This window comes from Schistocerca gregaria, chromosome 3 (assembly GCF_023897955.1).
Source record: "Schistocerca gregaria isolate iqSchGreg1 chromosome 3, iqSchGreg1.2, whole genome shotgun sequence".
Lineage (NCBI taxonomy): Eukaryota > Metazoa > Arthropoda > Insecta > Orthoptera > Acrididae > Schistocerca > Schistocerca gregaria.
In genome coordinates, this window is record NC_064922.1 from 720,567,719 (window position 1) to 720,711,897 (window position 144,179).

Below are 144,179 nucleotides of genomic sequence, written 5' to 3' on the forward strand. Positions count from 1 at the left end.
CTAGCACAACTGTTTCGAAATTATTCACAATACGATGCGTTTCCTTAGTCACGACTATAATTATTTACTGTACGTTACCGTGTCTTTCTGATAACGGCCACGGGATGCCCAGTGCCGCAACATCACGGTCAGGTAGTAACCAGAGTTACGAATGTCATACACACGCACAGGACGAAGTCCGATAACGCTAGCAACAAATGAAGTGATTCTTTAGCTCACCAGTGTATCGTGAAACTTATCAGTGGCACCTGTTGAGAAAAAGCATGAAGTATGAGTTACTGGTCACTGAATGCAGAATTGGACAAGATACAAGGTGACAGTTATTGAGGTAGATGAAACAGAACCGTAAATAGTTACAAACTACGGCGTGCACACACTTTATTCAACCAGTAAAAGTCACTAAAGATATTCCGATCTCGGTTATGTGGTGATCGACGTGCCTGCCATCACTGGGGACGATATGGACCACATAAATAGAGAATTTCTGCATAACCCGCCGAAATGTCGGAACATCGATGCTGTCGGTGACCCCCTGAATGGCTCTTCCCAGCTCAGGAAGGGTTTTGTGTTTTACTGTACACCTTGTCTTTAATATAGTAACACAAAAAGGAGTCGCATGTGTTAAGATCCGCATAATACGGCGACCAACCGTGGCCCGTTGCGGTGGTCTCTGGGTACCCCAGGGCGAGGAAATGGTCCTCCAAGTGGTCCTCCAGGACATCAAATACTCTCCCGCTTCCGTGAGGTCGAACTCTGTCTTACATGAACTACATATTGTCGAAATCAACGTCACTTTGGACAGTGGGGATGAAACCATCTTCCAAAGCCTTCCTTGCCGTTCGGTGTTCACCATTCCATCAGGTAATATCGCACCGATTACTCCGTTACTTGACACTGCACATCACACTGCCACCCATTGATGCTGGGGAGACCAATCGATTGTGAAATGCGAATTCTGTCCCCAAAATGCACCAAATGAAAGTGGGCTTCATCCCTAAACCAAACCATGCATGCACACACAAATTCCTTTCATGCCCCCACAGCCAACCATGCAATCCTAAAGTCCTAACTCAAACCGTTCAGAATATACGACGAATTTATTTCGTATAGTTTAATAATTGCGATTATAATTGCTTGAACTGAACACTATTACCCTGTTGCAGAGAACTGTAAATATTACGCGAGCTGACCATCGTGGTTAACCGACATGAAAGGGGAGCATTTGACGGACTTATACTTCTGGTGTGTATATCGACGGTTTACATCCGTGTGGTTTGCACTGTTTTGGATTTATAGTCTTTACGGAACGTAATGCTTCTACAGCTCCTGTGTTCTTCGTGAAACACAATGCTTTTGTTCGTGTACCAAGAACAACCAGAAATGTTCTCTCGCTGCGGCCCCACAATGCGAGTCGGCCAGCACAAAAGCACTTGGCAGCAGTGTTGAGAGGTGGCCGTTTCTACCACGCAGTTCACCTTTGTGAATAACGAGGTACTGTTGTTGTTAACGGCTACCGACTATTCGCAGCTTAGTTATTAGGTTCATAGCACCAACAAGGTAAAATAAAACAATGACCGCAGCTAATACTCGAATTGTAAGAAATATTTCCAAGAACAAATGGCGAAGTTCCTGTTTCCTCGATTCGCTCTTTCTTTAGTATCACTTAACATTTATAGAAAAAACTTTTTGGGTAGCTAAAAATAAAAAAGGAATGAACAGCTACCGCCTTTTATTAACATGATTCTGAATTCTTTGTTTTCTACGTTTCATAACACGTTGCAAGATTTAGCGAGGTAAGCAGTAACAATAAGGGAAGATGCCGCAACACATTGGCATATAGGTATTTTCACGTTTGATAATTTTGGGTGATTAGGGGGGATATGTGGGCGGACTCTTCAGTTGACAATTCACAGCAGTGTGCCTCTGCCGTAGACCAAGAGAGCTGTCGTAGGCTTCCTATGCTACGCAGACGGTACATCCTCCTTGCGATCGGCGAGGAACAACCGGCGAGTTATGAACCAACGGTCTCACTATAAAAAAATAAATTACGGCGGAAGTGCCCCTTTCGGTTACTAATATACCCTTGTCCCTGGAATTTCAGTTCATTTTCTGCAGTGATTCCCTTCACTGCTTTTGAACCGGATTCGACTAACATTAGTAGTGTACACCTCTGAAAATGCCACATAATCTGTACACAAGGTCACAGTAACCTTCAATTATTTGCCGGATAAATTGCGTGAATATAGAATGTTTCATAACGAAATCGGACTCTCGTGTACTAAACTTACTTCACTTCTCTCATGCACTTTTTCAATTAATAGTAGTAGTAATATATAAAAAATTTGCACCTAGGGAAAACTGTCACTGAAGACTTCAGTGATGAAACTTGAAAATGAGCGGAATGTAAAGACGTTGTTGTCAGGCTAATTTCTTTGTTTAGCACAGTATGGAAATGCACTTTTGGTTCTTCAGAGTGTTCTAATATTACGTTTTCTACGTTATACCTACTATGAAATGTTTCTTTCGTTATTACTGAGAATTTTAAATAACAGTTGATTCCATTCTCAATCCATAGTAATCCAAGGAAGTACAGAGTTACTGTCCCTTTGACTTTTCTGTAATACCTCACAGAAAGGCAGATATATCACGTGTCCCTCCATACTGGTGCTCTCGTTAATAAGAAGGGAGTGGGGTCCGATACCAATGTCATGAAACCCAGCATCAGACAAACATGGTACAATAACACGTTTGATGAGAGCACAGCATTTGTTTCTGCGACTTCTTACAATGTTTTCTTTGGTAATTTGATTTATTATGACTCCTAGATATTCAACGGTTTGCATCGATCAGTGTCTTACTACATGAACAGCTACGAGTATCTCTTTACCTTCCCAGCTTCATTAACGACATGTACAAAATTATTTAACCCCTGCTGTTCCTGTTTCTGCAGATCCGTCTTGTGGGCACTGAAGCATTACGTGGTAGTTGTGGTAGGCTCCTGTGGGACCAAAGTCTTCAGGTCGTCAGTCACTAGGCTTACACAATAATTAATCTAACTTCTAACTTAAACTAACCTATGCTAAGGACAACACACACCTATGACCGAGTGAGGACTCGAACCGCCGACAGCGGGCAAGGGGGGGGGGGGGGGGGGGGTTGGGGGGGAGCGAGCGATCCGTAGCAAGGTGCGGAAAAAATTGATATTTGGGTCAACTTTGTAAAACTAATTCCTCTCTCTCAAACCGTACCCTCTGCGGTGAGTGGGAGAGTTTTAGCTTTAGCGAATCAAAATTTACGAAGTAAATAAGTATTTTTTATTTATGCCAAGAATCAAAACAAATGTTTAAGACAAAATGTAAGTAATTTTTTTATGTAGAATCTGATTGTGCAATAAAAAATGGGGGTTCCCATTTGAAATTTTAAAGTTGCCTGCCACCCCACCCCCAGAGGGTACTAATTTTAGCACCAGAATATGTCCCCCTCGAAAATAATCAGTTTTGGTTTCTACACATTTTTTGTGTGAAGCTTATTTTTCGAGTTATTCTGGTTTATCAGCTTAAAATTTACACCCTGTATAATACACGCAACGTTTTACGGCCTTATTTTTACAGCCAACACCCAGTATGGCCTTACCGGATAATGGAGTGGAGACCCACTGGCCAAATACAGTCAGTATTTTGACATTTATTTATCTTACACTTGCTACAGTGTTCCTGACATTAATTGCCGACCAACACGAGGAATTATGAGGAAAAAGGAAAACATGAATCCTGACATGGAACCTTAAATGATTTGGAAGCAGTCTCCACGTTATAATTCCGTTTCGCAAGTAAATAATAGGTATCGGCCCGGAAAAACTGTTGGTACAGTTGAAAGGAGTAATCTCTCCAAAAATTTGTAACATTTTTCTAGAAATAAGTATGACCAGTAGCAAAGATGCATCCACCATCAATAAAGGCCTTCTGCTCCAGTTAATTGTAACACTTTTCTTTACAGTGATTAATTTCAATTTCTATCTACAGCTCAATTATCACACATTTTATTAATCTTGCGTGAGCAGGCGAGTCATTTTGGTGCCCAGCGTGGAACGCGGGAAAATCATTATTCATGAATTACATGTGTTTGTTCGCTTTTCCATTTATACAATCTCTGGGAGGACGAACTAATTTACACATTTGGAGATATGGGGTACGGGTGAAAACTCAATGTTACACGGCATATGTCCGAGAAACTAGAAAGCTATTCCAGTCTTTTCAGGACATGCAGCACTATTACTACCCACCTTTGCATTTAAGCAACTTCATTCATAATTCGCGTATTTAATGTGTGGATCATTAACTACAAGAATTGTAAAGAATTACTTTTATTACCGTTCAGGTCTAAGATTTTCTTACAAAGGACTGTTGTATTAGAAGTTACTAAAATGGCTGCTCTTTCCCAGCTTGTCGACAATATGGACGGTTAGCCATTCTGCTGTTTCTGTAATCAGGTGACCATTTTGTTCAAATGGTTCAAATGACTCTGAGCAATATGGGACTTCACATCTATGGTCATCAGTCCCCTAGAACTTAGAACTACTTAAACCTAACTAACCTAGGGACATCACACAACACCCAGGCATCACGAACCATTTTGTCTTTAATTATTTTTCTCCTCTGTTTATGTATTTGTTTTCGCGCATTACTGCGAGTTTCATACAGATCGTTAAAGAACAATCGGACGGAACAGAATATAAAGAACAATATGATAAATTAAAACCGGAAAACATCGCAGTCGCGAAACATCAGTGCCAAAGACTGCATACAAAGTTCAGTGCCGTAGTGGTGGATAAAAATACACGGATCATTTCGACAATGGTCGAAGTCAAAGCAGAAATACAAATTTAACTAAGATGTACCTCTAGATACCCGGTATCCTTAGTAAATTATCAGATGATGTCAGAGAATTGAAATACAAGCAATCCAAAATTGAGAGTAAAGTCCCGAACTTCACTAGCGAGGTAAATAAGTTGTCGCTTGAGAAAGGTCAGAGTGACACAAAATCTGACTGTTCGTGGAGAAAAATATGATGAAGCATTTCTGGGACGGGTTTTTGAGAAAGATAACTAAGTAATGAAAAAGGCAGAAGGATGGTGCAGATGTTATGTCCGAGTCAAGAACTGTAGGTGAAGCTATTCGTACGGAATTTTGTGAATTGTGGAAAAATTTAGCACAATATTTGCCCCAGTGGCGCGATATTGTTAAGACCGAAGTATCCGACCAGAGAGAGCAGGGCGAAAGAGTTGTTAACACGCCGCGTGACACAATACAGACGCCCATGCACATGACGCAAACGTGCGGGAGTATGCCGATTCACAGCCTGCAAGTACAAAATAAAAAAAAAATGTTCAAATGTGTGTGAAATCTTATGGGACTTAACTGCTAAGGTCATCAGTCCCTAAGCTTACACACTACTTAACCTAAATTATCCTAAGGACAAACACACACATCCATGCCCGACGGAGGACTCGATCCTCCGCCGGGACTAGCCGCAGAGTCCATGACTGCAGTGCTTTTGACCATCTGGCTAATCCCGCGAGGGAGTACAAAATGAAATGGAAACTTGCGGTACAGGTGAAAGATGTTGTTACGATTATGCTAGCACATCACTGACATTAGCAGCCGTGCTTTTGGAAGAAAGCCTTCTTAAGTACAGGCACCTTCAAGTGTTTACTTTTAAACTAAGTTTCCACATCCCTTGATGTATATACAGTTTTAAGGGTATATCGCCAAAGCCATGGAACGAAAGACAGAAAATTCAGTTTGCCGCCCTGTACTTGAAAGTTGATCCGCGTCACTGGCCGCGGCAACGGTAGGTTCCTATTCGACGTATGAACAGTTCGACCAGACATTCTTAAGCAAATATTGCTCACAACCTATTCACGTACGTGTAAGACGTGAAATACTTACAGTGCCAAGCACGAAAGTATTCGGAAATATTTCGAAAAGTGCTTTAGAAAGACTCGGTCTTGGGACAATCCCATATCAGACAAAGATGTGATAGGCAAATTGACAATCAATATTCGGGGAAAAGTAATTCACGTGCCATAAGACACTTTGGGAAATTCCTTTTCTGTGATTGATACTAGGGCAAAAAGAAAACCAAAACGCGAGTCAGTGGTAGCATAATTTTGGGAGTTACCACCGGCATATTTTTCCCATCCGTCTTCCGGTTGGCTAGATCAGCAGAATCAAGCTTAGTATAAAAACCAACAATACAATAGTTACCGATTAGCATCCCAATGGCGGATACATATGTGGCGGGGGGGGGGGGGGGGGCACGCAGGGAACGACCCCCCTCTGCGGGGCCGCCCATATTGCCACACGCGCCAGCCCCGCCGGTCAGCCCGCACGCTACTCGTTCGTTTATTTCGTCAGTCGACTCGACTGAAACGAGTTATCGAGTAGTTGTAGTTTCCTATGTAGCAGGCGCGTCCGCGTCATCGTCTTTTATACGTTTCTGTCTGGCACATATATAGATAATACATTCCTACGAGAAAAGCAGCGACCATTACGTTTAACTGTTTGGCATTTATTTGAGAAAAGTCTGGAATATTCTACTCTTTGTGATAAAAACAGACTAAATCGCTGGGTTCTTCGATACAAGCAAACGAGTATAAACGCCCTTAAGGATCGTGATTCTGTTACGCAAGCGGCGTCTGTTTGTCATAGGTTTGACTATCCTACTTGGCACACGTTGTACAAAATATTTGCTTGTGTACTTGCATCTATTGCTGCAAGCTTCTTCATCCCGCAGTACTTACTGCAACCTACTTCTTTCTGAATCCGCTTAGCGTATTCATCTCTTGGTCTCCCGCTACGATTTTTACCCTCCACGCTGCCCTCCAATGCTAAATTTAAGATCCCTTGATGCCTCAGAACATGTCCTACCAACCGGTTCCTTCTTCTTGTCAAGTTGTGCCACAAACAGCTCTTCTCCCCAATTCTACTCAAAACCTCCTCATTATTTATGTGATCTACCCATCTAATCCTTAGCATTCTTCTGTAGCACCACATTTCGAAAGCTTTTATTCTTCTCTTTTCGTCCATGTTTCACTTCCATACATGGCTACACTCCATACAAATACTTTAAGAAACAACTTACTGACACTCAAATATATACTCGATGTTAACAAAATTTTCTTCTTCAGAAACGCTTTTCTTGCCAGTCTACATTTCATATCCTCTCCACTTGGACCATCATCAGTTACTTTGCTCCCCAAATAGCAAAACTCTTTTACAACTTTAATTATCTCGTTTCCTAATCTAATTCCCTCAGCATCAACCGACTTACATTCCATTATCCTCGTTGTACTTTTGTTGATGTGCATCTTATACCCTCCTTTCAAGACACTGTCCATTCTGTTCAACTGCTCTTCCAAGTCCTTTGGTGTCTCTGACAGAATTACAATGTCATCGGCGCACCAAAAAGTTTTTATTTCTTCTCCATGGATTTTAATACCTACTCCGAATATTTCTTTTGTTTCCTTTACTGCTTGCTCAATATACAGATTGAATAACATCGGGGAGAGGCTACAAACCAGTACCACTCCTTTTCCAACCACTGCTTTCCTTTTATGCCCCTCGACTCTTATGACTGCCATCTGGTTTCTGTACAAATTGTAAATAGCCTTTCGCTCGCTGTATTTTTACCCCTGCCACCTTTAGAACTTGAAAAAGAGTATTCCAGTCAACATTGTCAAAAGCTTTCTCTAAGTATACAAATGTTAGAAACGTAGGTTTGCCTTTCGTTAATCTTTCTTCTAAGGTAAGTCGTAAGGTCATTACTGCCTCACGTGTTCCAACATTTCCACGGAATCCAAACTGATCTTCCCCGAGGGCGACTTCTGCCAGTTTTTCCATTGGTCTGCACAGAATTCGCGTTAGTATTTTGCAGCTGTGACTTATTAAACTGATAGTTCGGTAATTTTCACCTCTGTCCAAAAAAAAAAAAAAAAAAAAAAAAAAAAAAATGCCTCTGTGCACTATGGGACATCTGAGGTCATATATCCCTTAGAAATTAGAACTACTTAAACCTAACTAACCTAACGACATCACACACATACATGCCCGAGGCAAGATTCAAACCTGCGACCGTAGCAGTCCCGCGGTTCCAGACTGAAGCGACTAGAGCCGCTCGTCCACACCAGCCGGCTCACACCTGTCAACACCTGCTTTCTTTGGGTTTGGAATTATTCTTCTCTAAGTCTGAGGGTATTTTGTCTGTCTCATACATCTTGCTCACCGGATGCTAGAGTTTTGTCAGGACTGGCTCTCCCAAAGCCGTAAGTAGTTCTAATGGAATGTTATCTACTCCCAGGGCCTTGTTTCAACTCAGGTCTTTCAGTGATCTGTCAAACTCTTGACGCAGTATCGTGTCTCCCATTTCATCTTCACCTACATCCTCTTCCATTTCCATAATATTGTCCTCAAGTACATCGCCCTTGAATAGACCCTCTACATACTCCTTCCACCTTTCCGCTTTCCCTTCTTTGCTTAGAACTGGGTTTCCATCTGTGCTCTTGATATTCATGCAAGTGGCTCTATTTTCTCCAAAGGTCTCTGCAATTTTTCTGTAGGCATTATGTGCCTTACCCCTAGTGAGAGAAGCCTCTACATCCTTACATTTGTCTTCTATCCATCCCTGCTTAGCCATTTTGCATTTCCTGTTGATCTCATTTTTGAGACGTTTCTAATTCTTTTTGCTTGCTTCATTTACTGCATTTTTATACTTTCTCTTTTAATCAATTAAATGCTATATTCCTTCTGTCACCCAAGAATTTCTACTAGACCTCGTCTTTTTACCTACATGATGCTCTGTTGCCTTCACGACTTCATCCCTCAGAGCTACCCACTCTTCTTCTCCTGTATTTCTTTCCCCCATTCCTGTCAATTGTTCCCCTATGCTCTCCCTGGAACACTGTCAAACGTCTAGTTGTTTCAATTTAAATAAAACTTCCTTAAACTTTGTATGTGACTTGATTATTTTTTATTGCCGTAAAAGAAAAGGTAGCTCAATATATCTTTAGCACCCGCTCCTTGAGGGTTTTCTGTATCCGCGACTGCAGAAACCTCAAACATTGAAAACAGTCGTCATACTAACAGCGGTACTATCCTTCTCCCGGATATCGGCCTCGCATTGGAATGGTAACCAAATGAATAATGTAACGATGAAGATGATTCGCTATAACGAAGGTGCAGACATAAACGAGAATAATTATATAACGAGCCAATGTAGAGTATGGAAAGTTATGAAGAGCAAATTCAGGCAGCAGTAAACGCTTCGCAGGTGGAATACCAACCACTGTCATTACAGACACGGGGGCCAAATTAAATGTACATACTGTAAACTATTTTACTGCGATATGTGAGACCAAAAATTTCCGACTTGGTCTGTGCAGAATTGTTTTGACTTAGGAGCCATAGGCGCACTCACGCGAAGAACTGGAAATCAAGCACAGATTGAAACATTATTTGAAAGCGGTGCTAGAGACACTTGCCTGGAAGCACGGTCACCTTACAGCAGTCCATTTTTATGAGCAACTGAAGCAGATGGAAGTGTGCTTCTAGTATTTGATCCTAGAAACATAAATTTATTATACCCATGAGAATCGACGTATTTGCAAAACCTTGTCAATATTCTCTTACTGTGTAATTATTTTGTCTGGTACCTATGTGTGTATTTTATCGTTTTTGTATCATAAACTATTTCGTATTGTTATTTGTAGTTTGTAAAAGATTGCACTCCTGTATTATGTTTACGAAGTGTGTCGCATGAGCAGAAACCTGACGATCTTTAATATCAAGTGTCATAATGAAGCTATTTTTTATTTTTTCATGTCATCAATATTAACCTATTTGGAAGTCTTTTAATATTGTCAGATGTAAGAATATTAAACAAACCTGGAATAACAATAGAAATCGAGGACATGTAAAACACTGATAATTCTTTCAATGTACAAAAACGAAGTGCTTTGCATAAAACGAAACCAATGGCTTCTGTGTAACGCCGTTTCAAAATAAGAGTATTTTTACCTGAGAGTGCACAGTAAGCACAGAGTTTCGTGTTTTTCTTCAGGCGCTAGCTAGCAAATGTTATTTTCAGAACTGAAAAAATATATTACTTGTTTATAATCATCATGATTTGTAATAGAAATAAGATGTCACTGTATTTTTCTTTGTATATTTATTGGATTTTGCTCATATGTGTATACAAGTTATGGTACCTAAGTAGAAATGTGTTATGCCTTATTTACGTGAAGCATTAAATCGCGATTAGAATTAAATTTTTTGCCATGATCGTTTCTGTCACTGCGTTTTAATGACACTGACCCACTTAAATGTCCGTCTGATAAAGAAGGAGCCTTGTGTCACGTAATAGGCGGTGCCACACAAATTTGTATGCTGACCTTTCTCTCTCGAACTAATTCAATGTATAAAGTAGTGGAGCATGAAAGGGCATTCGGCTGTAGTAACATACGCAGGAGAACGTGAATGTGTCAAAACCAGAGCAAGCAGTTTTAAAGTTTTGTAAACTGTAAAATTTTAATCATCAAAGTTCCACGACACGAAGTAATGAAAGTACGAGACAAAATTATCTGTAAACCATTGTTTAAGTGAAATTGCTGAGACTAAGTAACCTTGAAAAATACAGCTTCCGAATGTAGAACAGACTGCTATAGATACTTAAACGTTAGACCTGCTACCGAAGTGAAACGTGTGAGGCTAATGTAAACAGTGGAGTCCTTAACTTCACCAAAATGTAACGCTAAGAGGCATACGAGGGCTATTCAGAAAGTAGGGTGAAACGTAACGTGACAAGATACAATTTTATACAGTGGAACAAAGCACGGCATAAAAATTTGTTAAGGAGAAACATATAGTAGAGGAGCAGCTACACCTAGAAAAGGTTCTTCGAAAGCGGCATTCACGGTAGGTTCAATTAAGTGCATTGAAGGCAGGTTCCATTAAACGTTTCTCCTTATTTCAGTACGCTGTTGGCTCTGTCTTTATCGTACTGTAAATCTCTAACCCGTAGGACGCGTTGTGTGTTTGTTGTTGTTGTTTTTGCTGCTACTGCTGTTGTTGTGGTCTTCAGTCCGAAGACTCGTTTGATGCAGCTCTCCATACTGCTGTACCCCCAGGAAGCCTCTTCGCTGCGTACAACTACTGCAACTTACATCTTTCTCAATCCGCTAACTGTATTGACCTCGTAGTCTCCATCTACGATTTTTATACCTCCCCCTTCCATCCATTGTCCTGTATTACTAAACTGGTCATCACTGCTGTCTAGTCAAGTTGTGTCACAAATATCTCTACCGTCCAATTGTGTTCAGTACATTCTCAATCGTTACATGATCCAATCTAACATTCCAATCTTAAGCATTCTTCTGTAACACCACGTTTAGAAACTTGTATTCTCTTCTTGTATAAAATGCTAATCGTCCATGTTTCGCTTCCATTCATGGATACACTCCAGACAAATACCTTCAGAAAACAGACACTTAGGTCTGTGTTAGATGGTGGCAGATGTCTCTTCTTCGGAACGTTTATCTTGCCACTGTCAGCCTACATTTTATATCCTCTCTACTTCAACTTTCATCAGTTATTATGCTACTCAAATATCAAAACTACTTTGAACGTCTCGTTTCCTAATACAATTCCACCAGCATCACCTTATTTAATTCGACCACATTCCATTACACTCGTTTAACTTTTGTTGATGGTCATCTTATAACCTCTTTTCAAGATGCTGTCCTTCCGTTCAACTGCTCTTGGAAGTCATGTACTGTCTGTGACTGAATTATGATGCCACCGGCAACCAGCGAACTTTTATTTCTTCTTCCTACAATTTAATTTCAAATGGCTCTGAGCACTAAGCGACTTAACTTCTGAAGTCATCAGTCGCCTAGAACGTAGAACTAATTAATATTCTTAGACACAAATATAAAATTGTCTTACAGCTACTATTTACAAATTATTTTACAATTAGTTTCATGTCTTTGCGTGGGTATAGTCCTTTGATTTGTCCAGTTTGTGGATGTGCCAACAGATAAGTACATCCATGTGGCACCTTGACTACTAAAAAGGGTCCTGAATATATTAATTGCCACTTACTGTTCTGCTTCATTGTGGCTGACTATTTAGGGTGGTTAAGATCAATTACCAAGTCCTCTGTATTATAGTTCTGAGTGTCCTTCACACCCCAATCATATTTTTGCCTCCTCTTAGCAGATCAGAAGTTTAGGTTTTCCCATACCGTTTTTACTTTCTCCTCCTCTGTCTCAACTTTAGTGGGTAGTTTCGGAAGAGGCACAAGCCATTCATTCCGCGTCTTATTATCTCCCTTTATTATTTCTATAGGGGTGGGTGGGTATCCGGTACTGGAGTGGGGTGACAGATTCTGTATTTATATGAATTTCGGGATCAACTCATTTTGAGTGTCGATTTCAAATGTAGATCCTAATGAGCTTATTTAATTCTTTAAAGTTTCTTTCGACTAAACTAGCTTCGGGGTGGAACCTGGCTAGAAGGATATGCTGTATACCTTGTTCTCTTAAGTAGTTCTTCCATGTATGGCCAGCAAAGAAGGACGCATTATCAGTAATCTTTACTTCGGGTTTTCCTACCTGAGGTATGTATTCATGAATAATCCTCCTGACTATGCTCTTAGCCAGGGGTGGGCAATTATTTTGTCTCGGGGGCCACAATGTACACACAGAGGTTAGCAGAGGGCCGCACCTTATAAACCTTTCACTTCTAATGCAATATATATATATATATATATATATATATATATATATATATATATATATATATATATACTCCTGGAAAGAAGAACACCGTGAATTCATTGTCCCAGGAAGGGGAAATTTTATTGACACATTCCTGGGGTCAGATACATCACATTATCACACTAACAGAACCACAAGCACATAGACACAGGCAACAGAGCATGCACAATGTCGGCACTAGTACAGTGTATATCCACCTTTCGCAGCAATGCAGGCTGCTATTCTCCCATGGAGACGGTCGTAGAGATGCTGGATGTAGTCCTGTGGAACGGCTTGCCATGCCATTTCCACCTGGCGCCTCAGTTGGACCAACGTTCGTGCTGGACGTGCAGACCGCGTGAGACGACGCTTCATCCAGTCCCAAACATGCTCAATGGGGGACAGATCCGGAGATCTTGCTGGCCAGGGTAGTAGACTTACACCTTCTAGAGCACGTTGGGTGCCCGTCGACCTGTGACCGGACTGCAGCGACGCACGGATGCACGCCAAGACCGTAGGATCCTACGCAGTGCCGTAGGGGACCGCACCGCCACTTCCCAGCAAATTAGGGACACTTGCTCCTGGGGTATCGGCGAGGACCATTCGCACCCGTCTCCATGAAGCTGGGCTACGGTCCCGCACACCGTTAGGCCGTCTTCCGCTCACGCCCCAACATCGTGCAGCCCGCCTCCAGTGGTGTCGCGACAGGCGTGAATGGAGGGACGTGTCGTCTTCAGTGATGAGAGTCGCTTCTGCCTTGGTGCCAATGATGGTCGTATGCGTGTTTGGCGCCGTGTAGGTGAGCGCCATAAATAGTACTGCATACGACCGAGGCACACAGGGCCAACACCCGGCATCATGGTGTGGGGAGCGATTTCCTACACTGGCCGTACACCTCTGGTGATCGTCGAGGGGACACTGAATAGTGCACAGTACATCCAAACCGTAATCGAACCCATCGTTCTACCATTCCTAGACCGGCAAGGGAACTTGCTGTTCCAACAGGACAATGCAGGTCCGCATGTATCCCGTGCCTCCCAACGTGCTCTAGAAGGTGTAAGTCAACTACCCTGGCCAGCAAGATGTCCGGATCTGTCCCCCATTGAGCATGTTTGGGACTGGATGAAGCGTCGTCTCACGCGGTGTGCACGTCCAGCACGAACGCAGGTCCAACTGAGGCGCCAGGTGGAAATGGCATGGCAAGCCGTTCCACAGGACTACATCCAGCATCTCTACGATCGTCCCCATGGGAGAATAGCAGCCTGCATTGCTGCGAAAGGTGGATATACACTGTACTAGTGCCGACATTGTGCATGCTCTGTTGCCTGTGTCTATGTGCCTGTGGTTCTGTCAGTGTGATCATGTGATGTATCTGACCCCAGGAATGTGTCAATAAAGTATCCCCTTCCCGGGACAATGAATTCACGGTGTTCTTATTTCAATTTCCAGGAGTGTATCAGCTGCAAACATCATCTCATATCTCCACTCTTCACATCCTATTTTTGCAACAAAATCATGAGATATCTCCTTAGTGTTCAGACATAGAATAATTTCATCCTGTAATACCCAGACTCTTTTTAATAGTTTGCCCAAGCTCATCCACCTCACACAGTTGTGGTAAATTACATTTTCATGTTCTGCCCCCACCTCCTCAAGAAGAGATTTGAACTGTCTGTGATGGAGTGCCCTTGCTCTGATTGTGTTCACAACACCTACAACAGGATTTACCACATGCTTTAAGTCTAGTTCGGTCTTGCAGAGGCTTTTCTGATGTAAAATACAATCAAAATCCAAAATATCACTGTCTGTGTCTTCGGCTTGAAGCTTGTTTTTTAAAAGTTTCATCATACCTATGTTTCTGCCATAGAAAGCTGTGGCCCCATCTGTTGTAATCCTTACCATTTTGTTCCAGGATAAGCCACTTGTTTCCACACAATTAACGACACATTCTAACAAGTCCTGACCAGTGGTCCTATCTTTCATGGATACTATACCAAGTAATTCCTCGGTGATGACGAAATGTTCATTAATTCCACGGATAAAGATGAGTACTTGTGCAGTGTCTTCAATACCTGTGCTTTCGTCCATCGCCAGTGAAAACCAAAGAAACCTTGGCTCACAGTCTTTAGCTGGTTTGCACGTCCGTCACAAATCAATGCGCCGCGATATAGTCACCCTTGACAACGAAATGCTCTCAAATTTGGTTTTAACCGCAGGACACAATATTCTTGCACACTCTACCATGCACTGTTTAGTAAACTCGCCATCCCAAAAAGGTTTGTTTCGTTTAGCAAGGTTACAGGCGACCATGAAACTTGCTTCCGTAGCACTATTTTGAAGCGGTGTTTGTTTCGTAAATAACGCTTGTTGCTTATTAAAGCGTTTCACGAACTCTGCTGCTTTTATTTTTCTTTCTTCATCTGAAAGTTTGTAGCCAATGTCACTGTGTTTTGTTTCGAGATGTCGTTTGAGAATGTACTCCTTGAATATGGCAACTATATCATGGCATAGTAAGCATGCGGCTTTATTTCCTGCATTAATACAGAAATATTTGCTCATCCAGTCTTCATTAAACAGACGGCACTTATCACTTATTTACGCTTCTTCTTAGGAGTCATGATTGCACTGAAGTAAAAAAAATATAGATATATATTACGTTGTACTGCTGCACACACGAAACACAAGTAAACCACCCGAAAAATAAGAAAATTGCCCTGAACGCGCGGGAGAAATAGAGCGCTCCCATCAGCCACCGCGTGGAGCATAAATTTGGGCCAATAGCAGGATGCACAGTGTTTTTTCCGTGCCCGTGGTGGCTCATGGTAGTGCTCCCATAATCCACCGCGCCCACATGCTGCCAAGTTGGTTGTGTAACTGTAGAGACATCTGTCGGTAGTACGCACTACCAAGTAGCGCAGACGCTCGCGGATTTCTTTACTCACGCGGGGAAGGGAAATTTTTTTTTCCTAAGAGTTTTGTAAATGTCTTGACGGCCCACACAAAACCCCCCACGGACCATATATGGCCCGCGAGCCGCTATTTGCCCACCCCTGCTCTTAGATATGGCTGCCGCGCGTGATTAGCCGAGCCGTCTAGGGCGCTGCAATCTGGACTGTGCGGCTGATCCCGGCGGATGTTCGAGTCCTCCCTCGGGCATGGGTGTGTGTGTTTGTCCTTAGGATAATTTAAGTTGAGTAGTGTGTAAGCTTAGGGACTGATGACCTTAGCATTTAAGTCCCATAAGATTTCACACACATTTGAATTTTTCTTAGCTATGGCTGATTTCATTGGAAAATTTTCCAAACATTTAGAAAAAATATCGAATACAGCTAGTGTGTATTTCATCTCTCCCCTAGCCATGGGATACGGACCTGCTACATCCAAGGATAGTAATTGGAGTGGTCGTTGCGTGACTATAGGATGGAGTTCAAATTATCGCTATCTGTTATTATGATTTGCTTTCTGGCAAATAACACAAGTCCACACTATTGACTGTTCTTGATGTTTTATTTTTGGAAAGTAGCAGTATCTCGCTATGAGCGACGCACACTTTCCGATTCCTGCGTGACCTGTGCCAAGTGCGTGTGCCATATTACTGTTCGGACTTATTGACTGGATATACATACTGCCCAGCAGTCATCTATTACATTGAGTTTATGATACAAAATGTTATTCACAATTTTGTAACTTCATTGGCCTTTATTGTTGATACTGGTTTCGATATTGTTAATAATTTCCCTCCACACAGGATGAAATCTTTGTAATTCATGCATTTTCTTGCACATACATAGGAAATCCTTCCTATGCATGTGGTCCTGCACTAGAAGCTGTATTTGGCTGATTGTTCTAACATCTCAGGTAACTCCAGCAAGTCCACCGGCAATCATGTCAAAGCATCTGCCACTATATTTTCTCGACATTTTATATACATTATCTCTATGTGATATTTCTGTAAGGTTAGCATACACCCCTTTAACCTGGGGTGCAATAAATTGTAGGACATTAAAAAACTTAATGTCTGGTGATCACTGTAAACCTTGATTTTCTTTCTGTACAGAAAATAGTTACACTTTTTACAGACTACCACGAGTGCTTCCATTTTGTCGCTCAGTAAGCTCTCCCGCAGCTAGTTAAAGTTCTGCTAGCAAATCCGATAATTTTTATTGCAACCGAATCGCTGCCTTCCTCCCATTGAAAGAGCCACGCACCCAAGGCATAAGAACACAAATCCGTTGCAAGACAAAAGTTTTCTTTTTTTAACACTTCTGGATGTTGCAAAATGTTTGCATTCACCAGGGCTGTTTTGATAGCTTCAACTGCTTGCTGGCACTTATGATTCCAGACCCACTGTACATTTTTTCGCAATAAATTTAATAGTGATTCATCATTTAGTAACTGTTCTGGGACAAACCTCCTGAAAAAGGATGTAAGTGCAATAAATGCTTTTAATTGCTTCTTAGACCTTGGTCTCGGGAATTCTGGATTTGCTTCTAGCTTTTTATTGTATGGCTGATGCCGTGCGGCGTGACGATATGGCCTGGGAATTTAATTCTGTTCGCCCAAATTTCGATTTCTCGAGGTTTGCTGCCACACCAGACTGTTTAAATCTTTCTAAAATTCTACGCATTAATTGCATATGCCGAAACGTCCCCTTAGAACAATTATACAAGACTGTGCTTAAACTACACACAATATTTTTAGCGCAACGCAATCTGACTTTCAAAAATCCCTACAAAAGAATGGCCCTGACTAACATTAAGCTATACCTTTCACAAATCACTTACCTCACAAAAATCTTCGTTACTCAAGCTACTGCAATACAGCGAGCGCCACCACTGCTAGCTAAATAAAAGATTCAAACTACGGAAAGCACTAACTACTGATAGGGATAGTTAGTTAATGAAAGATTTTAATAGAGAACAAACAACGTATTTACCTTAATAGTCATAATATATATAGCAGCTCCTGACATCCAGTCTTACAAATTTCAAAACTCCGCCATCTCTCTACCCATGTCCACCACTGCTGGCGGCTCACCTCCAACTGCGCAACGCTACGCGCTGTTAACATCCAGCTGCCCAACACTACAATGGCAGACAACAATGAAAACTAGCCATAGACTGCGCACAGCACAGCCAGTGATTTTTCATACAGAGCGCTACGTGACGGCGGCGTTACCAATAAAAAAACCTAAGCAGCCTACTTACAATGCTCGTCCCAGGTAGCAGTTGCGATTACCAAGTCATCAACGTACAATGTAATTCGTTGTAATAGGTCTGGTCCTAGTACCGTGTCTTGTGCGGTAATAAACACTCCGACACTTACACATTCAATCCGAAGGGGAGTACTCTGAACTGATAACTTCGCCCTCCGAATATAAATATTGTGTATTTTCTCGATTCTGGTATTCTAGCGTAAGTGTGATCTGCCAGTACGAACTTCGAAAATCAATCGAGGTTAAATACTGCACACCGAGAAATCTCTGTATTTGCTCATCTAAATTTTCCGGACGTCGTCTTATGGGTAAAATAATCTTGCTGATGCCCCGTGCGTCTAAGACCAGACGAATTTTTCTATTGGCTTTCGCCACCGCTACAAGAGGGGTGCTATACGGAGAGAGAGAGGGTTCGATGATATACCGGATATCTTTTGCCACTGCCTCCCTCCTCGACCATGGGACGGGGTAAGACGCTCGGCAATAGGTTTTGTGGGGAGTTACCTCGATATGATAGTTATAACGCGTAATTACTCCTGGTAGTTCAGAAAATACCATGATATATTCTGACAGCAGCTGCGTTAGCTGTTTTCTTTATATTATTAAAACTTTAAGATTCTTGGACTTTATTTTGGAATTTACTTAAAAATCATTACATTCTTTACTGGGATAGTAAAGATCTGTCGATGTTGAATTATTTTCTAAGTGCAATTCACACGGTTTCCGGCCCTTTGAAGCAAAGCAAGCGCTGTATCATGTATAAGATACAGAGGCGAGCGAGTGCACGGGACTTACCCTAGTTCACTGCTAGTAGCGTCACGTCATCGTAACGCGCCTGCATATAGTATTGCACCACATTTAACATAAAAGTAAAAATTAAGATTTGTGTGTAAAACTTTGTTAAAGTATAGTTCTATGTAATAATGTTTCAGGTAACAAATCTTAATGTTATAAAATTAATAGTTTACGTAAAATTCACGTTTTGAAAGAAAAATAGGAGGCGCTAAATAATGACGCTAGGAAGCCAAAATTTGGTGAGAAGGTGCAGTAAGAAGTCATTAATGAGTGGTGCTGGTTTCCAAAACCATAAAACTAAAATTGACTCCAGAATCCGCGTTTTTCGGAAAAATCAGAGGCGCGAAATAATAGAGCTACAATATTGAAAATTGGTAGGATGCTTCAGTTCACCCTAATAATAATAATGGAAATACCACAATCAGTTACCTCTTCTAGTTTTTTTAGTAATTTAGTAAAAACTACTTTTGTGAGTAAAATGTACATAAGCATTATAGATTAAGTACTTTAAATTTTAATGATAAAACAAATTCTTTAAGACCAATGATCAGGTAGGACAATTAACAAAGCTACACCAAGTTTTAGTCTTGTAGCATAATTAACAGCTGATACAAGTCTTGATAAAGCTATGGTTCAGAGGTAACAATCTACCGTTAGTTCCATTGTAAAAATTCTAGAGAGTAAAGTTTTAATTTTAGCGGGCTGAGATTTTCTACGTGCTTCTGTACTGCTCAGATGTATGTATACAAAAATTGAGAAGTTTGTAAAGCTATTATTAAATGTGATATTTAAGATTATGTGCCTGAGATAGCGATCATTTGGAGGCTCAGGCATCTGCATAGGAACGGAAAGAACAGATGTTCTCTTGGCGGTACGCGCCGGAGCTATATAAAAAGAGCGGCAGAGGCAGTAGTAAGCTCACTCCGCATTAGACCAACGCCTAGTCCACGCGAGCTTAACGTCCGATCGCGCCTCGCCTCGGGTGACGTCATAGCGGGCTGTGACATGCGCGTACTTAGCAATGTAAACGGACATTGAAAATCGCGAGGACTGTACACCGTCCTGGATCGTTTAGACTTCGGTAACAAACTGTTATTGTGCCGTCCGTGTGAAGTATAATTCCGCGTGGCAAGTGGTGACTAACTCCACTTTTAAGGCGAGCATTAATTTTTTTTTTAACATTATTGAGAACTATTAATAGAGCACCGTTAGTTAGAGTAATGAACTATTCGGGAGGAACTTGCTGTAGAAGTCGCCTCTGAACTATTAAACGATTGGCTGAATTAACAATATTTAATGTCTTTAGCATTTTCAGAAGTTTCGAGTAATTTGTGTGAGCCTTTAAGATAATAAAATCTTGTTTGGAACTTTAAATTTTATTGAAGCAGCCCTAATCCCGTGAAGAACTATGGATATTTTTCGTTTAGCTGGGCTGTACAGGAATGTGGCCGTGCAGACTGGGAACTAAGGTCAGTAAGTTTCCCTTCGCTTTCTGACTGGCCACCAAATTAGTTGCCAGGCTCGCGTGATTTAAGGTGGCAATGTTCAACTTTCATTCAACATTAAACAACGACTTCTTCGCCGTCCCACATATGTTGCATCGGCAATAGTCTGTTACGTGAAATGAACATTCAAACAACTCATTCGACAACTTCTTCGCCGCCCCACACCTTGATATTTATTATGTTACGACATGGCACAAGTACCTCTTTCGATCGCATCATTGACAATTCAGCCCTTCTGCTTTTATTAAGTATGCTTAGTTTTCCTGTGGAGAGGTCGATCACTGAGTCCCTCTCACGGAGAAAATCTACTACCAGAATGCAGGCCACCCTTAACCCCTTCACAACGAGGAACGAGCTCACTATGGCGTCTTTACAAATTTCTACCAGCACCTGGCGCTTAATTAACTGGCTCTCTGCGCTTATGGCTCCAGATTCCTTTCAGTTATTCACTGGGAAAGTCGGTATATTTTGTCCCTTCGCAAGTGCTCTATACAATTCTGCACTCATCATACTGCCCGAGGCACCTGTGTCATATATTATGTTTTAAGCAATATCGTAGATTTTTGCTTCTACGATTGCTTGTATGTTTTCATTATTATTCTTTGCACATTCGTGCGGTTCTGTTAGGAGGTCGTGCTCCATACTAATTCCGTCATTATAACGCAACATTTTGATTCCAGGTGTACTATCATTTGTGATGCTCTCACTGCACCCCACGGCCAGCGACGGTGAGCATATCGTGGCCAATTCTGGTTTGTTGAACTATTTTTGTGCGAGGTGCTGGGACCGTTGTTGTCCGTGACCTCTATAATATGAACATTTTGATTTGCCGGGCGCCACAGTTGCGCGATAGGCGCGTTTTGCTGCGGTGGTCTGTTGTTATCATACCTCTCGTTATTTTGTCGGTCTTGGTTCGGTCGGTGATTATGATTCCAGTTACGATTGTTTTCATTGTAATTGTCGTGCCATTGAAGTCGCGCATTTTTCCAGCGGTTGGCCCCGGCTTGTCCGGAATCATATCGATCGTCCTATCTACTTTTTTTATTGTTTGACGGGTGACCATAACCTTTATGATTTCGGTTGTTGCTGCTACTCGGCTGATATTTGTGCCTTTTACCACTGCCATCTCCAAGGTTGTGGTTCAGTGCATTACCGTTTCTACCGTTTGTGTATCATGAGCCATTATTTCTTGCGTTTTCTCACGCTGACTTCACGCCTTCCTGTATTAAGCCAATCGAATCTAGTACTGACAAGAAATGTTCAATGTCTTTCAGTGAACGTTAATTAGCTTTTCCTTAACGTGGGTAGGTAAATGTGATTTAAGTAGCCTAATAATGTCTCTCGATGATATAAGCTTGTTAATGTATTTTTCAAAGTATCTTCTCAGGTTTCCAAGACGAGTTGAATACGATTCAGGATTATACACCTCTTTTCTAAGCCGCTCTTGGATGCAAGGTGACCAATCTTTTGCTAAAAATGCCTTCTTAAATTGCGCATATGTCATGCAGAAGCCCGCTATTTCAGTAGCTCATAATGCTGCGTCACCCTGAATTTTTGTCCTTACATATTGTATTTTCTGCGCTTCATTCCATGCGCTTGGCAAGATGTTTATGAAACTTTTAATAAACACTACCAGATGTACTGACTTTCGTTCGGCAGTGAAAGTCTGGAATTACCTATTTTTAATTATACTTTCTTCGACCAATATTTTTGGTTCAAATGGTTCAAATGGCTCTGAGCACTATGGGACTTAACATCTATGGTCATCAGTCCCCTAGAACTACTTAAACCTAACCAACCTAAGGACATTACACAACACCCAGCCATCACGAGGCACAGAAAGTCCCTCACCCCGCCGGGAATCGAACCCGGGATCACGGGCGTGGGAAGCGAGAACGCTACCGCACGACCACTAGATGCGGGCCAATTTTTTTGAACTGTACGCATAAGCGATTGGTGCATAGGCTGCCTGCTCTGATCTGGGCTGCGACTATTCGCATTGTCGCACGAAGACTCCTCTTTATTGCGTCGCGCATACGTCTGTGCGTTACCAAAAACATTGGTTACTGGCGACACACTTTCATTTTCGGCACGTTTGCTACTATCGGCTAAACCTTTTTCTCAGTCTGATATTCGCTTAGCAATATTCATCTGCCAATGCGGAATATCATCACTTCGTATTTGTTTGATAGTCTGAACCTTACTCTGTACCTCAATGTTTATTATAGCGCTAATAAAAACACAGTTCTTATTGTGGGACTAAAAGAACCAGAGGTTGTACAGAGTTCCAGGGAGAGCATAAGGGAGAAATTGACAGGAATGGGGCAAAGAAATACGGTGGAAGAAGAATGGGTAGCTTTGAGGGATGAAGTAGTGAACGCAGCAGAGAATCAAGTAGGTAAAAAGACGAGGGCTAGTAGAAATCCTTGGGTAACAGAAGAAATATTGAATTTAATTGATGAAAGGAGAAAATATAAAAAATCAGTAAATAAAGCAGGCAAAAAGGAATACAGACGTCTCAAAAATGAGATCGACAGGAAGTGCAAAATGGCTAAGCAGGGATGGCTAGAGGACAAATGTAGAATACAGACGTCTCAAAAATGAGATCGACAGGAAGTGCAAAATGGCTAAGCAGGGATGGCTAGAGGACAAATGTAAGGATTTAGAGGCTTATCTCATTAGGGGTAAGGTAGATACTGCCTACAGGAAAATTAAAGAGACCTTTGGAGATAAGAGAACCACTTGTATGAACACCAAGGGCTTAGATGGAAACCCAGTTCTAAGCAAAGAAGGGAAAGCAGAAAGGTGGAAGGAGTATATAGAGGGTCTATACAAGGGCGATGTACTTGAGGACAATATTATGGAAATGGAAGAGGATGTAGATGAAGATGAAATGGGAGATACGGAACTGCGTGAAGAGATTGACAGAGCACTGAAAGACCTGAGTCGAAACAAGGCCCCCGAGTAGACAACTTTCCATTGCAACTACTAACGGCCTTGGGAGAGCCAGTCCTGACAAAACTCTACCATCTGCTGAGCAAAATGTATGAGACAGGCGAAATACCCTCAGACTGCAAAAAGAATATAATAATTCCAATCCCAAAGAAAACAGGTGAACTATCAGTTTAATAAGTCTCAGCTGCAAAATACTAACACGAATTCTTTACAGACGAATGGAAAAACTAGTAGAAACCGACCTCGGGGAAGATCAGTTTGGATTACGCAGTATGTTGGAACACGTGAGGCAATAATGTCCCTACGACTTACCTTAGAAGCTAGATTAAGGAAAGGCAAACCTACGTTTCTAGCATTTGTAGACTTACAGAAAGCTTTTGACAATGTTGAATGGAATACTCTCTTTCAAATTCTGAAGGTAGCAGGTGTAAAATAACGGGAACGAAAGGCTATTTATAATTTGTACGGAAACCAGATGGCAGTTCTAAGAGTCGAGTGACATGAAAGGGAAGTAGTGGTTGGGAAGGGAGTGAGGCGGGGTTGTAGTCTCTCCCCGATGTTATTCAATCAGTAAATTGAGCAAGCAGTGAAGTAAACAAAAGAAAAATTCGGAAGAAGAGAAATTTGTTAACATCGAGTATAGATTTAAGTGTCAGGAAGTCATTTCTGAAAGTATTTGTATGGAGTGTAGCCATGTATGGAAGTGAAACGTGGACGATAAATAGCGGTGTTTGCGCCCGTAGAAAGACAGGAGCGGCCGAAGGGTCGACCTCCATCGGGCCGGGGCACCCGACGGGCGAAATCGACATATGGGCCGGAGCGGTCTTAAGATCCATGTCGGAGGACAACTTGTCCCGGGAAGCGATCGGCGGCGCGTGACCCAGGGAGGCGTCCGGCGGTTGCAGCGGTGCGTCTACTGCGGGCGTCGCCAGCGGGAGAACAGGCGGCGGCGGTGGCGGCGGCGCGTCGCTATGGGGCAAAATGGAAGGCAGCGTCGGTAACACCTAGGGCTGAGGCGAGCCAGTAGATGGGCCCCCGGAGTGCTGACCGGACGGCACCGTCGTTGAAAGCAGACGGAGAGCGGCAGATCCCGTGCGACGACAGAGGCGCAACTGATTGAGATGCCGACGCACCTCACCAGACGCCCCCAAAACCAGATACATAGCGCGCCCAAGGCAGCGAAGAATACGCCCTTCGAGCCAAGGCCGTGAACCTCGATAGTGGCGATAGTAGAAAACGTCACCTGGAGCAAAAGCAGGTTTCCGCCGCGGCACAGGAACCTGATGCGGCTGATGTAGCAAGGACATCAAGGTTCGATGATGACGACCGTGGAGCAACTCAGCCGGCGAGCGACCATCTCGGGGCTGAGAGCGATACGAGGACAAAAAGAGCAATAACGCGTCCTCCCGAGAATGTGACACTTTCAACATCTGTGACTTGAAAGTCCTGGCCCATCGTTCAGCGGCACCGTTTAACTGTGGCGAAAACGGCGCTGACGTCAGATGTTGAATACCATTGGCCTTGCAGAATGACTGAAATTCTGCGAACATGAATTGTGGGTCAATGTCGGAAAAAATAGTCTGTGGAAGACCTTCAATGCAAAAGATAGCGGATAACGCTTGGATGGTGGCAGATGACGTCGTGGAAGACATCCGGACAACAAAAGGAAAATTACTGAATGAATCTACCACAACCAACCTTCGAGCATTCCGGAATGGACCAGCAAAATCGATGTGTAAGCGTTGCCAAGGGGAAGTGGCTTTTGGCCATGCAAATAATTTCCGCGGTGGTGGTGATTGTTGTTCGGCACACACCATGCAAGAAGAGCACATATTCGTAATCGCGGCATCGATTCCGAACCAAGTACAGTGCTGACGAGCAAGTTGGTTCTTTCTCACTATACCCCAATGTCCTTGGTGGAGACGCTGTAAGACAGAGGACTGTAACGAACGTGGTACCACGACCCTGGACTGATCATTATCAGTACGCCACAGTAAAACACCACGTCGAACGAGAAGTTTCTCCTTGTGAGCAAAAAAAAAAACGGCAAACCAACGGGTCTCCGATCCGTGACTTTGACAAGGGCCATTGCGTAGTAACAAAACGCAGAACGGGACAAAGGACAGGGTCGGCAGCCGTGGCTGTAGTTACACGACGAAAATCAATGGGAAACGATTCGACCACATCATCGGTTTCCGCATCAATGAACATTCAAGCAAGTTCGGAGGAATCGAATGCCCTATCCTCAGCAACAGCCAAGCGGGAAAACGCATCGGCGTTTCCGTGCTTAGCAGTGGACCGATACAAGATATCGTAGCGGTACTGCGAGAGGAAAATAGACCAGCGAATGAATTTCTGCGCTGTACGTGGAGGTACAGGCTTGGTCGGATGAAAAAGAGATGTCAAAGGTTTGGGGTCTGTGATTATGGTAAAGTGACGACCATACAAGGAATCATAAAAAATTCTAACACCAAATACGAGAGCCAATGCTTCTTTCTCGATCTGTGAATAATTTCTTTGAGCAGACGAGAGCAATTTGGACGCAAAGGCAATAGAGAGACCGTGCGATCCATCTTTGTGCGCAAGCACAGCACCGATCCCGAAATCCGAGGCATCCACCATCAACAAAAGGGGCTTCTGGGGATCGAATGGCGTAAGGCAAGCATTGGAAAGCAACTGGCGAAAAGGCGCATTCGCATTCCGTCGTCCAGACGAACGGAACACCCTTACGGCGTAAGCGATGCAGCGGAGCTGAAGTGGAAGAGGCGTGCGGCTCATATTTATTATAATAGGTAATTTTTCCCAGCACACTCTGTAGCTGATTCAAATTCCTCGGCGAAGGCAAGTATTGTATGGCACAAAGGTGCGCTGGACTGGGATGTATGCCTTGGGCATTGAGGACATGTCCCAAGTATGGTAAGTCCTGAGCAAAAAACACACATTTGTCCTACCGCAAGCGGAGACCATTTTGTCGCAAGACTTGAAATAATGTTCTGAGACTGGCCAAATGTTCTTCTTCCGTCTTTCCAGAGATCACAATATCGTCCAGATAATTTGCTGCAGTAGGGACTGACGCACAAACAGTTTGTAGATATTGCTGAAACAATGCAGGGGCGGATGCACACCCGAATGGCAGGCAGTCGATTGAATCGATACAAACCAAGATGCGTGTTTACCACCAGAACGCGCTGGGATTCTTCGTCCACGGGTATTTGCAAGTACGCATCTGCTAGGTCCGACTTCGAAAAATATTTACCCGGGCACAGTTTGTCAAAAAGGTCTTCCGGGCGGGGTAAAGAAAAAGTTGCAATCACCAGTTGTGGATTCACTGTTGCCTTGAAGTCCACACAAAGTCTCAATTTGCCGGAAGGTTTTGGCTAAATTACTAAGGGTGATGCCCCTAGAGAAGCCTGCACACGCTCAATTACACCTCGTGATTCCAAATCGTGTAATGTTTTTGCGACCTCATCACGCAATGCGTGGGGAACATTACGCGCTCTGAAAAATTTCGGTTGCGCGTTTACTTTTAGTTCCAAATGTGCTTTATAGTTCGTAGCGCAACCGAGGCCCGGTGCAAAAATGTCTGCAAATTCTTCACATAGACGAGAAACACTGTCTGAAGGCACAGTCTGGTTCACTGATAGGACCTTATTTACTAATACCTAGTTAAACAACTGAAATAAATCGGAACCAAACAACTTCACTGCAGAGGAAGAAAGAAGGACGTAAAATGACACAAGTTTTGTTTGTCTTTTGTATGTTGCAAGAATGCTGCACTGTCCTAACACAGGGATCTTTTGTCCGGAATAGCTAGATAAGTTAACATTTGCGGCACGCAACGGAGGTGTGCCCAGCAGTTTGTAAGTGTCTTGATTGATCAGTAAAACTGCAGCTCCGGTATCGAGCTGGAATGGTATCACTTTGCCTTTAATATCCAAGTCTACAAAAAGTTTATTGTCCTGTTGACGACAAGAGCGACTGTCTCGTGCAATGAGAACTGACACCGTTACATTATCACTTGCGACTTGACGGGAGATCCGGCGATGTCGACGCACACTATTTTTGGGACGAACACAGTCACTGTTAGAGATAGTGGCACTGGGCGGAGTGGAATGAACTTCATGAATTTCCATGGGCGAAATTTCACGATCCTGAGTATCCTTGGTTCGATTCCGATTCCAGCGCGAATCAAAGGGCCTGGAACGGTTTTGAGCTTCCGATCTGAGCTTTTTCTGGCAAACACTCTGAACAAGTCCTCTCTTATAACAATAAAAGCAAATAGCTTGGCGTGATGGGCAATTCTCACGCGAATGTTTAGTAGTACACCGCGGGCATGATTTGATCACTGCATTTGCTTGCCGGCGCGGGACACGTGGCTGAGAGCCTGGCGGCAGCGGCGCGGCCGGGCCGAGGGCAGTTTACTGCTCCGTACAGCTCGCCCGGCGGGCCGGTGAACCTAACACGCTGCTGGCGAGGTTTCAAATGATTTCTGAGCGAAGTCAAGTGTGTCCTGCCGATCCAATATGTCCATCACTTGTTGAAGGGTGGGATTGACTAGTTTCAAAATCTGTTCCCTTATGCGAACATCAGAAACGTTCTGTGCAATTGCATCACGTACCGTAGTATCTGAATAAGGGAGTCCTATTTGACACTCAAAAGCACAATCCCTAGTAAGGCCTGGAAGAAGGTATACCGTTTCGCAACTACATTGACTGATTCTTTGAAATATGCATCTAATGCAGACAAAATGTCTTCGAAGGATAGAGTTGCTACGTCGCGTCGGGGAAATAATATGACTATCACACGGTACGTATTAACGCCGACGGAAGACAACAGAAATGGCTGCCGCTCGTTACCTTGAATTCTGTAGGCGGCGAGATGGAATCCAAATTGGCGTGACCACTCCGTCCAGCTTTCCAGTGCAGCATCAATATGTCGAAAAGTGGGTGCAACAGCGTGTTGTGGCTGCGTTAGCGGTGAAGCGGCTGCTGCCGCATCGTTTTGCATTGCACGTTGACCCTGGACGAGCTGTCCAAGGGCATCCAGTAAGGCCTGCGTCTGCTGATTCTGTAAGCGATAAAATTCGGACACTACATCTGGAGATTGTGGCGAAGCCATTACACATGTAAATCAGAGCAATATCGATAAGAACGCGGTTTTGCCTCGTCGCCAAATGTTGTGGTTGGCAGGAGAGCCAACCGTGTGTTATTAAAGGAGGCCGAAATGCACGAGTTTCAGCTCACGTAAGCTGGCGTGAGGTCTGGAACATGACAAGGGAATTAGAATTGAGAAAAACGGACGTAGCTGATGGAATACTTAACTTTAATCCATTAATGGAGATCGTCGCTCTTTATGGTACATGATTCACAATATCAATAGTACGGATACTGGCGCCTTGCTAGGTCGTAGCAAATAACGTAGCTGAAGGCTATGCTAACTATCGTCTCGGCAAATGAGGGCGTAGAAGTCAGTGAACCATCGCTAGCAAAGTCGGCTGTACAACTGGGGCGAGTGCTAGGAAGTCTCTCTAGACCTGCCGTGTGGCGGCGCTCGGTCTGCAATCATTGATAGTGGCGACACGCGGGTCCGACGTATGTTAACGGACCGCGGCCGAATTAAAAGCTACCACCTAGCAAGTGTGGTGTCTGGCGGTGACACCACACATTTGCTTATCCCTCACCGCTTGCTGTTGCGCTAACTTCGCCTGATAATTTCGCATGCGCTCTGTCATAGCCTGAATCGAATATCGACCAGGCAGATTACCAATAACTTGTTCCTGCTCTGCTGGTGCTTGTCCTACTTCTTTTTCTGCGTCTGTTTGGACACTAATGGACGGTGACAACACTTCCTGTTCCCCCGCCCTCACAGTTTCACAGGGTATATCCTCAAACGGATTGCTTCTGCTGTCTAAAGCACTCGCTTCTACATTTACTGCACTGGTTGGCTGATGTTCCTCAGTATCCATGTTCCTTGTGCGTTGCCTACGCAGTTTGACCATATTTGTGGCTTCGAAGTTGCATACAGTATCCATCGTCTTACTCGTTGCCCACAAAATATATGAACTGGTGCACAATACCCTACACAATGAAAAATTCTATCTACATTCAAACTCTGTTCTGCCACAAGCAACTGTCTTGAAGCTACACACACACACACCACTAGTGACATGTTATGACTTCACTGAAATTCATACTCTACTGACAGGAGAACAACACTGTAGTCCTATATAAATTTGCATGGTTCTGATTTCGGTTCCTCCAGGCTATGTTGTGGCCACTCCTCTGTAGAATCAGCCATTCAGTTTGCTCGCAGTGGTGTAGTTCTCATGAAAGAATTATACATCTATTAATACATAGCATTTGTTATAAAATACATATCTACATTTATCAGTAATATATATCCACTACTCTTCTGAAAGAAAAAAAACTTAAAATTGTTAATACATTTTTTTTCGTGGCCACTGCTCATTGGGGGCCCACGTTTCTGGGCGCCAAATTGTCGCATAATCCCCAACGCACATCTTTTTTACCTTACATGCAGTTTGTATATCAAAATATTTTATTTACTTTTATAATGCTTATTATTGCGAGCACGACAGACAAAATACGATTTTCACTATTAGTTTCACCAGTTGAAATTATTTTAACTTTATACACTTTGACCTATTATGTGGGGATACACAGAACTGAAAGATTTCCTGCGGTAGACGTACGATCTTTAATTTGCAAACTATTCTTACATAACACTGATCTGTTGCATCTATCTTTGGATAACACTGATTTGGACTGTGAGATATGAAACACGGTGTCATTATTGTGACTGACTTCGGAACAAGAAAAATGCCCTTCGCTACTTCCATCTCTTGAATGCACAGAAAATTACTCTTATTACCTGTACGGAAGTTACAGTGTGTTATGTTCACTAAACATAAAAGCTGCAGTGTTTTTTTAAATATATGAACACTATTAACTGCCACGACTAACATGAGAGCATGAAACTAAACAAAAAATTATTTGATTATTATGCTATTAGCCAGAACAGGTTTTGCACAGCAGTATTTGTCCACCTGAATATGACATAATGAAATCAACAATTTCCCTCACAAGTCTGCAGGAACCTGAAAGACACCATTTTAACGTACCGTTACCTACCCGCTATATTGCGGGAAAACTGCTGACATTCAGTTTATTTTGAATTTGCCGCGGATGCGGCTCCCGCGGTCACTGCACGTCTCGGCGTCATGAAAAATTCCTAATATGCTGAAAGCTGGTAAGAGAACGCAACATGTCATTCTCAATGGAAAGAAGTATTCCGAAGTTATGGCAATTTCAGGTGTGCCGCAGGGGAGTGTTGTAGGACCGTTGCTATTCGCATTATATATAAATGAAGTTGTGGATAACATCGGAAGTTCATGAGGCTTTTTGCGGATGGTGCTGTGGCATCTCGAGAGGTTGTAAAAGTGGAAAATTGTAGTGAAATCCAGGAGGATCTGCGACGAATTGACGCATGGTGCAGTGACTGGCAATTGAATTTCAGTGTAGGCAAGTGTAATGTGCTGCGAATACGTAGAAAGAGTGATCCTTTATCATTTAGCTACAAAATAGCAGGTCAGCAACTGGAAGGAGTTAATTCCATAAATTATCTGGGAGTAGGCATTAGGAGTGATTTAAAATGGAATGATCATATAAAGCTGATCGTCAGTAAAGCAGATGCCAGACTGAGGTTCATTGGAAGAGTCCTAAGGAAATGCAATTCGAAAACAAAGGAAGTTGGTTACAGTACACTTGTTCGCCCACAGCTTAAATAGCTTTGATAGAGGAGATAGAGAGATCCAACGGACAGCAGCGCGCTTCGATACAGGATCATTCGGTAACCGGGAAAGCGTCACGGAGATGATAAACTCCAGTGGAAGACTTTATAGGAGAGACGCTCAGTAGCTCGGTACTGGTTTTTCTTGAAGTTTCGAGAACATACCTTCACCGAGGAGTCAAGCTCCATCCTACGTATACCTCGCGAAGAGACCATGAGGATAAAATCAGAGCGATTAGAGCCCACACAGAGACATACCGACAATCTTTCTTTCCACGAACAATACGAGACTGGAATAGAAGGGAGAACCGATAGAGGTACTCAAAATAGCCTCCGACAGACACCGGCAGTGGCCTGCGGAGTATGGATGTACACTCCTGGAAATGGAAAAAAGAACACATTGACACCGGTGTTTCAGACCCACCATACTTGCTCCGGACACTGAGAGAGGGCTGTACAAGCAATGATCACACGCACGGCACAGCGGACACACCAGGAACCGCGGTGTTGGCCGTCGAATGGCGCTAGCTGCGCAGCATTTCTGCACCGCCGCCGTCAGTGTCAGCCAGTTTGCCGTGGCATACGGAGCTCCATCGCAGTCTTTAAAACTGGTAGCATGCCGCGACAGCGTGGACGTGAACCGTATGTGCAGTTGACGGACTTTGAGCGAGGGCGTATAGTGGGCATGCGGTAGGCCGGGTGGACCTACCGCCGAAGTGCTCAACACGTGGGGCGTGAGGTCTCCACAGTACATCGATGTTGTCGCCAGTTGTCGGCGGAAGGTGCACGTGCCCGTCGACCTGGAACCGGACCGCAGCGACGCACGGATGCACGCCAAAACCGTAGGATCCTACGCAGTGCCGTAGGGGACCGCACCGCCACTTCCCAGCAAATTAGGGACACTGTTGCTCCTGTGGTATCGGCGAGGACCATTCGCAACCGTCTCCATGAAGCTGGTCTACGGTCCCGCACACCGTTAGGCCGTCTTCCGCTCACGCCCCAACATCGTGCAGCCCGCCTAAAGTGGTGTCGCGACAGGCGTGAATGGAGGGACGAATGGAGACGTGTCGTCTTCAGCGATGAGAGTCACTTCTGCCTTGGTGCCAATGATGGTCGTATGCGTGTTTGGCGCCGTGCAGGTGAGAACCACAATCAGGACTGCATACGACCTAGGCACACAGGGCCAACACCCGGCATCATGGTGTGGGGAGCGATCTCCTACACTGGCCGTACACCTATGGTGATCGTAGATGGGACACTGAATAGTGCACGGTACATCCAAACCGTCATCTAACCCATCGTTCTACCATTCCTAGACCGGCAAGGGAACTTGCTGTTCCAACAGGACAATGCACGTCCGCATGTATCCCGTGCCACCCAACGTGCTCTAGAAGGTGTAAGTCAACTACCTTGGCCAGCAAGATCTCCTGATCTGTCCCCCATTGAACATGTTTGGGACTGGATGAAGCGTCGTCTCACGCGATCTGCACGTCCAGCACGAACGCTGGTCCAACTGAGGCGCCAGGTGGAAATGGCATGGCAAGCCGTTCCACAGGACTATATCCAGCATCTCTACGAACGTCTCCATGGGAGAATAGCAGCCTGCATTGCTGCAAAAGGTGGATATACACTGTACTAGTGCCGACATTGTGCATGCTCTGTTTCCTGTGTCTATGTGCCTGTGGTTCTGTCAGTGTGATCATGTGATGTATCTGACCCCAGGAATGTGTCAATAAAGTTTCCCCTTCCTGGGACAATGAATTCACGGTGTTCTTATTTCAATTTCCAGGAGTGTAGATGTAGATGTAATGCTTACTTTTAGCTTACAGACGCAAGTAAGTGCAAATACAATTCTGCTTCCTCGAAACAAAGAAATGTCAGTTCTCACGTTAAGCAGCGACGTAAAATACTTTGTTGTCTGTCTTTGGCTTTACCATCTGGACTTGCGATGGAGGAAGTCGTCGTAATTGGAAGAAAGAATTGTTATTTGCAAGTCAGGTTCAGCCAGAAGGTGAGGCAGTGGCTCTTACAGTAACGACACGGCGTCGCCGGGTGACTCGGCAGCCACTCTGGTTCTCCGACGCGATGTGATGCCGCGTAACGCAGCATCACAGCAGCAATACCGAGTGCGGCCGTGCAATTCGCCGGCCTGTGGCTGCAGAACCCGCGGGCCAAAGGGCGAGCTGACACGGCTGATTAAGAGGACCAACTCAATTCCTTACGAATTAGCAACGTTGCATTCCCTGAGGCACAGTAATTAAAATGTAAATTAACGCAATCGCCGACCGCAGCAAAATTCAGATGCCGGCTAATCCTCGGACCGTCGGACACAAGCCCAATGTTATTTAGTATTGCCTGAAGAATTATTGCACTTCGAGGCCAATAACAGCGGACAGCAATCGAACATTAACTTTTACTGATTAGGTTCATATGTTTGGCGGTCAAATTCAACCTGCGGCCATGAAGGCTGATGATGGTGTTGGATCTTCTCTAAATGTTCTCTGTGCAGTGCGACACCTTTTCCCTAACGATGGATGACCTGGTGGAGACCTCGGCTGTAGAGGTTGACGATTTGAGAGCACACCCTGGAGACCACCTCATAGTCATTCCGGAAACGAGTGTCACATTAAGAGATTTTTCACTTATACCTCGGAAATGACGCAGGTTTTGGCAAAGTTAACTCATTATTCAGATAAAGAGGATAAAATTCGCACAAAAGTTGTCTAAATGACTTTTTCGTCCGTCCAACCATACGGCGCGTAGCACATCTTGAAGTTAGCTTAATTTCGGGCGCCACCTCCAAATGTTCGTCACTACTCCTACGATTATACGTTTTTCTCGTAAACTGTGTGAACGACGATATTTATGCTTTATTAGGCATTTGGTCATAGTAAAAATTAACAATATTATATTATTATCCCTCGCAAAACTGGGGTTGGGGAGGGGGAGGGGGGGGGGACTACTTTAGTACACCTTTTGAAAAAATTGTGACGTGGTCGTTATTTTATACTTGCAAATTCGGAAAAAAGTATTTTTACAGTGTTTAACGAATTCTTCTTTCGGATCACAAGTGTTTCAAATTCTTCAGTTAAACGTAACCCAAATATTTTAGTCTCCATAACAGATGCTATTTTCCGCAATGAATGTATCCAGTACTTCGAGTTTCATGATCCTAATTAGTTACACGTCAGTATCTCCTTAAAATGTTTCTTAAAAGTCAACAACAGTGAATGAAGTTTGCATTTTTTTAATTTTTTGTGGTTCTAATGAAGTCGGTACAACACAGTCTTGAAAGTATTTATGTTGTTCAGAGTGCGCTAGAGCAGATTTTCAGGTTATTGGGCCTACATACACATGAGTACATTTTCGAAAAGTTTTTTGTCAATATAATTCAACAAAACTTAACGAATTTAGATTTTCTAAATTTTTTCAGGTTCGCATAACATACGAGTATCCTTTTTCTGTCCGCATCCAACCTCCACCCCCCCCCCCCCCCTTCTGCCCATTATTGGCACTGTGCCTTATGGGAAATGCTTTGGTATTACTAGGCTTAATACAATAGTTTTAAAGAAATTGTGAAGACGTTGAAAGGTGGCTACACTGAGTCACAGCGTTAGAGATTGCGCCAAAGAGTATTATTCAGCCGACTCCACTGGCAGTTGCAGCTGAGAAGTTGCTGTGGGCAGTAGTAGTTATGAGGTAGCAGTAGTTAGAGTACTAATTGTGACCATGTCGTGTGCAGTTGTTCTGTTGGGCAAGACACCAGATGTTGTTGGATTGGGGATGTTGTAACGATCAGAGTGTGTTTTTCGTCAGTATATATGAAGGTAAAGAAAATTTTTTATTTCAAATGTCTTATGCCTCTTGGTCACAGGTTCAGTCAACAAAGCATCTGACTCATGTTCTTGTGTTAGACTGTAATTCAGGTTTCTATATGCAATCATAGTATTTCTAGGTTTTTTAATTACTTCATTGTAAATCGTGTTTAAGATATCTTGTCTTATTGAGGTAGAACTGTGCCAGATGTGTACGTTGAATCACACTTCCACACACAGAACACTTACATTGTACTTTGTTGTTTCATAGCTTTTATAATTGCTGGGGACTTAATTAATTAATTGTGTTAACGGAAATTTCCTTTCATTCTTTGTTGTTATTCTGTGCAGTCAGATTGCATACTAATATTATTCAGGGCCAACCGGTTACCAGACTGCGTAACCGGACAAACAGCGACTAAAATTTAAAATTATTTGCATTCTATTTAATGAAGCCCCCATGCATGTGGAGACCCCGCCAGGATCGCCCCTTGGAATTCTATTGATAGTCAAAATTGCAGACAGTAGTATTGTTGTAGTAATTTGTAGTATAGTAATGGTAGTCTATATTGCATGTGTAGATTTGATAACTGAATATTTGTAGTTGTCTTGTCATTCTTTTAATGGTATTTTGGCAGAATTTAATTTTTGATCTCTTGGATATTGGTTTGACAATTTTGTGCAATTATGAAGATTTCAATTGTTCGTTAATCATGTTTGTCGGGAAGCATTTTGTGTGAATAGTATTGTTGGTGATAAAGTGTCATATTGTGTGTAATTTTCGTATAGGGATGAGTTTTGTATGTTTTGTAAATGATTACGCGATCGATGAAAGAGGCAAAAATGATGGATAGTGAGAATGATGAAATTGTTAACATGGCGAGCTCGCCAACACATGAGAACAGCATAGTGAATAATGAGGTATAAAAGAATTTAATAAGTCAGGAAAATAGTCCGGAACCAGTTCAAAATTTTTCTCAATCAAAAAATTCACAGAATACGAGATTAACGATAGAAGATTCTGAAATAGTTTCAAACACATATAGCTTTACAGCTATGACGAAGGAAGTTGGTTTTACGGGAAATTTTAGGGCGAAAAGAATTTCTAACCAGTTAATATGGAGCAATTGATGAGTGCAACATTTAATTTGGGATCTGAATTAAAAACAGTGGGATCACAGTTACGATTCGAATTTAAAACAGAGATGGGAACATCGGCAACATGGTTAGAAACTGATATGGGAACAATGGAAACACGTTTAGACTCACGAATAGGGATATGTTTTAAAATCATAAAAGATGAATTAAAGAAAGAAATTAGAGAAGAAGTGCAACCGATTTTGAATGCTCACAATAATAGATTAATTTCAATAGAAATCAGACGGAAGGAACAGGATAGAGAACAGGAAGAAAGAGATCGCGTGATAGTTAAAAAATTTTCTGAGTTAAGTTTACAACGCACACACGATAACGTTGAAATATTTGAAAGAATCGAGGAATCTGAACCAAATGAAAGAATAAATAACCTAACACAATAATGTGAACAGTTAACTACTAAATAATGTCAATACTGAAACCCGAGTCGCGACATTTACGGAAGACGTAAATAAACAGAAAGAACAAATAGGTGACTTATCGGAAAGAGTTGAGGAGATTTCAGATAAATTGACAAGTCTTAGTTGATATGGGGACAGAGATTCAGACGATACAGCTCCATTGCCATTTGCAGAATCCGAAGAGTACCAGAACGTAACTAAACATGTTGAAAATCAGGGAAAATTTAATGAACGCGTTAAAAGGGAATTTGAGGCATTACGAAAGCAAGTCAAACAAATTGAAAGCGAAATCGAAAGAAAAGACAGCAGAAGAAATTTAGAACCACAGATAGCAGAGGGCTTTGAAGAAAATAATTTATATCATTTACTAGAAGCAACAAGAGAGCGCCAGGCGCGCGAACTTGACAATAATCGACATTGGGACTGGGACAGACGCGGTAGGTCTTTGTCACCACGAGGCGAAAACTTTGACTATAAACACTTCTTAACTGTTCTCAAATTTAAGATCTTTCGCAATTCTAAGAATGACATACATCCATGTTCATGGTTAGATCAATTTATGTACGCACTTCCACCAAATTGCCCCTAAGTGACAAACTGGAATTTATGTGCGGGTATTTAAGTCCTCAGGGGATTCGCTACACTAAGTGAATATGTGCCGTAGCGTGCACAGGGCCCAGAGCTGTAGTGGTGCTATTTCCCTTTTAGTTTTCTGTACCGCTGCCTACTCTTTTATTATTCTTTGTATCTATCAAAACAATTCTTCAACTATCAATCTATCTAGAGAGTCGGTAAAGAATAACCGGATATGAATATTTTACCCAAAAGTGATTTCTGAAATTACCGTTTGGACTTACTGTATCTTCAGCAGCATTCATTCGTAGTTTAAACGAACATTTACCTGTTTATCTTCTTGACAATATTACTTCATATGTTGACGATATTCTTATTGCTAAACGTTCTTGGAGTGAGCACAACAAAATTTTGGGATTCATTATTACGTATTTTTGCAAGAGTTGGCATTACAGTGAACTTAGAGAAATCTGAATTTAGTCGTTCTCAGGTGAAATTTCTTGGTCATATTACTTCTACAGAAGGTATTCTTCCTGATCCAGAGAAACTAGACGCTATTCGTAATTATTCTGCTCCTGCTACAAAACGTGATGTTCGTAGTTTCCTGGTGACTGTAATTTTCTTAGACGCTTTGTTAGATTGGACGATTTGGCCACACCTTGTTTACGTGAACTATCTGGAAAGAATTCTAATTAGTGTTGGGATGAGGAAGCTCAATCAGAATTTGAACAACTTAGTAATGCTTTAGTTGCTCCGTATCTATCTAAAGATTTTTGTTTGGCGACGGACTCATCACACAAAGGCCTGGGTGCTCACTTATTACAAGAGATAGAAGAAAACGGCGTTGTAGTACAGAAAACTATTGCAATTGAAAGTCGTGTTCTCTCTAAATCAGAAAAGAATTATTCGATTACAGAAATTGAAGCCTTGGCTGTTGTTTGGGCTTTCACAAAATTTCGCATCTTTTTGTATGGCAGACATACTAAGGTTTACACCGATCATCGAGCTCTGGAATTTCTTATGTCAGCAAAATTAACACATGCAAGATTGTCACGATGGGCGCTGTATCTACAGGAATTTGACTTTAGTATTGTTTACATACAGGGTTCTTCAAATATTATTGCTGATGCTTTATCACGTGCACCTATGGGTTTGAAACAAAGTGCTGAGGAGGCCTGCAAAGAAAACAGTTATTGTTTGATGTATATTCAAGGTGTTGCGTTTGAAAATTTTATTTCGTCTTCGCTCCAGGACATCGCTAAGGAGAAAAACAAGGATCCAATCTGGAAGGACATTAAGGAGAAGTGGAGGAGGAAGGAATGCGTAGCGATTAGAGAGTATTATTTAGTTCGCAATGATATTCTTTTTAAACGAAAATCGGTCGACAGCTCTGGTTAGTTTGCATTCCTGATGAGGGGGTTAATAAATTGATTTGGTATATACATTTCAGTTATGCACACTTTGGTCCCAGAAAATGCTTTCATAAATTACGAGAAAACTGCTGCTTCAGTAATATGGAAAAACCTATTCGATCTGTTCTCGCCAAATGCAAATTATGTCAAAAGGCTAAGCCGCCAACTATTTCTCACAGAGCACCGTGGTTTCCTATCATTCCAGCGAAATTAAAGGACGTGGCGGCAGTCGATTTGTTCGGTCTAGTGGTTCGTTCTACTAATGGTTTTGCGTACATTTTCGTAGCAATGGAATTCACATGAAAAATATTTGTGTTTAACACCTTTATGCAAAGCAACAGCTCGTTCAGTATCTAATGCTTTCATCAAACATTTTCTTAAAGAAGTGGGTCATGTTGATAAGGTTATATCAGATAATGGATCACAGTTTCGCTCTAAAATTTGGCTTGGTACTCTAAGGCGTTGTAAGATTAAACCAATTTTCATTTCACTTTTTCACCCTCAATCTAACGCTTCAGAGAGATGGATGAAGGAAATCAATAAATTGTGTCGACTTTATTGTCATCAGAATCACAGAACGGAGCATAAGTATCTTCATATTTTTCAAAACATTCTGAATGAACTCCCTAATGATTCAACTTCTTTACCGCCTATATTGATATTAAAAAATAAAGCACCGACAAATCGCATTTCTGAAATCGTTCCTTTTCCGTCTTCACGGAAACTGCGACATTCTGAAGTTGTCAATGTGGCTCTACAAAATATTGCATCTGCGGCTGCTAGAAGAGAGAAATCAGCTAAACGTCCCGGTCGTTTAAAAACCTTGTCAGTTGGTCAAAAGGTGTTAATTAAGTCTCATCGTTTGTCTCACAAAGGAAAAGGATTGTGTCGCAAATTTTTTCTGCTTTATAACGGTCCATATAGTGTTCGCAAAATTATTCATGATAACACTGTCGAAGTAGAAACTCTTACATCACGGCGCTCTAAGGGAATACATCATATATCGAACGTTAAAATTTTTGTGGAATGACTTACTTTTGAGAAACCAACAGTTTACGTAAACACACGGAGAGTACAAGGATACCGCGCCGTGTTCCGGCGGCGGCACATACTCAGAGCAACAGTCAAGGCTGCGCGCCGCACAAGGCAGTCGTTGACCGCAAACAATTACTTCCTACGTCACGCATACCTACAGCTGATCGAGCGCTCAGTGCGAATGCACTGACAGCCGCAAACAAATCCACAGTCTAATTTCTCCGAACAAATTCAGTATAAAGCTATAGTGACTTGATGAATTATGTTATTAACATTCAGTATTTTTCAGGATACGGTTGTATAAAATATTTAAGAACTTCAGGTAAATTCTGTGTGTGTCCAACGTTAAGAGGACTTCTTATCGACAAAATTTTAGGAAGAATGTAATTTCGAACTAGAAAGTAATGAACTAAAAAGGTAACTATTAATTGAGTTTATTTTTCAGGTAACATATTTCCACTTAGGTACGTACTTTAGACGTAATTTGCTGCTCGCGATTACGTGATTTATACTTTGTGTAAACTGATTTTGACAATGATTGATCAATGAACAAGGTTGTTAATTATTTATATTATGCATCGCTTGGCTGCACTGCTTTTTCACTAATATCATATTTTTTTGTTATGTGCCTGCTATGCTTATTTATTTAAAATATAATTGTCACCTGATCAGTCGTGCTGATATGGTTATATATGTAAGTCATACTTTGTGATTTATCTGCTTGCGCCTTCATGTTTATTTATTAAGATTACATATGAACATTTATTTGCTTATGCTGATATGATGCTAATCATCTGTTTATTATGTAAGATATATATTTGCTGCTTTGCGCATGTATTGCATATTTACACATTTCTGTTTTGTTGTCATAACTACACTTTAATTTGGTGTATAGAATGCTCATGTACGGTGTACGAACTTGGAGTTCGGGTAACACTATGGTATTAATTATAGATTGTTCGCTTGGCAGAGCCTCGTTGTAGGGATTGTGCTGTATCCACTTGTTGACATTCTGTTCTCGACTGGTATATTTACTCGGTATTGCATGTTTTGCTTACGCTCAGTGCTTTATATTTTAAGATAAGAAAATGAACTGCGATAATTCTACGAACGACATTGGCACAAGAAACTTCATTGAAGTCACATGAGCTGGAGGTTTTATGGAAACTGAATGAATTTGTGGTAACAGGAAGGAGGCAACGACATGACATACCAACACTAGGTTTAGACAATTAACTGTTATTACACTGCATTCTTCGTGAGCAATTGAAATAGCAAGTGACACTTGACACAAGAAATACTCCACATGTTTGCTTCTGTTTTGCCATGATTCTTGAAGTGGTGTACACACTGTGAAATATTACGATTTTTCACACTCCGTACTCGACTTATTGAGAGTTATTAAAACTAAAGGCTGTTAGAGGTCATGTATGCATTTCTTTTATTTAATGATGGACAAGGTAACCAAAATGTACTGTATAATTTATAATGAGTAGAAGATTTGGGTGAGATGGATTACACAGAGGTTATACGTGGACATTGTGTCTTCGGATAGTATGGGATGATGAATTGAAGTTTGCACTAGGATTTTATCTGTACTTGTTCGAGGAGACTGACTAGAGGAAAGAGTTGTTATGGAAGTGAAATGATATTGGTATATGTATCGACGTATTGAACAGGTATTATTGAAGTATTGAGATTGTGTAATGTTGATGATTATTGGAGTTTTGGTGGATAAGACGTAAGGTAAATGATATTGGTGATAAGGTTTATATGTACCGACGTATTGAAGAGGTATTATTGAAGTATTAAGATTATGTGATGCTGATGATTATTGAAGTTTGGCATTTTTTTTTTTGTTGGTTTATATGGAACAAGAAGGATGAAGATGGCAAACTAGAACACTCATGTGGAAGGAAGATTGTCTACACATACATTTTGTTAAATCAATAAGCAGTATATACTCTTTTGGAGAGAGGAAGTAATTGCATATCTTGGCGCACTGACAGTTGTTCAGCAACCGTACATTTTGATTTAGCTTGGGAAACATTGGTCTTGAGATGATGACTATGACATTGACTAACTATTATTGACTGTTATACACTGTACCACTACTACTTGATACACATATTGAGCATCAAATTTTGACAGAATTGCATTTACACAGTTAACACCCTTCAATAACAAAGTAGTACTTATATGTGGATGAAAGATGAGTGAGTGTGTTTTGTGTGTTTTCCTTTCCTAATCCCAAATAATTGGTACCGACCTATCTCCTAAATATTATTTTACTTGTTTGTTGTGGCTTGCACTGATACCCATAAATATTATAGGTTTACTGTTATTTGTGTATTGTAATATTTAAAATGACAATTATCTGATATCATTTGTGTGTTTGCTATAATTTGTATGATTAGTGTAAGAACATTGATAGTGATTTTGTAAAAGCAGCTGTGTGTGTATTCAAACTGTTGTTCGTGCTTACACGTATTAACATTGGTGGGTGCCACTTGGAAATGTTTAATTTCTGCTGATAAACTCTGATGAACTCTCTGATTAATGATAGTGAATATTATGGACTGTTACCTGCACGTGTTCAACATGATGAGTTCCACTTGGAAATGTTTAATTTCTGCTGATAAACTCTGATGAACTGTCTGTTTAGTAATAGTGAATATTATGGACTGTTACCTGCACTTGTTCAACATGATGGGTGCCACTTAGAAATGTTTAATTTCTGCTGATAAACTCTGATGAACTGTCTGAATAGTGATAGTGAATATTATGGACTGTTACCTGCACCTGTTCAACATTACTGTGTGCCACTGATTGAACTGCTTTTACTGAAATAACGTCACCACCTGCTCAACGTTGCTGGGTGCCACTGATGGAACTGCTTCTACTGAAATGATGTCACTTGTTGGTGTCTGCACCTGTTCAACATTACTGTGTGCCACTGATGGAAGTGCTTCTACTGAAATGATGTCACTTGTTGGTGTCTGCACCTGTTCAACATTACTGTGTGCCACTGATGGAACTGCTTCTACTCAAATGATGTCACTTGTTGGTGTCTGCACCCGCTCAACATTACTTGGTGCCACTGATCGAACTGCTTCTACTGGAATGATGTCACTTTTTTGTGTCTGCGCCTGTTCAACTTTGCTGGGTGCCACTGATTGAACTGCTTCTACTGAGATGATGTCACTTGTTGGTGTCTGCGCCTGCTCGCGATTCCTGGATGCGAAGAAAATGATCCAACTAAAACCTTCATATTTTATTACGTACTAAACGGACATATAATAAAATAGGGGTTCCTATTTTAAAAAATAAAACGCAGTTGATATCCGTTTGACCTATGGCAGCGCCATCTAGCGGGCCAACCATAGCGCCATCTGGTTTCCCTCTTCAAGCTAGAGGAGTTTCGTTCTTTGTAGTTTTTTCGCTTGACGCTAATTTTGTGAGATATTTGGCCCGGTCACAATCAATGGACCACCCTGTATAGACGATACTATCGTAAAAATGTTAAAAATAATTTCGTATGGCTCAACAGCCCCGTGTGTTTCTATCCTTTGGACGACACTTGGAAGATATGCTTGTCCCTAATCTATCCAAGATACTGGGGAAAGGAGGACATACAGTTTGACGTGGAGTGGGAACCCAAGCGTGTTACTGACACTTCCTCACACTGTTGGGCGGTGAAGGATTTGTTAAGACAAAGATTTAAATATCCGTAGTGCGACCGATCCCGCTAAGCCTTGGTTACCAGACATGCAGTTTACCGCGACAGCACCAGACTACGCAAGCGTGTTGGTAGTAAATATGTAAGTACTAGTGAGTTTGATTGTAACACAGTATGTGACATACATCGCCGTATGTTTTCAACCTATAGATTTAGATTCTACATTCTTACACCACCAACGCACTATAGACCACAGCATATGACAATCGTTACAAGCTGGTACCTCTACCATTTCCCAAGAAATTGAAGTCTTAAATATGGACAGACAGACAAGTGAGAGATAAATGTTTGCGCAATATACATACAAATTAACTGTTTTCGGATTTTTCCCTTACTCGTACTGTTAAAACATGCTTTTTGTCGGATTTCGTGATACTAGGTCAGCGGGAAATTACAATGAGTCCACCTTATATTCTTCATTTGTAAGGCCTTATGTCCGAAGTTGCTTTACAGTTCCTGATGGTATTTTCGTTCTGTCATTTGAACTACAACAAAACGCGTGTTTTTGTGTTTTCACCTGATGAGTTTGGCTTCATCGAGGTAAAGTATCATCAGTGGTGTTGATTTCCGCTTGGTTTCTCAACTACATTATTGGAGTTTTTCGTCATTAGACATTTATACTCCCAAGTCAGATTAATAGTTACTCTGCAGAACTATGGATTTCTCACGGTTTTCTTAGCCCACTTTTCTGCGCATTGTTGCTAAGATTATTTATACACTTCTAAGAAATCTGTAGAAATTTCTGTAAAAATGTAAAAGTCCATACGACAGAGTGTAGACACTTAGGAGATACCAATACATGACCTAATGAAGAAGTAGGCTTCGTTGAACATTGGAAAGGGAATACAGATTTGAAATTAATAATTTTGACTGAACTACGTAGTAAATTGTTAAGAGGAAGAAATACGGAATTTCAGAAAAATTGATTTTGGTTAAGAAATTTAAGTCTTTTGAAAAACAAAGAGAATTTGTAATGAGTTTGTAATATTTTGTGAAGTATGTAACATGTTTAGTATGTAGAGCTGCCAAATCGAGGCGTGTTGATCTTTCTTCGAAAGGATTTCTATGTTTGGTTTTTGTGGTTTGAAGATATAGTGCTCTACGAAATGAACGTAATCCTTAAAATTAGCTACAGCAGCTGAAGAAACAGAGGGCGTTTGTGGTGTAGCGATACGCCTCGAGTCTTAGGAAGCTGTACGGTTTATTCCAGTTTTATGGGTGGTCTACTGAACCAGACTCGGGAGCGTGCCATATCTCGCATCTGTATTCGCTTGGTGTTCCAGGCTTATACTCACGCATCCGCTTCGCAGATCGTTTGCATTACGGGCAAACCTGCGAATTAATAAGGTAATTTGCCGTACACCTGTCGATACGCAATTTTATGGACTGTTAGTCAAGCCTATTTCATATTTGAAATTTGGTTTGAACCATTTAACTTATCATTACAATCAACATTCGGTCACCTTAATGTGCTTTTGCAAATGAGTCAGAGAGTAACTTAAGCTTAATATTTAGTCATCAAAATAGTAAATTAAAAGTAGTTCGTTTAACAGTGTAAGATAAACATCGTCTTCAGCTTTAATAAAGTAATTACGTTTTCAGTGTGTATGATATTATTAATCTGGTATGCTGTGCTGTCAGAGTGATTGAGGAAGTGAATACTGCATGTATGTGGTGCCTGGATCTTGAAATTTGTTGTTATTTATGACGAATGAGTCCAGTAATCAAGCATTGAATCATGCAGTACAAGGAATTTCGTACAAAGTAGCCAGTGAAACAACCTTTGAAGCAAAATCATTATTATAAGTCTTAAGAAAAGTGAAGAAGATATTATTTAAGTTCATTTATCTTTTCGGAATTACAGATTCTGGAAACTGACTTAAGTAAAATCAGAATCGAAAATGGTCAGGGACGGACATTACTACAGTGTGTTCTAACCTATCACAACAGAGAGAATACTGAGATCTGACGCAAACAACGTTTTTAGAAGTTGTGGTCTATTAATAGACACAAGATAGCAAGTTACAGGGTTAGGTTTGGTAATGGTTCAGTGTGCAATGTGTGTGAACGCCATAGCGAAAACTGTAGGCAAACTTGTGTTTATCAGGAGAGATTTGGTAGCAGTAAGTGGGTACGCTCAAATAGAAATATAGCACGACCCTTTTAGATCAGAATTTGTTTCGCTTAATAGCCTCAGATGGATCTGCGATAAAAGAATATTATACGCACCTTGCTGACAAAAGTCCAAGACGTCTTTCACACAGCTCTCACAAGCCGAACCACTTTCAACCTTTCTGCAGGCAGGCTGTGGATTTAACGAAATTCACGGGGATGTGAGTATATTCTAACAGCCAGACAAACCCACGGCGTTGCATTCGATCTCTTGCTCGACATCTTCTGGCTGTAACCTCACCATGTATTGGTTTCCCTACGCGATGATTTAGTGTCGAGCTGAAAGCATGTAAAATCCGTTTTAATGTATAGGGTTAGAATTCGGTTTAAAGTGAGACAGATAAATAAAAATTCATTCTTAGGGTAAAACAGAAAACTCGTGAGCCGTGGCCGCTTTGATTTTGGTGGCATGGTACTCTGCTGGCGCCACTAACTACTTGGGTTGCCGATATCGATCTCATCATCTGAAGCAAGCTAGGGCGTGTGTAGTTGGAGCCGCGGTCGGCACGCTCCGCTCGGGGCCTCCACTTACTTAACGATCGAGGTGGCGCAGTGGTTAAACACTGGACTAGCATTCGGGGGGACGACGGTTCAATCCCGCGTCCGGCCATCCAGATTTAGGTTTTCCGTGATTTCCCTAAATCGCTCCAGGCAAATGCCAGGATGGTTCATTTAAAAGGGCACGCCCGACTTCCTTCCCCGTCCTTCCCTAATCCGATGAGAGCGATGACGTCGCTGTCCGGTCTCCTTCCCCAAACCAACCAACCAACCTCCACTCACTTCCTGTCTGCCTGCTAATCAACTTCCCCCTCTGCTGCAAGGCGTACGCGACGTTAATATCCGTGCCGTTGGCGGCGTACTGTTCTGTGTACAAGTCTTTGAAAGCAATAGACGTTGACCTTGCTGGCCAGTTCAATAAGCTGCAGCTTATTGGTGGTCCAAAAGTCTGTTAAGTCTGGGTTAAGAATGCAGTTCATGTGTGACGTATCAGTTGTGTTTGGAGGCAGGACATAGTTGACCTTGGATGTTGTTAAGGGGAATAATGCAGACTGTGGTGGCCTTGAAGCTTTCCCTGATGCAAATATTATTTCGTGGAAGACCTGGAGTATAGCAGAGAGTGCAGGACTACTAGCTAAGGTCCAATATGGTACTTTGGTCCGAGACAAGCCGTTTGTTTTTTCATCGAGAAGAAAGTTCTTGCTTTTGGGGGACTCCGGCTTTCCGCTACGGGCCTCGAGAAGCCACGAGTGGTTACACCACTCGGGGGTGAGCCTTGCCGGCTCATTTAAGGATTAATAGCGTTGAGTTGCGGGAAAAGCCGTGAATGTCGCTTGCAGCCTGGTCAGCAAGTTGCCGGCATACTCTGCAAGCTTAATCTGTACGGCAACTCGAAGATACTTGTACCACTCGGAGGCAATAACACTCTGGCTTGGAGTCCTTTTCCTCCTGACCACTCCTGCTCTGCAACTACACCCTTGAAGGTGTTTTACTTATGAACGGCAACACTTGAGCTTTCCCTTTTAGCCACATACTTTTGGTAACTCCATTCATAGTGAAACATGCCTGCTTGTACCCAAATGGCTGTGACAGGTGTCTAACGTATTTGCCAGCTGATATGTATATGCGGGATATTATACACTACTGCCCACTCAAATTGCTACACCACGAAGATGACGTGCTACAGACGTAAAATTTAACCGAAAGAAAGCAGATGCTGTGATATGCAAATGATTAGCTTTTCAGAGCATTCACACGAGGTTGGCGCCAGTGGCGACACCTACAACGTGCTGACATGAGGGAAATTGCTAACCAGTTTCTCGTACACAACAGTTGACAGAAGTTTCCCGGTGAAACGTCGTTGTGATGCCTCTAATAAGGAGGACAAATCTGTACTATCACGTTTCCGACTTTGATAAAGGTCGGATTGTAGCCTATCACGATTACGGTTCATCGTACCGCGACATTGCCGCTCACGTTGGTCGGGATCCAATGACTGTTAAAAGAATGTGGAATCGGTGGGTTCAGGAGGGTACTACGGAACGCCGTGCTGGATCCCAACGGCCTCGAATCACTAGCAGTCGAGATGACAGACATCTTATCCGAATGGCTGTAACGGATCGTGTAGCCACGTCTCGATCCCCTAGTCAACAGATGGGGACGTTTGCAAGACAACCATCTGCACGAACAGTTCGACGACGTTTGCAGCAGCTCGGAGACCATGGCTGCGGTTACACTTCACGCAGCATCACATACAGGAGCGCCTGCGATGGTGTACTCAACGACGAACCTGTGTGCACGAATGGCAAAACGTCATTTTTTCTGGTGAATCCAGATTCTGTTTACAGCATCATGATGGTCGCATCCGTGTTTGGCGACATCCCGTATCACTTGACGCGATGGTATGGGGTTATTCTGGTTACACGTCTCGGTCACCTCTTGTTCGCATTCAGGGCAATTTTGAACAGTGGACGTTACATTTCATTTGTGTTACGACCCTTGGCTCTACCCTTCATTCGATCTCTGCGAAACCTTACATTTCAGCAGGATAATGGATGACCGTATGTTGCAGGTCCTGTACGGGCCTCTCTGGATACAGAAAATGTTCGACTGCTGTCCTGGCCAGCACATTCTCCATATCTCTCACCAATTGAAAACGTGTGGTCTATGGTGGCCGAGCAACTGGCTCGTCACAATACACTCTTGATGAAATGTGGTATCGTGTTGAAGCTGCATGGGCAGCTGTACCTGTACACGCCATCCACGCTCTGTTTGACTCAATACCCAGGCGTATCAAAGCCGTTGTTAGGGCCATAGGTCGTTGTTCTGGGTACTGATTTCTCGGGATCTATGCACCAAAATTGCGTGAAAGTGTAATCACATGTCTGTTCTAGTATTATATATTTGTCCTATGAATACCAGTTTATCATCTGCATTTCTTCTTGGTGTAGCAGTTTCATTTGCCAGTAGTGTATTTATTTAACTTCATTGTCAATGAGTTGCTGGTATCTACCTGTTGGGAGTCACATTTAAATTGCGTATCCTTCCAGCTCATCTTCCATTTTGGGCAACTGTATATCTATTTAGCCAACGGCATTTCTGCAGTGGTAACACCAGTTCCCGTCAGATCACCGAACTTCAGCGCTCTACGGCTGGGCTAGCACTTGGGTGGGTGACCATCTGGTCTGCCGACCACTGATGGTAAGCGGGGTACACTCAGCCCTCGTGAAGCAAACTGAGGAGCTACTGATCGAGAAGTAGTGGCTCTAGTCTCGTGAATTGACTTTCGGCCGAGAGAGCGGTGTGCTCCATAACTGCATCTACTGTTGGGCCTTCATTGCCTGTTTGGGAGGAGTTTTTCTTTTTTTGTGTTCTATTTAAAGGTCATTGTCAAGGTTTCTGCTGGTGTGTACGAGTTGTGAGTCACATTTAAATTGCATATCCTCCCGGCTAATTTTCTGTTTTGTGCAACTTATTTGCATAACAACGATTATAATAGGAGTTGTTAAGAAATAAAGTGCATTCCGTGAAGTAACAAATGACGAAATATGTGGGTCCATCATACATGGGTTTTTCCTTGCAATTATCCCCAATACATGTTTTCAGGTATCAATTCGGTATACGTAAGGCGTGGTTGTGTTCTGTTTGGTAGGGACAGAGGGTTAGAGTTGTCTACCTTAACGTTGTTGATTATTGTGGTAATATATTTCTCCTGTTCAAGGTTCAAAAATGGCTCTGAGCACTATGGGACTCAACTGCTGTGGTCATTAGTCCCCTAGAACTTAGAACTACTTAAACCGAACCAACCTAAGGATATTACACACATCCATGCCCGAGGCAAGACTCGAACCTGCGACCGTAGCAGTCGCACGGCTCCGGACTGTGCGCCTAGAACCGCGAGACCATCGCGGCCGGCCCTGTTCAAGGTATTGTATACATCCGTTGTCATTGTTTCCAGGAGGCCGTGACATATGAAGGTTTCCATGGCGTGTCCCGGAATTTCGCGACTGCTAAAGAAGTTCCAACAACACGAAATGAGAATCTGGCAACTAACAACGTAAGGTAGAGTCCTGGAATCGGTGACCAGGTTGCGTGCGGAGTTGGACAGCCCTCTTAATTTTTTGGCTGATAATATCGGTGACGTAGGTGCCATTTTCCATAACATTTCAGTTGCGTTAGAAGAAGTACAGACAACTCTCTCCTTTCTGGAGGATACCCAACACACAACTAGATAGATTGGTAGAATTGAAGCGCATCTGGAGCATCCAGGGAATCGCTTGTTGGACGTGATCCGTGTTGAGCTTGACGATCACGAGATGCTGAAGAATAAGCAATTGGGTTGTCGGGCAAGGGCCTTGCCAATGAGGGTGGCATCTCTGAGCGTAGAAAACAAATATTTTGGCTCGGGGCTGCAAAATTTAAGCCATAATCAACTCGGTGACGATATGCACTACGAGGCCCAAAGTGTAGGTTGTTTGCCCTCTCATCACTTTGCCAAGTTACCCAATCCGATTATGTGCTTCCTGGCAGACATTTAAAGATTTTCTCTCTTAATTTAAATCAAGTGCAGTAAATCGTGTGGAGTCTCATGCTGATGTCTGACGCATACCGCAACTTGTGATCCTGTCCTCGCAATGTCGCTTAGCTAAAGGGTCAATGGGTACAGTAGTTTCGGAAACCTTGAAACGGCAGGATACTATAGGGCAGTTCAGGGCTCTTATTATAGCCAAAAAGTTCTCGACACGCAGACGCAATAAGCTTAAGCGTAAGTATTAATGGTAGGTTCAGACATTCTCAGAGATGTTGAGCCAATACATGAAACGAATTAGCACGGTCGTGCTAGCCCTATATATGTCCGTTACCAAGTCTGATAGCATTTATAACATTTTAGAGGGCATGCGCCTCGAGGATCGACAACGTTTGATGTTTGCTCGCCATCCAACCGACTTTGATAAATAGCAGGAGCTAGTTGATTGCATTGAAACCCTCACTTTTGATAATTATTAGTGTGGGGTAGATATAGATTTGCACTGGTGCCTTCAGTTTCCAGGCTGACAAACCTTCTGTCAAATTTGATTCACTCGTGCCCGGACATCGTTTTCGTCATGGCGTGCACGACCGCCTTGTACACGAATGTCCCGTTCTGAGGGCCTCAAGGTCCAACAGTTGGTGCCGTGACGGAGAGAGGGTTCGTACATGTGGCAGAAGGTCAGCCCCTTGTTGTGCAGTTATTCGTGGGGAGACAAGATCGTGCCTCAATTAAGTTTGTGCCTATGTCGAACGGAACATCTGTGCACACTGTTGGACTCCGGTAGTTCTGTCTCGTTACCTGACCATAGCTGGTATGTAGAGTTTGGCCATTTGTGTAAATTAACTCCCGCATACCCCTGGCCTCAGAGATGTCATATGGCCAATGGGCATGAGTTGCCTCTGGTTGGGTAGGTACGCTGTTGTTTGCCCATTTGCAGTTTCTCCTGGTCGGTTAATCTCCTGGTTGTAAGGGATCTAGCAGTTACTTTGTTACTTGGCTGCGATTTTATTTAAATAAGCGGATTGGTCCTTAATTTTGCCAGTCGCGCCTTCTTCTTTAAATTCTCGCCAGGCGAGAAGACAGCCCTCTGTTCTTGTCGCACTGCAAGCATGACTAATTCTGAAAGTGGGAGGCCAGGGAACTTGGTGTGGCTCATCTTCAATCCGAGCTGGCGACGCACTTGTTGGGTCATTTCGGATTTTCCTGATGTTTTTTCGAATGGTCTATGAATGACTAGTGTCTGATTGATGATGATCCTTATCGACTTTCGTCCCCTAAAACGAAAATCTTGAAGCATATGCTGTCTAATATGTTGCAGGCCGGTCTCATCAGACTATTTTCCTTCTCATTATGTCTCGCCGGTTCGTCTTATTCCCAAGGCCAGTGTCTGGTCTATAAGCCAGTCATGTATTATAACTGGTGAATAAAAAGGTTGTTTTGAGTCAGTCACTTTGTCTCAGTTTCACAACTGTTTTATTTTGTTCTCTCAGGGTAATGGGTTCACTGTACTGGACTGGAATCGTACCTGTCATGATATTCCTCTCACCGAAAAATCCAGGCACGTCAAAGACTTTTGTACTGACTGGAATCTCTACGAGTTCAATAGGGTGCTGTTTGGGCTGACCATTGGAGAAGCTGTTATCTCTCGTTTGTAGGATATCTTTTTGGGGATTTGAAATTTGTCTGTGTATTTAGCTGCCTGGACGACGTGTTCATTTATAATGGGCCGTTTAGGTGACACCTTTCCCATCATAGACAAGTATTTTCAAAGCTATGCAATGCTGTGTTAACCGTCAAGCCCTCTAAGACTAAACTTGCAGGGTTCAGGTTTGGTTTTTGAGTCATCTGGTTTATTTGAATTGAATTAATACAGATCAAGAAGGACAAAGAACTTGAAGAGGTTCCCCCAAAATATAACTATGAAGGAAGTAGCTAGAATTATTGGAATAGCTATTTCCGCAAGTTCATTCCCTGTTTTACTCAGCTTGCTGCCCATCTTAATAATCTGCGCAGGAAGGGAGAAAATTCCGTGTGAAGCGAAAGCCAACGATGAACCTCTGATGCTATTAAGACAGCCCTCACGAACCTCCTGGTGCAGGTTGTGCCAAATTTCGGCAAGAGATTTCTTGCACAGATCGACACGTCCAATGCAGGGATTGGTGGGGAGGATCAGGATCAATGACGCCCTTTAGATTTTGGGTCAAGGAGTGCCTGGCCCCGAGTTGAATTATTCCATGCATAAGTGTGAGGCACTGCCCTTTCTGTTCGCCCTAGAAAAATTCTGTATGTAACAAAGGGAGCTCGATTTAGACACTGATAATCAGCCGATGAATTGTGTCCTGGCCAGGCCAATGAAAACTGGTAGAGTTGCGAGTTCACAGAAGCTCTCCTGCGAGCTTCGCAGGAGAACTTATGTGAAGTTCGGAAAGTAAGAGACGAGGTACTGGCGGAAGCAAAGCTGTTAGGACGAGGCGTGACTCGTGCGTTGGTAGCTCAGATGGTAGAGCACTTGCCCGCGAAAGGCAGAAGTGCCGAATCCGTGTCTTGGTCCGGCCCACAGTTTTAAGCTGCCAGGAAGTTTTAATTGAGGACATAGATTGCAAGAGCTACTCTGAGATGTAGAGGTTGGCATAGCTCCCGTCAAGTTGCTTGTTAAACTATTCTTATAGGATACAGATAACTAGGTCGGATAAAGATCTCTGCGTTGTCACCTTTCTCGCACCTTCATAATGAGTTGGATTCTGAGCAAAAGTTCTCTGGATGCAAAGCGGTGGTATGAACCGACAGCTGCAGCCATAACTCTGTGTGTTGTAGACGTGTACATTCAGTCGCTACTTATACAGCTAGCATATGTTCAAAACGAGATGCAGGAGGTTACACAAACGTTTTATTACGACACGTGATATGTCACCAAGGTGATGGAAGGTCGGCTAAATGTAATCCACGTAGCAACGCACAGATATACACCTTGGTATTACCGTAAAAGTGCTGTCTGTCAATATAAGCTGCATCAATCTGATAGTGGCTTACTCGTGTGGCCTGTCTAAATCCAGTGTTGATGAACTAGCTTATCTTCTTTTACAGGAGTTGTACGACAGTACAGCGGGAGAACACATAATATTCGTACTGCTCGCTTTTGTGTAACCAATACGTTCTTTCTAACAAGGGAACCTCCCCATCGCACCCCCCTCAGATTTAGTTATAACTTGGCACAATGGATAGGCCTTGAAAAACTGAATACAGATCAATGGCGAAAACAGTAGAGCGAAACTACGCAAAGAAAGGCACCAGATTAATTACTTTGTTTTTCAAGACTAGAAGAGCAAAAGTAGATTACACTGTTGTATGAAAAGAGCAGTAATACTCTTCTTCCAGTTCGAGTTTTCATCCATCAGAATCCCTAAAATCTGAGTTATACTTCCTTGTTTAATGACCAATGTTCATAGATAACATCAGTGGTTCGTATAACTACCTTTATTGAACATAAATGAACACAGTTTTCTTTCTCAAAATTAAAGGGTAGTCCATTTTCAGAGATAAACTTAATATTTCTTTGAAAATCATTAACAATCCCGTCAGTTGCTTTCTATCCAACGGGATTTATTAAAACACCAAGTAACATGGCAGCCTATTGTAAAAGGGAGTATTATTCACTGAAAAATACTCGACCACGGAAGCACAAGCAGCAGCTAAGATCTGGTTGTAATCCTGTTTTCAGATGAAGTAAGCTTGACAGGCATTTCGGGAAAGATTACTCTGTTAAAAACTCTGTCGAGTTGGTAAATAAATTGAATAACGTAATCTGCTGTGCCACGTCAAAGCTGGCTTCCTTTGATATTTCCAGCCTCTTTACCAACGTACCTGTAGATCAGACTTTAAATATTCTGGAACGCAATTTTGGCTTCCATAAGAAATTACTAGATGTTGAAACTGATGAGCTCATGAATGTCCTGCGCATTATTTCTAAATACAATTACTTTTCTTTCAATGACAAAATATATTCACTACCGTACGGGTTAGCAATGGGTAGCCCGCTAGCAGTGATTCTTTCCGATATATTCTTGAAAGCGATAGAATCTCAATTATTTTTGTTAATATAGAGATAACAGAGAAAATAGTTCTATGCAAGATACGTGGATGATATTCTCTAGGTAATTGACGGGTCCCAAGAAGACATCTACATCTACATCTACACGTATATTCCGCAAGCCACCCAACGGTGTGTGGCGGAAGGCACTTTACTTGCCCCAGTCATTACCTCCCTTTCCTGTTCCAGTCGTGTATGGTTCAAGGGAAAAACGACTATCAGAAAGCCTCCGTTTGCTCTCGAATCTCTCTAATTTTACATTCGTGATCTTCTCGGGAGTTATAAGTAGGGGGAAGCAATATATTCGATACGTCATCCAGAAACGCACCCTCTCGAAATCTGGCGAGCAACCTACACCGCGGTGCAGAGCGCCTCTCTAGCAGAGTCTGCCGCTTGAGTTTGCTAAACATCTCCGTAACGCTATCACGCTTACCAAATAACCCTGTGACAAAACGGGCCGCTGTTCTTTGGATCTTCTCTATCTCCTCTGTCAACCCGACCTGGTACGGATCCCACACTGACGAGCAATACTCAAGTACAGGTCGAACGAGTGTTTTGTAAGCCACCTCCTTTGTTGATGGACTACATTTTCTAAGGACTCTCCCAATGAATCTCAACCTGGCACACGCCTTACCAACAGTTAATTTTATGTGATCATTCCACTTCAAATCGTTCCGCATGCATACTCCCAGATATTTTACACAAGTAACTGCTACCAGTGTTAGTTCCGCTATCATATAATCACACAATAAAGCATCCTTATTTCTATGTATTCGCAACACACTACATTTGTCTATGTTAAGGTCAGTTGCCACTCCCTACACCAAGTGCCTATCCGCTGCAGATCTTCCTGCATTTCGCTGCAAATTTTCTAATGCTGCAACTTCTCTGTACACTACAGCATCATCCGCTAAGAGCCGCATGGAACTTCCGACACTACCTACTAGGTCATTTATATATATTGTGAAAAGCAATGGTCCTATAACACTCCCTTGTGGCATAGATCAGATACTTCTACTGTTTAACGATGAAAAAATTAATTTTACTCTTGAAAATGATTCACTCAGTAGGACGTTGAACTACTTAGATATTGCGTTATTTATAGTAGATGATCACATGGAATATGACATCTTCAGGAAGCGTACGTTTTCTGACAATATCATATCCGCTGATTCTGCACACACACACTAGCGCATAATGGCATTCTTTCGTTCTAGTATACATAGAGTGATTTCCATTTCCCTATCCGCAGCTTTGGAACACGAACTGGTAATCCTTGAAACATTAGTCCGAAATATCGGTTACGAGCCTGGAGTGGTGAGACGGCTCTATAAAAAGAAAATAAATAAGAATAGAACTACGACAAGTTTCACGTTTGGTACCATACCGGAAGTTAGTCCATTTGCCATAATACCCATTCCATATATAGGTAAATTTTCATTTCAAATAGGACGTCTTCTATGGAACAGGAGGTTCAACACAATTTTTTCTACTGATAACAGCCTCCAGAAGAACCTGGTTCACACTTTAAAACTGCCTAAAGTTAAATTGTCATTATCTGGAGTTTACAAGATTACATGTGGCAACTGCCCGAAATTTCACATCGGACAAACAGGAAGAATCTTACTAACAAGAAACAAGGAACATATCCCTACTAAATTTGGAGATGGCACGCGTGGTTCAACTTTCGCTGAACACTTAATGCAAACGGCTCACGCATCTAGCCCTCCGGATACTACCCAGCTCTTGCATTGTGAAGTGAAGGGTGCTAGGTTGGATATTTTTGAAGAAATGCAAATTTTTAACCACTTACTATACGACAAAAATAACCTTCTTAACGGCCAGCTGCAGCTGGGAAACAAACACTTTTTTTGAAGGTTTTCAACCGTTATTCCACTTACCATAATTTTAGGGAGTAATCATTATACCCTTGCCAACATGTTTTTAGTGACTCCCGTTTGCTGATAGCTGGGATTATCTGGTATTTCAAACCCGTTATTATCGTTATGCGGTCAAGTTCGATGATTAGCCCGAAAGAGCTAGGTTGGCTTAAAATAGTAAACGCATTGTTCCCTTCTCTTTTGACGTCCAACAAATTGTTACAAATTTTAAGACAGTCGATATATACTTTTTCCTTACAGCATAAAGTATACGTCAATTTCGTTAGTCGCGCCTGGTTAATCATAAAATTTTAAGCTTAGGAGTACATGTTGGTACCAGTGTTAACAGGTACGCATGATACACTATCGCGCATGCAATCTCGAGACTCTAGGCAGTTCCAGTACAACATCCGTTGCTGCCGTACTGCGGTCGCGAAGTGGGGCCGAGGCTGTTTCCCCGTGAAGTTATTGCAATATGATGATGAATTAGTATATTATAGTTTTTAGTTTTTGACTTTGTTCATTATGGACAAATCAAATTTTCTTTTATTCTGAAGAAGATTAGCTTATCCCAACTGAAACCTAGGTAAATCTAGGTAAACATTGAGCTGTTTTTAATTTAAAATTAATATTTATACAGTTGCTGACATGGACGCCAAAGGTTGAAAATATTATAAAATTATATAATGTATACTTTAAATTGTTTGTTAGAACCTACACTTACAAATCTGAAAATGGAGGAAACCATTATTTTTCTACACTCCTGGAAATTGAAATAAGAACACCGTGAATTCATTGTCCCAGGAAGGGGAAACTTTATTGACACATTCCTGGGGTCAGATACAGCACATGAGCACACTGACAGAACCAGAGGCACATAGACACAGGCAACAGACCTTGCACAATGTCGGCACTAGTACAGTGTATATCCACCTTTCGCAACAATGCAGGCTGCTATTCTCCCATGGATACGGTCGTAGAGATGCTGGATGTAGTCCTGTGGAACGGCTTGCCATGCCATTTCCACCTGGCACCTCAGTTGGACCAGCGTTCGTGCTGGACGTGCAGACCGCGTGAAACGACGCTTCATCCAGTCCCAAACATGTTCAATGGGGGACAGATCCGGAGATCTTGCTGGCCAGGGTAGTTGACTTACACCTTCTAGAGCAAGTTGGGTGGCACGGGATACATGCGGACGTGCATTGTCCTGTTGGAACAGCAAGTGCCCTTGCCGGTCTAGGAATGGTAGAACAATGGGTTCGATGACGGTTTGAATGTACCGTGGACTATTCAGTGTCCCCTCGACGATCACCAGAGGTGTACGGCCAGTGTAGGAGATCGCTCCCCACACCATGATGCCGGGTGTTGGCCCTGTGTGCCTCGGTCGTATGCAGTCCTGATTGTGGCGCTCACCTGCACGGCGCCAAACACGCATACGACCATCATTGGCACCAAGGCAGAAGTGACTCTCATCGCTGAAGACGACACGTCTCCATTCGTCCCTCCATTCACGCCTGTCGCGACACCACTGGAGGCGGGCTGCACGATGTTGGGGCGTGAGCGGAAGATGGCCTAACGGTGTGCGAGACAGTAGCCCAGCTTCATTGAGACGGTTGCGAATGGTCCTCGCCGATACCCCAGGATCAACAGTGTCCCTAATTTGCTGGGAAGTGGCGGTGCGGTCCCCTACGGCACTGCGTAGGATCCTACGGTCTTGGCGTGCATCCGTGCGTCGCTGCGGTCCGGTCCCAGGTCGACGGGCACGTGCACCTTCCACCGACCACTGGCGACAACATCGATGTACTGTGGAGACCTCACGCCCCACATGTTGAGCAATTCGGCGGTACGTGCACTCGGCCTCCCGCATGCCCACTATACGCCCTCGCTCAAAGTCCGTCAACTGTACGTACGGTTCACGTCCACGCTGTCGCGGCATGCTACCAGTGTTAAAGACTGCGATGGAGCTCCGTATGCCATGGCAAACTGGCTGACACTGACGGCGGCGGTGCACAAATGCTGCGCAGCTAGCGCCATTCGACGGCCAACACAGCGGTTCCTGGTGTGTCTGCTGTGCCGTGCGTGTGATCATTGCTTGTACAGCCCTCTCGCAGTGTCCGGAGCAAGTATGGTGGGTCTGACACACCGGTGTCAATGTGTTCTTTTTTCCATTTCCAGGAGTGTATAAATAAACTAAGGTAGATAAAAGGAAACTGGTAACATCTGAATAGTTTTTGGAAGATTTCTGTGTGATTTGCTGTATAATATGTGTATAAAAGGTTAAAATTAAGAATTTAAGTAATTTTCACGTATAGTAGTTTCACTGACTTCAGTGATGCTTGAACGAGGTTTCCTGGGTAAATAGCGGCATTCTGAATAGCAGTGATAGTCTACGTTAGGAGAAAATGTGTTATCTGATAAGCGGTGAAATAGAGGCTGTTTCGACTGTGTGAATTATTAAGCGTTCCTACTTTTGGACACAGATATTTTTTAGCATGTGATGAACTAATTACTCTTCATGTTGCGTGTGATACAAGTCGTATTTACAAGGTTTCAGTGTGCAGCCCTCATGGAATTTGTAGTTAGATACATTGTACCGTGGAGGGGTACATTGCGATGAACAAGAGTTGGCTCCCCTATATTCTGAGACGATAAGAAATCACAGGTTGCACTGTTTACATTCATAGTCATAACATTCTTGATGAATGATATTTTCACTCTACAGTGGAGTGTGTGCTGATATGAAAGTTCCTGGCACATTAAAACTGTGTGCCGGACCGAGACTCGAACTACGGACCTGTGACTTTCGCGGGCATTTGCCCGCAAGAGACAAAGGTCCCGAGTTCGAGTCACGTTCGGGCACACAGTTTTAATGTGCCAGGAAGTTTTAACATCCTTGATGATGATCTGTCTACAATATCACTTGGACGAGCTTCGCGTAACCTACGCGACGCGGGTGATTGTTAAGGATACGGAAGTCGAATGATCGAACTAAAGCTCTTACACTCGTCACGCATACAGAGATATTTGGTAGCAATCCTCTTTGACATTAGTAATGATATAACACTGTTCATAGAGTTAATTTTTCAGTTCTCAGTTGTACGAGCGTACGCGTAGCCGTCGCGAGAAGGCTGATTGTTGATGATGTGGAACGGAACGACCAAACGCACGTTTTCATGCTCGCTACAAGACACTGGCATTTGAATGCACTCTTGTGTGGTAACTAATTTTTACTGATTCACATTAGTTAACTCTGGGAGACCGAGCACGGCGCAGATGATTGATGCTGTACGGTGTGGCACGCAACGACAGGATACTCGCTTTATCGGCGGCACTGTCCATGTTTTATTACTATTTTGCGATACTTTTCACTGAATTCACCTTCATACCTCATTACTTCACTGTAGAGGCACTTGTAGCAAAACTCGAACATCCGTAGCATCACATGTAGAGCTACCCACAGCACAAAATAACAATTCCGCGTGCCGTGCTCGACTCTGCAAAACGCACTGTCCGCAAAGATACTCAGCAACCAAGCCAGCGATATGTTAGTACGCTTACAACTGGTACTTAGCAGAGGTTTCTTGGGGGAAGAGCGGCAATCTGGTGGGAGTCTAGGCTCGGCCGCCATTGGAGGCGGAGAGGCTGTGTTAGTCTGTATTAGGAGAAAGTTTTATCGGATAAGTGGTGAAACAGCGGTTAGTTCGAGTGTGTGAATTATTCAGAGTTCCTACTTTCAGACAGTGATACACTCCAGGAAATTGAAATAAGAACACCGTGAATTTATTGTCCCAGGAAGGGGAAACTTTATTGAGTCATTCCTGGGATCAGATACATCACATGAACACACTGACAGAACCACAGGCACATAGACACAGGCAACAGAGCATGCACAATGTCGGCACTAGTACAGTACAGTGTATATCCGCCTTTCGCAGCAATGCAGGCTGCTATTCTCCCATGGAGACGATCGTAGAGATGCTGGCTGTAGTCCTGTGGAACGGCTTGCCATGCCATTTCCACATGGCGCCTCAGTTGGACCAGCGTTCGTGCTGGACGTGCAGACCGCGTGAGACAACGCTTCATCCAGTCCCAAACATGCTCAATGGAGGACAGATAGGGAGATCTTGCTGGCCAGGGTAGCTGACTTACACCTTCTAGAGCACGTTGGGTGGCACGGGATACATGCAGACGTGTATTGTCCTGTTGGAACAACAAGTTCCCTTGCCGTTCTAGGAATGGTAGAACGATGGGTTTGGATGTACCGTGGACTATTCAGTGTCCCCTCGACGATCACCAGAGGTGTACGGCCAGTGTAGGAGATCGCTCCCCACACCATGATGCCGGGTGTTGGCCCTGTGTGCCTCGGTCGTATGCAGTCCTGATTTGGCGCTAACCTGCACGGCGCCAAACACGCATACGACCATCATTGGCACCAAGGCAGAAGCGACTCTCATCGCTGAAGACGACACGTCTCCATTCGTCCCTCCATTCACGCCTGTCGCGACACCACTGGAGGCGGGCTGCACGATGTTGGGGCGTGAGCGGAAGACGGCCTAACGGTGTGCGGGACCGTAGCCTAGCTTCATGGAGACGGTTGCGAATGGTCCTCGCCGATACCCCAGGAGAAACAGTGTCCCTAATTTGCTGAGAAGTGGCGGTGCGGTCCCCTACGGCACTGCGTAGGATCCTACGGTCTTGGCGTGCATCCGTGCGTCGCTGCGGTTCGGTCCCAGGTCGACGGGCACGTGCACCTTCCGCCGACCACTGGCGACAACATCGATGTACTGTGGAGACCTGACGCCCCACGTGTTGAGCAATTCGGCGGTACGTCCTCCCGGCCTCCCGCATGCCCACTATACGCCCTCGCTCAAAGTCCGTCAACTGCACATACGGTGTACGTCCACGGGGTCGCGGCATGCTACCAGTGTTAAAGACTGCGATGGAGCTCCGTATGGCACGGCAAACTGGCTGACACTGACGGCGGCGGTGCACAAATGCTGCGCAGCTAGCGCCATTCGACGGCCAACACCGCGGTTCCTGGTGTGTCCGCTGTGCCGTGCGTGTGATCATTGCTTGTACAGCCCTCTCGCAGTGTCCGGAGCAAGTATGGTGGGTCTGACACACCGGTGTCAATGTGTTTTTTTTTCCATTTCCAGGAGTGTATTTTTTAGCTTCTGATGAAGATAGTACTCTTCGGATTGTGTGTGACGCAAGCCCCACTTATAAGGTTTCCGTGTGTAGCCGTCGTGGAATTTATAATTTGATGTATTGTAATGTGGTAATTAACCCGTTTTCCAAAGATAATTCTCATAATTAATTGTGGTGTATCCAACCCCCTCGTAGATGTTAAGGAATTTTCTCAGGGTCTGATATTATTTATTGTGAACTGTGCCTTTTTGTTTTTCTGTGTTCTGATAGAAAATGAAATCTAATTTGTGAAACAAAATAAATAAATAAAAGGCTGCTTACGTGATTTTTGAGAAGCAAATCTTGCCTGCACTTATATTAAATACTGTAATAGAACACTGGGTACACTGTGACAAATGTGGGTTATCACCCCATGGACGAAACGAAGCCTAACTTCTAAGTCCTGTGACAATTGCAGGGGCCCATTGATTGTTTGTGGTGTGTAATGTTTGGGAAAATCTTCTGTTGCAGAAGAACGTAGGAGGTCCAAGCTGATACAGGATTTGTAAACCGCTAAGAACTTAGATTTTCTGTTCATAAGAGGGATTATATTGTACTTTGTCATACACACGAAATCCACATTCCCATACATCCCGTACTATCGCAAGCAGAACCAATTCTGCGTGTGTAATGTTAAGTAGAAGGTAAGGCATTACAATAGAAGTGGATTCGAAATTTAATATTGTCGTCCGCCATTTCTGATTTCTTCCGCCGTATTAAAATTTTCTATCTTTCTAACATTGTTTGACTTACTTGGCACACTTTTTTTGCATTCCATACACGTTAAGTTTCTCTAAGAGCGTAACATGAGTAATACAGGCAAACGCCTTGCATAGATTACAAGAAATACCAACTGGCGACATTTTATTATTTAAGGCTTGTGATATTTTGTAGGTGAGAGTATAAATAGCCTTTTCAGTTGAGTAAACCTCCTGAAATCCAATCTGTAACATGCTTCGTAAATTGTTTCAGCTTAATATAGTAATCCTTTAACTCTTTATTCTCAACCTTATCGTAAGGCTGTTTAACAATTCTGTAGTTTAATCTGTCTGAAAAACTTCCTGTGTCAGGGATGCCATAACATGTGTTACTGAGCATAATAGTTCTGGAGCCCCAAGTGGGGACTTGTTTTAAGTGCTCGTTGCATCGAACTTGATTTTATTAAAAATACTGTAACACGATGTTTTGACTATAATACGAAAACAATGCTGATTTCGTATGTCTAACGACTAAATTACAATCCCACTGTTTTGGAGGTTTTAACGCTGATAAAAATAAGGCGAGAACTGAAACTCGCATATTTTTATGCGCGCAATTTTCAGTTTCGAAATAAACGTTATTGGATGTGTCCAAAGGTTCTTCGTCAAAGTAAAATATGATTTGACTGTATATACTCAATACCCTTCCTTGTAGTATCAGTTGCCGGAGCGTGGAATGTCAGATCCCTTAATCGGGCAGGTAGGTTAGAAAATTTAAAAAGGGAAATGGATAGGTTAAAGTTAGATATAGTGGGAATTAGTGAAGTTCGGTGGCAGGAGGAACAAGACTTCTGGTCAGGTGACTACAGGGTTATAAACACAAAATCAAATAGGGGTAATGCAGGAGTAGGTTTAATAATGAATAGGAAAATAGGAATGCGGGTAAGCTACTACAAACAGCATAGTGAACGCATTATTGTGGCCAAGATAGATACGAAGCCCACACCTACTACAGTAGTACAAGTTTACATGCCAACTACCTCTGCAGATGATGAAGAAATTGAAGAAATGTACGATGAAATAAAAGAAATTATTCAGATAGTGAAGGGAGACGAAAATTTAATAGTAATGGGTGACTGGAATTCGAGTGTAGGAAAAGGGAGAGAAGGAAACATAATAGGTGAATATGGATTGGGGCTAAGAAATGCAAGAGGAAGCCGCCTAGTAGAATTTTGCACAGAGCACAACTTAATCATAGGTAACACTTGGTTCAAGAATCATAAAAGAAGGCTGTATACATGGAAGAAGCCTGGAGATACTGACAGGTTTCAGATAGATTATATAATGGTAAGACAGAGATTTAGGAACAAGGTTTTAATTTGTAAGACATTTCCAGGGGCAGATGTGGACTCTGACCACAATCTGTTGGTTATGACCCGTAGATTAAAATTAAAGAAACTGCAAAAAGGTAGGAATTTAAGGAGATGGGACCTGAATAAACTAAAAGAACCAGAGGTTGTACAGAGTTTCAGGGCGAGCATAATGGAGCTATTGACAGGAATGGGGCAACGAAATACGGTGGAAGAAGAATGGGTAGCTTTGAGGGATGAGGTAGTGAAAGCAGCAGAGGATCAAATAGGTAAAAAGACGAGGGCTAGTAGAAATCCTTGGGTAACAGAAGAAATATGGAATTTAATTGATGAAAGGAGGAAATATAAAAATGCAGTAAATGAAGCACGGAAAAAGGAATACGGACGTCTCAAAAATGACATCGACAGGAAGTGCAAAATGGCTAAGCAGGGATGGCTAGATTACAAATGTAAGGATCACTAGGGATAAGGTAGATACTGCCTACAGGAAAATTAAAGAGACCTTTGGAGGTAAGACAACCACATGTATGAACATCAAGGGCTCAGATGGAAACCCAATGCTAAGCAAAGAAGGGAAAGCAGAAAGGTGGAAGGAGTATATAGAGGGTCTATACAAGGGCGATGTACTTGAGGACAATATTATGGAAATGGAAGAGGATGTAGATGAAGATGAAATGGGAGATACGATACTGCGGGAAGAGTTTGACAGAGCACTGAAAGACCTGAGTCGAGCAAGGCCCCGGAGTAGACAACATTCCATTGGAACTACTGCCGGCCTTGGGAGAGCCAGTCATAACAAAACTCTACCATCTGGTGAGCAAAATGTATGAGACAGGCGAAATACCCTCAGACTTCAAGAAGAATATAATAATTCCAATCCCAAAGAAAGCAGGAGTTGACAGATGTGAAAATTATGAACTGTACGTTTAATACGCGACGGCTGCAAAATACTAACACGAATTCTTTACAGACGAATGGAGAAACTGTTGGAAGCCGACCTGGGGGAAGATCAGTTTCGATTCCGTAGAAATGTTGGAACACGTGAGGCAATACTGACCCTACGACTTACCTTAGAAGCTAGATTAATGAAGGGCAAACCTATGTTTCTAGCATTTGTAGACTCAGAAAAAGCTTTTGACAATGTTGATTGGAATACTCCCTTTCAGATTCTGAAGGTAGCAGGGGTAAAATACAGGAAGCGAAAGGCTATTTACAATTTAGCAGAAACCAGATGGCAGTTATAAGAGTCGAAGGACATGAAAGGGAAGCAGTGGTTGGGAAGGGAGTGAGACAGGGTTTTAGTCTCTCCCCGATGTTATTCAATCTGTATATTGAGCAAGCAGTGAAGGAAACAAAAGAAAAATTCGGAGTAGGTATTAAAATCCCTGGAGAAGAAATAAAAATGTTGAGGTTCGCCGATGACATCGTAATTCGGTCACAGACAGCAGACGACTTGGAAGAGCAATTGAACAGAATGGATAGTGTCTTGAAAGGAGGATATAAGATGCCGAGGGAATTAAATTAGGAAATGAGACACTTAAAGTAATAAAGGTGTCTTGCTATTTGGGGAGCAAAATAACTGATGATGGTCGAAGTAGAGAGGATTTAAAATGTAGACTGGCAATGGCAAGGGAAGCGTTTCTGAAGAAGAGAAATTTGTTAACATCGAGTGTACATTTAAGTGTCAGGAAGTCATTTCTGAAAGTGTTAGTATGGAGTGTAGCCATGTATGGGAGTGAAACATGGGCGATAAATAGTTTGGACAAGAAGAGCATAGAAGCTTTCGAAATGTGGTGCTACAGAAGAATGCTGAAGATTAGATGGGTAGATCACATAACTAATGAGGAAGTATTGAACAGGATTGGGGAAAACAGAAGTTTGTGGCACAACTTGACCAGAAGAAGGGATCGGTTGGTAAGACATGTTCTGAGGCATCAAGGGATCACCAATTAAGTATTGGAGGGCAGCGTGGAGGGTAAAAATCATAGAGGGCGACGAAGAGATGACTAGACGAAGCAGATTCAGAAGGATGTAGGTTGCAGTAGGTACAGGGAGATGAAGAAGCTTGCACAAGATAGAATAGCATGGAGAGCTGAACGAAACCAGTCTCAGGACTGAAGACCACAAAAACAACAAGGTTCTTTTTAATTTATGACTCTAATGTTTCGAGATGAATTACCTTAAATTGTCAAAAATTATGTCACCATTCATAAGATGCGTTGCAACTACACACTGTCTCTCTGTCCTATCTTCTTTTTCTTTGAAGCATTAAGATAAATTTTATTGTTCGGAGTGCATTTGCGTGTGCTACCTGCGTAAAGTATCAGTTTTGACGGTGGCCTTATTTAATGCTAATTGCAGGTCACGGTAGACTGCATTTCAACTATTGCATCGCACACTGACTTGGCGAAATCTGTATTGGGTAGTAATTGCAGTACGTGCTAATAACCAAGATGTTAAATGAAAACTACTGGATGTAATATTCTATATTTTTCCCACGTACGACGAAAATTGTGAATGAGGGGACAAATTTTTGGTTATTATTTTCCATGTTGTCAGTGTTAGAGTACGTTGCGTATATGAAAAGAATGTATTAAAGGCTCCTTTGTAATGCATTTACCTTCAAGGAAAGCTGATACACAACAATACTTCAGTATTAATGACAAACCACTGTTCATATGTGGCATCTTCAGAATACTTGTGCAGACTTCTGTTACCATTTCAGAGGAACATTAACTTTAACATCGAAAACTGTTTCCTATTATCATAGGTTGTTTCATGTAATGTGAAACGATTTTCTAAATAAACTGCTTGTAATTGGTTGTAATTATGCTCCTAAAATGAGGATACTTCCATTGCCGTAAGTTATTGCAGCGATCGAAAGTTAAACGTATTGAAAATTTGTTTGCTTACTCCACGACTCATTTTGTACTACGTCTCTCTCTCTCTCTCTCTCTCTCTCTCTCTCTCTCTCTCTCTCTCTCTCTCTGTGTGTGTGTGTGTGTGTGTGTGTGTGTGTGTGTGTGTGTGTGTGTGTGTGTGTGTGTGTGTATGTGTGTGTGTGTGAGTGAGTGAGATTGAGAGTGTTTTACAGGAGAGATTAGATATTTATGGCAGATATGCCTTTTACTGTGATACTCCTTGTACATTTTCCATCATTCATCATATATCTCATTACAGTATGCTATCGTTTCGAATGGGGTATCACATGTCATGGGTGTTACTCGGTCAACTTTCCTGCATCTCTGACGGAAGTCACAACACTCTGCAACCAGAGGGCTCCGTTCGGTAGCTTTTAGCCGGTGCCTGAGAATCCTCGTGCTGTAATAAGGATTTTCACAGCAGAAAACGTGCCACCGATTCAAATCCACGGAAGAAGGGATGCTGTGTATGGTGATATTTGTACTGACATCAGTAATGTACAACGTCAGGGGTTCGTACTCGTAATGAATGAAATGGTGATGCTAATCTCAACCTGTGTGACAGCTCGAAGCCAACAACCGTGTACGGCATCCAAAGAGACTCGTCGGAAGCGTCTTCATAAACTATTCTGAAAAAATCATCAGATAGACGCAGCTGTATTGTAAGTGTGTCTTATTAAGAGAGTGTCTACAGGCCTTCACAGCAGAACTGCGGTACCGAAAACTGTATGTACTGTAACTGCCTTGAATGCTCAGTTCACTCATGAAACACAGGAGACTGGACATTTTTGAAAAATTACTTTTGTGTTTTGACAGAAAGAGTAATGGGTTTCCATAAAACAACGAGGCAGGTCATGAATGCAGCGTTCACTAGTCTGATTTCGAAAACAAGAGGATATCAAAAGTGTTCCGCCTAAAACGATAACCGATGCAAGAAAGTCCTTGACTGTGGCGTCAGCAAGTAAAGTCTTGCCTACAGTGTTCTGGGATTTTGAAGGTGTACAATTCATGGCTAAAGGCACCACTGTAACCTCTATACTGTACTCCGAGATACTCAGAAAACTGAATTGGACATCCTCAGAATTCCGACACCTTAAGTTCACTGTCATCGATCATCTACCCAGTTTGGCACCATCCAATTTCTACCTGTTTCCAAAACTTGAAGAACACCTACGAGGAATTGAATTCGGTAGTGATGAAGCACAGCAAAGAGCGATGACCTTTTGGCTCCCTTAAAAATCTCAAACATTCTACAGTGACGGTGTCAATAAACAGGTCTCGCGTTGGGGGAAATGTGTTCGTCGTCAGGGTGAGTATATTCGAAAATAAATATAAATACATTAACAGTAAATATCTAGACGTTAAAGAAGTTGTATTGTTTCAAATGATTTAAGAGTTTTCACATAAAAATTATGATACATTCCATTCCATCATCGGTAAAGTTCACATTTCCTGTACCTGCCTCTCAGTACATGATTTTACTGAATTATGTATTGCAGACTGTAGATTGAAAATAAAAGTGAACAAACGCACATATATGTCATGACATCCCAGGACTGCATTTCTTAGTAATTTATTGTAAAAATATTCCAACACCAAGATCGGGTTCTGCGATATAAATGAAAAATAATTAATGGCAGCTGTGTTACTACATCTGAAAGCTGATATCTATTCCGATTCTACTCGCATAAGAGTGGCGTCGTTAGTGCCACTTTCGGGATCCAATAAATGTTTTCTTTAAATACAAGATGTAATCGTCGTGAGCGTTAGTTAACTTTCAGATTGGACGTGGTGGGCCTGTAAGACGAAAAAGACGCCATTATCAATACGTCAGTAAGTTTGAACGAGGTCGTGTTATAGGGAGACGAGAAGCTGGTTGTTCCACCCGTGAAACTGCAAGAGAGATCTAGCAGGAATTTAGGCCTAGCCACTGTACATGATTGCCGGAAGCGGTGGTCAATAGAATGTACGATCACATGAAGACCGGCCACCCGACTGCTATGTGGCACTACCGAGACGGAAGACCATCTTGTTTGGCGTATGGCATCGACGTAACGTACTGCATCTGCAGCAGCAGTTGAAAGCACGGTGCGATAACGAACTGTTACTAATCGGTTACTTCAGGCACTGTTCCGAGCCATATGTTGTGTAGCGTGCCTTCCGCTGACTTCATATCATCATGATTTGCGACTTCAGTGGTGACAAGCGAGACCTCATTGGCAGTAATGTTGGAGGTTTGTTGTGTTTTCTGACAAAATCTGGCGCTGCCTCGGTGCCTGTAATGGCCATGTGGTGGTTAGATGTAGGCCTAATTGAGAGCCTGCAACCTAACAGTCTATGTACTAGACACACTGGACTACATCTGGAGCTAAGGTTTGGAATGTGATGTATGATGACAGCAGGAGAGCTCTCGTGGTTATGCCATGTGGTGCTGCCTTTCCTCATAAGCGTTCCAGCGGGTGTTTTCCGACAGGTTAAATCTCGCCTACATACCGCCGTTGTAACCCAAGACGTGTTGTATTGGCCTACTCGCATTTGCTAACAATGTCGGCTAAGTTACCCTTTCCGTTCCTACCATATGCACGTCAGAAAAACACAAATTCAGGACTAAGCCCTTGTTTGCACGTCAATGCTTATAAACCGACATCGGAATGATGATAAGTGGCAGCAAGACCCTCAGATGGAAACTTTTGACCACCCACTAGCCCGATGCAAATGACTTTAAAAGAGGGCACAAAAATCAAGTAGGAAGCCTAAGTACAGTGATCCAATGATCTATAATACACTACTACCTAAACCTACACAGTATTCCAGACCTTAAACAGACAGTACAACTAAGGAAAGTGAATAAACAAGGAAAAGATAAAATGGCTTATTGCTAACACACAGTTACTTGACACGGCCCTCTGTGTTTTCAGATTCAAACAATAATGTTACTCTCAATCAGATTGTAACATGCCCACACACCACACAATTACACTTAAATGCAGTAATGGCATAATTTAATTTCTCGTGATCTCACAGTACGATAACAGTATGCCGGCTTCACCAATCCTGGCGTACACTGCCGCACTATATTTTTGGTCTGTCGAAATTCTGCCTACTACCAATCGTCGCCAACTGCAATAATGGCACACACATCAGCACACACTACATTATTCTCTGGTCTGTATCGCTGAAACCGAAACTCCCCAACATCATTCCAAACAGTTTTCGAAATGCACACAAGGAGACACCTTCTTCTACCACAAATCTACGGTGTTCACATTACAACCCACCACGATCCGCCCTGACCGTTTCAGATCGTAGCTGTTGTTTACAGCCTGCCCTCGGTCCCACAGCACTCTAGTTCCTCAAGGTGTTCTTGCCGTGGTGACCGTCCACTGACACCAAGCTCCCTCTCTTCTGCACCAAACTACATCTCACGGCAACTTCTTTGGCTCCTCCCAGTCGGAGTGAAACAAATGTGGCTAACGTGTCAGTTGCTGCAGTATGATTTGTTGGCTGCTGCCCAAAGAGGCCTCCGGCATTGGCTCCAGTCGAAATCGCTGCCTCCGCTCGATACAATGTGCTTCCTATGGCCTGGACCATCCTATACCAGCCCTCTAATTTTGTACAGCCCTGGCGGTCGCGCCAGTACGTAGCCCCTGTTGAATCACCACCATCAGCAGCTTTCACACTGTTAATACAGCGCTGGTTTCCAGGTGATGTGCCCACTTCAGCTGTATGTTACCAACCTCCAACCTCTCATTGCTGCGACACACGGCCCCTGCTAAATTTGGTTTAGTACTGCGTCTGCTCTTTCTCCGGCACTTGTGCCCTCTGACTAAAAGAGAGTACCTGATCTGTCTGTGCAGGTACGACCAGTATGGTGCACGAGAAGATAAAGGTACCATAGAGTTCAATTTAGCCACTCAAACCAACGTCTCAACGATTTTCCTAGTCTGCATGTTCAGCCGAAGCGTCATGTCTCTGTCGGATGTGCTATGTTATACTTACTGGACTGTAACCCTTCCTTTGGAGGAATATACGGTGAGACAATCGCGTGCCACCAGGGTATAATTCAGAAGAGATCTATGTGTGAGTCGTGCTGAGTGTCCGTTCTGTTTGTTGAGAGCTGATTTGGCGGCGGATAGAATACATAGATTTATATGATATTGCCACAGTTTTCCAGTTGAACAGGCGTTCAGTTTTGTTTGCTTACTTTCGATCGAAACAGCAATGTCATATCAGCACTCTGATTCCTATCGCAATCTCACATGGAGCGTGGAGAGATCGAAAGCGATCGATAGTGAATGACTGGGAAATCGCTCTTTTACGAGAAACATCGCACTGATGTGTATGCCAATGTAAGAAGGGTGACGGTTCTGTTACTGATGAGAACAGATTTTATTATTAATATTTTCAACGTTTTCAGAGTGAGTTATCTTCATCTCATGGATCATCAACACGATTAATCTAAATGTTGTTGAGTTAGTCATCTTAAATTTACTTTACACAAGTATATGTCAATATTTATCGGCTACTAGAAAGAGCTCTGAGGAATGAAATAAGCCAGAGACAGGAATTCAGAAGGCTAAACACTCTGGCCTGTGTGATGGTGTAGTTTTAACAATACAGAATGAGCAAAATATTCCTCAGATGGCAGGAGTGTTACTGGAACAGGCATTGAGAGCAGACACCAAAATGAGTATGGACAAGACCAGATACTTCGTAGTGAGGAGGCAGAACTATGATAGATATTTAGAAGAGGGTGATAAAATCCAGGAAAGGGTAAAATGATCCAAATATCTTGGGGTTCTAGTCACTGAAAGAAATGAAACAGGCCAGGAAATAATAGCAACACTGAAGCAGGAAACAGGTCAAGGTTCACACTTCACCAAAGCTGCTCAAGTCCCAGGCTCTATCGAGATCCACGAAGATCAAGCTCTCCCGGGCAATAACACAATCTACATGAGGCAGAAACTGCACTCTGTCCCGAAAGATAGAAAGAAAATTCTAGATATTTGAGATCGTAGTTTTGAAACAGTGCTGACCCGGTGAAGAAGACGACTGGAGAAAAAGCAAAAGTTGCATACTGCAGGAGTTGTACATATTACTGGACATTGTGGCTTTGATTAAGAAGAGGAGACAGAAGGGGTATCGGCACGTAAAGAGCAGAGATGCCAGATCACGAAGTCATGGAAGAAGACATCAGAAGTAGACGAAGGTGAAGAATGTGACTCAGATGCATTGACGAGGTCAGAGAGGACATGAGTACGATGGAACTAGTTAGACATGAGTACTTGGTAAGAGGTTGTCGAAAACATTAGAACTTAAATGGTGGCAAGTATTTATTCACAACGGATACAAAAGAGTTACATGTTTGCACCTGTTACCGTCCCTCGAAGTAGTCACCAGCACTGTGTAGAACCTGTTGCCAGCGACGTGGAAGGCGTAGTGTTCCGTTAGCAGAGCCTGTTCTGTTGATGGTGCGAATGGAGCGGTGTACTGCCGGTCGAATCTCTGGAACAGTTCTCAAGCGATGCGGCGAAATGGTTCTTTCATCTCCAGAATCAAATCAAAGTCACAAGGACTTACGTCCGGGGATTATGGAGGATGGTACAGTCATAATTAAAAGTGTCCGAACAACCTGAAATGCATTTCGCCTGGTTCGCATGCAACCGGCATAACATACACTCCTGGAAATTCAAATAAGAACACCGTGAATTCATTGTTCCAGGAAGGGGAAACTTTATTGTCACATTCCTGGGGTTAGATACATCACATGATCACAAAACAGAACCACAGGCACATGGACACAGGCAACAGAGCATGCACAATGTCGGCAATAGTACAGTCTATATCAACCTTTCGCAGCAATGCAGGCTGCTATTCTCCCATGGAGACGATCGTAGAGATGCTGGATGTAGTCCTGTGGAACGGCTTGCCATGCAAATTCCACCTGGCGCCTCAGTTGGACCAGCGTTCTTGCTGGATGTGCAGACCGCGTGAAACGACGCTTCATCCAGTCCCAAACATGCTCAATGGGGGACAGATCCGGAGATCTTGCTGGCCAGGGTAGTTGACTTACACCTTCTAGAGCACGTTGGGTGGCATGGGATACATGCGAACGTGCATTGTCCTGTTGGAACAGCAAGTTCCCTTGCCGGTCTAGGAATGGTAGAACGATGGGTTCGATGACGGTTTGGATGTACCGTGGACTATTCAGTGTCCCCTCGACGATCACCAGAGGTGTACGGCCAGTGTAGGAGATCGCTCCCCACACCATGATGCCGGGTGTTAGCCCTGTGTGCCTCGGTCATATGCAGTCCTGATTGTGGCACTCACCTGCAAGGCGCCAAACACGCATACGACCATCATTGGCACCAAGGCAGAAGCGACTCTCATCGCTGACGACGACACGTCTCCACTCGTCCCTCCATTCACGCCTGTCGCGACACCACTGGCGGCGGGCTGCACGATGTTGGGGCGTGAGCGGAAGACGGCCTAACGGTGTGCGGGACCGTAGCCCAACTTCATGGAGACGGTTGCGAATGGTCCTCGCCGATACCCCAGGATCAACAGTGTCCCTAATTTGCTGGGAAGTGGCGGTGCGGTCCCCTACGGCACTGCGTAGGAGCCTACGGTCTTGGGTTGCATCCGTGCGTCGCTGCGGTCCGGTCCCAGGTCGACGGGCACGTGCACCTTCCGCCGACCACTGGCGACAACATCGATGTACTGTGGAGACCTCACGCGCCACGTGTTGAGCAATTCGGCGGTACGTCCACCAGGCCTCCCGCATGCCCACTATTCACCTTCGCTCAACGTCCGTCAACTGTACATACGGTTCACGTCCACGCTGTCGCGGCATGTTACCAGTGTTAAAGACTGCGATTGAGCTCCGTATGCCACGGCAAACTGGCTGACACTGACGGCGGCGGTGCACAAATGCTGCGCATCTAGCGCCATTCGACGGCCAACACCGCGGTTCCTGGTGTGTCCGCCGTGCCGTGCGTGTGATCATTGCTTGTAGAGCCCTCTCGCAGTGTCCGGAGCAAGTATGGTGGATCTGACACATGGGTGTCAATGTGTTCTTTTTTCCATTTCCAGGAGTGTAGTTATCTAGCAGGTACTATAATCGCTCCTTGGTACAGTCGTTTGACTATTGAGAATGGTTCCAACAAGTCACCACTAGAAAACACTGCTCTGTATCACAGAAACTCAAGATGTAAAGTAATACCACGATACTATTAATATCATGGAACACTTTATCACTGATAAGACTGTCCTTAAGGCTTGTAAGCTCACATTTATTACAATAAATGACATACCCGAAATGTTACCACTCTCATTATTACGTCAGATAGGTAATGCACGTAGTAAGTTCGTCGTATTCATGATTTCCTCTTCAAAGTAACATACACTACTTATTATTTAACACAAAATGACATTATAAATTTAAGTTACCCACGAGCAGCAAGTTGAAAATATGTATGAACTTCAAATGACACGACGAACCGTCTCATACAGCATATGGATTCAAACCCAGGTCAGGCAGACTAAGCAAAGGTTTAGTGACTGACACAAACTAACAGTCATTCCTGATTAGGCATGCAGAGAGTGATATACTTCGATTTTAGACAGTATCAGTTAGAATATATCAACTTTAAATTACATAACGCAAACATTTTAACAGACGCGAACTTCTACCTAGCATCTACTGTCCCTGTTAACGAACTACGAGACATATTAAATATTGCGTTTTCACAAGTAACTTCCTTGAAAGGCCGTGAGGCAAAGCTTTGTGTTGGACAGGGATTCGAACGCAGAACCTAATCGGATTGATATCGAAGCACAACCAACGGTGACATATAGGATTTTCTCGGCAGTAGCTAGATGGTTTAACTGAAATGACGAGACGAAATATTACTTTTTTTCTTTCGCAGGCCTCCAACCCGGCACCTATCGCTGTTATATTCTAGAGAAAACGAACGTTAAATATGGGTTTGTTGCACCAGCAGTATATCACTCTCTGTATGCCTAATCATGATTGACTGTTAGTTTGCGCCAGTCACTAAATCTTTGCTTTACTTTACATCTTGAGTTACTGCGATACAGAGCAGTGTTTTCTAGTGGTGACGTGTGGGAACCCTTTTCAGTAGTCAAACGACTGTATCAAGGAGCGATTAGAGGACCTGTTAGACAGCCGCGTTATGCCTGTTGCATGCGAATCAGGGGAAATGCCGTTCAGGTCGTTCGGATACTTTTGAGCACGACTGTACAGTTCTTCCCAGTCCAATCGACCGAACAGAGCAGCCATAGCGTTCGCTGTATGCGCCCGCTTATTGACGTGCAAAATGATGGGTGGGTTACCTAGAAAGTGTCGCCGCTTCCTTCGCATGCCTCTTGGAGACCATGATTACACTGTCGTGCCGTACGACCTCTGGCACATTCAATCTTCATCCAACTCCGTTGTTCCTGTTTCGAAAACATATTGACACCTTTAAGTTAGACCGTTCGCTCACAAGTGTGTGTTTCTGTCGACTGTGCGTACGCAGGTGACGTGAGATGGGCGAGTCAATTTACTCATAGGTAAGGTAAGTAGGTCAACAACGTGTGCTATCTGCGATAATAGTAGGTTCCATTGCATAGTGTCTCCACAGCAGTGTTAGCACTATTTGAGTTCCAAACTACGTTTGTAAATATGGTTGTATGCTGACTACTCACAAGACTTTTTATGTGTTCAATAAATTGCCTGAGTCAAATTGTCTAATTACCAGCTGCAAAATATTGACGAAAGTGGAATATTTAGTGTGGTCAAGTGAGTTGCAGTCTTGTTCCTAAGGGGAACATGGACATTCTTTAGTAAATTTTCGCGTTAGAGACTCGGCTATGAGAGTGTTTTGACGTCGCAAATAAAACTAATTTTCGGATTCCGCTTGAAACCGTGCAGGTTATGGAATTTCTCCTTGCATACGGCGACATGCATAGACCGTAATAATAATATTGGAAGAGTAAGCGAGTACCAAACTAAATTTTATGGTAGAAAGTTCGTCATGGTCATAATAATAACAGGTTGCCCGGAGCCCAATTCCGCGGGAATTTTTTTTTTATATATGGGGTGAGGCGTCAAACTTTTTCAGCCAAATTACTTTTGACCTGTTAAAGACATTAGGAGTCCCCAGGAAGAAGTTTCAGTCTTCAGAAGAATGAGCATTACTATAGAACATTCTGGCAGATTAAATTTTGTGCAAGACTGGGACTCGAACCCAGGTCCTTTGAACTCTGGGAGGGTAGAAGAAGATTTACCGGCGGAAATACAGCTTTGAGAACGAGTCACGAGCAGTGCTTTGGTATCTCAGTTGTTATAGGACGTCCCCATGGATGTCAGAGTTCATGGATCAGTGTCCCTGATCGGCATACAGGTTAAATATTCCAGGAAGTGACATGTACACAATGTAATCAAAAGTATCCGGACACCCCCAAGAAGCATACGTTTTTCATATTAGGCGCATTGTGTTCTTACCTTAACGGTCCATAAAATTTTTTACGTTCCTTTACAACACCACATCTTAAATACATCGATTCACTTCTTACCCGGTGTCTCTATCATATAATACTGTGCCGCAGAAATTTCTTCATCATATTAAGGCTGATGTATGAAACTATTTTTCTGATCAGGGATGCCTTCTTTTGCTTGGCTAATCTGCTTTTTATGGGTTTCTTGCTTCCCATAAAAAAATTGTTTTCATTGCTCATCTAACCTCATTGCTTCAACCTTTCTTCGGTTAACCCTCAATCCACATTCTGTACTATGTTTATTCCGTTCACTACGTAGTCCACTTCAGCTTTACTTTCTCTAACGAGGGAAATATCATCAGTGAATCTGATTGTTGATATCATTTCATTCACAGTTTTAATCTCAACCTTGAAGTTTTATATCCGTCATTGCTTCTTGGATGTATAGACTAAACAGCCAGACGTAAAACTGAATCCCCGTCTTACACCTTTCTTAATCGGAATCCTTCGTCGTTGGTCTTTTAACATTACTTTTCCCCCCGTGTTTTTTGTACACATTAAACGTCAGCAGTCTTTTCCTGTTGCTTACGCCAATACCCCTGAGAATTTCGAACATTTTGCATCATTCACGATGTTAAGCGCCTTTTTAGATCACAATTTTCTATAATAGTTAGTTTACTTTTCTTCAGTCTTGCTTCCGTTACCAAGCGCAGCGTCAGAAGTGCCTATGTGCTGTGTTTACTTTTCGAAAAAAAACTAATCGTTGTCTAACAACGTCTCATATCTCCATTCTTCTGTATATTATTCTTGACAGTAACTTTCATGTATGAGCTGTTACGCTGATTTTACCACTGTCTTCGTGCTTGCTTGCCGTTGCTATCTTCGATATTGTGTGGACGATATTTTTAGGTAGTATGTTTCCATTCTTACAGACCCTACACACGTGCATAGTCGATTGGTTGCCGCTTGCACCAATGACTTCAGTACTTCTTACGGCCTTCTGCATGATTTTATCGCAAGTCTTCAGAAACTCAGTTAAACTCTGATTTTAGCGCTGAATCCCATATGAATTCCATATCGAGTACCATTTCTTAGAGTACTACGTTATCAGTCCCCCCCACCCCCACCAGCACAAGCACCACCCAACAACATCACCACTCCCGTGAAGCCTTCAGTCCACAATTTACCACTGTCAGCGTATATCGTGCATTTTGCGCTGGAATTACTCTGCTCTTGGTGTAAATGTTGACGCCTTTGCCTTTAATTGCACAGAATACTTGTTGAATTCTTATATACTACAATTGTCATTCCGACGAACATTTCATTTTCTCTAGCTTTCGTTCACAATTTCTTGGGTTAGTTTTTCTGCACTTCTCTTTTATTTTGTTCCTCAGAAATGTATATAGTGCTGTATTCCTGACTTTTCCTCAACATGTTTCTACTTCTTTCCTTCATCTATCACTTTAAGTATATCTCCTGTTGCGCAAGTGCGCTTCGCAATTACCTTTCTTGTACCTATATCTGTCCGCCCAGCTTCTGTGATCACCCTTTACAGAGATAACCGTTCCTCTTCAGCACAACCGTCTACTTTGTGGTCATACTCGTAGCATCTACTATCTGAAATTTAATGCAGCACTATCTTAATCACACTTCTCCCTCGTTCCTTTACAGGGCCAATTTTCTTTTGTAACTCTGTTTCCTTCCCTACTTCACATTCATAATCCATCATCGTTATTAGATTTTCATCAGCGTTTACATACTTAATTACCACTCAGTGTCCCCACATACTTTTCCCACGTCTTCATCTTGTGCTTGTGACCTCTGCATACCTGAACTATTTTTCTTCCTTAGAAGCCCACAGTGAAGACCCCACTGTGACCCCACAAGGTCAATATACCATTTCCAAAGGTAAGGCCAGAAGAAGATGTGCGCTTCGAGTAAATATAACTGTCAAAATGTTCCGCAAAAGTATCGTAGATTTGCTTAACAAATAATTCCCAGAGTTTCAACCTAAAGATATTGTACTTTATGATCCTCAACAAGATTACGTAAAAGTTCGTAACTTGGAATAATAAAAACTGATTATCAAATCCCTAATAATTGCGTACAATACAGTTTACTTTTATTATTGTGTTCCACAGAAGTGTACGACCTTATGTGTCAACGCGAAGTTGACATTGTCGACCCACTAAACAGAAACTTCTCTTTCAAATCTAACGTGTACAAATTACTGTTAAAGTCGTCTGTGGTCACTAGTAAATGACATACAGGGTGCGTTCCGAAAGTAATGCAATTATTTTTTTTTAAAGTAATTTATTGAACAGATTTGCACAAACACTTAAAATTCTTCAAAGTACTGTCCTTGGGCCTCTACAAATTTTTTCCAGCGGCTCTGCCATGACCGGTACGCGCCCTGGAAGGCGTCTTCTGGGACCTCTCGCAAGGTCTTCGTCACGGCGGATTGGATCTCGTCTATGGACGAAAAACGGGTTCCTTTCAGGGCTGACTTAATCCTAGGAAACAAAAAGAAGTCAGCTGGGGCGAGGTCAGGACTATAGGGGGGGGGGGGGGGGCAGCGTTGGCATCTGGTGTTTGGCCAGGAACTCGCGGACTCGTAGCGCGTTGTGGCAAGGCGCGTTGTCGTGATGGAGTTGCCAGGTAGCGGAGATGTCCTTTCTCGTCCTGACGACCCTTTTGCAGAGTCTTTCCAGCACATCCACGTAGTAGGCAGCGTTAACTGTCTGTCCTTGAGGAACAAACTCCTTATTGACCACTCATTTGCTGTCGAAAAAGACAATGAGCATTGTTTTCACTTTTGATTTGCTCATTCTTGCCTTTTTGGGCTTAAAGGCCTTTAACCACCTCGAAACTTGTGAGCAGGACAGAGCAGAGTCCCCGTAAGCCTCACGAATCATTTTGTTAGTCTCCTCAAAAGATTTGTTCTGTTTAGCACAAAACTTAATCGCGTAACGTTGCTCGATCGTCGATTCCATTTTTCCGTGACACGGTCGGCGCGCTGAGGTTTACAATAACAGACGTCCTGCCGCTTCCACAGCTTGGAGAGCACTGAAACCGGTTTCGCGGCAAAGCTTAGCGTCCCCCCCACCTACTCCATGTGGCCCGCTCCCACTCCGACTACTAGGAGCGGCGCGGGAAATTCAATTGCATTACTTTCGGAACAGGGATACACCACACTGCATATCAGTGGCCATTCAGAATGTACAAACTTCCAGAGATAATATCCATGTTAGGTCAAATGAAACATTACAGAAAATTCAGTCCTTACGTAGCACCTGTAGCTGAAGCACTTCATTAACTCCTTGACAATGGTCCTCCGCTTGTAGCAAGGCTTTTTGAAACCTCACAGAGGTTCTACTCCCTCCAACATGCTTCGTGGCACATGACCCATCAGAGCCACTGTTTTTGGTAGCAGACGCATCCGACTGCAGTTCATCGGTGCTTCTCATTCTCGGGAAGTCTACGGAGCTGAACACCTGTTATCATTTTTTTCCGAGACATTAATGCTACCAAAATCTTAGTTATCAATCTTGCACTGAAGTAACATCTTTTAACCATACATATGGCCATTTATCAAGTTAACTGAATTTTAGGCTCTGTTACCACTGTTCAACGCCCACTCTAATATTCCGTCCAGGCTATCAAATGCCTACACTATTGTACAACTAGATGTGGTGGCCTATGGGTACTGCAGTCATGAGTTGTCCACTTTAGTGGCATCCTCTTCCTCCAAAGAGATAATGGCCGCAAGAGAGCGATCATCCCACAAGCACTCCCTCCTCATGCCTTGAAATACTTCACGAAGATAATTGCGGTGTGGTCCTCACGGAACAGCTGGAACCTCCATGTCTTCTGGAGGGGTACTGACAAAGACATAGAACACGTGATTGTGGCATGTCAAAGCAATAAGGCTACACCATCCTGTCGGTATTTTCCTTAGCCTGACAAAATTTTCCTGAGGTCTTGCATACATCTAGACTTCACATGGTTATTTCTGAGTTACGTTTCCTTTAATTTACGTCTATGGTCACAATCTTTTCTGTTTAACAGATTGCCGGTTTCGGGCTTTAATGACCATCATCAGATCTGTATCATAAAAACAAAGTCCTAATGCACTGCAGCCATAGTGGCATAGTCAACTGTTAAGTGGGGAATCAGCATCAGCATCGTCAAATATATATAAATCACATCACATGCACGAGTCATGTTGTCAGTAAAACAATTTGAACAATGAATTACTATTTTTACATTGTTCCCATGCGTACAGTACTAACAGTCGAATGATCTAGACATAATATCACCCAGGGAACCAAAATAGAGAATAAGAGAGTACTCAAAAGAAATTGGTGAGCTTACATCTGGTGATTCGAGTGTTTGTACCACCACATTTCGTCTTAATACGACAGATGAAGTTTGTATAGTGAGTGACAAACTTCGAGTGTCAGGTGACATTCAGTGACTACAGCAACAGCATACAAATACGGATATTGTGTGTGATTTCTTCTTAGATCTACGAAGGCGATTTAACAGTGAATTTATCTGTCAGCGATCTGTGTTGTTCTGATGCATAAAATAGCATAACCCTCTCTGTATATGAAATAAAATGTCCTAACTAACTGACTTATCGACTCATCATCGCACAGTCCAAATAACTAAGGACAGAACCTAGCAATTGGCAGAAGGTGATGATCTTATGCTGTAGGCGTATGTTAAGAGGGATTTTTCGAAATTCCACATGTTATTGGGTATTTGAAAATATGTAGGTATTTAGGTAATTTTGAAGCTAGACCTCCGAGAACTTGTTTGGGTCCTCTTGCCAGAAATAAAGAAACATTTGTTTCAGCATTTTTTTAGTTTAATGCCTATTGAGGTGAAATATGAGGCAAAAGGTTTTTTTTTGGAAGTAGATCATTGTTAAATAACTGCTAAAATGGTTTATAACTCTCCGCCTATGAAAATTGCAATTTCATTTCATGGTTACAAAGAAAGAAATACGGATTCCAGTGTTTTTCGAAATTAAACCCGTAAGGATGGTAAAATAACGGATGAAATGTTTTGCAAAACTATTTCAGTATGTAAAAATACGGAATTTGGGTTCAGGACTATAAATAAAAAGATACGTGTTTCACTGTTCTTGGAAGCCCAAACGACTTTGAGGGAATTAGAACATGAAAGTTACTAAGCAAATATTTGTCTATGCAATCATTTTTGTAAATAAATCTATGAATATTTATATTTGGCTTTAGTTTCAGCATTTAAAAAAATACACATTTCACTGTGTTTAGAAATTCAGACAATAAGGAGGTAAAATCGGGGATGAAACAGTGTTTGAAAATATTTCATTGTGAAAGCATTTCTGAATCTAAATCTTTGGAAATTGATACTGCGCTTCTTGGTTAACTTCACTGTAGTTGGAAATTCAAGCCTTAAGGGAGTGCAACGAGGCAAGACTACTTCACTGACTCATTACCGCCCAGCCCAGACATCTAGGGAGAGGAACTTGAAATTTGGGGAGGTTGTTGATCTTATACTAATTCAAGATATGTAATTTTTGTAATTACTTTTATAAAAATAGTTGTTTGATTTCTCGCTTGTAAATAAGAAATATACGTGTCTGATTGTTTTTGGAAGTGGGACCCACTATGGCAGTTCAATAGCTGATGAAAAATTTTATGAAATTATTTCATTCTGAAAGTATTTTCAAAGTTAAATCCATGAAATCTGTATTCATCTCCTGCTAGATATTAAAAATACGTGTTTCACCGAATTTGGACATTCAGCTTCTAAGAGGGTGCAGTGTAGGATGAAAATTTTTCCGAAAATATTTCTTTGTATTACAAAGTTTTCGAAGCAAATTCTACGAATTTCGTATTTGACTTCAGGGTCAGAAGTAAGGAAATACGTTTTATGGGGTGAAAGTTTCTGTGGAAATATCGCCATAACAGCGCAAAAGGCATGATTAAAGAAACCTAGGACTAGGGCTATCAACATCGTCTTTTGGGCACAATTACACTCGGAAAAGACACAGCTCTTATGGCCTTAATTAGCGTGACAAATGTAGAAAGAGATGCAATTTGTGAACAACTTAAGAATTGTGCAGACCATGCAGTCTGCGCGCGCAAAGCAAGGGCGATAAGCTAGCTGAATAGTAAAAGCTACACCATTACCTTGGTTTTTAAATAAATTAAGAGAGTGGATTTCTGTTTGTTTCATAAGTCTCTGGCCACCTTAGAAGTAAAAACAGGTATCAGATTCCTTTAACATTTAAAATCAATTATAGGTAAACATTTTAGGTGCCACATACCGTACACAAGTAAGTACAAATTCGATTTTACGATAATTTATGTTCATAAGATGCGTCATTCACAATTTGTCAGTGTGATTAAAAATCGGCATTAATCGAAGCAGCATTTCATAAGGTGATGAGACGAAAATTGAATGTCTTATTGCTATAGCTGTTTCTTTGTGCGTTTTTTACAAGCAAGAGAGTTCAATTCAAAAAGCATTTCTATTGTTGTGATCCCTTGTCGCGTCGGAGACGTGATAACGTTTTATGTTAGTCTCCAGCAAAATTATAAAAGTGCTGCTAGTTTTCCGTTTAATCATCGTGAGATATGTATTTGAACAGAGTACTTGAAGATATCAGCCATTTGTATGTATATTTAATACTTGACCAGTACGGATAACGAGCTATTCAGTGTAATTCACAGAAAAAGAAATCAAAGCTATCGAGGTGATCAGTTTTTAAACAGTTCTAATCAAATAGGTTCAATGTGAGTCACCAGTAGTTGAGAAGGAAGATCCATTTCCCAGAAACAATGCCAAGCTCTTTCCGATAAGTAATTAAAAGTTAAAAATATTAGAAATAAATAGAAAACCCTTTTTGTAACTATTGTCACTCCTAGACCTAACCCATGAAGTTCTTACAGACACACATGTACAGTTTTGTGTAATGTCAACTGTGCTAGGACCCAGAGCTGGAAGCAGTAACAGAGCACACGCGCAAACACGTTGACGCAAATAGTTGCCTGTCCGGGCCAGTGTTGTTATTGGGGTAGAAGTTAAACCAACCTAATCAGCAAACATTGACAGTACACCTACGGACCGAAGCGGCTGAAAAGCATTAGCTACACGTACCCCGCTGGTCAAAGCGGATGTTAGACGTCATCACAGTACCGACTGAGCAACTTACACTTCCTTAGATCTCATTGACTGATAAAAGACGGTAGAAATATCACTTCAAACTAGACCCCTGCACTGCAAATAAGGAGTTTTGTGCTCTTAACAAATGACAATTTAAAAATCTACTTCCCTTATGGTTTGTAAGCCATTTCTGTTTATTCGCTAGGCATTTCCAATTTCTTAGGGCGCCCATCGTGTGACAACTAAAACTAAACAGATGTTGCTATAACGTTGACATTGTGTATAAAGTGATATTAATGATGATTTTAATGTTTGGTTCCTATTAGTGTTCGCTGCATTGACTATACAATCACGTCCTGCTTACACATTTACGCAACACACGTACTGAGAAAAAGATGTTTAACTGAGGTAGTGAAAAATTCACACAATTTAACTGTCTATATAAATTCATGTTTTAGGGTAGTACAAAAATAACAGTAGGTACGTAAGTATATCATATAGGTAATTCTTAAATACAATAGTCCTTATATTCACGGCGAAAGCATTTGTATGATTTTATACATGTTTCTGTTGGGACTGTATGTAACGCGTAACGCATAAATTACTCTTCTTGAGATTTTTTACCACTACGTCTTAAGATGGTAGCTACTGCTGTTTATGAGTGTTGTTGGACTCATGTTAAATGAGACGCGATAGATGACAAGTCAGTTACCACATAATTAAACTAATGAGATGAGAACAGAGAAACCACTTTTAAAATAGTGAATGTGTACGCAAATACACATTTCATATAAGAACGAATTGTTTCTTGTGAATAAATAGTTGAAGTATCTAATGTTTCCTTATTCTCATAAGTCAATCTTACTCTAACACGGTGAACAAAGAGTCAATTACGTACGTTCAGTAAAAAGTAATCTAACAATCTATGTCATATTCACATTGATTTTAGTTCTTCCTAGTATTTGTGAACTTCGTTTAATTCATAATGTTAATCAAGTTACCTGTTGTCTCAGAAAATGCTGAATCAGCTTTTTCACGTTTCGCACTTCTCTCTAGCAATTGTTTAAGTCACGAAAGTGAACCCCTTCTTTATCACCGAACGCTCTGACGATAACCTGCAAATATCGGCAGAAACACCTGAGAAAATGCGCTTGACGATTCTTAGCAGAAACATTTCTATCCTTTGTGCGATCTATAATCCCGTTCCAAGTGATGAGCTAACCGAGCAAGTTTTCCAAGCACTGATAAGACGTTAAATAAGTAGAGCAATTGACCAAAATACAGAGAGGATAACAATCACGCCACTGATTGTGGCTATTGGAAAGCCCTTAACTAATTCTAGGCCTTAATAAAATTCCTTAAGGAATAAATTACACAATCTCCCCAAACTAAAAACCTGTGAAAGAATACAACTATACAATTAAAAATGTGACTCCCAGATGGTACACACCAGCAGAAACATTGACAATGACCCTTAAATGAGTATACAATCCCTCAAAATACAAGCAAAGCTGCCATATACAGCAGGTAACTATCACAGGCAACAGACAACAAGCAGGCAGGTTTTACAGTGACTGCAATTCGCTAATGACTGTGGATAAAAATGAAAAACTCAACATTTCATACCTGTAAATAAAAAGCTTTAAAACTTAACACGCTCCAGTAGTATCAATAAGGTTCAATGATTTAAATGAATAAAACGAATAGTTAAAGAGCAGGTACAGTGACAGGGAACTTCGGACTTGTGGAACACGCTTCAAAGCTTATGTTTTTTTCTGAATTCACAGTATTAAATAGGTCAAGAATTAACGAATAATTTCCGATTCTCCACCACGGCACGTATGAAACTATCAAACTTTCTTAACTTTAGCCAACCGAGGCAGCTGGTACAGACGCCAGCCTAACGTCATGCGACAACGGAAGTATAGCTGAAGAAGAACGAAAACACGTCACTGCTCCAGGTCCAGGAAACAGGGATGCGTCGTCCTCATCCAAAAATACCCTGCCAACACACATCAGAATGGAACGGTAATCTGCCTAACACGGTTCTCTGAATAAAATCGCAGCTGAGCAACAAATTATTTCATAGATCCTTCACAGACAGGAGGGTAACTGGCCAGGAAAAATTTCGTATTCACCAGCTACCGTGCATCTCCCGAATCAGAGGCAACTCTGTCATGTGCGAATTGGAAGTGTCGCCGCAGCAGTAAGAAAACACGCCTCTGCTCTGGGTGCAGAACACAGGAGCGTGTCGTCCCCTGCTCTAACTACCTTGCCAACAGCCTTGAAAAGAGACAGTAATCTGCTCAAATAAGGCTTCAGACGAAAATGTCTACGATATATGCAATATTAATGAACTTATTGCGAAATCAACTACTCATACAGGTTACAACTTCAACACTGCTTGAAATTACTTGAAAATTAACAAGATAAAATATCAGTGCCTGCAAGTCCTGTTACTGGAGGATACTCATCTAGAAAAGGGTGCGTTGGCTTGACAGAGACTTTGTTACAACTTCAATTTAACCAACTCAATTTTGAACAGAAAATACCCATACATTCGCACATAATGTGGCCTGGAACAACAAATTATCTTAATTTACGCTAACCGATGACCATACACGCAGTCATTCAGAGGTGCTTCAACATGACAGGTCTAATTACACTTTAACATAGATATGGATTTACGATAATAGGTACAACAAAGAAAACAAACACTTACTTCCACTCAAGTATGAAAGAGCCGAGATCTACAGGAATGCCAGCAGTTGTGTTATTGCCTCCAATCCGTACAGGCGGTGTTGTAAATATTAAGCTTGCAGAAATGGACGGGAGTTCGCTGACCAGCCTGCTTCCACTGCTCTTCCCGCATCTGGCCACTGTCATTCCTAATCCAACAGACAAGCCTTGACTCCCAGCGACTTAACCACTCGCGGCTTCTGGAGGCCCGTACCGGGCAGCAGCAGTTCCCCTGAAACAACAGCTTGCCAGTCGCGAGCCCTCTAGCGAACCGCCAGTACCAGAGCCCGCCAAAAACCAACAACACACGCCTCGACCAAAGACTCTATTCCGCGACTTATGATCAGGATCGATTCTGACAGCCCCAGGTACTTAGGGGAGCCAGCGGAACGTAATGTTCGCCAGATTTGAAGCCGCCACGGATCAGAATGTTTATAACTGCAAAGAATTCTTATCTTTAGTCTAAGTCCCATCGGTTGTAATATATAGGATGTGAAGTTCATCTTAAAAAATTCTTTTCCTACTTTGTAGCAGTTCTTTCTTACCACAACGTTTATCCTACTTAATACGTGTTGGATATCCACTGAAGATCCAAAGAAACTGGTACATCTGCCTAATATCGTGCAGGGAACCCAGGGGCACGCAGGAGTGACACAACACGACGTGACATGGACTAGTCTAATGTCTGCAGTAGTGCTGGAACTGACACCATGAATCCTGCAGGGCTGTCCTTAAATCCGTAAGGGTACGAGGAGGTGGAGATCTCTTGTGAACTGCACGTTGCAAGGCAACCAAGGTATACTCAATAATGTTCATGTCTGGGAAGTTTGGTGGGCAGCAGAAGTGTTTAAACTCAGAAGAGCGTTCCTGGAGCCATTCTGTAGGAATTCTGGACGTGTAAGGAGTCGTATTGTGCAGCTGGATTTGACCAAGTCCGTCGGAATGAACAATGGACATGAATGGATGCAGGTTATCACACAGAATGCTCACGCACGTGTCACATGTCAGAGTCGTATCTAGGCATATCATGGGTCCAATATCAGTCCAACGGTACACGGCACACACCATTACGAGGCCTCAATCAGCTTGAACAGTCTCTTGCTGACACGCAAGGTCTATGGGTTCATGATGCTGTCTCAATACCCGCACAGTCCATCCGCTCGATGCAATTTGTAACGATGCTCGTCACACCAGGCTACATGTATCCAGTCATCAACAGTCCAATGTCGGTGTTGATGGGCCCAGGCGACACATAAAGCTCTGTGTCGTGCTGTCATCAAGGTTACAGGAGTGGGTCTTCGGGTCCGAAAGCCCATATCCGTGATGTTTCGTTAAATGGTTCGTACCCTGACACATGTTGATTACCCAGAGTTAAAATTTGTAGCAATTTGTGGAAGGGTTGCACTTCTGTCACGCTAAGCGATTCTCTTCAGTCGTCGTTAGTCCCATTCTTGGAGGACTTATTTACGTCCTCAGTGACGCAGGAGATTTGATGTTTTACCTGATGCCTGATATTCACGGTACACTCGTGGAATGGTCGTACTGAAAAGTCATCGTTTCATCGCTACCTCGGAGATTCTGTGTCCCATCGCTCGTGCCTCGTATATAACATCACATTCAAACTCACTTAACCTGGACAACCTGCCATTGTAGCAGCAGTAACCGATGAAAAACGTAATAGTTAAATGTTTTAATTTTGAATGCAGAATAAAAACCAGAAGACTCAAAAATCTACCACTCTGTACCCATTATATCAGCTTCATCAATACCATGATCTTGCGTAATTTTAGGTACAGATCTGATAAGTTTCCTTTTTCTGCACTTCATGGTGTAATAATGGTCTTAGTCTACTCTTAAACACCTCTTAAGATGTTATCACACTGTAACTATATTACCGCATTGTTAATCTGACCAATGTATCTCCCTAAGTTGGAATTCCCTGAATCTCGACGTACTGCGTTGCCTCCTCACTGGTGACTCAAGCCTTTTTGGAATGAATCTATGATTCAGTTTTTACATATGTATTGGTGTGTAAGTATGCCATATTCATTACACGTCTCACATCCGAGCGTATCTGTAAGGTGAGTAGAGCATAGCTTTGTGCGCACTGGAATAATATGTTTACGACTTTATTTCTTGATGCCGTAACATTTGATTTAAGCTGGTTGTTGTGCTGGTTTTTCCACACCTCAGGTTAACTGAGACCAGGGTATTTAGCATCCATTCCTTTAGAGTCTGACCTTTTCTTAATGTGCTGATACAAATTCCTTCTGTTTTGCAATTTGTCTCTAGCAGGTACCTAACTTCTCTCGATTATTGCACTTCTGAGTTAGCTGAGCTTCGTATGTGCTTTGCAACGGCAGGTCATGGCATTTTGGAATGCGTCTTAGGTTTGTGGGACTGTATTTGGCTGTTCTAAAGACGTTAAGTAACATTCTATCAACGCAATGCATTTTGCGCCATTCCTGTCTTCTTCAAACGGTAATCATAGTGTACTGTATTTAATTTTGAAAGTGTTTCTACACTATTCGAAATATCGCTTCGTCAGTATTGCTACTGGTACTGCCAAAATGGACACGATGTAATACGCTTTCGAAAAGAAGTGCTCGTCCACTTGCTTTTCTTTCTGAATCATATTGAGACTTTGTGCGGAGTAGTTAAACGTCGAGTGGCTACTTGGTCTGACACCAGGTATGGCATAAGACGTGGTATTTCTGGTGCCGTTGGTGACCATTGGTGTAACCTTTCGCTAAGTGGATTGCAATCGAAAAAGGGTCCTATAGCTGCGCAGTAACCATCGAGTAAATGTCTGACATGCGTTATCTGATCTCATGCCGACGCAAAGAAGCTTACATCACTCGCAAAATCCCAATATACGATTTTCCTTCCTAATATGATGCAGCGTGGAAGAATATGTAAGCCCTTAATTGCATATAGAGCCATTGGTAGTGATCACCCCTTACGTTCCGATAGCTTTGTAGGGAATAGTTCAGTTATCTGCCTTGTGATCATTATTTTTAATTGAGCCCCTGGCGATATTACACTGAGGAGTTGAGAGAATATGATTCAGATACAAAATGTTTTGCATTGTCTTTAGCAGAAATCTCTTAGATACCTGGTTGAAAGCTTGTTACAAATCATTAGATATTACCAATGCTTCTCGCTTACAGACATAGGTTCTCGATTATTCTGCGCCCAGTGGCCGCACAGGTTCGCTAATCTGCCGCCGTGTTTCCCATTATTTGTCATCTAATATTTCGTAGTCGGCCTTCAGAAATGTTATAAGCCTGAGGTATTCCATTAGTATGAGCAGATATTTATTGGTTACAGGTACTATCAGTTCATCGCTGAAGGTTGTAAGAAACTTTTTGGTATTCCAAGCGTCGATGTGGATATTAATTAACTATTCTTTCAATATGTGTGCCAGTAAATGAAGCAAAATTAGACTGGTATGTCATCTAATCCTGGTGACTTCCGTATCTGCCGTATTTGTGCTCTTCCGTAAAAACGTTGTCGAGCGGGTTGTCTGCTTCTTCCACTACACCATCGGAGTCATCCAGAAAAACAACGAGGGTCTCATCTAGTTCTAACACAACATGAAACTCAAGAAAGTGCTACAGCGCGCCTTCTTCAATCTGAGACTGCTGCTGTTTGGCCTCGTTTCGTTTTATTTTGTGTTTTGTCCTTTTATATGTTCGGATAAGATATTATAAGGCCGAGTTCTTCTTGTTGGTGACATTGTCACTCACTCACCTAACTTTTAGGTCCTCAAGTTTCTTCCCTGCAGTAACATTACCTGTATTTCAATCTGACTTATCTTTGAAAATTAGTAGTTGTACCTTGTGTATATTGTTACATTTTTTGGAGAAACGTAAAGTTCCCATGTTCTGCTCAATGACCTTTGTTGTAACAGTATAGTTCAAGCAATCTCCTTTGCTTGGGCTATGCTTATTCCAGTCATCATTTTCATCAGCTGGGCCATTTCTTTACGTTCGTCACGGAGTCCTTCCATGTTCACAGCGCCGTAACTCTTAATTACTCAACTCTAAGTAAGCTAGTATCTAATTTCCAGTAACATTTTCCATGGAAAGTCGTTTGTTATTGTAAATTGAATCTGGTTGTATAAGCATAGTGATCGTATATATTCGCAGGTCAGGTTTGTGATTAACAACATTACGTACTAAGCCCGGTCTATTCTCCTCGCTGAATGACTAGTAGAGGCGCAGGAATGCATTAATGAGTGTACGGTAGTTGCGTCAAACGTGTAAATCATATTTCAACATCCGACCATGTATTCGAGTTTCATATATCTGTTGAAATTTTTATTTCATTCTGCTTTGTTAAATCAGAATTAAAATCACCACCAAATAGTACTTTTCGCCAAGTCGTTCCTACAACAGAATATCTGACAGAAGCTCGAGCCTTGCTCTCATCGTCTTTTTCCGGACAAAGTGTAAACGTTTACAAAGATGACGAGAGAAGTTCTTCTGCTGATATTGCTTACCCAGTTTCTTTCCCCTGATTGCCATCTTTTGTTTATATCTCCATGAGTGCATAAATTCTGTTGGAGAAGAAGTACACGGCAAATTTACTTCACGTTTCTTCCAGAATGTTCAGATGTTCCTAAGGGACCAAACTGCTCAGGTATCGGTCCCTAGACTTACACACTACTTTAACTACCTTATGCTAAGAACAATAAACTCACCCATGCCCGAGGGAGGACTCGAACCTCCGGCGGGAGAGGCAGGGCAGTCAGTGACACGGCGCCTCTAACCACGCGTCCACTCCGCGCGGCTTTCTTCCAGACGTAAGACAAATCAGATTAAAACACAGTTAATGTCGGGGCAGGAGGAAACTTGAGGATCTGAAAATTAGATCAGTGACTAACAATATCACCAACAAGAAAAACCTGTCCCTATACAATTTTATGCGAACATAGAATTGCACTGTATCGTCCAGTTTCACCTAGATCGGTGATATCTAACATGGGGGTAAGATTACCCTAAAGTGTAAAATTAAATTTTCTGAGAGATATAATCAAAGGTGCTCGGTTGTGTGTCACTGCCAAAAGTAAATTGTTTTTAAAAAAGAATTGTCATTACCACTGTTTCTTAAAAGTCTAATACTGATTACATAAGTCTTCAATAGTTACATTTTTGCCCCTAGCTAAACACACATACACGCATACACACACACACACACACACACACACACACACTCAAGTGCGCGTTGTACATTGCGCCTTGTAGCCATGATAGTAAAAGTGATACATGTACATCAGATATACTTCAATTACCACAACAGTCCAGAATTTTTTCATTCTTCTCTTCACAACGACAAAAGAAGCAGCTGACAGTTAAACTATAGAGTAACTATGTAATTGCTACTACACTGCTATAGGGCGTTTACAGTATAATATTTATCATCATCAACTTGAAAATATTCTACGGTCGGTGCCGTTTATCGCTTCCAGTACTCCACTGCTTCCGATCTTGCCCGATTCCTTCTTGTAAACCTCTGGCAGCGGCGGCGTCCCGGACATCTCAACCCCAGATCCTACCCGGTCGCCCTTGCTCTCTTCTTTCCGCTGGCGTCAACTACCACACATTCTTCCGCCATTTTCCATTCTCTCTAGATGTCCATTTCAGGCATTTAATAACTGTGGTGTTTATTATCTATTTATCGACACCCATAACCTCTCTTATATTTCGTAGTGGTTCGGCTTGGAGATGCCGCAACTTCTACTCCTTAAAGTCATTCTCCAGTGCAAGCAACTTGTTCCTTTACATACGCGCGTTTCTGCTACGTAGGTAGCTATGTTTTCAACAACTGTGTTATGTATAACCTGTTTGGTGGTTGCGTTTTTCCGTTATTCATATTGACTCCACATTCCCGTTTAATGATATCATAAAACCCAAGTAACTAAAATACTTATATAACCTGATCTTACTGAATCCAGCTTTCAGATTGTCTGTGGTTTTAGCGCCTACCATTAGATATTCGATTCATGTCAAAGTAGTTGTGAGGTTTCATCTTTCTTTTAACTTCCGAAACAGATACTCACCTCCATCCTTGTCTCCTGCTACGATAACCTGGTCATTAGTGAAAAGAGGTGAGCACAAGCTTTCGTCTACCACAGGGACTCTCATGCTCTAAAATTTGCTCCTCTAGGCTATAAGTGGTTTCTTCTTTTGTAACAGGAAATTCCGGGGACACTGAATTAACTACCTTGATAGCACTCACACAGTCCATGAAGAACGATTTATTTACATTCGTGCAAGTAGCTAACACGCCACTACTCTTCAAACTTCTTCACAGATAACGTTAATCATAGTTATAGTGATAATAATAACAGTAATAATGCAACGAAACGATTTTTATTTTACTATTTACAGGAAATGTCCACTTATCTTTCGATAATATCTTCTTATGCAGTACTTCCCAAATGCCTATCCGTTTAGAAAGGAATCACCGTTGCTCTGCTGTCTGTAGTAGCATCAGCTGCCCTAGTTGTACCTGTAGTTCTCATTTAAGATTTCGGTTTCAGGTTAACTGAGCTTGTAGATCATAATTTCTTAGCGTAAACTTACATTTATTTTTATTTGTTTGATAATTGTTGCAGTTTCGACACACACACAGTCACAGTCACGCGTAACAGCCAGCTTATTGTATTTAACCGACCCTGTTACCAAAGAGATTACAAAACGGATTGTCTGTGGCAGAATGATCAGATATTCCACAACTCAATATATCTGAACGTCGAGTCATCGTTCTTGACTTGCTCAATACGCCACACGGAATTTAGTTAACTGAAAAGTCACAATTTACGCAGATATAAAGGAATTTAAGACATTCTGTGCGAGCGGGCATTGACTGAAATCAATTTGTGAAGCTAAAAATTTTGCCCGACCGGGATTGTAACTTTTGTCTCCTGCTTACTGGCAGTTACTGTGACCATTGAGCCATCTGGACACAGTGGTCATTATAACTGCGCGGACTACCCTAGCACCGTTTTTAAAAAAAATTATGGTTCAAATGGCTCTGAGCGCTATGGGACCTAATTTCTGAGGTCATCACTCACGTAGAACTTAGAGATACTTAAACCTAATTAACCTAAGGACATCGGACACATCCATGTCCGAGGCAGGAATCCAACCTGCGACCGTAGCGGTCGCGCGGTTCCCGACTGTAGCGCCTAGAACCGCTCGGCCACCACGGCTGGCTAGCATCCCTTCCGTCAGACTCAACTTCTCAACTTAACCACAAACGTGTAGTGTAGTAGCCCTTGCCCATTATTCATTGTTTATTTCGCGGAGTCTCGTAAGAATTCAAGCCTGGTGAGCATCTGCACTGGAGAGAACTCCGGCCGTCTCGTCTTAATTATGAGTGACCAAAATACTTCTCCGAATATACCTCCTCTCTTTCCACACTAATTAATTTCTTGACTTGCTCTCCCGATTTCCTGAGCACTTTATCTTCCTTTAGACTCTTAGTAATTAATTTACACCCATTCTAGTCATCAACTTCCTGCACGTCTTCCATTATGGTATTTAAGTTTTCTTCAACTGCCTTTAATATTTCTTCCACCTTTTTCTCCTCTAGTTCCCCCAACCTCCTACTAGCTGTGTTCTGCTGTTCTTCATGACAGTTTCAATGTTCACGGTTTCCTGTATATCAGATGCTTGGTCATTTTCCTTTAAACCATCAACCATGTTTTCTATACTGCAGTTTTTAATTCGTTCTTCCCTTTTAAAAACTTTTCAAAGCCGAAGTTAAACATACATATTGTAGCTTCGTTAGCCACATTGTGTAATTTGGGTATTTTGTGTTATTGTTTACAAAGGGCACAGCTAGCGAGTTACATTGCTGTTACCCATTCTGCTAATGCTAGTCACTTCACAGACTAGATCTATTTTCCGCACTCTGTAATTGTGCCTCATTTTCTACTCTTAAACCCACATTTGGTCTGTTTTGAAAATCGTCATCGTCACATCTTCGACAACTCTATCTGTGCATAGGTTCTTGCTCTTTGTTAACGGGTCTGTTTGCCGTAGTATGACGCCAACCTCTTGCACCTCTCCCACTATTATTAATACGGAACATATCTGTTAATTTACATTTACTTTCTGATGGTTTTCCATTTTACTTGCGCCCTAAACTTCTGAATAGCTTGCTGCTTCTACTGCAACAATTTTCCACCCTTTCGAAATAAATAAAACGCTTATTAGCATAATCTCTAGCAGCAGCAATATTTTGTTACGCCAGTTTATGTGACGCTTTCCGTTTAAACCCATAATAGTCCGCTCAGGTTCTAATTTATTCGTCAGATACATCAACTTAACCACCCATTTTAATGCAAACATATTACACTTTGCTTTCTGGGATTAAATATTTCACCAGCACAAAAAAAAAAAAAATTACTACACCGTCCGCTTTTGTTTACTACAGTTTTCTTTGAAAGCACTTCTTTAAAAATTTTCTGTGGTATCACACTGTTCAGCAATACCCGCCGTGCCAGCTTCCCCCTAGGTGTCTTACATAATATAACCTGTAACCAGTCGTTTGTTGCACAGTCCGAAAACTAGGCAAAACATTTTCAAAATCATTCCAGAAATGCTTTAGATGCACATTTTCCCGCTAATAGTAACCCAAAGATTTTATGTTTGTAATATAACATATAAGAAGTTAACGTCACCAAATTACATCCAACACTGTCAGTACGTACTTTAATGTTGAACTCTACAGCCTATTGTTATGTTAATGCAAATAAGTGAAACTTCCTGGTTGAATAAAACTGTGTACCGGACCGAAATTCGAACTCTTCACCTTTGCCTTTCGCGGGCAAGTGCTCTACCATCTGAGCTACTCAAGCATGACTCACGGCGCGTCCTCAGAGCTTTACTTCTGCAAGTACCTCGTCTCCTACCTTCCAAACTTTACAGAAGCTCTCCTGCGAACCTTGCAGAACTAGCACTCCTGAAAGAAAGAATATTGCGGATTCATGGCTGAGCCACAGCCTGGGGAATGATTCCGGAAAGGAAGCTGTGAGGACGGGGCGTGAGTCGTGCTTGGGTAGCTCAAATGGTAGGACACTTGCCCGCGAAAGGCAAAGGTCCCGAGTTCGAGTCTCGGTCTGGCACACAGTTCAAATCAGCCAGGAAGTTTAATATCAGCGCACACTCCGCTGCAGAGTGAAAATCTCATTCTGGCAATGCAAATAAGTTTTTGCACTCTCAGTATGGTCAGTTAGCCGATCTGCAACAGTTTCAGTCACTTCCACAAGAGCAGACACAGTCTTCACAGATCTTAAGTCGCTTGCATTTTCAGAAGTATTGTACTGTCTAAAGCTTTTTGGTTATATTCGCAAATAAATTCTATTGCAGCAGATATCTGCTCGATTTTACGTACAGCGGCGCGTAAATACCCTTTAAATATATTTTAAATTGACCTTTCCGAGATTTAATACAAAATGGAAAATAGAGTTAACCAATAATCAGAAATTTTGTAGTAATATTTGCTCATGCAAACGGTCGTAGGCGTCTTTCACAAAAGATACAGGTGCCATTTTCAAGTTGAGGATGCATGCCAAGGCTTTGCGGAAAGCAAGTATCATCCATAATGTCGACCCTTTAGCCTAGGATCTCGTTCAAATTAGGAACCCTTTGTGATGCTGTGAGATTGCTAGGATCTACTAACAAATAATTAAATTCCCACAGGTGTAGCAGTTCCCATTTGTGAATAATCCGCGTTGCAAATACTGCGTAGCATATACTACGTTGCTTTGTGATTTTATTTGGTTTGATTTAGGAGGCAATTTTCTTTGTGTGTTATATCCATGTACTTTGAAGAATTTTAAATTACATTGCTTGTGATAATAAATGTGTTAGTCTGCGGGTGTCAACTTCGGACCCATGCGCGAGCGCGGACGAAACCGAGACAATAGCGAGTAGAAAAAGTACGTCGGCTAACACAAACCCTTATAACATGTGGGTGGCTGAACTGGTCAGGATGATAAAAGAAAGTACGGCGAAACAGGAAGAAAATAATACGAAATTAAACTCAAAACCCGAGGGCATCATGACCGAAGTAAATGCGAGCTTGGAGGGGAATAAGGCGTTACTTGAAAACGTTCGAAAGGACGTTGTAAACGAGGTGAACGAAAAATTTGGAGTAGCAGGTTTAGATTAAGCGCTGTCTGAAATGAACAGAAAAGCGTTCCGGTAGAAATGAGAAAAAAGGGAGAAAAATTAGAAAAGGTACCCCAGACACTAACAGAAAGGTGTAACAGCAAAACGAAAAGGGTGATAAAAAGGATAAATAAATGTCATGTGATTAGGGCCTCCCGTCGGGTAGACCGTTCGGCGGGTGCAATTCTTCCTATTTGACGCCACTTCGGCGATTTGGTGATCAAATGATGATGATTAGAACAACATAAAATTCAGTCCTGAGCGCAGAAAATCTCCGACCCAGCAGAGAATCGAAACCGGGCTACTAGGATTGACATTCTGTCACGCTGATTACCTTTTTTTATTTTTATTTAGTTCGTTTTCGTTCGTTGTATCTCCTCTGGGCGGACGTCGAAACACACCCGTTTCAGTTCGTTGTTGATCTATTAACTCAGTTTGTTTATTACAGAGGGAGGCTAGCCCTCTGACCGAACACCCTGAGCTACCGTGCCGGCATCACTGAGCTACCGGGGGCGGACATAAAAATGATAAAAGCAGCTGAAGAAACTCAAGAAAAGGTAGATGCAAACACAAGGTTAATCGTGGAACTTGAGGGAAAAGTGGAACTGGTAAAAGTACAAAATAGATAGGAAATAAAGAAGGTGAAAGAAGAGTTAGAAAAACTCCCAGAAGAGATTGCATGTATTACAATATCGGACAGAAGCGAGACCGCTTCGTTGCTGAATGCAATAGATAATGAAGAAATCAAATTGTTAAGGAGATTTCAGGAAGGCCAGTGGGAGGTCAACAGGCGACAACGCGAAGCTACAAACGATGTATGCGAGAGCGTGGATCATGTGGAGAATCTCATGTGGAGAATCTCTTCGTGTGCGGAATCGAAAAGGGAAACCACGTGTGCAAAGTCGCACAAGACAGTAGCGAGGGATGTGAATCCGGAAGTGAGGAGTACTACGAGGAATATAGGGAGCGTAGGGATATAGGGAAATGTCGGTAAGGACACTGAAACCAATGGGTAGGTTCGCACAGTATGGAAGTGGAAGGGTTTGAATACAAACACTTTCTCTCTGTGTTAGCAAATTGAAACCAATCTGTTTTTGCGAGTCCTGTGCGACTGTTCGAACACATGATGCGGAACAACCAGTATCTGTGCAACCCTTACAGTTCGGGCGAACTGGTAAGGCTGTGTATAATGAAAATTATAACTCAGCTGCGTCATATAGCACTAGCCGCACGATGTAAGGACGATATAGAATCGTTTAAACTACTCTTACAGGAGTTAGAGTACGACATCGGCGAGTGGGAACAGGAAGAGGCACATTTCACAGAAAGAGACGATGTAGGACAAAAGCGTAAAACGCGTCGCAGCCGCAGTAAATCGCGGAGGGGTACGAGCTCACGGGTAGGCAAGTACTCAGACACTAATTACCAACCGTACAAAGGTAATGGGGGGAACGAAAACAAGTGTGGTAAATACACAAACAAATGGCGTAATGTAAATCAAGACGAGCACGATTACCGCAACAGAGGGAAATAAGATCACGGTAATCGGCGAAGCTCATCACGATATGGCGGTGAAAAATACGGGCAGATCCCGGCGGATAAGAAAAGGGACAGTATTCTCGGTGATTTTGAAATCAGACCTGCTGATCCATGAACAAACCTACCGGAAATGGAGGGAAAACAACAGTTATGACCAATGCAGATCGAGGGAGACGGTATTAGCCCACACCCGATGACATTACTTAAGGAACAAACGGATAACAGAATTTCAGCCGTTAGACCGGTGATTGCCATCTCACTGATAGGGGTATCACCGGATTGCGTAATCGACACGAGGTGTCCGATCTCGATTGTTAGTGAGGCAGCATTCCGAAAATGTGGGGAGGCGAAAGAATGACCGACATTGCCGTTGTGAGGGACAAAGGTGAAACGGGCAGTATACGGTAAAAGTGTGGAAGTCAAGTGCCCTTAATGAACACTGAAGTACGTTTAGGGGTGGACTTCACGAACCTTCAGCAGGCTATTGCAGACTAGGGTGGAGGTATCATGTCTCTAAACAAAAGAGGGTAACCCCGTTGAATCGAAGTTCGATGATTGGGTCATAAGGGAAGAGTCTGAAGCCAGCTGCCTTCAAATTCTCACTTACCCAAGAGTGCACCAGGAACTGGCCCTCGTAAACTATATTAGCGAAGTGAGTCTACCGCTATCCGCGCGCGGAAGGGATGAGGTTTTCAGAAAAATAATCGAGGAAAACATGCACAGCGTAGGAGACATGCCAGAGGAAGCCCGTTTAAGATTGCAAGAAGTTTTAAGGAATCACGAGAGATTGTTTTCGGACGCATTGGGTGCGATAAAAGGCTTTGAATACAAGTTCCAAGTAAGGGAACACAAAAAGTTTTTCGTGTGGCCATACCCCACTCGGTTAACACATAAAGAAAAAGTGATGTGGAAGTCGCGAAGATGCTCGAACAGGACGTAACTGAACGCGCCGTGAGTTCGTGCAACCGCTTTTAAAGGTACCGAAAAAGGATGAATCGGTGAGATTGGTGCTAAATTCTCGGCGGATGAACATGGTTATTAAAGCAGAAACCGGAGAGCATGGAAGAATAATTGCAACGTTTCCATGGAGTGAAGGTATTAACCACCATTGATATGAAAGACAGTTATTGGCAAATCGTGTTGCATCCAGAGTGTAGGCAGTATACCACATTCTGTGTTACGCGAACTGCCACCAATTAAAACGGCTTCCGTGCGGACTGAATGTTTCAGCGGAAGCTTTCATAAGAGGCCTGAACAGAATCCATCCTGAGGACCTTTGTGAGAGAGTTGAATTATACACTGATGACGTGCTGATAGCAGAAAAATCCTGGGAAGAACACAATGTGTCGAATCGTATATTAGACGCTTTTGAACGAGCTGGTATAAATGTGAACCTATATAAATCTCAATTTGGGTTTAAGAGAATAAAGTTTCTGAGTGACATGGTTTCGGTAGACGGGATACAACCCGACCCCGAGAGAATTAAAGAGATTGCTGAATTTCGAAGGCCAACCACGAAGAGGCAACTAAGAGGGTTCTTAGGAGTCGCAGATTTTTTGAAGATATTTGTGAACTTAAGCGTGCTGGCCACGCCACGTCTCTGCGTACTAACAGGAAAGTATACGATTTGGTATTGGGACGCTCAAGCACAGGACGAATTCGAAAGACTGAAGGAGGCATTATTAAATGCACCTATCCTCGCACACCTAGACTTGAGTCGCGATTTCTACCTCATGACGGACAATTCGGAGAACGGCATTGGTGCGGTTCTGTTTCAAGGAGAAGACGCTAACGATTGGTCTATCTGGAAGCCCGTTTCTTTTGCGAGCAGAGTGCTGTCGCGAGCAGAAAGGAACTAATCGGTCACGGAATTCAAGGGGCTGGCAGTTGTCTGGGCATTGAGTAAATTTGGATACTTCTTATACAGAAGGAACACGAAGTTATTTACCGACCACCAGGAACTACAATTCCTGATGTCGGCAACGTTGGCCAACAGCAAGTTATCCTGCTTTACCTACAAGAATACAACATTACAATCGAGTATATACGAGGGGAAAAGAACCTGACTCCAGAAATTCTCTCTCGGGCTCCGGTGAGCCTAAGAAATGGAGTATACGGTGAATCGGGCGAAAACAATTTCAGTATTTTGTAACTGAAAAATGTCACCTTCAAAGACTTCTTGACAATGTCACTGAAGAATTCTGCCGCGAATAAGACAAGGACCCCATACTCAAAGAAGTGAAGGAAAAGTGGAGGCACAGAAATCAAGCTGCCATTAGGCAATATTATAAAGTAGAAAATGGGATCCTTTTCTGGAAACGGAGCATAGAAGATCCGCGATGGCTTGTGGTGATACCTGAGGAAATGATGAATATACTAGTGTGGTACACCCACTTAAGCTATGGACACTTCGGGGCTCAGAAGAGCTTTCAGAAGCTACGTGAGGCGTGCTATTATAATAATATGCTAAAAAGAATATAGCGAGTGATCAGAGTGTATAAGCCGTGTGAGAGCACCAAGCGACCCACCACATCTTCCGCCGCTCCGATGTACCCGATAATTCCAAACAAGTTGCGAGAAGTCGCTTTCAGTCCACTTGTTCGGGCCAAAACCAGGACGAAGTCTGACTACGCGTACGTTCTCGTAGGTGAAGAACTAACGTCAAAATTTGTGTGCTTCACCCCCCTGAGGAAAGCAACGGCGAAAACGGTGGCGGCAGCATTTGCAAACGATTTCGTGCGAGAGGTCGGGCCGGTCAGACTGGTAATCTCGGACAACGGACCGCAATTCCGGTCTCAACATTGGCTGTAGATGTTAAAGTGGAGAAAAATGAGAGGTGATCTTTATCTCGTTGTTCCACCCATCGTCTAACCACGCAGAACGCATCATGAAAGAATTAGGGCGGTTGTGTAGGCTATACTGTTACTGCAAGCACAATACGTGGAACGTGCATATAGAGGCATTGCAAAGAATTCTGAACGGGTTGCAAAATTCGACTTCGATGTTGCCACCGGTGTTAGCACTGAAAAATATAGAGCCTCCGAACCGAATCAAAGAACTGGTAGCATGGCCAAAGGAAAGACATCTCCGACACAAGGAGTTCATATACATAGCTTTGAAAAACATAAAGCGCGCTGCCGAAATAAGGCAGAAGACATACAAAAAATGTATGAAAAATCGCATTCTATCTTGGAAAAAAAAAAAACGTGTGGGTTCGATCACACAAGCTATTAAGCAAGGGGAAAAGCATGTGCCAAAAATTCCTTAGCCATTACAGTGGACTTTACTGAGTGTGCCCTATCCCTCATCCCAACGCTATCGAAGTCCAGACCCTACGGACAAAGAAAACGAGAGAGCTGCATCACGTATCTAACTTGAAGCACCTAAAAGAATAGCAAACAGTGTATCAATGTACAACTCATTTAATATACACTCCTGGAAATTGAAATAAGAACACCGTGAATTCATTGTCCCAGGAAGGGGAAACTTTATTGACACATTCCTGGGGTCAGATACATCACATGATCACACTGACAGAACCACAGGCACATAGACACAGGCAACAGAGCATGCACAATGTCAGCACTGGTGCAGTGTATATCCACCTTTCGCAGCAATACAGGCTGCTATTCTCCCATGGAGACGATCGTACAGATGCTGGATGTAGTCTTGTGGAACGGCTTGCCATGCCATTTCCACCTGGCGCCTCAGTTGGACCAGCGTTCGTGCTGGATGTGCAGACCGCGTGAGACGACGCTTCATCCAGTCCCAAACATGCTCAATGGGGGACAGATCCGGAGATCTTGCTGGCCAGGTTAGTTGACTTCCACCTTCTAGAGCACGTTGTGTGGCACGGGATACATGCGGACGTGCATTGTCCTGTTGGAACAGCAAGTTCCCTTGCCGGTCTAGGAATGGTAGAACGATGGGGTCTATGACGGTTTGGATGTACCGTGGACTATTCAGTGTCCCCTCGACGATCACCAGAGGTGTACGGCCAGTGTAGGACATCGCTCCCCACACCATGATGCCGGGTGTTGGCCCTGTGTGCCTCGGTCGTATGCAGTCCTGATTGTGGCGCTCACCTGCACGGAGCCAAACACGCATACGACCATCACTGGCACCAAGGCAGAACCGACTCTCATCGCTGAAGACGACACGTCTCCATTCGTCCCTCCATTCACGCCTGTCGCGACACCACTGGAGGCGGGCTGCACGATGTTGGGGCGTGAGCGGAAGACGGCCTAACGGTGTGCGGGACCGTAGCACAGCTTCATGGAGACGGTTGCGAATGGTCCTAGCCGATACACCAGGAGCAACACTGTCCTTAATTTGCTGGGAAGTGGCGGTGCGGTCCCCTACGGCACTGCGTAGGATCCTACGGTCTTGGCGTGCATCCATGCGTCGCTGCCGTCCGGTCCCAGGTCGACGGGCACGTGCACCTTCCGCCGACCACAGGCGACAACATCGATGTACTGTGGAGACCTCACGCCCCACGTGTTGAGCAATTCAGCGGTACGTCCACCCGGCCTCCCGCATGCCCACTATACGCCCTCGCTCAAAGTCCATTAACTGCACATACGGTTCACGTCCACGCTGTCGCGGCATGCTACCAGTGTTAAAGACTGCGATGGAGCTCCGTATGACACGACAAACTGGCTGACACTGACAACGGCGGTGCACAAATGCGGCGCAACTAGCGCCATTCGACGGCCAACACCGCGGTTCCTGGTGTGTCCGCTGTGCCGTGCGTGTGATCATTGCTTGTACAGCCCTCTCGCAGTGTCCGAAGCAAGTATGGTGGGTCTGACACACCGGTGTCAATGTGTTCTTTTTTCCATTTCCAGGAGTGTAGGTCAATTGCGTCACTTTGTATGTTAAATATCACTCATAGATTTTGTGTCTCTAGTATTAATTGAACAACGTCGGCAAGGCAATGTAAGTCGTCTATGCTAGAGTCAGAGTGGCAAGAACAAGACTTAGGCTACCAGGAAGATTTAATTGTAAAAGAAAATCCATTTTGTGAGGCGATTTGTGTTGCAGCAAATAAGTCTTCAACAGTGAGAAGAGGAATGAAGCAAGACGTCAGATGAAGCATGCCAGGGGCACGGAAAGGAAAAAAAAAGTAAGGAAGCCAGAGGAGTAAATTACCGTATAAATTAAGTTTGTAGAACGCGTGGTAGACATGGAAGAGAATACGTTGGGGTAATGGTAGATCGGTGTATTTGTTAATGTAGCGTTGACGTAGTCTGTGATCACTTAATATGCATTTCAGAAATTCTGTATTTTCTATGTATGTACTATGTATTCAGTATGAAAATAGCTTGAAAAGAACAGTTTTGCACGCGGAAAATGTGACGTCACCAGGAATTCTTTCAGTGTAATTTGTCAAGATGGCCTCTGTTCGATGCATATATGGGTAAAAGAATGTGAAATTTGAGGCGTGAATGACACGAGTGTCTAATGAAACGAGTGGATTCTTCTCATATTCGATATTCTAGCTTCCTAAGCAGTGGTTGTAGGATACACTAAGCATCGATAAACGATGCATGGAATTAAAGTTCAATTCATTTCTTATTTGTCATTAAGTAAAAATTTTTAACGTGTTGTAAAGAAATTCCTGTTGTAAAGCTATTGAGGGAATGATTAAGATGAGGCTATTGTAAATTAGTGATAGAGAATTTGTTTACGTAATAGTCGGCTGAATCACAAGCCGTGGTAAATATAATTTGAAATTTAACGCCCATACGGCATAATATGAAGAGTCATTGGGAAGAGGTAAATGTCAGAAAATTATTTCGAAGAATGTTTTGAGAACAGTGTTCCCCTGAGTACAGATTCTCTTCAAGAAGCATCTTGCAGCTGTGAAAAGTGGAGGGTACAGGCGAAGGCCGTTAGCGGTTAACGATGGGGCGAGCGGGACTCGTCTGAAATTCCCCGATAGACGAACGCTGCCCGCGGCCGCCGGAGGCGACAACGTGGGCCCTCCCCACTGCCCGGCGCAAGAGGCGGCCACTCCAGGCGGTCAAGCAGCAGCACGAGCAGCACAGAGGCGCGGCGAGTGGTAGTGACCAACACCTGCCGAGCGCCCACACTAACAGGGGACACGCCCGACAACACTGGGGGAGTCGCGCGGAAACGTGAAATGGTCACGGGCAGTCCGTACGGACGACCCGTAAGGCGACGCGCTGCCAGTTTGGCAGCCGTTCCCAAATACAAAATTGAAGACTGCAGCGACTGCAAGAGACGAGCCTCGCTACCCTCGGTCAGGCGTTGCGATGCTGCAAGATGGATGAGAGAAGAGGGACGGGAGCACGCAAGAGGCATGGCACCAGTGATGACGTGTTAGCAACACCACCACACCTAAAGTGTCTGCAGTACCGAATAAAGATACATGTGAGACTCACCACCAGAGTCGCGCATGGCGAGACTGGAGAAAGAAGAAAGGGGAATGTAGCTACCGAGAGGATTACGTCATGAGTAGTGGCTGTCAGCACAACATTTGATGATAAGGCCACACTACTATAACATGTGAGCCAGGCGAGTCCAAACACTCGCCACGCGGCAAGAGGCGATGACAGCCCTGGATGTCGGCGCTCAAAAATGGTCCAAATTGCTCTGAGCACTATGGGACTTAACATCTGAGGTCATCAGTCCCCTAGAACTTAGAACTACTTAAAACTAAATAACCTAAAGACATCACACACATCCATGCCAGAGGCAGGATTCTAACCTGCGACAGAAGCGCTCGCGCGGTTCCAGGAACCGCTTGGCGACACCGGCCGGCAGGTCGACGCTCACATGACGCAGCAACAGCTACAGCCGTGTCCTGCTGTGGCTGTAAACACGGGGCCCCACAGGTCCTGTTGAGCTGCTGCCAAATCGTGAGGGAGAGGCCAGAGGCAAGGAGTTGATCTGCGTGTCAGAGGGACGGTCTGCAGTCCTCACCTGCACAACAAGTTTCCTCCCTCCGCGCACCAAGTAGCCCAACACGCATGTCCTCCAAATACCCCAAGCCCAAAAGTGAAGTGTATAAAAGTGCTCGAAAGTGCCACGTATTACATATTTAACAAAGACAGAGGACGGTTGGTGTTTTTTTATATATATTTTTACAGCGGACCTGATTTTATACTCGTATTATCTTTATATTGTAGCGAAAAGGAAAATCTACTTTCAAATTGATCTTTTGTTTTCTAACTAAAGAAAATATCGACTGATGTTAAAGAAGGGACTTTACCACATTAATACGACATTAATCGGAAGTTTAGTAACGAAGCTTCGAAGTATTTTAACGTCTTCATATTATAATATCAGAAATTTCAATCATATTTGTTTGCCAATTAGAAAAAAAGGGAAAATATTTATGAAGGGGCAGAATAAGCTGGGGAATGGTGTATTAACTGAACTTGATTACGTTTCTCATGTAATGTGCTTAAATTTTTCAAGTTTAAGGATTTAATATGTTTTCCTCTGTCTTCTAGGTTATTTCAAAGGAGGACACACTTATGAAAAGATACTAATAGTTTTAGTGCCCGAAAGGTTATTATCGATCAGTATACATGTTTCATGAGGAGTTTGTATTTGCACAAGAGCATTTGCAAGATTATTGAGATTTAGAATGCTTAAAAGACAGAAAATGATAATCCCTTTAGTAACAGTTTCTAAATTGCACTCACTTACATAACATTTAAAACAGAATTCTTAACCTAGGGAATATATGAAATGACTTTTGTTCAGCTTAAATGCTAAGTCAAATCAAGTATGTTTTGTGCTATGACGTTTCAGAAGGGCATGAGCCTATACGTTACGGCGTTAGGGTTGGGTCGATATTCACTGAAGGAGAATAATTCGTTAGTAGTTCATAATTTCCACATATTATGTTGTATATATTAATGATTAGAATTTTGTGTACTTAAAATTAGTGGTCAACCACATATTTACATAACGCACCTCTTGTCACTATGATTTTTAAAAAATGTTCGAAAATGCCCTTCCAAAGCTAGGACACCTACTGTTCATTTTTTTCTCAGAAGGGAAGGTTACGTGACGGCTCCATGTGAGCCGCTACATGGCTTGTTACAAGGGTCACGTGCTCGAACCACACCTGGGTGCCCTGCCGACACTCTTGGAATTTTAATCCGGAATTATGTTATATTGTCAATATTAGTACAGTCGGCAAATGAGAATGCGGGTCGTCTGCTGACGTATGCGTGGGCTGTCTGCTGTGGGTTCTCTCAATGTTGAGATGCAGTTGAGCCAAACATTGTGTCAAGTAGAGTGTTCCTGCAGTGGACCAGAGAGACATAGGTTACCCGCGCGTTAGCAGGCCTCGTTAGGTTGGCCGCTGTGCAGACTCTCTGAGCCCTTCCGGCCACCGTGTGGGGACCCCGGACAGGGGAGGCGGCTAGGCATTCTCTGCTGAGACTCTGGTGAGTACAGGCGCTCTGCGTGATGACTCCTATAGTCATCTTAGGCAGGACATATAGTCAGGTTGCATGAAATTGCTACATTTCTTTATATCACTGATGACGGGGCTGCATTTCATATAACCGTACCCTTAAGTAAAGTGAGTGATCAAGGAGTTATTTTCATAATTTTATTAAATAAAATGTTGTTGTTATATAAAATTCTTAGTCTCACAGCAACGTCTTATTTCTGTTACCATTCCAGTTATTTTATTCAAACTTTCAACTTAAAGTTAACCAATAATCAGAAATTTGGTAGTAATATTTGCTCATGCAAACGGTCGTAGGCATCTTTAACAAAAGATATAGGTGGCAATGTTAAAAAATATGTTGGCTCAACCACTTGTTTATAGCGAAAAACACTAAGATTGACGCGTTTCGGAAGTCAAGCTTCCATCATCAGAATAATAAAAAGCAAAAGAACGTGTTACAACTCGCTAAAATGGAACATGCACCAGGCACAGTTTCTTTTACTTTTTATTATTCTGATGATGGAAGCTTGACTTCCGAAACGCGTCAACCTTAGTTGATTGTTTGGTTGTTTTTGGGGAAGGAGACCAGACAGCGTGGTCATCGGTCTCATCGGATTAGGGAAGGATGGGGAAGGAAGTCGGCCGTGCTCTCTCAGAGGAACCATCCCGGAATTTGCCTGGAGTGATTTACGGAAATCACGGAAAACCTAAATCAGGATGGCCGGACGCGGGTTTGAACCGTCGTCCTCCCGAATGCGAGTCCAGTGTCTAACCACTGCGCCACCTCGCTCGGTGCGTCAGTCTTAGTGTTTTTCACATAAACAAGTGGTTGAGCCGATATACTTTTTAACATTGACATAGACAACCACGACCTCTGATCCATTATGGATATAATCAAAGATACAGGTGCCATTTTCAAGTTGAGGATGCCTGCCGAGGCTTTGCGGAAAGCAAGTATCATGCTGCATCTCTCACCCCCCCCCCCCCCTTACAGGGCTTGAATGCATGCCAACTTACATAGTTTTCATTTTACAGAATACTTTGGTACTTGACGACAATTGCTAATGGCTAATTCCACATGTACAGTAAGAAACTCAAAAAGCCCTACAAATAGTAGCATCAGACAACAAAGTTAATTGTTATTTACGCATATTGCGATTGATACAGAAAATTAAATGTATACATTGCCTAACTAGACTCATAGTCATCTGGATTAGTGGTGTATAAGAATTTGCTAAGGCAATGTGAGGTTAATATAGCCTCGTTGGTTACATGTTCTGCTCACCTACGGAGAAACGCATGGAGTAAGAGGGGTGAAGAAGGAGGGAGGCAGTCCGCCCCTTCCTTAGGCTGATGACTGTGGGCAGACCGTCCACCCGCACCGTCACTGCAGCGGCAGTATGAGGAGGCAACGTGCAACAAGTGCAGAGGTGTGCATTGGAAGACTCTGAACTGTAGCCAACTGTTTGCTCAATCGCCTACAGGATTCATGAATCAAAATCATTTCACAGCATTAATGCTTAATAAAGACTCATTCTCGCAGTGCTGCAAGGCAATGATATGAACTGTTGGCTGTCACAGTAAACACAGTCTTGATCTATACAAACCTTCAGTCACGATCTGGTGCACTAGGGACTCGATTTTTGTTCACACTGTCTGTAAGTTGGTGCTATGCAGATAGTGTGCTGTCTCAATTGTTAGTAGCATTCAAAACATTTAACCTAAATAAACAACGCTGAGTGACTGAACAAAAAGATCTCTTAAACTCACATTCATATTAAAGTGACACCAAACGCACTTCTGGAGTGTCCATAAATGGCATACACATACATTTTAACCGTCCTCGCGGAAGGTATGACAGTTTAAAAATGCACACGATATGTGAACAATCATGTTCATCGTTGAGTCTGAGGCCAGGGGCTACCACATGTGGGAATGTGACTCGTAAGTTCCCGAAGCTTCTAAACTTGTCACAAGTGTGTTTCATTTGCGAAAGTATTTTAGAGAAGTGCTCTAACCACAGGGAGATAGGATTAAAGCGCCCAAGGACTCACAATACAGCAGTACCATATAGGGGTCGGGCAAGGGTGAGTAAACACCACCACAGTACACGTTCTTCTCTTTCAGATTTATTGATTGCACCCAGAGATGAGAAAGTGTTACTACACCGAAACGTTAGCTTGTATATTCACTTTACAAAAACTCTATTGCTACTCACATGACTGTCTATAAATCAGATGTGCTCTAGCTGTTTGCATTCTAGTCCCAGGATCGTGATAGTAGTCTTTCCAAGTTGCTCGTACGTAATTCCATGTTCTAGTCAATTACAGTTAGTCATTTGACAAGTAACTAAATAACGTCAATTGCAAAGAATAGGTAAAAATCTGCTATCTTTCCCAAGTTTGGAATTTACCAATCAGACACCTGCAAATGGATCGTGATGTAACAAATAAGAGAATGTGAATAAAAGGTTGGGACATCAAGTCTCCTGAACTCGTACATTAGAGAAGAAAAGCCAAACGACCGTAGTCAAGAAAACAACAAGTCTTGTGAATGCGAATGCCAACATGGCAAATCGAAAGAAGGTAACTTTATATGACGCTGTCTAAACATTTACCAGTAATTTACCTTTCATATCTTGTCCAGAACGTCGATAAATTATACATGCATACAAAGCATTAACAGAAATACACTTGAAAATAAAATGTCGTACAATAAGTTTAAGCCAACACTAAAATCGCAAAACTTAATTGTAGTTAAACAATTAGGCACTAAAGACTACTTCCACTCAAGTGTTTTCTTCATGAATCAGTCCGATTATAAAGATCCGTATTTCACCGAAAACTGTAGAGTGGCCACCGAAGATAAGGCCATGTGTGCTACAATGAATAGTCCATGCAACAACTGGTTATTAATGTCTTTACGGGACGTCCTTCAAGCACAAAAAGTCTTACTCGTGTAGGTAATTACAATTATATTTCACTGAATGGTGACACAATGAAAGAGAGGAACCACATACTCAGTCGCTAAATTTCAAATTAATACTTAAGTTACAATGAAATGAAACGGTACATAAAAGAGATAAGTGACAAGAGAAAAAATATTAACTATCAGATCACACTCGCTTGCATTACTATCATTCGTAGAGTGGGAGGCACTAACTGATGTATAGAGGACACAGACCTCAAAACATACATCACAATTCTAGTACATCATAGATTATCATAAGATCTGGCATTGTTTAAGCGAATAATTCACCACTTAGCACAAGCCTCAGTTACATTCAGTACCTCTGAGCGACAAGCACTCTAAGTCAAGGATTATTTGAAAATATGTCAAGCGCTCTTACTTACTTACATTGAACACCAATAGAAAAATACTATATAAAACACATAGCAAATAAAACAAGTACAGAGATAACTCCATGCAATAATAACACAAATCTGTAGTTTATAAATTTTCTTAGGTATATGTGGTGATAAATCCTTAACACCAATTCAGATACACCAAGAGCCATCGTGGGGAATTTTCACAATACAGTACGGGGCAGTATACTGTAACTACCACTTATTGTTCCGTTTCTTGAGAACACGTGGTTTAGGATGAGACCTAATTAGCACCATATCCTCAAGGTCAAATGACTGCGTTCAGCCCAGATTTTTATCAGGCACCCTCTTTCGTGACACAGTGCTCGCTTTCAAAGACATAAACGCTTGGCGTGGTTTTTCTTCCCATGAGACTGCAAGCCTTAGGGGGAGTGGAAGTGGAGCCACCCACTCGTTTCTCTCTACCTTAATTTAATCTAGTTTTGTGGGTGCCCTGTGGAATGATGTCAAAGATAACTATTTCCTCAAAGAAGGTGAGAAAATCTACCCACTTTGTTTGTTTCAGAACAAAAAAGACTCAATTGCGAAATTATTTAATGTCAATTCAATGACTCGTTTTATTCTTTTAGGGCATGGCCAGATTGCGCAGAGTAGTTGGATGGTTCAAATGGCTCTGAGCACTATGGGATTTAACATCTATGGTCATCAGTCCCCTAGAACTTAGAACTACTTAAACCTAACTAACCTAAGGACATCACACAACACCCAGTCATCACGAGGCAGAGAAAATCCCTGACCCCGGCGGGAATCGAACCCGGGAACTCGGGCGTGGGAAGCGAGAACGCTACCGGACGACAACGAGCTGCGGACAGAGTAGTTGGATACAGACATTGTAAGGTGTGCACCTGGCCCTTTCTTGCTTTGCCACGACGAAGCCGGTTAGTGTGCTCAAGGCCCACTTCATGGTTTACATGTTTCATGACGGATGGATTGTATACCCGGCTACCTTGGTGTCTATCTTACATTACATTCGGTTTTATGACTGACGGGTCATGTATCCAGCTACTCTGCCCAATGAGATGATGCCCTAAAAGAGTTAGTTATACGCGTCACTGAAATGACATTAAATAATTTCGCGACTGAGTCCATTTTTATTCTGGAATACTTTTAAACCGAATGCTGTACCAACATGCCACAATGGAATCGGAAAATTTTCGCATTGTTTGTTTATATGGAGTATGATGTCGAATTAAACGATTGTATTCCTTGTAAATTCCATCTGTACAGTTACTTTCTGGACGGAAACGTGAAATCAAAATTTGCTTGATGTTACGCTCACGAAGACATAAGCCCCAAACTCGCTCAGTGAAACTCGCAGCATTGTTGGACAATATTGCATTCGCATTTCCGAAGCGAGGGAAGTAGCCATTCTTCAGTCTGTTACTGGTGGGGCGTGAGTGGACTTTGTGACGTATACTCGTACATGTATAGTGAATAAATCATGTACCGAAATCAGATACTTAACACCTGCAGGTTTGGTCGGCAGAATCGAATGCAACGCAATTTTACTAGGCAGGTTCATGGGTTTAATTTTTGACAGACAATGCAAGCTCCCAACAAACGATGCACGCGCCTGTGCCGATTCCGCAAGTAGCAGTAGGTGTCAAATTTCTGTTCACATTTTTCTGTTCCACAATATCGTCAGGCCATGTGCGTACACTAGATCAGGTAACCCTAGTTGGCACGAGATACATACATGCACAAAAACTCATTAGCAATATTGGTCCTATGGAACATTTTACCATTATGGAAGTGTAGTACTGTCTCAGCATTTGCTTTGGTTGAAGCTCTAAAACAAGCTTAACCTTAGACCACCTAGGAGTCACATCCTGTAGTGCCTGCATCTTCTTACTCATATCGAAATAACAACGTCGGTGAAAAGGATCTTTCATTTACAACATTTCGTAATTCGTCACCCGTTCCACAAGTTTACTGAACTTAGGCAGAGCACAGTGTAACCTGGATAGTGCATCAGCGCCAACGTTTTCTCTCCCTTTGATACAGACACTTTTAAAATCACATCATTGCAGAAACAACACTCACTCCTTTAATTTTTGGTTGAATGGACGGCAAGTTAAAATGAAGCTTTGTGCTTTTTGGTCGCAGAAATAGTTGACACGCCAACCACTGATAAAAGTAATTAAACCACAGCGAGTGTCACTAGATCCGTCGCCGAGTATGACCTCTCAGCCTGTCAAGTGCATGCTAGCGACACTAATGACGCGAATTTCCAATCTGACAGCAACATTTGCTGTTTGAAACAGATTGGGTCCGAGTCCTGTGTACGAAGCATCTGAGCCGATACAAAAATTCTACTCCATACGAGTATGGCCCATAGCTCAGCGTAGACCAGCGCATCATTAATTTAGTCAAAAGCTTCCTGGTACTGAGGGAGCCAGAGGAGGGAGCATTTTTCTTTGCCAGAGCCCGTAAATATGGGTTGTTTAAAAGTAGATTTTAAATTAACCATCTAAAGAAAAATGTCACGCCCAGAAACTCTTACAACTGTTTTCTGGATGTTCGCGGAGGACATCTGGTTACTGCTTGTATCTTACACGGACTGAACTCAGTACCTGACGGAGATATGGTATGTCCTAAAAACTTGGTTTATTGTTTACCAGATTTCAAGTTCTCAAAATTAACGGTACTCATAAGTCTTAAAATCATTGCAAAACTAGCCCCCATAGTTGTAAGCGTTCTTCCCCTGAGTTTTTGGCTATGAACAGATCGCCTGTCTAGACCGCAACTTTGACTAGCAAACCTGCTCTGAGAGCAGTGTCAACGGATGCAATGGACACCCCAGAACTACCGTTCAGGCCAAACGGAATTACTTAAAGATACTACAGCCTATCAAACATAAAGGCAGTATACTTTCTAGAATACTTTGACAATGAGAACTGCCAGTTCGACGATCGGTAATCGAGTGTCGTAAGGAATTTTATGCCAGAAAACTTTTGTAGTAACGTTTCTAGAACTTCATGACGTGTTCTGACAGGAACGACAATTTTCCTTACGTTTCGTGCGTCTATGACTAAATGCACGCCACCTCCTCGCTTTACATTTATAGCTATTAACGGACTAAAATAAGGAGAAAGTGAATTGTCAGTGATGTCTCCCGCGATCATCCTGTGTAATTCCTGTTTCGCCACTTCATTTCCGGTCCATGGGATAGTATTAGGTATGATTACAGTAAGTGTCAGGAGGAGCGACATTCATGTGATAACCGTATCTTTTCACAATGCCAGGTTTCTTACAGGAAAGCAAGTAATACATCATCAGCAAATGCTGAGCCTTGCCATAAATTTTGATTGTATGAGGTAGATTATCATTCACATTAAAGGACACTGGTTCTGAACTACAATTGGGAAAATGATCGTCTGCCTCCATCACATGGACAGCAACTATCATAATTGACGGCAGTAGCAGAATTTGCCCTAACGTTCCCTGGTATGAAGCACTTTAATTCTACTTCTTTCTCATCAATGAATAGGGTGCATGTTGAAGGTTGATACCAGCATTTCTCCATCTTGCCAAATCCATCCCCACCAAGCAAGTAACGGTTAGACCCTTAAATACACAAAGCGTGCACCATCGGCTCCGATCCTAAATTCAATTACAACCTGCAACTGCTTCTCTACTCTTGGTGTGCGGGCGCCAATAACTCCGGATACAAAACAGTTCTCTAACGATAACGTCGGAGTCCTTATTTCCTCTGAAATTCTCTACAGGAAAAGTTCACCAATCATGTACTAGCGCCAGTATCTGTTAGTGTGTCTGCTATGAAATGAATAGCATAAGAGACAGAAGTGATGACACTTTCTGCAGGACCAGACCATCATTTTGCTGGGCAATGCTCAAGGACGTACAGTGCAGGCTGTTACTGATTTGTTTGACTAATGGGGCTGCTAAACGCTATACCACCTACTGTACTCCGATGACGTAAGCCCTAGTAAGTTCAACTCGATTTCTAAACTGAAGGAAACCCTTCACGGCATTCGCTTCAGAACCGCTGCAAATTCGTCGGTCAATAGACCGCGCCGCTCGAACTGTGAACACAACTGGCACTGCCAAGAGTATCCTACGACTTCTACATCGCTGGCAACGGGCTATAGACAAAGCTTGTGACTATTTCGAGGTTCAGTAGATTTTTGAAACACGTATCTATTTTGAACTAGCTGTAAATGAGTAGTTGTCACTGTTAAAGTTCCAACCCTCGTAATAAATGAATAGCCTGGTTGGCGGCAACAAGTCGACAAGTTAAAGCATGAGTCCGATTAACACAAAGTGCGCTACGGGTGACTACATTTACTGTGTCGTTTTTGTTTTATAACACGTTGGGGCCGAAACAAAAGAAAGCAACGTTACAGCTGCATACTGGAGTTAACAATCTTTATGGAAATTCCCCACTGAAGTTCGTGGGTGTTAGTGAAAGGACTGCTGAAACACAGCTATTTTAGGTGTTCATTCTGGAAAAGAAATTCCCACGCCTCATTGTGTTCATAACAAGTTTTAGAAGGGTTTTGGCTACACATCCTATAACTCGTGAAAAGACATTATTTACAGCAGCCTATATGTAGGATGAATGTATGCTGTGGGTCACAGCAACGGCCTAACAGTTTTCTACTTACGGACAGTTTGAGCAAGCGTTCTTGGCCACGTACTGGTCACCAAATATACAAGCCTACCTGCAACTGGAATGTACCATCCCAGACAAGAGAGCTTCGAAAGGTGCATTTAAAAACCTTGTATTGGGGCAAACCCATCACACGAGAGGATGTTATACTTTAAGGAAAGTTACCTGTGAATGTATGTGAAAAATTGATTCACGTGCCGGAAGATAACATTGTCGTTGAAGTACTGGATCTTATCCAGGCTGACAAGTGCGCACCAAAGATAACGGTAGCGCACCAACAGTGCATTGTGGCAACCGCTACAACAGTGAAAGGAACAGCTCTGTTCGCCACGATGTGAGCCGACTCCTTCAAGCGGCGTAGAATATAAACAGAAATCGCGAAGAGCATAACGGCGCTTGATTCCAGAGCGAGAACCGGAACAATCGATTCCACCTTCCTAATGAGAATGGTCCGAATGGTCAGCGTGTAGGCCAATGTTCATCCGGACAGAACCACGATAACTAGTGCCAGCAAAACTGTCTACAGCGTAATAACCTGCCAGACGGCAACTGCAATCGGTCTGTTTCCGATGTGAGATCACCGTCAGGATAGTCGCAACCTAAGCGGTATGAGACAATACAGGTTGTGGAGTGTGAGGATGAGCGATCTCCACACTCTAATAATACGTCAAGTTAAATGTATTCTCGTTGCGCTCCTTGATCGTGGGCGCGGTAATTAATGGGGGACAACGGTTCTAATCGTAGTAAAAGTATTCATGATGAGCTCAGCAGTGAGCCGATATTATGTAATGAAATTTTGGTAGATACGGTACAAGCAGTAGTACACGGTGGTAGTCGAAGGCATTCCGATCACCATACTGAACTATTAAAGTTTCAACCGTCGTATGTTATGTATCTGGGCGACGTCTTTGCAAAGTGGTGCGCCCGACGTCACCGGTTCTGAGAATACTTCCGCGACAGCTTGCACTGAACGAGTATTTTCTTCTTCGCTTTCCGAAGCATGTCAGTATTGTTACATTCCATCCGGAATTTTTCTTCGTCGGGTTTATCTTTTTACTTTCCTTTCAATAATATTTTTGCATTCCACCCTGGATTTTACATTGTTTGAACGCTAGGCAGTTTTCGACAAGTTTATCATGTACACCTCGTAAGCACTATATTAAATTGTTTACTCCGAGCAGTGAGATTTTCCTGTATCTTACGATCTTGCTCAATGGAGAGATCGTTAAACTATGCTTCAAATTTTACACTCTTGTCTGAATAACTGTGTGAGTATCTTTCGATTCCCTTACTTCATCAGACAACTTTTTAGCTCGATGAGAAATCACACCATATGCCTCCTGAGACTCGTGATTTCGTTTTCTGTGTGGGTGAGATTAGCATTTATCTGATCGTTCAGATGCTCCACTACAGTATCAAACCTCTCATGCGTATTTTGGGTTAAGTTCTCAAAGTTTGTATCTAATTCAGTCCTTTATTCAGCCAATTTTTATCTGTTTCTTCTCATATTTGTTGACAAATCGGCACTTTGTTTCGTAATAATAACAGTCAACATACGAGTGTCGTCTCTGACATAAGTCGCGGAATGATGCAATCGGTTGCACAATTGGAGCAGTTACGTGACTCATTCCCGGTTGCACCTCCACTGACTGAAAAAGTTGGTAACAATTGCTGCTCCAGTTTCGAAAAAGTCCGTTTCTGAATCCGTTGCGTGCCATAAAGAAGGTGGGCAGAATTGCCGCCCTCGATATGCGCTTGTGTTTCTGTTTCAAGAGCGATATCCATGTTTGGAAATAGAGAGTATTTCGGTATTCGACTGTTGATATTCGAAATGCAAATGAAACTTAACTGCATAATGACAAAGTGCCGACTACTTAATACTGCGCGTATTTGTAATAATCTTAACCACAATAGACAAGATAGAAGAATGAAGGGCAAAGTTGAACACTAGAATGAATAATGTGTCATTCTGTCGCGGCACAGCTCAAAGAGCAGACGTACTTCACAACTTAGCAGAACAAAAAGTATTAATTTTATAATGGAAATAAACACAGTTACTTGAAAAATCCCAAGACATGAGTTATTAAGCATCAGCTTGTATTTTGCTTTTCCATCCTTAGAAAACGGCACATGAAACTTAAAACTAAACACAGCTCAGTGCAATACAAATTATTTATTTTGACCGCACTTACGTCAGGATGACGCGTCAGTCATGGTAAATAGATTTTAAAACAGTTATTTCTGAGCTTAGACACAAACTGAGAATAATTTTTAATTGGGACAGGCTTCGCCAGATGGTGGCTGCACGAGTACTGTCGTTCGCAGTAGGTACGACTAAATCAGTCAACGCTCCATGTCGAGTTCAACGAGAATAAAGTATTAAAACCACCATTATATTCAGTAAGTCATGGGGGCTTGAGTCCGACTGGTATAGGCAGTATGACATGATTGTGAGAGAATGAATAACCAATTCAATGTGTGTTAGTTTACTAACGTCCACTAAGTGTGTGTCGTTGACTCCTCTGTGCCTAGATAACCCACGAAAGACGACTCCAACAAGATTTTTCGAAACATCAGAAGAACACAAATAGCGGACAAATGAAATTAACTCAGTGTTTGCATTCATCTTGTAGGCATGAGGTGTTACCGGACGATACAGCAAAATATTGTGAGTAGATTCAGGGTACACGCATCGTCAAGCTCACTGCCAAACAATGTAAATCTTTCTTCCACAATCTCTTTAACTCTCTTGCCTGAACTTCCAGTTTCAGATTAATTTCAGAATTCACCAGCTAAACCATTAATGCAAGTAGATTGCTTTTTAAGCTCTCTAAACTTTGGACTGATTGTCTTATCAGGATTACCAGTCCGTTTAAATATCCTGTCGAGATAACTCGTCTGCTTCTTCATATTTTTAACTACTTCGTTACAACATTGTTAACGTCAGTGAAGTTGTTGTTGGTTGTGCCCATCAGTGCAGAAGGCATTTCTTTCATGCATGCTACACTTCGTTTTTCAAAGATAATTCTTGATTTTTATTTTAAACAGGAATCAGAACCGATTTGCCATCTGCTTCCACACTTTCCTTCTGATTTACATTACGTGCGATAAAATGAAATAAGTGAGTATTACTCAAATCGCACAAGCGATTAATGTGAAAATTTAAACTAGCTCGCAAAGCCAAATTTGTTGAACATCTTTGTTCCATTTTTCCCAACAACTGGAGGTAATTGACATACATCATCAACTGAAACATCACTATTCAGTGAATCATCCAATCGTGTGACTGTCAGCCACAATAAAGTGAACCGCAATCACCGTCACTCCTAATAGACAGCTTATGGCATGCAACATAAACTATTACCGAAACGATTCCATCCTGATCGTATGTGACAGTATTGTCACAACTCGAATCTCTTGAACCTCTAGCTCTCGATGCTGATGTTGTCAGTACTCCAAGATGACTTGAAAATAGTCAACTCAGACGTCACGGTTAACACAGGAAATTCGGAATTTTGCGCGTTCGTTCTTCTCACTCGTTCGCATTCACTTTGCGGCACTCCAAGTGCAAGTTTAACACATTATTCCCCAAAAGTACCACATCTATTCAGCGCTCCTAATGCATGCTTCAGGGTTCACACAGAACTCCTTCATCCCACGTAATACACGCGAACGTATTTTCCTCTGATAACTGAGAAACACCACAGCCAATTCGATATCAAAATTAAACTGCGCGAGCCTCTTTTACATTGGACCAATCACACCTTCATAACTTGTATGAGTAATCTATTAAACGAAGAAAATTATAGACACTACAAATATCAGAACAAGTCTCTCTTTAAATGACAAATTATCGTTAAGTATTCCCTGTTTTACCCGTACCATAAAATGGCCTCATGCGGTTTACAAATTCCCCTGAGGCTATGAGTCATTCGCTTTCTAGTGCCACAATTCCCTCACTACGATTTACCCATTTAATAGGAAAACAATTTGCATTTAGTACATCAAATTGTACTCTTAGTATCATTCACAATAATAACTAAACATTTTAAATGAACAAAAGTTAATAGAAGACGTGGTATTCACAGAAGCTAGCGGTTTGTTTCCAAATTGTACTGTATGGACTACGTATGATTTGAGTCCATAAGATTCTGACAAGTTTTAGCCAACTGCTGCATTGCAACAGCACTCCTGTCATGCTAGAGAACGACTCATATGAGGAGGTATCTGCTGGCTACTGTCCAACTTACACAAGCACGATCAAGACTTGAGGCTTCTGTAATGATAACAGCAAATACACAAATAATAATCATACTCACCAGTGTCAAATATTAGTAATGATGTCATGATAGTGAAACTCTTCGCACACAAAGAGAGAACTGTCAGCGGCATTGCAATATCAGCATTATCACAAGTAAGAAGATCATCTTTCACATGATATACAAACAGTAATCAGCACGTTTTTTACCATGATTATATCAGTAGGGACAGGAGCTGATTAGAGGAAGCATGTTTCTTGTCAAACTTGTACTCACAATAGTGAAAGTAAGCTTTCTTTCCTGAGAAATAATTGCAGTAACCACTCGCGACGTTCTTCTAATTGCTTCAATTTTATTAAAATCTGTTATAAATGAGCAGTTCCAATTTTGTCATTGCCTCGTTAGTTCGTGGTTTGGTACAACAAATTGGAAATCTAAATATTTGTCTCTCGTCATTTTAAAAAAATCAATGTTTCGCTTTTTAAAGCTTTGTTAATCGCTAACGCTGGTTATATGGGTGGAGGGTGGAAGATGGGAGGAGATTACCAGCGAATACCTGACTGTACTCACGTGGTACGGGAAAGTTGAGAACAACTGATCTAGTTGTTAGTTTCCACTTCCTGCAATAAATTGTTATCGATGGAAGTGTTGCATCGAGTGTGAGAATTATGGAAATGAAGAAAACAGAAGCGTTTCAGAAGCAGTATCGTTGAAGGATTTCATGAACTGTGTAAGCTGATAAGACAGTAAATGAGGAGGTTCTCTATTGAATCGGATAGGAAAGTAGCATGCAAAAGACAATGTCAAGAAGAAGGAACACGCTGACGGTAAGTTACATGTGTTAACATATCACAGAATATCATCCGTTGTATCAGAGGGAGCTGTAGAGAGTAAAAGCTACTGTGAAACACAGAGACTGGAAGAAATTCAACAAAGAATTAAGAACGTTGGATTCATGTGCTCCTCTGAGATGAAGAGGCTGGAATAATAGAGGACTTTGTGACTAGCCACATCAAACTACTTAGAACACTGATAATAATAATTAAAAAAAAGACTCGCCAGGTTTTGTAATGAGTTAAAGGGAATCAACGTGTTCACATTAGTTTTTCTTATCTCATATTGCCAGGCCCGGCTCCCACCATCCTTCTTCATAATCTAACCTCTCTCCGCTGTCAATCAAGTCTTGGAATCAGCTACTTATCCGTACGAGGCGGTAACCCTTGTTTCGCATTTTTAATGTGACAGTTGATACATTGTGATAAACAATCATCATACCATTGTGAAGGGAATTTAGAGACGACGTGTGGTCTAAGATTATGCAGTACTGCTGTTGCTCGGGAACCTTCATAATCACATTGTGTAGGTGTGATCAAATGTATGAAAGTGGGAGAAATGTACAGCGTGATTCTGTAATGAGATATAGATTTACAGGGATGAAGGATAAATGTCTCTTTTACAGATACGATACCCTGCTCAGAAAACGACCAAGTAAAAAGTTATAAACAAAAACCGTTCTGACACCTATTGTACTTAAGACTATAGGATAGGCAACTTTCAGAGCTGATGTTATGGACCAAAACAAGAAAAAGGTTTCAGAAAAACATGGGCTCCATAGTACATACCTTAACAATTATGACCTCTTCTTCATCTTCGATACAAGACATAAATGTCTTCTATTGCAAACTCTTTGCCTTCCGTATTTGTGGAGCAGGCAGTATGGACCAAACAAAGCACATTATACAAGGGCTTTTAAGGTACACATTAAGAGCTATTAGCACTTGTACATCGTTGCTACTGCGATACATATTTCTTCTATTGGTCAAGTGCATAAAACGTTTAACGTATGCATTTTATAGTTCATATTTACTGAACTTCCTGTCTTGTTTTGGTCCATAATACCGTCTCTGAAAGTTGCCTCCCTTCAGTCTTAGCAACAATAGTACCGGTACATATATTTACTCTCTGAGGTATCAGATCAATTTTCGTTTTTCATTTCCGGCCCGGTCGTTCTCTGATTAGGCCCCTTAGCTCAAATTGATGCGTTTACTCTTCTCCATCATCACTAAAAGTTTTTAACAACGTCACGCTATCACATTATATTAAATGTTTTGAAAACGAGAGGCTCAGATGGTTTAGTTTTCGGAAAGTGATATATATACTGTCAATACAAATGAAATTCTCCAACAGCCGTGTTACTGAGATGTTATTTTATTTTATGTTGAAGGCTACCAGTTTCGGCATTCCACTATGCCACCGTCAGGCACTATATGCATCTCTCCAAACAAACAAGTATATCATACACTGCCATAAATCCCTGGATGTCTCGAATTCAATCGTTCACTAGTGCTTCATTCTAAGGCTTGATAGCCACTAAGTGGCCACAAATCCATGTATGTTGTGAATTCATGACATGTATGGATTTATGGCACTATGTGACATTATCGTTTATTTGGAGAGATGCACATTGGGACAGAAGATGGCACAGTGGATTGCCGAAACTGGTAACCCTCAAAATAAAATAAAGTACTGTCTCATTTACACGGATGTCGGAGAATTTCATTGTTATTGACAATTACTTAACCAGCCTATGACCCCCTGTCCAATATGGATCAGCGGAGACAGTAATACATATCGTTTGAAAATATAAAGTAAGCCGCTTCTGTGTTAAACGGTGGGTGTAATTTGCATGTTGATCTTTCTATCCAAGCGCACCTCCAGGCATTACAATACAGCAACACTACCGGAAAACTGCTCACATACGTTTCTTTGCCCTTTCCATATTTCCTCCAACATTTCTCCCCTGAATGAGAATAAGTTTTTGGACGATATCATGAATTTTTCACAGATGTTGTTGTTGTTGTTGCCCTCAGTCCTGAGATTGGTTTGATGCAGCTCTCCATGCTACTCTATCCTGTGCAAGCTTCTTCATCTCCCAGTACCTACTGCAACCTATATCCTTCTAAATCTGCTTAATGTAGTCATCTATCGGTCTACCTCTACGATTTTTACCCTCCACGCTGCCGTCCAATGCTAAATTTGTGATCCCTTGATGCCTCAAAACGTGTCCTACCAAACGATCCCTTCTTCTAGTCAAGTTGTGCCACAAACTTCTCTTCTCCCCAATCCGATTCAATACCTCCTCATTAGTTACATGATCTATCCACTTTATCTTCAGTATTCTTCTGTAGCACCACATTTCGAAAGCTTCTATTCTCTTCTTGTCCAAACTAGCTATCGTCCATGTTTCACTTCCATACATGGCTACACTCCAAACAAATACTTTCAGAAACGACTTCCTGATACATAAATCTATATTCGATGTTAACAAATTTCTCTTCTTCAGAAACGCTTTCCTTGCCATTGCCAGTCTACATTTTATATCCTCTCTACTTCGACCATCATCATTTATTTTACTTCCTAAATAGCTAAACTCCTTTACTACTTTAAGTGTCTCGTTTCCTAATCTAATTCCCTCAGCATCACCCGATTTAATTTGACTACATTCGTTTTGCTTTTGTTGATGTTCATCTTATATCCTCCTTTCAAGACACTGTCCATTCCGTTCGACTGCTCTTCCAAGTCCTTTGCCGTCTGTGACAGAAATACAACGTCAGCGGCGAACTTCAAAGTTTCTACTTCTTCTCCATGAATTTTAATACCTACTCCAAATTTTTCTTTTGTTTCCTTTACTGCTTGCTCAATATACAGATTGAATAACATCGGGGAGTGGCTACAACCCTGTCTCACTAATTTCCCTACCACTGCTTCACATTCATGTCCCTCGACTGGTTTCTGTACAAATTGTAAATAGTCTTTCGCTCCCTGTATTTTACCCCTGCCACCTTTAGAATTTGAAAAAGAGTATTCCAGTCAACAGTGTCAAAACCTTTCTCTATGTCTACAACAGCTAGAAACGTAGGTTTGCCTTTTCTTAATCTTTCTTCTAAGATAAGTCCTAAGGTCAGTATTGTCTCACGTGTTCCAACATTTCTACGGAATCTAAACTGATCCTCCCCGAGGTCCGCATCTACCAGTTTTTCCATTCGTCTGTTAAGAATTCGCGTTAGTATTTTGCAGCTGTGATTTATTAAACTGATAGTTCGGTAATTTTCACATCTGTCAGCACCTGCTTTCTTTGGGATTGGAATTATTATATTCTTCTTGAAGTCTGAGGGTATTTCGCCTGTCTCATTCATCTTGCTCACCATCTGGTAGAGTTTTGTCATGACTGGCTCTCCCAAGGCCGTCAGTAGTTCTAATGGAATGTTGTCTACTCCGGGGGCAAGTGTTTCGACTCAGGTCTTTCAGTGCTCTGTCAAATTCTTCACACAGTATCGTATCTCCCATTTCATCTTCATCTACATCCTCTTTCATTTCCATAATATTGTCCTCAAGTACATCGCTCTTGTATAAACCTTCTATATACTCCTTCCACCTTTCTGCCTTCCCTTCTTTGCTTAGTGCTGGGTTGCCATCTTAGCTCTTGATATTCATACACGCGGTTCTCTTCTCTCCAAAGGTCTCTTTAATTTTCCTGTAGGCAGTATCTATCTTACCCCTAGCGAGATAAGCTTCTACATCCTTACATTTGTCCTCTAGCCATCCCTGCTTTGCCATTTTGCACTTCCTGTCGATCTCATTTTTGAGACGTTTGTATTCCTTTTTGCCTGCTTCATTTACTGCATTTTTATATTTTCTCCTTTCATCAATTAAATTCAATATTTCTTCTGTTACCCAAGGATTTCTAGCAGCCCTCGTTAAGTTGTGCTCTGTGCAAAATTCTACTAGGCGGCTTCCTCTTTCATTTCTTAGCCCCAATCCATATTCACCTACTATGTTTCCTTCTCTCCCTTTTCCTACACTCGAATTCCAGTCACCCATTACTATTAAATTTTCGTCTCCCTTCACTATCTGAATAATTTCTTTTATTTCATCATACATTTCTTCAATTTCTTCGTCATCTGCAGAGCTAGTTGGCCTATAAACTTGTACTACTGTAGTAGGTGTGGGCTTCGTATCTATCTTGGCCACAATAATGCGTTCACTATGCTGTTGGTAGTAGCTTACCCGCATTCCTATTTTCGTATTCATTATTAAACCTACTCCTGCATTACCCCTATTTGATTTTGTGTTTATAACCCTGTAGTCACATGACCAGAAGTCTTGTTCCTCCTGCCACCGAACTTAACTAATTCCCTCTATATCTAATTTTAATACTAAATAGAAATAGAGTAGTGCGTTTTACCACTATCTCATAGAGCAGAGTTTCGAATATTTACAGCGACCGTAAACAAACTCACACCTTCTCGTGTAATAACATTGTCCTCTGACTTGTGTCCTGTAACGATTGACACCATACTCCACTCTGGAAAATTAGGTATAATCTGATGTGTACACTTATCCTTGACGAAACTCAACGAAACTGTGACTGTCAATGTCGAAGAACCTATTTTGAAAATGAGCTTCTAGTTTACTTGTATATCAGGACCTCATTATTGTAAAGATTATTTTCATGAATGGCTGGAGTCATAACGTACCTTACCTGGGGTCACTGTGTGGGTGTTCAGAAACACGGAAATAGGAAATAAGAGACTTTTCTTAGGGATAAAGAAGACAAACAGTGGTAAAAGTAGAGGGAGTCATTAAAAGAGAAAATGAAAATGAGCAACAAAAGACATTGCTCATCAAACTATTTTACAAATCCAGAAACACTTAGAAATTTTCTGTTATGACTATTTAAAGCGGTGAAGTGCTAAAACATTTCACTTCTAAAACTATATTCGACAGTTTAGTGTAGGGATGATCATCGAGAAGGTCTTCTTTAAAACGAAACATCGTTTATCAGGTTTCATCCGAAATTATCGAGAATATCGGTGTTTCTGTTTTACCAACTCCATCCGTAGACTGTTTCTTCCTTTTCTTGTAGAACTGTTGTGGATATGCTTTTTATTTGGACTTTTGGCAAGTGTGATAATAATGTTGTCTTAAAAGTCCTTAGAATTATTTCATTATTCTTAATGTCAGTCCTCGTAGAACCAGCGGTGGGTTTCAGTTTATCGGATGAAATAATTTCCAATATTTAATATACATGATGCGCAATAGCAGTCACTCTCCTTATCCCTGCACAGCAAGACACACAGGCTACACAGGCTACGATAATGTTGTACCGCCGTGAGCATAGACGTTTTTACTGACGTATGTTTCTCAATGGAATCTTTTAAATTTTTTTGAACGAAACACCCACACATGTTTCGCTGAAATTGCTCTGTCATCACTGTTTATTTTAATTTTCTTTCCGTTAAATATCTGGAAAATTGCTGTTTACTATTAGTACATATATAAATTTCTGATTTCTAAGAAAATTAAACGCGAATATGATAACAGGCAATTTTTTTATAGAGGGTGAACTTTATGAAAACCGACAAACTGGAATGACAGATTCCTGACTGGGAACGTTGGAGAAAATGTCCTATGAACAAGGTATTCGCAAATGCATCGTTACCACGGTACAAGACGCTGACGAATGGAAGTTCCTCTAACCCCATGGAATTTGTTCCTTATGCGCTACAGGCTTTGTGGTTGACGCAGCATACTGTAAATAGAAGAATAGTCCGTCATTTTTGTCAGGAACAAGGTGAAATGGTTTTCGTGTGTACCCAAGCAGATGGGAACAGTCAAGAGGCGGTACAACTATACCAAAGAAGTACCTTCACAAACACCAACCACATCAGTCAACGTTTCAAGCTCTTTTTGTGCATTAGCTTGATCTTGTATCCTTTCACGCAGACGAATGTGCAGGAAGACTGCGAAATGGGCGTACACCAGATTTGGAGGATGGCTTCTACAGGGTATTGAGACGAACTCTAATACAAGCTCCAGTAAAGTTGCCCACCAACATGGCTTGTGCCAAAGTACGCTTATGTGTATCCTCCACGACAACCGCTGCTATCCCCATACCTGCAACGCGAGTAAGGATCATCAGCAGCGGATTTCCGTCTACGGGAAGGATTCTGTAGGTGGTTGTTGTACCAGATTATCACAATTATGGGATATCTGTCATTAGTACTCGTTACCGACGAACTATTTTGCTGTTTACAGTACGCTGCGTCAATCACACGGGTTGGAACACGCAAGGGAAGCTACTGTGGTCAGAAGAACTTTCATGCGTCAACGCCATCCGTCGTTGTAATGTATCATTTCCGGACACGTGTTCATAGAATTTTTTTTCCTCCATTTCCCGTCAGGAATCCACCCCTGCAGTTTGTCGGTTTTATTAACATTTACCTTATATATGTCTACCTTGTTACCACATGGTGTGGTTTTTGTGGTTGTCTGTACTTAGCATAAATTTATGGTAGTACGACGAAGCTGAAGGCAACCACTACAGCGAGGTGCGGCAACAGTGTGTCCAAGGACGCCAAATTATCATGACGAGGCTTAGAGCACAGCCTCACAAAACTTTAGAGAAACCTGTGTAATAATACGGAGCGCAAAAACTAAAAGTTGGATGCTATATGCAAGTGCAGACAATGTTAAGCAAAATGCGGAGGTACGATTTCTTAGGATGGTTGTCAGGGAAAGAAAAAATTATCCATCTGAAAAACATATTAAAGTAGACTATGAGAGAAGGGAGAATTATTTCGCATAGCGAACTGGACGAGTTTCTACTAGATCATTCGACGTAGGACACATATATCTGAAAAGAAGCGGGCGGAATCGCTGTTCTGGGATAGGTATAGGGATTCTTGGTGATATGTGATATTTGAGTTAAGGACATAAGGTAAAAACATCTTTGTTTACCCTGGGACAGTGGCAATTCGTATCGCCATTCGACAATCAGTCTTAACGCTCTATGTTACACTATATTAAGCAAGATTTGAACAACACACCAGAGCTAGTGCCCAGACAAATTGTGCGAATCGCTTAATTCCTTTTGGATTGTGTTTTGAGTGGGCTGAAATTAATGTTCAGCTAATGACATCATTGTTATGTGCACCATTCATGTTGTAAGTGCAAAACCATGCAGAAAACCATTTTTGTGGGAAGTTTATGAAAAGTGCCACTTCTGTGATTCCAACTTCTATGAATAGATTACATCAAAACGAGTTTTTTTATCCACTAACCTTTATCCACTGTCTAGCCAGTTTTTTTTATCCACTAACCTTTATCCACTGTCTAGCTACGATGGTTTGAAGTCGAGCTAGCTGTAGCATGTTAAATTGTTTATTGCCTGATCGGAATGCACTGAAGCGGTTTGAAGTCACACTTTTCATGGCATTAAGATCAAAGGGAGAATTATTTCAAACAGTGTTCTGGAAGTGTTTCCCTTGGAATAAACGGTATAGGATATCACAGTTTTAGTAGAATATTTATTAAGGCCATGGCTTGTATGAGAACAAAGAAGTCCAAAAGTTATAAGTAGCGGTGGCGGTTCATTTTGTAGAGAAGAATGCATGACAGTCCTCCATAGTTAGATCACAAGCGTTTCATTCGTTCAGTTGATGTTGATTAAATCTGAATATGTTCAGTGGTGTAAGAAGTGCTTTTAATTGGAGCTTTCAGGTATATTTCTTACGGTGGAATTTTCTACTGACACAAAGAGACATTTTACCTGAGAAAATCTTAAGGCGTGCTATACGTCATCACTCAACCAAATGTCGATAAGTTCGACGATGTTGTGGTCTGTCTCAGTGTTGCGACACTCTTTCGTTGCTATTGACCGTACAGTTATACCGTATTGAGCTTGGATAAATCATCTGAATTATTGCCGCCACATCCAGATAAGAAATGTATGTATGAGTAGCAAATTCAGTAGTGCAAAATTATTATGCCAATCGGAACTAATTTAGTTTTCCATAAATGTTATAACGCATGTACTGCCACACAACTGAAGGGCAATGCTTGATTATACTGGATTAGTTCTTTTCTTTAATGGTTTAGCGCCCCTTTCCAGGGTGTTGTATTCATTCAAAGTTCAGATGATGATGATGATGATGATGTTTGGGTTGTGGGGCGCTCAAAAGCGCGGTTATCAGCACCCGTACAAATTCCCAACATTTTCTCAGTCCAATCCCGACACGTGCATGAATGATGATGAAATGATGAGGACAACATAAACTCCCAGTCATCTCGAGACAGGTGAAAATCCCTGACCCCGCCAGGATTCGTGCAAGGTTCAGTCAGGTTTCGCTTATGACATCAGAGCACAAGGAAACTGCGTCACATTTAAGGACGAATATTTTGACAGGTCGAGTATGTGTTCCTGGCCTTCATGTAAAATGGATCAGAAAGTAGACAGGTATTATAATTAAGCCGTGCTCCCCTGTTATCCCTCCGCTGACAGCATTTAATACCCACCTCTCTGTAATCCTGTATTTACTGCATGACAAGTGGATTTGTTCTTAATTGTAGGCTCATTATTATGGTTGTTTTGCTTGTCGTAGGTCACAATTTCCTTTGTTTTACGCTACATAAGGCTTACATGTCAGAATTGAGATGAAGGTCTTTCTGGTATTCTGTGTTTGTACTTTAAAATCGCGAGTGAGGTGTGAGGAAACCATGCAGGAAACCATTTTTCTGTGCCACTTCTGTACTTCCAGAATATGAGACGGCGGTCGGCAACGTCTATATAAGAAAACAAATGTTCGGGGCAGTTGTTAGATTGGTTACTGCTGCTACAGTGACATATTACCAACATTTAAGTGAGTGAAAGTGGTGTATAGTAGGCGCATGAGCGACGGGACACAGCATCTCCGAGGTAGCGACGAAATGCGGATTTTCCCGTAGGACCATTTCACGAATGTACAATGTCTATCAGGAATCCGGTAAAATATCAATCTCTGACAATTCTGCGTCCGGATAAAGCTCCTGCAAGAACGGGACCAATGATGACTGAAGAGAATCGTTCAACGTGACAAAATTCAACCCTTCCGCAAATTGCTGCATATTTCAGTGCGGGGCCATCAACAAGTGTCAGCATGGGAACCATTCAAAGAAGCATCATCGACATGAACATTCGGAGCCGAAGGACCGCTCATGTACCCTTGATGGCAGCAAGACAGAAAAGCTTTACGCCTCGTTTGGCCACATCAACATCGATATTGGACTATTGATGACTGGAAACATGTTGCCAGGTCGGACGAGTCTCGTCTGAAATTGCATCGAAACAATGGACGTGTACGGGTATGGAGACAACCTCATGAATGCATTGACCATGCCTGTCCTCATGTTACTGTTCTTGGTGGTGGAGACTTTGTAATGGTGTGGGGACATGATAAGTTGGAGTGATGTGGGATCCCTGATACGTCTAGATACGATCTGACAGGTAACGCATACGTTAAGCATCCTGTCTGAACATCTGCATCCTTTCATGTCCCTTCTGCATTTAAACATTTCCTATGGCTCCCAAACTCCCCATACAAGAATATTATTGAGCATACCTTGGAGGCCTTGCAAAGTTCTGTTCAACAGATTTCTCCACCGCTCCCCCCCCCCCACCCCTCCCCTCGTACTCTTAGGGATTTATGGAGAGAACTACAGGATTCGTGGTGCCACTTCCCTCCAGCACTATTGTAATAGTCAAAATAGAAGCGCAAACGAAGCGACAATTTCAGAAATTGCGAACAGAGTTGTGGCAAACCAATGAAGAGCGTAGTGAACAGGGTCGAACAAGCACAGAGTCTGCAACCACATCCGTATCTGTAACAGCACCGGAAAAACAAGAAGTTAACGAAGATATTACGCATTTGCGATTCCAATCACAGACGGAAAGTAGAATTTGTGAAATCAGACAGCCTGCACCGCGGGTACGCGAAAGTTACAGTGGACAATATCCAATGGATCTACCACAACCAGAAAGAACTACGGGAGAAATGATCAGAAACAAAAGTGGCGAAGAATCTCTAATTCCATATGGAACTATGACGAAGTACGACAACGATCATTTCCTCACAGTCAGAAAATTTCAACACACTTCGAGAAGGAAACTCATTACATCCACGAACTTTTATTGATCAATTCCGAGTAGGATTACCAGAACACTGGACTCTAGCACACAAATTAGACTTTATATGTGCAGACATGTCAGGAAGAGCCGCAGAAATCATGCAAAATGTTGCAGCGACATGCCGATCGTACGAAGATTTCAGGGAGAAGTTTCTCTCACGATATTGGTCCAGCGAAGCACAGAACAGAGTGAAGTACGAATTATTACAGAACCCATATTTTGAAAATTCAGGAGAGAAGAGTCCCGTGAAATTTTTCGAAGTAATGGCAAACAAAAATCAATGCTTAGATGTACCATATAGTGACGGAGAGTTGATTAAATTATGCGCGATGAAGCTACCATTGAAATACCAGCAATCATTAGTAGGTCGCGGAGGCAATGACGTCGAAGCATTTAATGGTATTCTAAGGGAACTAGAGTTCATGTTTTTTTTTTTAAGATGACGCAAGAAAAAGACGAAGCGCACGTGAAAATGAAAGCAAAAAGCAGTGCAATCCACAAGACACAGTACGAAGAAACAATAATTACGAACCACGTGATAACTTCGCACCAAGAAACGACAATAGATTTCAACAAAGAACCGGTTATGGATTTAGAAGAGAATATGGCAATAACAATAATTCACCCAGGAACGGCAACAACTATTACAGAGGGAATAACGACAACCGGAACGGGTACTGGAGAACCAATAGACCGACAAATTATCAACAAAGAAACCACTATCAATAAGCTGAACAAGAAAAGCGAATACAGGTAGGAGAGGTGGAGGTAAGACCACCAAACCCCAATAAAAGTTTGATTTGACAGCTAAGCGCCCATGCCAAAGAGAGTGACGCACCGACCCAGGACAATTGCAGCAGCTTGAACAGAGAAATCAAAATCTTATCACGAGAAGAGAAGAAGGAAGCAACAAATCCGCAGGGACCAGATGGAAACGAAGAAGAGAATATAACAATATCGTGTTGGGACGAAATTAATTGGGAGAATACTGACGAGGAAGATGAATTACCAGAGGCATGCACAACGAATGTAGGAAGAAAGGACAAAGTAATGAGTATTACAGAGCTATATGAGATGGAAACCAGGGAAAGCGAATTCACTTAGGATAATGGGCAGACGACAGAAGTTGAAAATAAGTTACTAGTGGGGACACAACCAAACATATAAAATGAAGGAAGTTATGAAGCGATAATTAGAGCATTTAGATGCGATTATGTGGCAGTAGCGACGAAGGAGGAGAAATAGACGAGGATGAGGAAAAAGTTGGCGATGTAGAAGAAAGCGTAAATGAAGGACGAAATAAAGAAGATGAAATAATAGAGAGAGAAGTAGCAGTCGAAGCTTATCCTACAGAAAGTTCGAATTCACAAGGGAAATTCCTAAAAAGACTCATGTATGATTCAGTGGAGGAGTCGTTGATGCAAGAAGAAGAAGAACAGAACCAACCCTTTCAAATTCAACCTGTTGTGAAGGCCATGGTAAAGCATATCACAGTCAATATTGTAACTGATAGCGGAAGTGAACTGACTGTGACCTCAGAAAATTTATTCACGCAGTGTAAAGCCAATGAGGAATTGCCAGTTCTGAAAACACGTAACATTAAAGTAAGAGGTCCTATTAGAAACAATGCTGCGGAAGTTACGAGACAAACAAGGTTAACTCTTTCGTGACAAGGTCAAAAGATTGAAGAAATCTTCGTGATTATACCTAAACTAACTGTAGATTTGATTATAGGTGCAGATTTTTTAAATGGGAGACGAGCGATAATAGATATGGGGAAAGGTAGCCTAACATTCGGGAATGTCCCACTTCTCTTTGAGCAAAAGCTAAAATTAGAAGAAATACCAGTTATAAAAAAACAATTAAGAATGACGCGAGATAAAGAGGATGAAGAATTAGAATGGTATGCACAAAAGAAGGAATCGCCTCAACTCATGTTAGATGTCCATAAAGAAATCGACGAAAAACTGCAAGAGTTCAAGGTATTTTGGAACACAGTAAAAGAGAATTAAAGGGTACTTTACGAGATAAAGCAGAGGTACATTTATATAAGACTGGCAGTATTAAACACTTTCAGTACAAGTTTGAAGATTAATTTTATTACTGGTAAATAATCAGCACAATATTTCAAGATTATGTTGCAGATAAGTTCGTCAGGAGAAAGAAGAATGAAGAGAGAGGAAGGTGGGAAAAAGAAAGTAGTTTCAATAATAACACCAATAGTACCATAGATTAAGGTGAAGGGATAAAGTGTAGCTAGTCTAACAGCATGAAATATTAACATGCTATACACCATGACAATACACAAAAATAAAAAACGAAATTGAGGATTCTTCAGTAGACTTTAAGACACCAAATATCTTAGAATTGTAACATGGAAAGGACGCCGAAATTTGTAAAGCTTTTTAAAAAGGCGTAAAACAAGTAGATACTAGACATATGTTAGATGATTATAAGTAAAACTTTTGTAAGAACCATTGTAAAAACTCCAGCAAGGAAGAGATGCAACAACCCACAAGTTGCAACGCGAGATGTATCAAGAAAGAAAAGGACGTAATTAGCAAGGCACGATTCTTACATAGCAGGAGCGTCGAGAGAAGGGAAAGGACAGCGAAACTAACAGAAGGCCCTTGTAGCGAAAGTGGGCAATAAATTTGCCCGCTAGGTGGAACCTTGCTGTGATGGAACAGGGAGCCGCACAGTGACAGCTGTGCAGAGGCGCTATGGGACGCCAGAAGAGACCCGTGGAGGGACACGGGATTTTCACCGCTCGTAAACCCCGGGGCGCCCCCGACACAGTGGAGCGGGCAAAAAACGGCCCTACGAGAAGACCGCTTGGGCAAGCCACCGCTGGGAAAAACTATGTGTAAAAGTCACACTACTGCTATTAAACAGGACGCTGATGCACAAAACTGAAGAAGGTTTTTCCACAAATTAAAAATGACATGCCCAAACAATTTATCAAACTGTTGCTAGGAGCAGAACTTCAAAGCGACTAGTTATCAATAAATATTTCCATATCTGCCTGGAGAAGAACCAAGAAGCAAGCATGAAGCAGAGAAAAAGCAGGAAGAACAGAAGTTTAAGATTCGCAAGATTGAGACCAAGAAAGATGATAGGTGAAGAATATACGACATACCTTCCCAAATCCCTATCCTATTGTAAACTAGTCGTCTGCGAAGTATTACAACGAAAAAAGACCGCATTCATCGACACATAACAATGACTTTCACGCATAAAAGCCAGTAAACCACGAGATTCTGCACTCACAGCTCCATTCCATTATGGGACCTCCACAACATCGACACACACTTGCAAAGTCAACAAGGAACAACGATCGAAGCTGTACTTCAAATACTTGCCCACATCCATCTCGCTCAAGTCCATCACCTTCGTGCAAAAACATTCGCCAACCTCATGCTTGAACATTCATAGGATTGTGTGAATGTGTGAAATCAAATTATCTGATGTAGGAATTGAGGAAAAGAAATGTGTGAAAAACTAAATACGTTAAGCACACCAAACAGCTAATAAAGAGTCATTGACTATAGACTTAAGTAAAAATAGACTATTGATAAAAATAAGTGATTAGTTCTGAAATGGGCAGTATATAAAGAAACAATATGCCACTTATTTTCTCCTCATAAAAGTAAAAGAATAACTATATTTTACTTACTTTCTCCTTATAAAAACAAAGAATAAAAAATTATCTTGTTGGATGTTTTTTCCTTTTTTTAAAAATTTTTACCATTTGTTAGCATAATATCTCAATTCTTGTGTATGTATATTTCTTTGTCAAAGCAATTCATGGGAATAATTCTTATTTTTAGTGTAACAATGTTGAAATGAGTGTCTCGAAACAAAAACATTTTACTTGCGCATGATATTTAGAAAATGTGTTAGGAATAGATTTTACTTCATTACTATATTTCAATAAACAATATTTCTAAGAAAATCGATTTGAAAGACTCCTCACTTTCGATAACAAACTTCTTTATCAACAAATTTCACACTTAAATAAAAAAAGAAAGTAATTAAAAATTAATAATAGCATAAAAATATTCTTCTCGTGTCATTTTTAATTATAATGTGAAAGAATATAAAAATATAAATTAGTAATACGAACTAGCATAGAACAGAATAACATGGCTGAACAGTACACAACAAAATTGAGATAAATTAGAAAATTTTTTACTGACTTAGACAACGATTCAGTCATTGCCTAAATTCAGTGCAAAAATTAAGTTCAAAGGGTGGCGATATGTAAGGTGTCAGGCAATTCCAACACCTTCCATGAAAACCCTGACATAATAAGCAAATCTAGTAGTATGTCACATAGCTCTGAATAAATCGTGACGTTAAATTAACCAAAGTAATACTAGTAGCGAGTGAACAATTGGAATACCACAGACTAACACAAGAATGCCAAAATGCATGTCGTACCTTCCCACCGTGAGACCGACGCAGTTCCGAGGGGAGAAACGAGAACAGCAGCCGAGAGCAGAACCGTGTTAAGCTAGAAGGCCCTACGATAAGGGACGGACTGGACATCCACGTCGTCAGCTAACCACTAGGGCTCACCACCCGCACGTTTTAGCGTGAGACTTTTTCGCGTCTCAGGTACGTCAAGGACCAACCCCCAGCCCATGTTAAAAGATAGAGCCCTCCAGAAGAACAGTATAGATCTTACGATAACACTAAAAGGACCACACCAGCTGCTGGTTTTAGCGTGAGACTTTTTAGTGTCTCTGTTACGTAGCAAACTTTTAAAACATTGCCCCACCACGAAAAGTATAACCTTTCTCATTGGATAGACAGAATTTTTGTAGGCGGAGCTTAAGGTTAACATTGAGACCCTGATTGGTCAGATGAAAACATAGCCAGGTAGTTTTTTTAAACCAACTTCCGTAATTGTAGTAAGGAGAAATTAGGAGAGAGTTGGTTCCGAGACGGCGAGCTGGATGGCTGCTGCGCCGGCCGCTGCCGCCCTAACGCTGCTTAAACACCGACATGGTAATGAACGCACGCGATGCCGCATTTTTGAGCGCATAAGGCTTTACTCAGAACTGCAGAAGTCTCATCTGTTACACCCCCTTTTTGCGTAATACTGGTGTCGACCGTTAATTAAAACTCATGGTTGAAGAACAGATCTGAAACGTGATGATTTTTCTTTTATACAGTTATTGAGAAGCCACATCAGCCACTGTAATTTACAACAAGTTAAATAAGTAATTAAAGATAATTTAGGGTCACTGTAGACCATTTTGACAGTTGTAGACAATTTTGATGGTTTTCTCTTTTGTGAAACTTAAATTAAACCGAATTATATATGTGACCTGGCATAGGTCATCCTTCGATCGATTGTAGAACTTGTAAACCCATTCAGAGAATATTCGTTCACATTTTTGTTGAACGCAGTTGGTTTTTACCATTCTGTATTAAAACATTTCCTTTTATCAATAGTGCAATTTATAAACGATGTTTTGTGAGTAGAATAAAATTTCCAATGGTAAACTTAACTGCTTTTTCGACGTTATTTTACCAGCTAACTAAAAATAGGAAAGCCTTGAACCCTTTCCACTAAATTTAGTTATAATTAAGATTCTTTTACAGGGAGTGCAGTGGAGCTGACGCTGAGATCATTTAGTATTTGGTTATATCATCGCTAGTCTCACTGAACTCTTCTGAATTCTACATGTCATGTGTGGTCTGGCGTCTCCTTACCAGCAACAGATCCCAGGTTCAAACTAGTTAATTCCCTAAAAAACACACTCAGAGCGTCGTTGCGCGAAAGTGGTAGGGAGACACGATATAGTACAAACAGACACCACCATGAATGTTTAGACTATTTCAGACATTAATAGAGTCTATGCCACGTCGTGTTGTGGCACTTCTGTGTGCTCACGGCTGCCCTGCATGGTATTAGGTAGGTGTAACAATTTCTTTGGCTCTTCAGTGTAGACATGAGTATGGTAACAGCTATTATAGACTCTATGATAATAGTAAAATATTCACAGCTATTTTTGTGTCCATTCTTTTTAATGAAGGCGTTTTGAAAATATCAACATGAGATTCAGTTAGGGGAATGGACACCATACAATGTACTGAGTCAATTAAGTGTGCCATATTCAATAGAAACTCCTATTCAATATGGCACTCTTAGGTTTACTCAGTATCTTGTATGGTGTCTGTTTCCTTAATTGAATATGATGGTGATATTTTCGAAAAGCACCATTAAGAAGAGTGGTCAAAAAAACACCTTTGGCTATTTTACGGTTATTTTAGCATCCTAATAGCTGTTACCATACTCCTATCTTCTTTAGACTTACTTCACAGTTTATAGTTTCGTGTATCACCTACCCCCCCCCCCCCCCCCCCCCCGCCCTCCGGTGAACCAGGACGTTGCCATTGGTGGGGAGGCTTGTGTGCATCTGCTATACGGACGGCTGTACCATAGGTGCTACCACAAACGTGTGCTTCTTGAAGAGGGGCAGCAGTCTTTTCAGTAGTTGCTGGGGCAACAGTCTGGATGATTGACTGATCTGGTCTTGTAACACTAACCACAACGGCCTTGCTGTGCTGGTACTGCGAACCTGAATGCTAGGGGAAACTACAGCTCTAATTTTTCCCGAGGGCATGCGGCTTTGCTGTATGGTTAAATGATGATGGCATCCTATTGGGTAAAATATTCCGGAGGTAAAATAGTCCTCCATTCGAATCTCCAGGCGGGGACTACTCAAGAGGACGTCGTTATCAGGAGAAAGAAAACTGGCGTTCTACGGATCGGAGCATGGAATGTCAGATCCCTTAATCGTGTAGGTTGGTTAGGAAATTTAAAAAGGGAAATGGATAGGATAAAGTTAGATATAGTAGAAATTAACGAAGTTTGGTGGCAGGAGTAGCAATACTACTGGTCAGGTGTATGCAGGAGTATAAATACAAAATCAAATAGGGGTAATGCAGGAGTAGGTTTAATAATGAATAAAAAAACTAGGATTGCGGGTAAGCTACTACAAAAAGCTTAGTGAAGACATTATTGTGGCCAAGATAGACACGAAGCCCTCGCCTACTGCAGTAGTACAAGTTTATATGCCAACTAGCTCTGCAGATGATGAACAAATTGATGAAACGTATGATGAGATAAATGTAATTATTCAGGTAGTGAAGGAAGACGAAAATTTAATGGTCATTGGTGACTGGAATTCGGTAGTAGGAAAAGGGAGAGAAGCAAACATAGTAGGTGAATACGGATTGGGGTAAGAAATGAAAGAGGATGCCGTCTGCTAAAATTTTGCACACAGCATAACTTAATCACAGCTACCACTTGGTTCAAGAATCATAAAAGAAGGTTGTATACATGGAAGAATCCTGGAGATACTAGAAGGTGTCAGATAGATTATATAATGGTAAGACACAGATTTACATACCAGGTTTTAAATTGTAAGAGATTTCCAGGGGCAGATGTGGACTCTGACATCACAATCTTTTGGTTATGAACTGTAGATTAAAACCGAAGAATCTGACAAAAGGTCGGAATTTAAGGAGATGGGACCAGGATAAACTGACTAACCAGAGGGTGTACAGAGTTTCAGGGAGAGCATAAGGAAACAATTGACAGGAATGGGGGAAAGAAATCCAGTACAAGAAGAATGGGGAGCTCTGAAGGATGAAGTAGATAAGGCAGCAGAGGATCAAGTAGATAAAAAGACGAGGGCTAGTAGAAATCCGTGGCTAACAGAAGAATATTGAATTTTGTTGATTAAAGGAGAAAATATAAAAATGCAGTAAATGAAGCAGTCAAAAAAGAGATTGACAGGAAGTGCAAAATGACTAAGCAGGGATGGCTAGAGGACAAATGTAAAGATGCAGAGACGCATATCACTAGGGGTAAGATAGATACTGCCTACAGGAATATTAAAGACATCTCTGGAGAAAAGGGAACCACTTGTACGAATATCATGAGCTCAGATGGAATCCGAGTTCTAAGCAAAGAGAGGAAAGCAGAAAGGTGGAAGAAGTAGGAAGAGGGTCAATATAAGGGCGATGTAGTTTAGGACTATACTACAGACATGGAAGAGCATGTAGATGAAGATGAGATGGGAGATATGATACTGCGTGAAGAGTTTGACAGAACACTGAAAGACCTGAGTCGAAACAAGGCCCCGGGCGTAGACAACATTCCATTAGAACTACTGCGAGCGTTGGGAGAGCCAGGCCTAACACAACTCTTCCATCTTTTGAGCAAGATGTATGAAACAGGCGAAATACCCTCAGACTTCAATAAGAATATAATAACTCCAATCTCAAAGAAAGCAGGTGCTGACTGATGTGAAAATTACCTAACTATATGTTTAATAAGCCACGGCTGCAAAATACTAACACGAATTCTTTACAGACGAATGGAGAAACTGGTAGAGGGCGACCTCGGGGAAGAGCACTTTGGATTCCGTAGAAATGTTGGAACACGAGAGGCAATACTGACCTTACGACTTATCTTAGAAGAAAAATTAAGGAATGGCAAACCTATGTTTCTAGCACTTGTAGACTTAGAGAAAGCTTTTGACAATGTTGATTGGAAAATTCTCATTCAAATTCTAAAGATGGTAGGGGTATAATACTGGCGGCGATAGGCTATTTACAATTTGTACAGAAACCAGATGGCAGTTATAAAAGTCGAGGGACATGAAAGGGAAGCAGTGGTTGGGAAGGGAGTGAGACAGGATTGTAGATTGTTCCCGATGTTATTCAATCAGAATATTGAGCAAGCCGTAAAGGAAACAAAAGAAAAATTCAGATTAGGTACTAAAATCCTAGGAGAAGAAACAAAAACTTTGAGATTTGCCGATGACATTGTAATTCTGTCACAGATAGCAAAGGACTTGGAAGAGCAGTTGAACGGAATGGTCAATTTCTTGAAAGGAGGATTTAAGATGAACATCAACAAAAGCAGAACTAGGATAATGGAATGTGGTCAAATTAAATCGGGTGATGCTGCGGGAATTAGATTAATTAATGAGAGACTTGAAGTAGTAAATGAGGTTTGCTATTTGGCGAGCAAAATAACTGATGATGGTCGAAGTAGAGAGGATATAAAATGTAGACTGGCAATGGCAAGGAAAGCGTTTCTGCAGAAAAGAAATTTGTTAACATCGAGTATAGATTTAAGTGTCAGGAAGTCGTTTCTGAAAGTATTTGTATGGAGTGTAGCCAAGTATGGAAGTGAAACATGGACGATAAATAGTTTGGACAAGAAGAAAATAGAAGCTTTCGAAATGTGGTGCTACAAAAGAATGCTGAAGATTAGATGGGTAGATCACATAACTAATGTGGAGGTATTGAATCGGATTGGGGAGAAGTTTGTGGCACAACTTGACTGGAAGAAGGGATCGTTTGGCAGGACATGTTTTGAGGCATCAAGGGATCACAAATTTAGCATTGGACGGCAGCGTGGAGGGTAAAAATCGTAGAGGGAGACCGATAGATGACTACACTAAGCAGGTTCAGAAGGATATAGGTTGCAGTAGGTACTGGGAGATGAAGAAGCTTGCACAGGATAGAGTAGCATGGAGAGCTACATCAAACCGGTCTCAGGACTGAAGACCACAACAACCGCAACAGTTTCTATTCATACAGTGTGCACATTTGTTCTCCCTTTTTATTCCTTAATTTATCTTTAACTTTCCACACAATATCATTTCGGAGTATATTTACTACAAATTACCACTGTATATAATTTGAATTTTTAAATAATTTACACCACCCAATTTGTTACATAATTTACCCTCTTCTCATGATTTTGTTTAAGCAGGTGTCTGAAGATGGCGTAATCTAACGCTGAAACTGTGAGGACAAATAGAATAAACTTTGAAACTTACAAGGCTGGAAGTGTTTTGATTTGGCTTTTTATGCTGAAAAGCGGAGGTCCCGCTACCAACTCATATAAAGACGGGTTTACAGAGACTTAATGCAGAACATCACACTACGCATTATAGTTTATATGTACGCCAGAATAATTGATGACATTTAGTTTCAACAGTAGTTAAGCTGAGGGTATAATGAAGGATGGAATAGATTTAGGTAGCATTGTCTACTTGTTTGCTTATTATGTGGAAATAATGGTTGCAATTTTGGGCTGGAGCTCAAGCGATTTAACTTTATAACTTAGATACTTGACAGTGAGCACTGCGACTTCAGCCAGCGTATTGACTTTTGATAGAATATATCTGGGAAGCAGTAATGTATTTACAAACATGATCTTCATCAAAACAGTTGCTGAACGCATTCTCATTTGCTCCTCACGTGTGTGCAAACTACGTGGAAATACACGGTCCAGGAAGAAAGGCGGAGTGCTTGCTCCCTCGCGTAGAGGGAAATTTATTGCACTGAATCACTTTTACATCAGTCGTGGTTGTTATCAAAATTTAGAACTATTGCGTTCAAGAAAAGTGGGGAAATAGCTATCATGCCTCCTCCGTGTACTTCTTTAAGAACCAAATTGCCTGTATTAAACAGATTTGGTAATATGGAAAGAAAGATATTATTAAGTTTTTCTCTCTCTCGTACAATGTTGTTGAAGTTTCCAAGTAACATTTCGTTGCTTTTGCTGAAATACTAAAAACAAACGCTTTCATGTCCAGCGTGACACCGCTGCAGTCGTTCGAACGACGCCGGAGCTATGCTAAAGAGGATCGTTAAGATAGAAGGAGGAGATTCTTTCAAAGCACTCTCACATCTCGTAATTGCAATCTGGACTTAGCAAACGAGACTCTTTAAGGTTTCCTCCCTTTTGTGCTATTAATCGAACATAATTGTTAAGCAGAAGACGGGATGCCATTGATGCACTACCATCTACATTGATTACTCTCTGACAGTTAGAAAATGCTACGGTGGTCAAACGAATGTTGATATTACATAAATGAGAGCATCTGGAACAAAAGTTACTACAAATTATGTATCTTTCGCGGGTGTAAAAGCATTAAATTTTCACTTAGAAACGTTCCGAAGATCAAATCAAATAAAGTGGCGCACTATTTTCCTGTTGCTACGTTATTCTGTTTACTTGACATTTATTTAGCTTTTTTAATAATGTAGCAAAGTGTTAGTTTCTATATTTTATCGACTGTCTTCATATTCCTGTCTCTAGTGCTCTAATTTCAGTTCCTTATGTGAAACAGTGGTTGTGTGATGCATGACACACCGCTCTCGAACAAAGTAACTTGTGACCGAAAGAGTTACACTCGTGTTTTGTCTTTGCTGTTACGGCGCAGGATCCACATCAATCTAACGGTAGATAGTGTTGAAGTGATTTATACATGATCCACTAGACTGAAAAGTGTCAAGCCATTTCCACCTTGAAAGTTTAATCTTTTTATATTCAGATCACATCTGACACATCAGTCGTGTGCAGGCCCGAGAGATCCTTACTTTTAATTTTAATGTCGAGGATTACGGCATTAGGTATAGCCATCTTTATTAATCTCTTTCCATCTGATAAATGGGAATCGGGACACGCTTGTATTTTCACTTACAAGCCGAGGCCTTGAACACCTACTGCTAACGGGAAACAACGAACAGTGACCATTATTACGTTCCACCATTGCAAGTCTAAATGCCTTATCTCTTTCTGCTTAACGTTAATCACGTTCTTCTGAATGAGACATAAAATTGAACAACACGCTCATACTAAATTGCTGCATGGAAGAAACATTCGACAACCCAGAAATTTCTCTTTGGCCATAAAATTACTGTCACTTGAGCCTCCACGACATTCATAATTTTGTCTGTCTCATATTCGGAAGTTGCAAACATTTTCGGGTCATCCATTCTTTCTCTAGCTTCATTATTTGTGTCAAGAGAAAAAATGTTTTCTACAGATTGACTCATTTCCTCTACCTATTCTTCTCTGATTTCAGAATCGTCTCTTTATAATTTACCCTTCCTTGTCCTTTTTGACATTTTTAAACGTTATACCAAGCAACAATTTAATAAATCTCTCTGCACACTCAGTACGAAGTTGTCTTTCTGGTTGTACACACAGTGTTACACATTGTAAGTAGGCTGTTATGTTTTCTTATTGGAAACGCCACGTACCGCTCTGTATGAAAAATCACTGGCTGTGCTGTGTACAGTCTGTGGCTAGTTTGCATTGTTGTCTACAATTGTAGCGTTGGGCATTTGGCTGTTAACAGTGCGTAGCGTTGCGCAGTTGGAGGTGAGCCGCCCGCAATGGTGGATGTGGGAACAGAAATGGCAGAGTTTTGAAATTTGTAAGACTGGATGTCATGAACTGCTATATATATTATGACTTTTGATGATATTAAGGTAAATACATTGTTTGTTCTCTACTAAAATCTTTCATTTGTTAACTATCCCTATTAGTGCCTTCCGTAGTTTGAATCTTTTATTTAGCTGGCAGTAGTGGCGTTCGCTGTATTACAGTAGTTCGAGTAACCAAGATTTTTGTGAGGTAAGCGATTTGTGAAACGTATAGGTTAATCTTAGTCAGGGCCATTTTTTTTTCGTAGAGATTTTTGAAAGTCAGATTGCGTTGCGCTAAAAATATTGTGTGTCAGCTTAAGCACAGTCTTGTATAATTTTTCTAAGGGGACGTTTCATATGTCGACCCTTAGCCGAGGATACCTCACTGGAATCTTCTGATTTTTTTCTTGTAGTTTGTGTAAGTAGTGTAGCTTTTGTATATTGCTAGCGCGTAATCATAGAGAGAATTTCCTTTGTAGTTGCAGTCTTCCATTGTTGTACAGTAAAATAGTTGTGGCATGCATGTAGTTTTGCACGAAGTATTTCGCTGCTGCTCTTGCAATTAACTAGATATTATTTTCAGTGCTATGTTCATGTATTCTCTTATTTTGCTCTTCAAATTGTGCTTTTCTGTGTTAAAGTGTGAAATATTGTGACAATAATGGCGTGTGAAAAAAGTTATACTAGGCTCCAAAGTAAACTCAGAAATTACAGTGAAGACGAAAGCAGTATGTTAGCGCCACCGAGTAATGAATTAACTAATGTTCAAAGTACTAATTTGATAATTGTGCATTGGGAAATGGACCGGGCTGCAAACAATGGTGTAGACAACGAAACAATTAATGAACAGGGAAGCATTATCGATCGATTGTGTGGCGTCGCAACTAGTGCGAGCGCACAGTTTTCTATCAAATATTTACTGTGAAATGTAGACAGACTGTAAAGTAGCCATCAGATTAGCATATGTGCTGTAGCGGGCAGATTACCGGTGTCCGTTCGTCTGACGTCACGACCATATGGCATGTCTGTACCGTGAGAATGTAAGACCTGTGCGCTAACTAGCCGCGTGTATAACGTGGAACTTTCATCTTTAATAACTTCTAACTGAGGAACCTGAGGAAATTAAAAGTTAATATACTAGTTTCTGTTATGAATAAAAATAAGTCATCCAAATTTGAGCTTTGAAACCTGCATATTTTGGAAATTAGAAAAATCTTACAGAAAACGCAAATTTCTACAATTTTCGAGTCTAAATAAATACCATTATGTATAGATCACCTTCAGTGACCATCCAACTATGAAACAAAATCACCTTCCGTGCTTTTGTATTTATTTTGAGAATTTTACTTTTAGAAATTCACCTATAACTTTGTTAAAACCATAAATGTTTTCAATTTTTGTGAACAGTTATTTTATATGAGTAGGTGAGAGTGAATGAGTGTGCCTGAGTGAATGAAAGAGGGACATTCGCCATTCTTTGCAAGTGTATAAAATCTAGGTTGGAACTCGCAAGTGTTCAGACGATGTAACCGTGGGAACAGAGTCGCCAGTGGTTCCCCATCTTAGTGAATGTCGGATGTCCAAGAGTGTATGGTATTGTACAAGCAGCCAGAACGTTCGCGAGTATTTAAATAATTTCTGGAAATAAAGTAAAGTCTAGTTTTCCTTTCGGTTTGTTAAATTATACAGTAAATTTTGTGTAACAAGAAATCATGACGTAAATGATTCAGAAGTCATGACTGGTGCGTGCTAGATTTTGGCGCGAGGCGCACCCAAAGAGTTAATTCTGATTGGCTGTGTGATGTGTGAGCCAATGAGATGCGAGGACGGTTAGCAGACTAGGAGAGTGAGTCGCGAGTGGATGAGGAGTCGCGAAGGAACTGTGATCGAGAAGAGACATGCTTGATGTGTCCTCGCGAATAATGTGTAAAATGAAGTCATAAAACGGCTTCATCGGTTCGGTACTGTGCGATTTGAGACTGGAAGAGTCCAGTAACGCGTAGTGTGAGTTTGAGCGAGTTGTGACTTTTCGTTCCGCGAAAGACGCGAGTAACTTTAATAATTAAAAGCGTGGCGGTACTTCGTAAACTTTTACTAAGTGCTTATGGCGAGCATTAACGTTAAAAAACGAACTATTATTGAACATCGACTGCAAACGTGTATGTTAGAAAATCGTCTGTGTTGCAGTTAAGTAAATTCCGTAACTTTGAAAGCTAATTCTGGCGGGGTTTGAGTGTGGATAGAATTGTGAACTGAACTTTCTTCAAACGTAGATTAGCGGGCTGATGATCAGGCTTAAAGACAATAAAGAGCTTAAATAGAATTACCAACTTCGCGTTCTCGTTTGAGTAAACAATTACTACCATTCCAATAACTCAATTTATTTAGGAAGATTGCTCATAGATTGTATTTCAGCAAACATGTATCGCGGCCTCCGGTGAGCGGTTATTAAATTGCAGTTTCTTCAACACTGCTTTTCTGCAATTTTTCCAGTAGCTGCTATCAGGAGAGGCGAGTGCAGCAACTACCTAAGAAACGAGGTAGGTGGATTTTCTTTCAGGGAAAGGAAACTGCGCGATAAGAGCCTGACCCGTCGCAAGTGGTGCATCGGCCGGGAAATAAAAATAGTAAATTCCAGTGAATTTCAAAAAAAGCAGTAGTGACAATTACCGGACAATACAGAAGTGCTCGCTATGTGTAGGAACTGTGTAGCGTACAAATTGATATCGCCACGTGAATAGGAAGGACAGTGAAAGTGTCCGTGAACTGTAATGTGTTGTACGGAACGGAAGAATTTTTCGGTGACTACGCGCCGATTGGAATAGCAGTCTACGACGGCGTCTGGCAGACGACGAGCTACGGAGACTACGCAGAGGCGACGACAGCAGTGGCAGTTGGCAGCGCTGATTCGAGCGGGGGCCCGGAAACTGGTACAGCATTGCAGTGTATGGTGAACGGACCCGCAGTTTCATCTAGCAGCAACGCAGCACGCCGAAGCACAAAGTTAAGTA